Here is a 144179-nt window from a genome sequence, read left to right on the forward strand (position 1 = left end):
TTTTTTTTTAAGGTAGAATCTATAGATTTTGAAGGCAAATTTTTTTGTAAATGGAACTCAATTCAAAGTATTGTCTGTCTCTGTCGTTAAAGACAAACATGTTGTGAGCAACATTTAATTCCAACACTATGTAAACAGCAGCCATCCTGCAATTACAAATTATTTCCTTCATTACCACTGATGCCTCAAGCCTTAAGAAACACCGGGGAAGACAGACAGAACAAGCAAAAATAACCGATTTCCCTCAACCTTTCCTGCTGCATAATTACTTCCTGTGTTTATCTGATATTTGCTTCCTTAGGCCTGTTGCTATATGTTTTGACCTTATAAATGGCCAATGGAAACACTAAATAGGAAATTTACACCAATTGTTGGTCAATCTTTTCACTGGTTTCATTTAAAAATAAAATTAAAATTAGAAAGATAATAGTATTCTTTTACCTTTGGTTTATAAGTCATTTGAGACAGAGAATCAAAATGAAGTTAAGTTTTCTAGAAAAGTCCACCTAAATATTTATCTGACCTCCTTTTTGTCTTTACAAGAAGAGGCACTTGTGTTTATCTGGTTTTATTTTTGTTTTGTTTTGTTTTGTTATCTGTTTTTTTTTCTTATTTTGCATAGATATATATACATGTTCATGTTCTTAACCATTTATTCCTTAAAAGGCTTTATTTTCCTTCTTTTTGAGTGAATTGATAAATGGTTAGATAGAATCACTGACTCAATGGACATGAATCTGAGCACACTTCCTGAGACAGTAAAGGACAGGGAAGCCTGGCGTGCTGCAGTCCACAGGGTCGCAAATAGTTGGACATGACTTTGCCACTAGTACAGTGCAGTGCGTCTGTGACATATTTTAGAGTTATGACAATATTTTAACACACTGGTACACTCTCTGTGCTCATTCAGAATGATTAATATAAGTGGGAAAATTAACTCTAAAATGTCTTGTTTTAAAAGCACCCACTTCTCAGAGAGATGGCTCACTGGCCTTCTCTTTGAATTATGGCTTTGGGATATAGAAGCTTATCCACCGGAATCATGCCTTCTCTTCAGCAAGGGATTTCTAGAGATAGCCGATTAGGTTCAGGTCAAAATGCAGATCCCCCAAAGTTCTGGAGTCACTGCTTCTCAAAACAGTGCCTAATAATACTTGTTGCAGTGACTAAGTAAAGAAGTTAAACTTGTATGTTTTTGCCTGTTTGGGGGTTTTTATTAGAATATAATTGCTTTACAATGAAGTGAATCAGCTATATGTGTACATGTATCTCCTCCCTCTTGGACCTCGCTTCCAGGTCACTTCTGTCCCTATTTAATGCAGCACTTCTCAGGGTCTGTAAGACAGTAATAACGCACATGCAACTTTCCAAGTACTGTCAGTGAGAAGTAACCAGAAGGCGCTTCCCCACACGCCCTCATCTGCATCTCTAGACTATTGTTCTTCCTAAGCTAAATCGGGAAATGTTTCACAAAATAATATCTCTTAAAGAACAAGACGGGACAGTGTGCAAAACCTCAGGAACCTAAAGAGCCAGGCGGGGAGGTGAGGCCTCTGGGCATCTTGCCACTGGGCTGAGCATTTCTTCACTACTTGCAAGATAAGTTGGTCCATTAGCAATAAAGATGTGCTTCTGAAGCTGGCAGCTTCCCTGATGGCTCAAATGGTAAACAATCTGCTTGCAATGCAGAAGACCTGGATTAGAACCTTGGGTCAGGAAGATCCTCTGGAGAAGGGAATAGCAACCCACTCCAATAGTCTTGCCTGAGAATCCTGGGGACAGAGGAACCTGGCAGGTATCTTGATTGAGGTCCTTGAGGTCACAAAGAGCCAGTCAAATACAACTGAGTAGCTTTCACTTTTTTTTTCACTTTCTGAAGCTGGTACCTTTTGGGCAATGATCGGGAAGGCAACTGGTTATTTCTATTTGTATATTAAGGGGAAGAAAGTTTTCTGGCAGTTGCATAAGGTTTTACAGTGCAAATCAGAATTTACAAGCTAATAAGTGGTCAATAAAATTCAGATCAGTTCAGTCCCTCAGTCGTGTCTGACTCTGTGCGACCCCATGGACTAGAGCATGCCAGGCTTCACTATCCATCACCAACTCCCAGACCTTGCTCAAACTCATGTCCATCAAGTTGGTAATGCCATCCAACCATCTCACCCTCTGACATCCCTCCTCCTCCCACCTTCAATCTTTCCCAGCATAGAGTCTTTTCTAATGACTCAGTTCTTCGCATCTGGTGGCCAAAGTATTGCAGCTTCAGCTTCAGCATCAGTCCTTCCAATGAATATTCAGGACTGATTCCCTTTAGGATTGAATGCTTGGATCTCCGTATAGTCCAAGGGACTCTCAAGAGTCTTCTCCAACACCACAGTTCAAAAGCATCAACTCTTCGTCGCTCAGCCTTCTTTATGGTCCAACTTTCACTTCCATACATGACTACACAGCTTTGACTAGATGGACTTTTGTCAGCAAAGTAATATCTCTGCTTTTTAATATGCTGTCTAGGTTGGTCATAGCCTTTCTTCCAAGGAGGAAGTGTCTTTTAATTTCATGGCTGCAATCACCAACTGCAGTGATTTTGGAGCCCAAGAAAATGAGGTCTGCCACTGTTTCCATTGTTTTCCCATCTATAGGACCTGAAGTGATGGGACCAGATGCCATGACCTTAGTTTTTTGAATGTTGACTTCTAAGCCAGCCTTTTCACTCCCCTCTTTCACTTTTCATCAAGAGGCTCTTTAGTTCTTCTTCACTTTCTGCCATAAGGGTGGTGCCATCTGCATATCTGAGGTTATTGATATTTCTCCCAGCAATCTTGTGCTTGTGCTTCATCCAGCCCAGCATTTCGCATGATGTACTCTGCATATACATTAAACAAGCAGGGGGATAATGTGCAGTCTTGAAGTACTCTTTTCCTAATTTAGAACCATACTGTTGTTCCATGTCTGGTTCTAACTGTTGCTTCTTGACCACATAGAGATTACTAGGAGGTAGGTAAGGTGGTCTGGTAATTCCATCTCATTAAGAATTTTCTATAGTTTGTTGTGATTCATACAAAGGCTTTAATGTATTAAATGAAGCAGAAGTAGATGTTTTCCTGGAACGCTCTTTCTTTTGTGATGATACAGCAGATGTTGGCAATTTGATCTCTGGTACCTCTGCCTTTGCTAAATCTACCTTGAACATGTGGAAGTTCTTGGCTCATGTACTGTTGAATCCCAGCACAGAGAATTTTGAGCATTACTTTGCTAGCATGTGAGATGAGTGCAACTGTGAGGAGGTAGTTTGAACATTCTTTGGCATTGCCTTTATTTGGGATTGGAATGAAAACTGACCTTTTCCAGTCCTGTGGCCACTGCTGAGTTTTCCAAATTTGCTGGCATATTGAGGGCAGCACTTTCACAGCATCATCTTTTAGGGTTTGAAATAACTCAACTGGAATTCCATCACCTCCACTAGCTTTGTTTGTAGTGATGCTTCCTAAGGCCCACTTGACTTCACATCCAGGCTCTCTGGCTCTAGGTGAGTGATCACAACATGGTGATTATCTGGGTCATGAAGATTTTTTTTGTATAGTTCTTCTATGTATTGTTGCCGCCTCTTCTTAATATCTTCTGCTTCTGTTAGGTCCATACCATTTCTGTCCTTTAATGTGCCCATCTTTGCATGAAATATTCCCTTGGTATCTCTAATTTTCTTGAAGAGATCTCCAGTCTTTCCCATTCTATTGCTTTCCTCTTTCTTTGCATTGATCACTGAGGAAGGCTTTCTTATCTCTCCTTGCTATTCTTTGGAACTCTGCATTCAAATGGGTATATCTTTCCTTTCCTTTTGCTTCTCTTCTTCTCTCAGTTATCTGTAAGGCCTCCTCAGACAACCATTTTGCTTTTTTGCATTTTTTCTTCTTGGGATGGTTTTGATCCCTGTCTCCTGTACAGTGTCATGAACCTCCATCCACAGTTCATCAGGCTTTCTGTCTATCAGATCTATTCCCTTGAATCTATTTGTCACTTCCACTGTATAGTCATAAGGGATTTGATTTAAGTCATACCTGAATGATCTAGTGGTTTTCTTCACTTTCTTCCATTTCAGTCTGAACATTACAATAAGGAGTTCATGATCTGAGCCACAGTCAGCTCCCAGTCTTGTTTTTGCTGATTGTATAGAGTTTCTCCATCTTCAGCTACAAAGAATATAATCATTCTGGTATGAATATCGACCATCTTGTGATGTCCATGTGTAGAATCATCTCTTGTGTTGTTGGAAGAGCATGTTTGCTATTATTAGTGTGTTCTCTTGGAAAAACTCTATTAGCCTTTGACCTGGTTCATTTTGTACTCCAAGGCCAAACTTGTCTGTTACTCCAGGTATCTCCTGACTTCCTACTTTTGCATTCCAGTCCCCTATGGTGAAAAGGACATCTTTCTTTGCTGTTAGTACTAGAAGGTCTTGTATGTCCTCATAGAACCATTCAACTTCAGCTTCTTTGGCATTAGTGGTTGGGGCATAGACTGGGATTACTGTAATATTGAATAGTTTGCCTTGGAAACGAACAGAAATCATTTTGTCGTTTTTGAGATTGCACCCAAGTACTGCATTTTGGACTCTTTTGTTGACTATGAGGGCTACTCCATTTGTTCTCAGGGATTCTTGCCCACAGGAGTAGATATAATGGTCATCTGTATTAAATTCACCCATTCCGGTCCATTTTAGTTCACTGATTCCTAAAATGTCAATGTTCACTCTTGCCATCTCCTGTTTGACCACCTCCAATTTACTTTGATTCATGGACCTAACATTGCAGGTTTTGATGTACTATTGTTCTTTACAGTGCTGAACTTTATTTCCATCACTAGTCACATCCTCAGCTGGGCATTGTTTTTGCTTTGGCTCAGCCTCTTCATTCTTTCTGGAGCTATTTCTTCACTCTTCTCCAGTAGCATATTGGGCACCTACAGATCTGGGTGTTCAATTTTCAGTGTCATATCTTTTTGCTTTTTCATACTGTTCATGGGGTTCAAGACAAGAATACTGAAGTGGTTAAAATAAAAACAAAATTGAGGGTTACTATTAGTAAAGAATTTTATTCTTTACCATAATATTAGAGAAGAAGACAAATCATGGATAATATTATGCTGCATTAATTGCAAAGCAATGTAGTCAACAGAAATTACCTTTTCTAGGTACACATGAGTCTATTCCTCAGCATGCCATCACTTTTAAAACTTTGCCTTAAGTGCAATTAGGGGATGTAGGTAAAATCAACAAGTAGAAATTCTAGAAATCCTGGAATTCTTGTTGGGAAGGCAACACTAATTTCATTACTAATGAAGTTAGTCTTCTCAAGTTCAAATCACAGATAACAGCTTTCCTTTATACTAAAGACATGGGAATTATTATCAATTTCAAAGATGAATTTAATTGATAAATTTGTGGGCTATTTCCTAGTAAAGATCTCTTTCTATGAAGGGGAATTAAGTTCTTTATAGACATTGATTCATTTCAGTTCATAGTACTATTTTTCTTATTATTTTATTAAAATGTTTGTCCTTAAAGTATGTTGTTAATTTAATTTCTTGGAATAAAGTTAAATAATAAAAAAGAAGCTATAATATCTTTTATGAACAGAAAAGATTTGGTCTATTGATATTTTTATATTATTCAATAAAGAGCAAATTCCTAGTTTTTACTGCATAGCAGTCAACTGCTTAAAAAAGGTAGTTTTCTACTTTTAAAAAAATAGATGGAAAGGATTCATTTGATCATTTTAATTCAAACTGTTTATTTCTAAAATTGCTGATATTTATCAAATTTCCGTTGATATTACAGCTAAGTACTTCACATGGTTTATCTAACTTTGAAATTACCTTTGAGGGTAGATACTCATTTTATCCTCATGTGAAAAATGGGGGATTTATCATCCGGACTATGTATACTAACCTGGTAGAGAATGGAGCTATGATTAAGATTTGAGTGGTTTGACTCCAGGGTCTTCCTCCTTAAACACTGAGACTTATACAACCTATACACAAATGTCCTGCCCTGGCATCATCACCATGAGTGAATGATTCAGGTATTGTTGGAAAAGTATCAGCTCTTCAGAAATTTGTATCTCATTCATGAAAGTAGCTTGCCTTGGGGTCAATACTGAACCAAAATACACAAATTAGCTTGCATGACATATTACAAATTTTCTCTGAATTGGATCCCTTAAATGACAAATGTGTTGTGGTTAGTCGCTCAGTCATGTCCAACTCTTTGCGACCCCATGGACTGTAGCCCACCAGGCTCCTCTGTCCATGGGGATTCTCCAGGCAAGAACACTGGAATGGGTTGCCATGCCCTCCTCCAGGGGATCTTCCCAACCCAGGGATTGAATCCAGGGTCAGAGGAAAAAGCATACACAGCAGTATGGATCTGTATATCGTAACCATCGAAAGGCTGCTGGCTTGGTGGGCAACAGAAAGGGAGAGAGTGTGTGGAAGAACAGCCAGAGAGGCAGAGACATAAAGTTACAAACAGACTTGTTTTTCTAAGGACAAGAACTTTAGACTTTGTCCTTTTGCAAAGGGAAGTTGTTAGAAGATTTTTAAATAAAGCAATAGGCTGACCCAATTTTCTTTTTAGAACACAAATCATGGCAGGAATAAGTCAGAACTGGAGGTAGAAAAAACAGATAACAGATTATTGCAAAAAGCTGGGTTATTGAGGACAAGGGGCTGCAAGACGGCAGCACTGTGGGCAGAAGGGCAATAATGGAGCTGTTCACGGACTGGATGCGGACTGTGATGGATCAGCAAGTCAGTCATGATGTCGTAACAACCACTATGCTTCTGCACTTGTCCTTCTGACTTGTAAGGTAAGTAACACTAGAGGGTGACTATGTTCTTGGAAAAGAGGACTTGAAATGCTCATGTAGTTAATAAATGTTTGCTATGTGTGCCTCATTTCTGTTGAAGATACAAAAGATCATGAGACATGGTTCAGGTCTCGCATCATATTGCCGTGCTTAGTCACTCAGTCATGTCCGCCTCTCTGTGACCCCATGGACTGTAGCCCACCAGACTCCTCTGACCATGGGATTTCTCCAGGCAAGCATACTGGACTGGGTTGCCATGCCCTCCTCTAGGGGATCTTCCCAACCCAGGGATCAAACCCAGATCTCCCACAATGCAGGCAGTTTCTTTACCATCTGAGCCACCAGGGAAGCCCATAAAGTGAAAGCCGCTCAGTCGTGTCCGACCCTATGAATTGTAGCCTGCCAGGCTCCTCTGTCCACGGAATTCTCCAGGCAAGGACACTAGAGTGGTTAGCCATTCCCTTCTCCAGGAGATCTTCCTGGGGCCACAAATAGTGTCCAGCTTTTTGCGACCCCATGGACTGTATAGAACATGGAATTCTCCAGGCCAGAATACTGGAGTGGGTAGCCATTCCCTTCTCCAAGGGATCTTCCCAACCCAGGAATCGAACCCAGGTCTCCTGCATTGTGGACAGATTCTTTACCAGCTGAGCCACCAGGGAAGCCCCATATCATTTATTATGTTTTAGATATATTTGTGGAAGCCTCAGTGCAGCAGATATATGGTATCAACTGCCAGGGAAGTAGATAAAAGCACTCATGAGAAACATGGTGAGTGAGAAGGGACAAGGACAAGAAGAGAGACTGTGGATCTATAATGTTCAGTGCCACGTAGGAAAACATGGCAGCAGGGTTGGAGGTCAGCCACCATGGGAGAGTGCAATCAGGAGCAACAGCTTCCTAAAACTAAAAGGTTTCCTGCAAAGTGAAAAGAAGCCAAGTCCAGTGGGGTTCAGGATGGATGTTAGTCTGCAAAAGTAGTGAGAGCGGCCTCAGGGAACATGTGGAGTGAGGCCATATCACAAAGGACACACAAGAAGCAAGAAGTGAAGGACACAAGTGTCAACCATTCGATTGAACCGCTCTCTGACTCTCCTCGGAATTTACATGGAATATTCTGGAAGGGGTGTCATTGCTTTCTTTTTTCTAAGAAACAAACATGCAGAACAAAAACCCCCACACAAATATCCTACCCAAATAAACTCTGAGGTTAATATCTAAGGAAAAATAAAATAAAACCTTCTGCCAATACTATGTAGCCTAGCCCTAAAGTTATTTTATTATAAGACTATTTTAATAATGATTTTTGAAGGAACAGATGAACGTGATGGGGAGACTACTACAAGCTACAACAAGATGAATTTTTAAAAACAAATTTAGATCCAATATAAATACAAAACATCATTATTATGGGCCAGATTTCTGATTCTTAAATATATAATAATGTGTCACGTTACATTACTATATAAATATTCTTTCTTTTAGTGCTATAAGTACTCTCATTTGATCAAAAAGCTCATTAAATAGTATGATGGCTATTTAGGGACACATGGAAGAGTCGTCAAGTCATTAGGATTTCCTAGTAATTTTAGTTTAAACAGACATCTGTGGTATTGTAGTGTATGCCACAGAAATACGTTTACAAATGACCTGGGCTCCTGCCAGTCTGGGGCTAAGTGGATTATTAACGGGGTGAATTCCCAGACAACTGCTCTTTCTTGTGGGAAATGCAATGAATAGCATCCTTATTTTGTTCATTCACAGATATCAGTCTAATTTCTCTCCATCCATGCTGATTTCAGCCTACTGACAAGCAATGGGAGCGGAACTCCTTAACGGAACTGTGCAGTGGAATGCTTACCACATAGCAATATTTTGGGGGGACACTGTAGCAAAGTGTAATGTATCTTCAAGAAGGAGTCAAAAAATAGGTTTGAGAACAACAAAGTCTTCCTTCCTTTTTTCTTTCTTTCTTCCTTGAAAATCCAGCCCAAAACTCTGGAGTGAGAAGAAGACTGGGGGAAATGTGGGAGTGCTGGGATCAGGATGACAAGAGGACAGTGACCAAGCATCCCAGAGAGAGCCTGGCTGGGGTGGGGGTGGGGGTGGGGTGGGGCAGCCCAGCAAAGGGGGGCAGAGGGCAGGGAAGGAGCTCACTGGAAAGCAGAGTCCACGTGAGAGTGCTGATCCACCAGGTACAGCCATCCATTACAAACAGGAGCTGAGCAAGTAGCAGACACACCAAAGATATGGGAGACATGTTTCTCGCTGCAGAGGGAGTTGCATACATGAAAAAGGGAGAAACTAAAATGGACAGTTCAGCTTTGAACTGGAATCACCAGTATCAGTGTGAATGCACCATTTTTTCAATATATAGCTATAGACATAAAAACGTAAAAACATAACAGCTGATCGTGGGTGTATATATACAATTCCAGTTCAAGATTTTCTTTCTTGAAAATCATTCTCCATTAAAAAGAACCAGGGCTCCACAGTGAAATGGGTGATTCTAGGGCTGAGGCAAAGAAATACAACAAGGTGTGTCAGTTTTATAGCAGTTAGGTTAGAACTTCCATTATTTCAGAAAATGAGATTAGCTTTGGTCATGGGATGGCTCTGCCTACCTCACAAGATAGCCGTGTTACAAGGGATTATGTATTGAACATACTTTTTAAATTATTTAAAGCCATATAATTATAAATGAAGGTTAGTATCAATATCTGTACTACTCATAAAACATAAAACATTCCCTGAATAGCTGCACAATACCAGGAGGGTGAGACCCGTGGCCTTGCTCCCCAGTGCCTGTGTTCTGACAATGGCCCCAGGGGATGTTAGGTGAGAATATGTGGCAGTTGCTTTCCATGCCATTAAACTCATAAGCCTAAGAATGTTCACAGCATACTCCACTCATACTTATTGACTCTCAAATAAATAAAGCAAGCCATATTCTATTTTGCAAATACACGAGCAATTTAAATCAAGAGTAAGCTTATTTTCACAGCAGTTTAGTTTACAATTTTAATGTTCTGTTGTGATGATTCATTTCTCTTCCTCCTCGATTTAAACGTTAAAAAAAAAAAAAGAACATATATGATTTCAAAGGTTTTAGGTATATGACTGATCCACTCACTTTAGTTCACCAACACAATAAGGCACAGAATTGTATTGTATGGATCATTGACATGGCCGATGATACTGCCTCCTGTGGAGCTATTGTGACCCATCGTGTCGATGGTAGCTTCCTCATTTTAAAAGCAATGCCCTCTATGTGGTCGCTGATCCAGAATGTGTCTCAAAGAACAATAGAGAACCATGGATTGATTCTGACTTTTTTTATTCCATTGTGATCATCAGAAATGTCTAAAAGTCAACTCATCCTATTAGAATTTCATAGCCTATAATAGATATACATTTTGAAGCAGCTCTGTTTAAACTCATATTATTCAGTTTTTCCTGAAATGCACATGACAAAACTTAAGTACAGAATAGCTGTTATTTAATATACAAGTATTGAATGTGATACTCAATTCTCCAGGTTAAAAGATCAACAAACACAGCAAGAAAAACAAGCCAGAGTTTCTCAATTTATGTTATCAAATATTAAATCATCTACATTAGTTGGCATGCTAATAATTTTCACTCAGTTTGGTAAATTTGCATCAGTGGTTCACCAAAGCAGCAGCAGAGACCTGTTAAAGTTCAAATTCTTGGGCTCCATCCTAAGATGCTGGGGTTTCCCAGGTGGTGCTAGTGGTAAAGAATCTGCCTGCTAAAGCAAGAGACTTGAGTTTAATCTCTGGGTTGGCAAGATCTCCTGGAGAGGGAAATGGCAACCTGCTCCAGTATTCTTGCCTGGAAAATCCCATGGACAGAGTAGCCTGAAGGGTACAGTCCATGGGGTTGCAGAGAGTCAGAAATGACTGAAGTGACTGAACACATCCTAAGACTTACTTAAATCAGAAACCCATCAAACTATACTTTCATAAGGTGCCTGGTGGTTCTGCTGAGCCCCCACTTGCTCCACATGGAGATCAAGTTTAGACTGGTATGCACTAGCAGGATTTGCTAAAATAGTTGTATCTTTAGTGAAAACGATGGTTGCAAGCACTCTACAATTGTTCTGATGCCAATATTTAGAAGTCAGTCATAAAATACATTGCTTAACTAATTATCAAATAAAAAAAAAGAAAATCTTCTCTAGCTTTCTTCTCCCCTATGGCAAATGGGATAGTTAGCTCCAACTCACCTCCCTCATTCCACAACAATTATCCAATATCATTCGGCCTGGTTCTACTTGGATATATATAAAACTATATATATAAAACTATATATTTAACTATAATGTTGATTGGCGGCATTTGGACTGTTAGTGGAAACATCATACTATAAGAATACTGTGTTAATTTATATAATAGGATATTTTTTTCTCAGGGTATCTCCAGACCGCAACTGTATCCACCTTGCTCATTTCCTGCTGTTGTTTAGTCACTAAGTCGCACCTACATCTTTTGTGTCCCTATGGGCTATTGCCTATGAGGCTTCTCTGTCCGTGGGATTTCCCAGGCAAGATTACTGGAGTGTGCTGCCATTTCCTTCTCCAGGGGATCTTCCTGACCCAGGAATCCAACCTGGGTCTCTTGCATTGGCAGGCGGATTCTTTACCACTGAGCCACCAGGGAAGCCTACTCACTTCCTGTATACTTCTAATTTTCTAGGCTCTCCAATTACGAGATTATGTTAAGCTCTATTTTTTTCTCTTCTATTCTATGTTTTGGAAGCATTTATTTCCATTAACTCAAAATGGTAAGTCACATTCCCTCTGCGTTCTAAAAAGAGACACGCTCATCCAAATCAGTGTTAATTATTGATAAATTTCTATGAATCCAGTCAATTCAGTCGCTCAGTCGTGTCCAACTCTTTGCGATCCCATGGACTACAGCATGCCAGGCTTCCTTCTCTGTCCATCACCAACTCCCAGACATTGCTTAAACTTATGCCCATTGAATCAGTGATGCCCTCCAACCATCTCATCCTGTGTCATCCCCTTCTCCTCCTGCCTTCAATCTTTCCCAGCCTCAGGGTCTTTTCTAATGAGTGAGTTCTTCACATCAGTTCCGTTCAGTCGCTCAGTCATGTCTGACTCTTTGCGATCCTATGGACTGCAGCAGGCCAGGCTTCCCTGTCCATCACCAACTCCCAGAGTTTACCCAAGTCATGTCCATTGTGTCAGTGATGCCATCCAACCATCTCATCCTCTGTCGTCCCCTTCTCCTCCTGCCTTCAATCTTTCCTAGTGTCAGGGTCTTTTCAAATGAATCAGCTCTTTGCATCAGGTGGCCAAAGTATTGGAGTTTCAGCTTCAACAACAGTCCTTCCAAAGAACACTCAGGACTGATCTCCTTTAGAATGGACTGGTTGGATCTCCTTTGCAGTCCAAGGGACTCTCAAGAGTCTTCTCCAACACCGCAGTTCAAAAGCATCAACTCTTCGGCACCCAGCCTTCTTTATGGTCCAACTCTCACATCCATACATGACTATTGGAAAAATCACAGCCTTGACTAGACGGAACTTTGTTGGCAAAGTAATATCTCTGCTTTTTAATATGCTGTCTAGGTTTGTCATAGCTTTTCTTCCAAGGAGCAAGTGTCTTTTAATTTCATGGCTGCAATCACCATCTGCAGTGATTTTGGATCCCAAGAAAATAGTTTGTCACTGTTTCCATTGTTCCCCCATCTATTTGCCATGAAGTGATGGCACCAGATGCCATGATCTCAGTTTTTTGAATGTTGAGCTTTAAGCCAACTTTTTCACTCTCCTCTTTCACTTTCATCAAGAGGCTCTTTAGTTTCTCTTCACTTTCTGCCACAAAAGTGGTGTCATTTGTACATCTGAGGTTATTGTTATTTCTCCTGGCAATTTTTATTTCAGTTTGTTTTTCATCCAGCCCAGCATTTCTCATGATGTATTCTGCGTATAAGTTAAATAAGCAGGGTGACAATATACAGCCTTGATGTACTCCTTTCCCAATTTGGAGTCAGTTCGTTTTTCCATGTCCAGTTCTAACTGTTGTTTCTTGACCTGCATGCAGATTTCTCAGGAGGCCAGTAAGGTGGTCTGGTATTCCCATCTTTAAGCAATAGTATCTATTTTTGGTCACTTGCCATTACTTTAAATCAATACAGTTATGAGAATCACAAGTATTTAAAGACCTTGGAGTGAGATTGCCTCTGCTGTTAACCTCCTGTCATAACACAGAAGTGACTTAACTCTCATTTAGTAAGTATATACTCCAGGTTTTTATTCTAGAATAGACAGTAAAATTTAGTAGTCATATGAGGGAAAGAAAATGGCACTCTCCTTGTGATTGGACAATGGTGGTAATAGATATATTCCTAATTTAAAATAATATTCTGGAGTATGGAAAGATTTATGTCAGCCACACTAAGCAGAATCAGACAGTTAACTTTAAAAGGATCCTTGAGAATGGAATAGAAAAACAGTTCTTGAATCATCCCATCTCTCAAAATACCATCACAATAATTGCCAAAATTACAGCCTCTGGTTACCTGCACATTCTATGAGATTCGGCTCACATGCCCCATGGTTCTCCTGATGGAAACACCACATCAAATATGTTTCATAACCAGTGCTAAGCCAGGTTTCTATGAAGTTATGTCAGTCCTAGTAAAAGTTCATTTTTCAGCTAATGAGCAAGAAATTAATTAATAAAAGTATAAAACCTGTAAGGAAATATATCTTATATTCTTAAGTGTCATAAAAAAAAAATGATTTGGTGGTCCAATGGTTAAGACTCTTGCCTTGCAATGCAGGAAAAGTGGGAGCCCACATGCTCTGGAACCCGTATGTAACAACTACAGAGTCTGTGTGTCACAATGAAGATCCCGTGTGCCGCAGCTAAGACTCAGTATAGTCAAACTAATTAATTAATTATTTTACAGATCTGGTATCAATTACCTCTAAGTTTTAAATCAAATTGTGCAAATTTGGTGATGGAAATTTTCTGTCAATAACATTATAACTGTAGCATTTCAGAGAAAAACAACTAACAACTAACTTAAATAGGACAAAAATTTCAATGAGACTGTTACTTAATGGAAAGGTAAAACAGTCAAACTGTGAATATGGTGGGTATAGGAGTAACAGCTCTTATTATGAGATCAGAGGTACAAAGGACTCTTTTTTCCTTATAACGTTCTCATTATTGGCCAGAAATAATACAGAGCAAAGTCAGGTTGTTTCAAAACTGTACCTCATCAGTCAGCCATTATTCAGCTTATCTTTCTAAAGCCAAAATATTCCTGAGGCCCTTTAGCTTCAGGATTACTCATTTCCACAAGCACAGTGATGAGAAAGGTAAATTCAGTATCTTAGTAGACAAATATTTGTCCTGAATCCCTATTATCTCCACTTATTATATTGTTTAAAACCTTAAATAATCTGGGCAATTGTCTAGCTGTTTCATTCTCTATCACTAAAAATGAACTTTAATGATTGAATTTTATGTCTTATGGGCAAAAAAAAAAAAATAGATGTTTGAATGCAGTTTATATTATATAAAATCTTATTTAACTTAAAATTTTCTTGGGGACTTCCCTGGTGGTCCATTGGTAGGAAATCCACCTGCTGGTGCAGGGGACACAGGTTTGATCCCTGGTCTGGGAAGACTCCACATGCTGTGGGGCAGCGAGGCCCAGGTGCCTCAGTTTCTGAAGCTTGTGCTCCCTAGAACTTGTGCTCTGCAACAAGAGAGGCCACTGCAATAAGAAGCCCCTATTCTTATCCCCACACCACCACTAGAGCATAGCCACCACTCACAGCAATCAGAGAAGGCCTGTGTGAGGCAACGAAGACCCAGTGCAGCCAAAAGTAATAAATAAATAAATAATAAAATGGCATTGGAATATCCATGTATACTAACATGGGGAGATACCCTGAAGATGTGAAGTGAAGGTGGAAGACAATGAGTGCTCACCAAATAACCAAGTGGCTGACTCCATGTGTCAGCCTATTTCTGGCCAGTGAACCATCAGTGAAAGTGATGTGTGTCCCCTCCAAGGAGGATAGGTAAGAGCAGGTATGTCTCTGTGGTATTTCTTACACCCTAGTGCAGTGGCCTTTGAGGCCATGTGTTCCAGATGACCGCCTTAAAATATGGAAGAACCTCAGCAAAACCACATCAAATTATGACATGACTGAGAAATAAACATATAGTGCTAAGCCACTGAGATTCCAGGGTATATGTCTTATAAAAGCCGGTACAAGTTATCCTTATAGATATTAAAATAAATGAGTCAAGTCTTAGGAGAGTATCTAGTATATGCACCTATCACATATACTGTAAAGCCTGGAAATGGTCTTGAAGCATAAACTTAAATTGCTGATCAGTGCTGAACACTAGCCTGTGAAAGCTGGGGTTCAGGAAAATGAAAGTGAAAGTGTTAGTCACTCAGTTGTGTCTGACTCTGCAAACTGTCCATGGAATTCTCCAGGCAAGAATAATGGAGTGGGTTTCCAGTTCCTTCTCCAGGTGATCTCCTGACCCAGGGATGGAAACCAGGTCTCCTGTATTGCAGGCAGATTCTTTACCATCTGAGCCACCAGGGGTTCAGGGGTCGAGGTCAATGAAGGGCACATGAGGAAGGAGGAGGAAGATGACAGACTTCTGTCCTTAACTTCAAAAAAATCAAACATCTTATTTTGTTTTACAATGAACACAAGTTATTTTTATATACAGTTAATCTATTTTTAACAGATTTTCTTACTACCATAATTATAATAGTAAAACATTCATTTATCATTGATTAAATTGCACACTTCAGATAAGAGAGATTGGGAAATTTCTGTATAAAAAGTCTAAGCAGAATCTGGAGCCCAGTACCACAATTTAAGAGCCCACACACTGCAACTACTAAAGCCTATGCACTCTGGTGCCCATGTGCCACAACTACTGAACCAGTACAACACAATTAGAGAGCCTTCAGCACAACAAAAGATCCTGAATAATGCGTCAAAGATCCCATGTGCCACAACTAAGACCCAATGGAGCCAAAAAAAAAAGTCTAAGCAGAATTAAATAATCTGATTAAAGACAACTTTGTGATGTCTACATGTAACAGAGTAAATATAATCAAGAAGCAGAATGCTGAGACGTTTGAAAAACTTTTCTGGAAATTAGAATTATGTAAGGTCTAGAAATTCAAAGAGAAAGTGTATTTTCTGAGCCACAAGAGAGACAAAATTTTCAATAAATGTTAACTTCAGCTAAAAGCCAAATGTAACCTCAGCTAAAAGTGAATGACTCTTGACTAAACATCTGTTTTAGATGTCATACTCCTGAAAGCCAGAGTTTGAAAATTCTAGAAAATACATGAAGCCAAGAAGAAATGCATATATACTTGTATAGGAGTAAAAAGGAAAAGGACTTGCCCCATCTTCACACTTGACAAATGCCCAAAACCCAGAGGCATTAGGCTCAGTTGCTTATCCTAGTGTTTTGGATCACAGGACTTTTCCTGAAGCATGGAATTTATAAAAGTGTAGATTCAAGTCCCTAACACTTTTACTTCTCCCCACTCCACATTTTATGTTATTGTTATCACAATTTACATATTGTGTATTTATTAACATTTTTATAGTTACTTTTAATACTTTTCCCTTTCAACTTTTATATTAGAATTAAAAGTGATTAACTCACACTTATAGTGTTATAGTATTTTGTGTTTATATACTTATCTTTACTAACAAGTTTCATACTTCCTTATGCTATCATATTAGGTGTTTTTAGCATCCCTTTGTTTCCTTCAATATTTCTTACAAGGCAATCTAGTGGTAATAAACCCTTTCAGCTTTTGTTTGTCTAAGAGTCTTTATCTCTTTCATTTTTAAAGGGTAGTTTTGCTAGGTATAGTATTTTTGGTTGGTAACTCTTTTCTTTCCCCACTTTGAATATACATCCTATTCCCTTTGGACCTGCAAGGTTTCTGCTGAAGATACACTGAATGTATCATTTAAGTTCCCTTGTATGTGACACTGCTTTTCATATAAAGTTGCTTTACTTTCACTGGTTTCAAAATTCTCTTTGTCTGTGACCTTCAGCAATTTGATTATAATGTGTCTTGGTCTATGGAGTTGTTTGGATTCATCCTTTTTGGTAGACCTTGGATATCTTGGATCTGGATATATGTTTCCTTCTTAAGACTTGGGAAGTTTTTAGCCATTATTTGAGTAAACTTTCTGGTTCTTTCCCTCATCTGTCTCTTGCTGGGACTCTCATAATGCACATACTGCTTTTCTTTATGATGAGCATTAATTAAGTTTTATCTACTTTTGTTTAGTCTATTTCTTTTTTGTTCCCCTCACTGAACTATGTCCAATAACTTATATTTAGATTGATTGCTCCTTTCTTTTGTTTATCCTAATTTTAAACCCCTCATGAATTTTTCATTTCAGTTATTGTGTTCTTCAGCTTCTTGAATTCTCTTTAGTACTTTTAAAATATTTTCTACCTCTATTGAGGTTCTCAGTTTGCCCATGCATTATTTTCTTGATCTTGTATGACAGTGGTTTTAATTCTCTCTTATTGACATTAGTTGACTTATTAATATGTTTCTGGAGATTTATTGTGTTCTTTTGTTTGGAACTTACTTACTTCACTTTCCCTGACTCTCTATGTTGTTTTCTATACATTAGACAAAGCAATCACCTCTCCTGGTCTTCACAGACTGATCTTTCTTTACCTACTCTGGGAGAAGCTGGGAGTGAGAGGTCTATTCTTGATTTTACTGTACTGTGTCAGCAGTAAGGATTCTGTCAAGAGAGTGTCTTTTTTCTCCCTCCTGGCTTCAGTGAGTCTGTTTTCATGTTTACCTAGGCCATTAAAGTTTTCCAATTAGCTTTTGGATTTATCATAATGAGAATTTACCCGTGAATTGTTGAATCAGTCTATTACATACATTTAAAATTTGGGGCACATCTCTCATAAATTTCATTTACAATCATTGAATGTTATTCTATCAATCATTTCAATTATTTTTATATGGGTGATTTGACAAGGACTATTTCATGATGCATGAAAAATACATATCCTCTTCAAGGTATGATCTAATTCTAATTTTCATTTCTAATTGTATGAGTGATATAAACATTTTAAAGTGAGAAAAATATTTTTCCAACTAATTCAAGCTTGTTTCCTTTTTTCTTCTTTTTCTTTTTTTTCATTTTCTATCATGGAAATTAGGGGGAAAAAACTTTCTTTTTTTTTTTTTAAAACTTTCTTTGATTTGGGCTTTTCTCTTAATAAAGAGAGGTGATCTCAGTCATGCAGGAAGTCAGAAATTATGTAGCAAATGTAAGCTACAGAAAACATCACAGAGCAATAAAAAAATATACATCTGATGCTGCTTCATCTTAGTGCTTATCATCTACTTACAGAGTCTAAACACTATTTCCCCCCTCTGTGGCTATCAGTGTCTGGTTCTTAAACTGAAGAAAATGGGATGTGGCTCTTGAGGTGCTGATATCTGATAGATGCTACAATAGTGGAAGACTACTTAAACATCTAACTTTTCAGGAAGTGCTACCTGTTTTACTTCTCTCCTACTATTACAAAAATGGTCTCACAGTAGGGATTCACTTCATGTCTGTGATTGTATAAAGAAATTAAATCCAGAAATATAAAACCCTCAAGGGGAATAAACCCACATTTTAAACATGAAATTTGGTTTTATATTAATATTATATTATGGCATCTTGCTGTGTCATGAAAGTCTAGGAAAGACCAAAAACAATATGTACTCCCAATGTTCCCAGACATCGCGTACTATGTTCCTCTTTCCCTCTCCCTCCTCAGACATTTGTACTTTACTGCTACAGTACACAATATCCAAAACAGTGTACTTTTACCAGAAACAATCACATCTTCTCCCTCTGCATCCCAAATTATACAACAGACTATAAAATGGAAATCTGAAGATTCTCATTAACCAAAATGGTTGTCATTTATCTTCCACATCCTCTTATGATGGGGAACCACTTCACTTGCTGTCACAGTCTTACTCTGTTCCCCTAATTTGTGGCCTGGGAAACAGACCAGCTCCAGCTGAACAGGTGGTCTAGCTGGAGCCCTGCAGAGATCCTGAATGCCAGGAAGCTTTCAAGGTAACTGCCTTCATGTGGTAATTCATGTGATAATTTGTTCTCAGGCCCAATAAACCAAAGAAAAATAACTTGGAACAAAATAAAAATGACATAAACAAAAACCAGATGCTCAAACCTTGAAGCATACTTATCTCTTATTTTCTTTAAGGACACATTTCATCAATGTAATCTTTAATATAAAAATTAAGCAACATATTCTTGTACCTAACTGTATCAGTGCTTTCTTATTCTTCCCTTTTGTTTTTAAGAGGCAAATTGATTTGACAGTATGTAAAACTTTCCTATGTTATGTGCCTAGAAAGCTGAAAAAGTATCTGTGTTTCATTAGCCTCTGAAAACTTAGATGTCTGTTTAATACGTCCATATCTGTAACTTTTTGAAGAGAAACAAGTCAGCCTTGAACTAACATCTGTCTAAGACATTAGCTACTTTATAAATTATGTGTTATTCAAAATATAATATTGGATTATATTTCTCACCAAAAAAAAGATGCAGCACTCTTCTTGAAAATTAATGTGTGGTATTGGTATTAAATGGACTGAACAGCACATTCACAGGTGTGTTTGCCAGTGATCAGGAAAAAGACTAGGGCCACAGAAGAATCCCCAGAGCTTGCGGGAGGGACACATTAATTAACAAATTTTATCTGTCCCCTGGGTTTCTGCTCACCTTCATCTTGTGGCACAAATGTAATGAAGAGAATCAGGTTCTGAACAAATCTTCTTAATCATCTTTGCACCTTGTTGCATTTTTCTAAATTATTACCAACACAGCCTAGTTCTGTATAGGGAGAAAACAGTGAATATAAGCCTTACCTTGTACTCTGGTGAGCCACAGGGTCGAGCTTTGCCCCACGAGCTCAGACATAGTGGACCAACCAGGGAATTGAAATCCCTGATGGAAGGCAAGCACGAACAAGTTTCCCGCTTTTGCCTTTGGGAATTCTAATTGTAGGTGGATAGGAATATGATTCAGACCTGATCGTCTAGAAAACACAATAACTGCTTTACTAGGGTTTAGGTAAACTCGCCTCCGATTCTGCTTTGCTTTTTTAAGGCTGATATGTTTCTTTTATTCTATCAATGTTCATTTACAGAATGTAAAGATTCTTTCTCACAGCAACTTTTTCCATGACACTTGTTTCTCTCAAAGTAGTAGCAGTAGTAATTAATATCTTGCATGTTTATAACTCCTGCAGTTTTCAAATGAGAAAAAAAGCATTCTTTCATTTGTAGAATATATGATTAATCATATCCTATTGGAATTTCAGTATAAGGTACTATAATCATTATATTACAAGATAAATAATATGAACCTTCTGAGTACATTTGCTGAATTATTATTATATTAATATATTATCATAGAGGCAGTAAAGTAAAAACACAAGACTTTTGAAATATATGATCTTGATTTCTATTCATTAATATATTTAAAGAAATACATAATCTTTAATTAACATAAAACAAACATAGTGAGCCCAGAAACAGCAAGCACATAGTAAATCGCTAGGAAAGGCACTGACATTTCTAATTTACAAAAAACATGATGTACCTAAGAGAATGTGTAAATTAAGAAAAAATAGAGTGAATTAAAGAAAGGGCAAATGATTCATAAATTTCACCATTCTGAATCAATGCTCTTTCCATCTCAAATGATTCTGTTTAGTTTACTCTATCCTTGAATCCAACTCTTTCTTTTTTAAATCTAAAGTTCATTCCAAAATCACTTTTAAATCATTATTTTTTTCCTGAGTAAGCAACTCTATGACTCTTCTCCCTAAAAGGCTGACATTTCACTTGTTTACATAGGAAGGTTGTCAAGACCATTACAGTGTTTATAAAAGGCTGAGTTTCCTTTTGGTTGATATATTGACAGCATAATGCATGCAATGGTTTTGTAGATTTTTTTTCTACCCACAAATTTTCCTTTTCCAAATCTAATATGGATTTGGATCTTGTTTATCTTCCAGTGTTCTTCTATGGAAAAAAAAAAAGATCACTATACTTTACAAGATTGATGTTTATGAAAAACAGCACTGTCAGGGAGAGACTGAAAACCTTTCTTTTTTTATTTCCTACTAATATGACCTAGCTTTCTGCAATATTGTGGAGAGAACCAAGGGAAAAGGCAAGAGGAATATTTTAAAAAGCCTACATCAGTTTTTAGTATTCAGGTTGAACCATATCTTATTTTGGAAGACTTACATAAAAGAAGACTCCTTTCTTGTCCTCAGTAACCCATTCCACTGCCTAATAGCACACTCCATGTAAACTCACTTCCTTAAAATTTGGTTTGATATCTCTAAGCCTAATAAGATTTTTCTTGTTATTTCGTGATGAAGACACAAGTATGATACAATGTGATAAGTGTTGTGATGGAGATATAACCAGTGAAAATTATATCACAAAGCAGAGATAAAATGTAGCTATCTTATACTTTATCCCAATTAACTTAACACTGGTTTGAGTCCACATCTCAAAGTTGATGCCAACCTTATCTCTACAGAGAATTCCTGCATCTTCTGAATGCATCAAAAGTCAAAGGGATTGGCACAGCCCTAGCGTTGGAGTTCAGCTCCACTTCACAGTCACAGACAGGGACAGGCTGGTGGATCTGCAACTGCAGCGTAGTTTTCAGTAAAATGGTACTGCCTTTGATAATGCGCCCTACCCATTTTGACTGTGGATGCCTTCATCCATTCATTTAACAAATGTCATTGATTGATGTTATATTCCAAGTCCTATTCCAGATGCTGGAAACAGAACAGTTAGGAAAACAAAAGTGTTTATTTTTATAAACCTCATGTTCCAGTGACACTAATTACTATTCAGTGCTCATTCTGGAGATCAGACACTAGATAGACAGATAGATAGGATGATTTACTCTTTTCAATGAAGAAAGCATTAATATTATTCCAATGTTATGAATGAGCAGAGTGAAACACAAATAGTTTAAACAACAACCCCACTTTTCATAGCTAGTGAGGGGTGATTTAAGCTCACACAGACTAGTTCTAGAGCCAGTGATAATAACCTGTGTTATTACATTATTTTACTGCTACTAACAGTCCAGTGAAAATTTTTCCTTTGAGCCTAGTTATCAGGGGAGAACAGTCTGCCATCCTGGATCTTCAAGGGGAAAACAAGACTCTTCCCCTCAAAGCTCAAAGGGAGACCAGGAACAAGCAGATATTCAGAGTTGTGCTTCCTACTACTCATTTTTCCTAGTAGCACCAGCTGCATCAGGGCTGTTGGGTCTAGATGGGAGAGTGGGGGACTGTGGGGGAGGGAGGTGGAAGCATCCATACTTTATCGTTCTTTTCCTCCTAGATGATCCAGACAAGCCAGACAAGTTTTTCCTTCCAACCCCTTAAACAGAAGAGACTTTGGAAAGTAGAGTACCCACCCAAGCCAATTAATGTCACCATCCTGGTTGTCTCTAAGAGGCCTCCAGTCTACACAACATAAACAGTACATCTGCTCTCAACTAAACTGTCTTCAGTGCCTCGATACTTTAATTTCTTACAGACTATGTCATGACTTTCTTTAACTTTCTTTACATAAAAACAAATAAAAAGAGTAATGGAACATTTTTATAAGGTTTGCAATGTAATAAACAAGCATCAAGTTGATTACAATATTGGGATGAAATTCATTTGGAAAGAAATGTTTGACCTTGGATTTGAAGGATAAGTAAGAGTTTTCATTTTGGGGAAGTAGGGAGAGCAAGGCAGATGGAGAAAAGAGCATGAATCAATCACAGTTGACCAGTCATATGGCAAGATTCTCCTATGCTCTCAGATCTTGGAGGTAAGGATCATACCTTCCCTGTTGGACTAGACCAATGCCAGACACAGAGGCATGTGGTAAATATTCCATGTTAATAATGAATAAACAGATGCTGTTAAAGAAAACAGAATATGCCAGGAGACACAGAGAGACTGTGGGTAGAAAGAGATCTAAAAATGAAGTGCTAAACAGCCTGTGAAGTACATTATAGAAAGAATTTGTGTCTTCTAGGCCAGCAGTTCTCAAAGTGTTGTTTGCAGCACTCTGGGCATTCATGGGATCAAAACTCTTTTCATAAAAATGCTAACATGTTACATTTATTTTCTTCTCTTATTCTCTCACAAGTGCACAATGGAGTTTTCTATAGTCTACATGGCATACAGTGACATCATTATTTTAATGGGAAAGTGGTATATTCATGGGAATGAATTTAGTGGGTATATTTAATGGGAAAGTGTATTCATATATTCTTGTCTTTAAAATGTCAAGTTTTGTTATCTAATATAGTAAATGGAGACAGACCCACACAAACCAAAGTCCCTTCTAGTTCCTCAATAGTTCATAGTAGCATAGAAGTTTCCTGAGACCAAAAAATTTGAGAATCCTGATCTAGGTAAACCATCACATTTTTGAAGGGGGTGATGGTATAATTATATCAGTGTGATATTCTATATAGCTCAGTAAAGGTAAGACAACTAATTTCGATTGGTCTAAAAATCCATTCTCTATTTATTCTTATGTATCAATGATGCAGTTACATTTTAATTGTTTTTAATGAGAATTCTATCTTAGGTACAGCTTGGAAATATCTTGTCCAAAAACTCAAGTCAGGTAAATGTTTGGCCATTATTTACTGATTAAGTTTAGTCTACTCTGCCCTTTTTTAAAAGAAAGTTTTTGTTTTATTTATTTATTTCACTACACTGGGTCTTTGTTGCTGTATACGGGCTTTCTCTGGTTGCAATGAGCAGGGGTTACACTCTAGTTGTGGTGTGCTGGCAGTGGCTTCTCTTGTTACAGAGCGCGAGCTCAGTAGTTGCAGCTTTCAGGCTCTCGAGTATGTGGGCTTCAGTAGTTGTGGCTCACAGGCTTAGTTGACCCAAGGCATGTGGCATCTTTCTGAATCAGGGATCGAACTCATGTACCCAGCATTGCAAGACTGATTCTTAACCACTCGACGACCAAGGAAGTCCTACTTTGCCCCTTTAAGAATGAAATTTCCCTTTAAGGAAAGATGACTATGGGTAAAGCAGGTATTGTCTTGTAAGTTCTGCTTCAAACTACAAATATTTTGCGGTAACAGAGGAGGCCATTAATATCTTTAGCTTGAAGCCTCCCGCCCACACTATGGCATTTGTAGGTCTTGCTATCTGGTCATTGCAAATTTGAAGTGTTCTATAACAGTCATTCCAAAGTGCTTTATGCCCTCTGGTGACCATTTGAAACTTTGTTCTTTCTTTTGATAGATTCCTTACCTCAAAATTTTTATATTCACTTAACCTTGTATAAGCAAAATCTAATTTTGAGTGCTATGATATTTTGGTTGGAGTTTGGAAACTTCTTAACCTAATAACAATAGGGTGCTTGCTATGTAATATTCATTTCCTGAACTCATTTTCACCTCACTTGGATACTTTTAATTTTCCATTTTCTCTTAATATATAAGTCAAAGGTGTCGTACAAGTCAGTGTCAAAAATAGGAAGCAGGAGACGTCCTGTTGTGCGGATTTTTTAATGGTTGGGAAGAGTATTAGCAAATGCTTACTTTCATTTATAATAATCCTCCAAAAAGAAAAAAAAGTATAATGAACATTATACTATAATAATTATACTACCGTGATCCATTATTGCTTACAGAGGCATTGATTGAGGTTTATGTTCCTCTGGGCTCAAAAGAGACACAGCACTGATTGCCAAATGCTCAAATTAACATTTTTCATAATATGCTTCAACGATGACAGCTTCTAAATGGTTTACCTGCTTTACCAAAGAATTTACAAATAGCCTACCTAAAAGCACACATCTTACAATTTCCCCTCAAAACAATAATAACAATTTGGTCTTCTTCGTACATCACTGTCACCATCCATATATGTGGAATGACTAAAAAGAAAATAAATCAGGCCAATGGGTCAAGATTTTTTGATAAAGAGATTAAATTCACACTCAGTTCACTATTGACAGAACCATGAAGCTTCTTGACGCTACTGATTTTCTTTTACTTATTTTTTTATAGAAGGATAATTGCTTTACAGAATTTTGTTGTTTTCTGTCAAACCTCAACGTGAATCAACCATAGGTATACATATAGCCCCTCCCTTTTGAATCGCCCTCCCATCTCCCTCCCCATCCCACCCCTCTAGGTTGATACAGAGCGTCTGTTTGAGTTTCCTGAGCCACACAGCAAATTCCCATTGGCTATCTATTTTACATATGGTGAAGTAAGTTTCCTTGTTACACTTTCCATACATCTCACCCTTTCCTCCCCTCTCCTCATGTCTATTCTCTATGTCTGTTTCTCCATTGCTGCCCTGTAAATGATTCTTCAGAACCATTTTTCTAGATTCCATATGTGTGATTTAGAATATGATATTTATCTTTCTCTTTCTGACTCACTTCACTCTGTATAATAGGTTCTGGGTTCATCCACCTCATCAGAACTGACTCAAATGTGTTTCTTTTTATGGCTGAGTAATGTTCCATTGTGTATATGTACCACGCTTCTTTATCCATTCATCTGTCAATGGGCATCTAGGTGGTTTCCATGTTCCAGCTATTGTAAATAGGCCTGCAGTGAACAATGGGATACATGTGTCTTTTTCAACCCTGCCTTCCTCAGGGTATATGCCTGGGAGTGGGATTGCTGGGTCATATGGTGGTTTTATTCCTAGTTTTTTAAGGAATCTCCATACCATCTTCCATAATGACTATATCAACTTACATTACCACCAACAGTGCAAGAGTGTTCCCTTTTCTCCACACCCTTTCCAGCATTTATTGTTTGCAGGCTTTTTGATGATGGCCATTCTGACCGGCATGAGGTGATTTGCATTTCTCTAATAATGAGTGACGTTGAGCATCTTTTCATGTGCTTGTTAGCCATCTATATGTCTTCTTTGGAGAAATGTCTGTTTAGGTCTTTTTACCACTTTTTTTTTTTTTTTTTTTTTACCACTTTTTGATTGGGTTGTTTGTTTTTCTGGCATTGAGTTGCATGAGCTGCTTGTATATTTTGGAAATTAATCCTTTGTCAGGTTTCATTTGCTATTATTTTCTTCCATTCCAAGGGCTGCCTTTTCACCTTGCTTATAGTTTCCTTTGCTGTGCAAAAGCTTTTAAGTTTAATCAGGTCTCACTTGTTCACTTTTGCTTTTATATCCATTACTCTAGGAGGTGGGTCATAGAGGATCTTGCTTTGATTTATGTCATCGAGTGTTCTGCCTATGTTTTCCTCTAAGAGTTTTATAGTTTCTGGTCTTACATTTAGGTCTTTAATCATTTTGAATTTATCTTTCTGTATGGCGTTAGGAAGTGTTCTAATTTCATTCTTTTCCATGCAGCTGTCCAGTTTTCCCAGCACCATTTACTGAAGAGGCTTTCTTTGCCCCATTGAATATTCTTGCCTCCTTGGTCAAAAATAAGGTACCCATAGGTTCATGGGTTTATTTCTGGGTTTTCTATCTTGTTCTATATTTCTGTTTTTGTGCCAGTACCAAACTGTCTTGATGACAGTAGCTTTGTAGTATAATCTGAAGTTGGGAAGGTTGATTCCTCCAGCTCCATTCTTCTTTCTCAAGACTGCTTTGGCTATTCGGGGTCTTTTGTGTTTCCATATGAATTGTGAAATTTCTTGTTCTAGTTCTATGAAAAATGCCATTGGTAATTTGATAGGGATCACACTGAATCTGTAGATTGCATTTGGTAGTATAGTCATTTTCACAATACTGATTCTTCCTACCCAGGAACATGGAATATCTCTCCATCTGTTTATGTCATCTTTGATTTCTTTCATCAGTGTCTTATACTTTTCTGTGTACAGTTCTTTTGTCTCCTTAGGTAAGTTTGTTCCTAGATATTTGATTCTTTTTGTTGCAATGGTGAATGGGATTGATTCCTTAATTTCTCTTTCTGATTTTTCATTGTTAATATATAGAAATGCAAGTGATTTCTGTGTATTGATTTTGTATCCTGTTACTTTGCTAAATTCACTGATTAGCTCTAGTAATTTTCTGATACTATCTTTAGGGTTTTCTATGTACACTAACATGTCATCTGCAATCAGTGAGAGCTTTACTTCTTCTCCCATCTGGATTCCTTTTATTTCTTTTTATTCTCTTATTGCTGTAGCTAGGACTTCCAGAACTATGTTGAGTAATAGTGGTGAAAGTGGACACCCTTGTCTCATTCCTGATCTTAGGGGGAATGTTTTCAGTTTTTCACCATTGAGAATAATGTTTGCTGTAGGCTTATCATATATGGCCTTTACTATGTTGAGATAGGTTTCTTCTATGCTCATTTTTTAAAGAGTTTTAATCATAAATGGGTGCTGAGTTTTGTCGAAGACTTTTTCTGCATCTATTGAGATTATCATGTGGTTTTTAATCTTTCAATTTGTTAATATGGTATATCACATTGATTGATTTGCACATATTGAAAAATCCTTGCATTCCTGGAATAAATGACCATGACCAACTTGCTTATGGTGTATGTGCTCTTTGATGTGTTGCTGAATTCTGTCTGCTAAAATTTTGTTAAGGATTTTTCCATCTATGGTCATCAGTGATATTGGCCTGTAGTTTTCTTTTATTGTGCTGTCTTTGTCTGGTTTTGATATCAGGGTGATGGTGGCCTCATGGAATGAGTTTGGAAGTGTTCCTTCCTCTGCAATTTTTTGAAAAAGTTTTAGAAGGACAGGCATTAGATCTTCTCTAAATGTTTGATAGAATTCTCCTGTGAAGCCATCTGTTCCTGGGCTTTTGTTTTTTGGGAGATTTTTTATCACAGCTTCAATTTCAGTGCTTGTAATTGGGTTGTTCACAATTTCTATTTCTTCCTGGTTCAGTCTTGAAAGATTGAACTTTTCTAAGAATCTGTCCATTTCTTCCAGGTTATCCATTTTATCGCCATAGAGTTATTCATAATAGTCTCGTACAATCCTTTGTATTTCTGCATTGTCTGTTGTAACCTCTCCTTTTTCATTTCTGATTTTGTTGATTTGATTCTTCTCTCTTTTTTTCTTGATGAGTCTGGCTAAAGGCTTGTCAATTTTTTGTCTTCTCAAAGAACCAGCTTTTAGTTTTGTTAATCTTTACTATTGTTTCTTTCATTTCGTTTTCATTTATTTCTGCTTGGATCTTTATGATTTCTTTCCTTCTACTAATTTTGGGGTTTTTTTGTTCTTCCTTTTCCAGTCGTTTCAGGTGTAAAGTTAGACTGTCTATTTGATATTTTTCCTGTTTCTCGAGGTAGGATTATATTGCTATAAACTTCCCTCTTAGGACTGTTTTGGCTGCATCCCATAGGTTTTGAGTTGTCGTGTTTTCTTTTTCTTTTTTTTTGAGTTGTCGTGTTTTCATTGTCATTTCTTTCTAGAAACTTTTTGATTTCTTCAGTAACCTGTTGGTTATTTAGTAGCGTGTTGTTTAATCTCCATGTGTTTATGTTTCTTACAGTTTTTTCCTTGTAATTAATATCTAGTCTCATAGCATTGTGGTCAGAGAAGATGCTTGATACGATTTCAATTTTCTAAAATTTACTGAGGTTTGATTTGTGACCCAAGATGCAATCTATCCTGGAAAATGTTTCACGTGCACTTGAGAAGAAGGTGTATTCTTCTGCATTTGGATGGAATGTCCTGAAGATATCGATGAGATCCATCTCATCTAATGTATCATTTAAGACTTGTGTTTCCTTATTAATTTTCTGTTTTGATGATCTGTCCATTGGTGTGAGTGGAGTCTTAAAGCCTCCTACTATTATTGTGTTAATGTCAATTTCTCCTTTTATATTTGTTAGTGTTTGTCTTATGTATTGAGGTGCTCCTATGTTGGGTGCATAGATATTTATAATTGTTACATCTTCCTCTTGGATTGATCCCTTGACCATTATATAGTGTCCCTCCTTATCTCTTGTAATCTTCTTTATTTTAAGGTCTATTTTGTCTGATATGAGGATTGCTACTCCAGCTTTCTTTTGCTTCCCATTTGCATGGAATATAAGGCTTCCCTGGTGATTCAGAGGGTAAAGCGTCTGCCTGCAGTGCAGGAGATCCAGGTTCAATCCCTGGGTCAGGAAGATCCCCTGGAGAAGGAAATGGCAACCCACTCCAGTATTCTTGCCTGGAGAATCCCATGGACAGAGGAGCCCGGCAGGCTACAGTCCATGGGGCCGCAAAGAGTTGGACATGACTGAGCGGCTTCACTTTGCATGGAATATATTTTTCCATCCTCTCACTTTCAGTCTAAACGTGTCTTGAGGTCTAAAGTGGGTTTCTTGTAGACAGCATATATATGGGTCCTGTTTTTGTATCCATTCAGCCACTCTGTGTCTTTTGGTTGGAGCATTTAATCCATTTACATTTAAAGTAATTATTGATATATATGTTCCTATTGCCATTTTCTTAATTGTTTGGGGTTGATTTTGTAAATCTTTTTTCTTCTCTTGTATTTCTTGACTATATAAGTTCATTTAACATTTGTTGTAAAGCTGGTTTGATGTTACTGAATTCTCTTAACTTTTGCTTGTCTGAAAAGCTTTTGATTTCTCCATTAATTTTGAATGAGATCCTTGCCAGGTACAGTAATCTTGGTTGTACATTTTTCCCTTTCAGTACTTTAAATATATCCTGCCATTCCCTTCTGGCCTGCAGAGTTTCTGCTGAAAGATCAGGTGTTAAGCGTATGTGGTTTACCTTGTATGTTACTTGTTGCTTCTCCCTTGCTGCTTTTAATATTTTTTGTGTTTAGTCTTTGTTAGTTTGATTAGTATGTGTCCTGGCATGTTTCTCCTTGGGTTTATCCTATATGGGTCTTTTTGTGCCTTTTAGACTTGATTGACTATTTCCTTTTCCATGTTGGGGAAATTATTTTCAACTATAATCTCTTCAAAAATTTTCTCATACCCTTTCTCTTTCTCTTCGTCTTCTGGGACCCCTATTATTCTAATGGTGGTGTGTTTGATATTGTCCCAGAGGTCTCTGAGACTATCCTGTTCTTTTCATCCTTTTTACTTTATTCTTCTCTTCAGAAGTTATTGTCACCATTTTATCTTCCAGCTCACTGATTCATTCTTCTGCTGCAGACATTCTGCTATTGATTCCTTCTAGAATATTTTTAATTTCAGTAATTGTGTTTGTCTCAGCATGTTTATTCTTTAATTCTTATAGGTCTTTGCTAATTGATTCTTGCATTTTCTCCATTTTGTTTTCAAGGATTTTAATCATCTTTACTGTCATTATTCTGATTTTTTTTCAGGGAGTTTGCCTGTTTCTTCTTCATTTATTTGGACTTCTGTGTTTCTAGTTTGTTCCTTCATTTGTGTAGTATTTCTCTGCCTCTTCATTATTTCTTTTTAAACTTATTGTGTTAGAGGTCTCCTTTTCCCAGGCTTCAAGGTTGAATTCTTTCTTCATTTTGGTTTCTGTCCTCTAAGATTGGTCCAGTGGTTTGTGTAAGCTTCTTATAGGGTGAGATTTCTGCTGAGCTTTTGTTTGGTTGTTTGTTTTTCCTCTGATGGGCAAGACTGAGTGAGGTGGTAATCTTGTCTGCTGATGATTGGGTTTGTATTTTTGTTTTGTTTGTTGTTTAGATGAGGTGTCCTGCACAGGGTGCTATTGGTGGTTGGGTGATGCCAGGTCTTGTATTCCAGTGGATTCCTTTGTGTGAGTTCTCACGGGTCTTGGAGTCAGTGCTCCCACTCCAAAGGCTCAGGGCTTGATCTAGGTTCTCTTTTTTCCACAGTTCTCCCAGGAATCAAGAATTGAACTCTGAGAAAGTCAATTCTTTAGATGGTTGGCAAGAAGTAGATTTTTGGTCAATTACAATACAGCAGAATGGGGGAGACTCCTTGCCTGACAGTAATCTTCCTCAAAACTCCACAGTGAGTGTGTGGAAGGAAAAGGCATGCTTTGTGAAGGTCTACTCTCACCCGGAGGAGCTAGCAGTGAAAGGAGCAGGATCCAAGGGAAGCTGGGCACAACACAATTGATTTTTAATTAATTGATTGTTTACTACATACCCTTTGAGCTTAGTGAAGATTGCAAAGAGTTTTATAACTCATGGGTAGATAAAATTTATGTTCCAAATTCTAAGAGAATTGTTTCTCATCCCTTTTCCCACCTTCTCTCTCTTTTTACTCTTGAAGCAAAAAGGAGATGAGACATTGAGTTGAACTGAGGTCATTTAGTAGAATTATATGACAGATACCATAAAATGAAGTGAAGTACATAGGATTATTCCTGAGAATGAAGTCATCCTGATTAATTTCTCCCCATAATTTGGTAACTTGAAAATCTTTTGGGGCAGTTTTTGACCAAGACAAAGTTTCGTTACTTCTAACTGCATGTCAGGATGGCTTTGATGATATTTCTTTTCATTTCCTACTTTAGCTCAATACCATCTGTGTGGGAAGCGTATTATCTACTTTATCTCATATATTCTCCTTCTAAATTAATCTTCTCTAATGAATAGCTGTGTATTTTGGAAAGTATAGTATTGAAAGGGCTTTCCCAGGTGGCTCAGTGTTAAAGAATCCACCTGCCATTGTAGGAGATGCATGTTTGATCCTTGGGCTGGGAAGATCCCCTGGAGAGGGAAATGACAACCCAAGGAAACGGTATTCTTGCCTGGGAAATCCCATGGACAGAGGAGCCTGGCAGGCTAGAGTTCCCTGGCATTGCAAAAGAGTCGCCACCACTTAGAGACTAAACAACAACAACATGGTATTGAGAATGATTCTCATTCCACCAGAACTATCATCACATTGGGATGAGGTACTGGTAGGTAAGGGTATCAAGCAAAATGGTTTTGAAGCTACTCCACACATCCGATTCAAGTCCATTACCTTTGTAGCAAAACAAACAAAAACACTGTATTTTACTGTGTATGGGAGATGGGGTAGCGGTGATTTCTCTTTTTCAAAGATGAATGACGGAATTACAACTACTACATTTTTTTTTTTATATTTTTAAATAAGGAGGCACACTGAAACAAGGATTTATTCCACCAACATGGCAATGGGTTAAGTGCTGTAAAGTTATAAAATTTCTCCCATATAACTTTAACCTTAGCAAACTAAATCACAATGCTGACTGGACACTAGTGCTTAGAAATACCCTTTCTTCCCCTCTATGGTAATTGTTCTTTGTATCTGCTATTCAGTTCCCACACAGCTTGAATATCTACTTTGTGAGGTCAGTAGAATGTAACCAGTGTGACCATGGAAGCATAGTTGTGGTAGGAATGGTTCTTAGTGCTGTAGGTTTTGTTTGCTAAGAAGTGTTTTCTAGGCCCAGACCATAAGTTCTGATCATGTTATTTATCAATTGAAACACTGTGCCAAAAATTGTCATTTAGTTTAATGAGTCATTTTTTAACCTAGATGGTTGAGCTATTAGAGAACACTCCCACTCACATATCTTAAATTGAATGAATGAAAGCTATTCATTTACATACCATTTCTTGAAATGAATTCTTGCCATGGGAGCAAGAGAGAAGCAAACACATGTTAGGCAACAATATGGCAAAACAGAGAATGAGACATTCACAAATGAATTTGTGAGAAGGAGAGAGAAGGAGAACATGACAAGAACACAAAAACTTCTTTTCTGTTGACTGAAAGGGACTTCTAGAGAGTACGAAAATGGTTGTGGGAGCCAAGGTTTCAAGTTTAGTATTTGAATTGTACATTTAAAACAACTGAGATTTACGACTTTAAACTGATTTACTACAAATATAATTTCAAATACAGATCTCAGACAGATACAGCATAGTAGGAAAAGGAAAACATAGTTGAATCTCTTGGCAACTAACTCACATTAAATGTGAAAAACAAAAATTTTGGAGTCTCTAAAATCTGTGAGTCTCTCCTTAGTTGGGTCTATTTACTATCTTCTACCCTGAATTTAACCAATTAAACTGTATCCTATGATCTAATCTTTAAACTTTCTTCCACACTAAAGTGGATTATCTGCATCTACATTTAATAAGACATTGGGAACCTGCCTGTTCTGCTAATATAATGTTTTCCATAATAGCATGCCTTGAATGAATTTAATTTTCAGGATATCTTAATATTTATTCACAAACATCTATCATAAGTATTTCGATAAGAATATTATCACTAATTTTCTCAATAATATCTTAAAATGACTGTTATGATGCCTGTATTATAGGTGGGTAAGCTGAGGCTTACCTAGTTTAGGTAGATTTCCCAAGATAAACCCTGAGAGACAAATTCAGAATTCATTTTGCGTATCAACATAAGGTCTTTCTGCGTAGAACTTTTTCCTTCTTATTGCATTTCCTCCACAGAGAAGCAAATGAAGTAAGTAGATTATTTACCAGGGAAAAATACTTCCATTTTGTAAATCATTTTAGTATCATGGTAAATTCAACATCTCCACTCATTTTTCAAGTGGATATTTCAAGAGGTTTAAAATGTTGTGATTCTCACTTTACATTATTTCAGTGTCTGGTTTCAGGATCATGGCTCTCTATTTATGGAGAAGGAAATGGCAACCCACTCCAGTACTCTTGCCTGGAGAATCCCAGGGACAGAGGAGCCTGGTGGGCTGCCGTCTATGGGGTTGCACAGAGTCGGACACTACTGAAGCGACTTAGCAGCAGCAGCTCTCTATTTAAATTGTTATGGCCATAGAATTTAGAACCCAAAAGGACCTTTGTTTTATTATAATCTAATAACGTAAGCTTATTTTTCATGGAGATTTGAGGTGCATAGAGATTATTAAATCAAGTGTTCACCTTCAAATTCCAAGAAATGGAAAAGTTTCTCATATAGTTTTCCTGTCTTTGAGGTCTGGATTAAGGAAACAGTAATTTTTTCAACCAGAAATCGAAACCAGGCCTCTGGCAGTGAGATCACAGAATCCTAACCACTGGACCCCTAAGGAATTCCCAGAAAACAGTTATTTCATAACCTGGTTTTCATATGCTTCAGATATTTCTTGACTCCTCCAGAAGCATTATTTCCCATTCCATGGTGATCATCTGTATTTATCCCATTTATGACTTATGGTGATTTCCCAGCATGAACTTGATGAAGACTAAGAATGTTCAGAGAGGTGAATAACAACCCAGAAGTATGCCTTCCTATCAAATCCTGCTTCATTTTAATGGACAGAGAAGCTCTTAATATTTGACTTTGGCCTAAATGCTGACATTTGGCTTTATTTATTATTTCATACTTGTAGATCAGTGAATTTTTGTTCAGTAAAATAAGAGACTAGAGGCTCAGGAACTTTCTCACAGAAATGGGTTTCCAGAAATGTCAGTGGTTTAGTAAAAATACTTAACATATATCTTTCAATGTAGACATAGTTTATATTATATTTAGAGATTTCATTTGTGTCTGTTTGATAATCTGGGCTTCCCTGGTGGCTCAGATGGTAAAGAATCTGTCTGCAATGCGAGAGACTTGGGTTCAATCCCTTGGTCAGCAAGATCCTCTACAGAAGAATGCCTATCCACTCCAGTATACTTGCCCAGAGAATTCCATGGACAGAGGAGCCTAGCAGGCTATAGTCCATGGTGTCACAAAGAGTCGGACACAACTGAATGACTAACATTTTCACTTTGATAAGTTACATTTTCTCTGAGGTTTGTCTCTTTTATCTCCCCTCCTGGCTAAAATTGCTCATCTCTTAAACATGCCAACTTCTTTTTCTTTATTCCTTGATGTATCTGGCATAGTTATTTTAAATTTCCTGTCATAATCCCATTTTATGAGCAGTATATGGGTCTGCTTCTATTGACTATTTTTCTTCTTAAAGAATTAGGGAGGAGGATTTAGGTGTGCACTTGATTGATTTAATCATTTTTTAAAACTATAAATAGTTTTGTTCAACCTCAATTCCAAATAAATCTGAATTATTGCTGGAGATTGTAGTCCTCCAGATTTACATGCTCTTTTCCAAAACTTGAGTCAAAATCTCCATGAGTTGGTCCAGACATGTGTGTATTTAAAAATAAGAAAGGAAAGAAAAGCTTTACAGATGATTTTGATGAATACCAGTGGTTGAAAAGCACTGTGCTAAATTAATGAACTTAAGTGACTTTTTAATACTAGGATTTGTATAGTCATGTGCATGTAACTAATAGGTATTTGAGGAGATTTTCTGCCACCAAAGTTGCATTCTTCTGTATTGACAGCAGTTTTCATTCTGATAATGAATTCCTTTAAATTCTTTATTCTAGACAGGTCTCCTCTGGGTTTTGATTGCTGTAATGGAATTTTGCTTAAACATTTTATTTTACAATCTAGTCTTAGAGACTCATTCAAATCCCCTCAAACCAAAGAAATTGTCTGAAAAAATACATATTTAAAATAGTTAAAGCCAATTGCATTATAAAATTTCTAATGAATATAGGATGAAAAAAGTTAAGAATGAAACAGGGCTAATTTCTTTTTTTTAATTATTTATTTTAATTGGATGCTAATTACTTTACAATATTGTAGTGGTTTTTTCCATACATTGACATGAATTAGCCATGGGTGTACATGTGTTCCCCATCCTGCACTCCCCTCCCGTCTCCCTCTCCGTCCCATCCCTCAGGGTCATCCCAGTGCACCAGCCCTGAGCACCCTGTCTCATGCATCGAACCTGGACTGGTGATCAAAACAGGGCTAATTTCAACTGCAGAAGTAATACTTATAGTTTGGCATTGCCAAGCACTTTTCATTTTCTTAATTGAAATGACCTCAAAAAGTAGAACCAATGACTTTCAGGTTGTGGACAGAATAAATTCTTTAATTTGAACAAATGGTAAGTTACCACCAGTAAACTGAGCTTATGTTCATAATGCACTAATAAAATCCACCACTGAATCCTGTTGAAATAGCTTTTATTTCATCTTAGTAGCAAACAATTCAAATTTTAAAATTTCAGTGTGGTTTCTCTGCATATTTGTATATGTAATTCTGGAAGGATAATTAAAACCATTTGCACTTAACCAAAAAATTAAATGCTGAAATTATCTCATTAATATGTGAAACTGTTCAAAACAAAGTTAAGTATGGGAAATTTGTACTGAGAGAAACAAGCAACAGAATAATATTCAGCAATCAATTGACAGTGTGCTGGAAGTTGAGGGCACATGGGCTGTGACTGGCACACATGATTAGCAGAGACGCATTGTCCCTTAAGGTCTAATTAGGTTCTCTGTGCTGGGAGACAGGACTCGGTGTACATAATTATCCATTGTGTATTAATCTTCTCTCTTTTGAATATTACTTTTGTTGAATTTAATTATGCCTAGAAAATGAGAAGTGTTATTTCATCTGTGTGATCTTATCAAGTGATCACCAGCCAAGAAACACCAATATTTGAAAAGAATTGAAAAGCTGGGTGTAAAATGAATTTTCAGAAAAATCTGATCTTTTGATGTCACAGTGTTTCAGCCTTTCCCCACTTCTGCCACCTTTTCTTTTTCCTAAGACCCCCTTGAGTGAGTGATCCATGTGTTTTGATCATTTGTTGTTTAGAGTTGGAAACTTCAGTGTGTGGCAACTCTGTGATCCAGTATTAATGGAGAGATAAAAATTCTATCTGTAAGTCCTATTGTCTAATACACTGAAACACTCTTGCTGCTTACTAGCTCCTGAATGAACCGCAGTTTAAAAATTAAATGTCCTACAGAACCGAGGGTAAAAACAGAAAACAATAAAGTTTCCTAGAGTCCCAAGCAAAGCAATGGCAGATTAATATTTCTGCAGAACTTTAAAAATTTCACCAAGGAATTTTCCTGTCTTAGGGTGTTCCAGCTTGGTCCCTTAGTAACATCTTTTAAAAGAATAAACTAGGAAACATCAAAAGGTATAAGAACAAAATTTATAAATGGGATCCCTCCATGACTAGTAATAATCTTTGTTCTTTGAGTAATAAGGAAACCGCTACCCAGGATTCAAATGCTGTTCTGTTTCTATCCGAGAATGGCCAATATTTTTTTCAGAGAATTTCCATACACGCAGTCAGCAAAAACCTATATTTTTCCAACTTCCCAACTCCACAGAAACAGAACCAGATAGGTAGGTAGATAGACAGATAAATGGATTTTTCTTTTTTTTACAAGGGGTTAGCTCACATGATTATAGAAACTGTGAAGTTCTGTGATTCACTATCTGTAAGCTGGAGACCCAGGAGGCCAGACTGTATCTGGAGGCTTGAGAACCAGAGGAGCTAAAAGTGTCATTCATTCCCAGCTGAAGGGCAGAAAAAAACTGATGATGTCCCTGTTCATGCAGGCCAGCATAGAGAGCAGTTCTCTCTTCCTCTGCTTTTTTGTTCTATTCAAGTCCTCACTGGCCTGGATGGTGTCTGCTCACATTTGGGAGGGCACTCTGCTTTACTCAGTCTACCAATTAAAATGTTAATTTCCTCTGGAAACATCCCCACAGACAGACCCAGAAATAATGCTTAGCCGAATATCTGGGTACCCTGGAATCCAGTTAAGTCAATACATGAAATTTACCACCACACTTAGCAAACAAAACACTCAGTCAAATGAACAAACAAAAACTAAAGCAATTTCAATTTAAATTCTTACTTTTGATCAACCACTACACAACCTGGAAGGTTTTCCTACAATCATATCTCTGTTAATTTTATGTGTTTTCTCGTCTATCAACATACTGAGATTAGGCATATGATGGGGCTTATTTTTTATTGTATATATGTGTGTGTGTATATTTATTTATATACAATAAGTAGTGCCATAGTTTACCATTTCTGTGGAGGTGACGTTGAGAAGTGTAAGCTAAAAATTCAGTGAAGAGTGGAAGGATTCAGAAATAGTAAATGCTGGGGAAAAAAAAAACAAAGAAAGAGTAAATGCTGCTCTTATTTCTAGATCCTCTGTTGTAGCAAGTGAACTGGGAATATTTAACAGGCTTTAAAAAATCTATTTTCCTTATTACTTGTATTATATCAAACTGTCTTAACTTGATAGTGTCTGCCCCAGTGAGGCAGTCAATCTTGAAGTCCAGATCTGTTCATTTGTATCAATTTCAGTTGACATCTACCATCTATCTGCAATAATTTTAAACTCTACAAACACCTGAATGCTATTTCATTGGGTTACCTTCTTACTGGGTAGCATAATGTCTGAAACAGGGCAAAAATGACAGACACATCAAAGAAACGGATATGGTATTCATAGGTGCTTGGCTTCTGGGTTTCTAAGTTGAAATTGGACATTCTGACTATTAGAATATGTATAATCATTACTAAACTAGCAATGGCCGTACAACTCATGTAAGGAAAAAAATTCATGCCAAGTATTACATGACTCTTCTTTCCTCTTTGTCTCACAGTATTCTAAATGCTGAGCTAAAGAAGGGTTAAAGAGTGATTTATTATCTATCTGCTTATTTGATCATTTATCCCCCTCTTTTCCAAACAAGGATTATAACAGCCTGACAAGTAGTTTAAAAAAATAGTCAAGAGAATAAATTACCATTTCAAAATGATCAGAATATAAAAAAGGTTAAGATAAAGTTAGAATAAAAATTAAAATGAAAAGCTAGGCCATAAATTCCTATGTACTAGCTGCAGCTATGCTATATTTCAGTCATTCTTCTATCTATTTATTTTGTTAAAATATAGCAATATTTACTGAGGGATTTAGGATTTACTGTAATGACGTATTTATTGTAATTCATTATAATAAATATTCTCAATGGTATCCTTTAGAAAAAAAAAGAGCTCCACTGAACTTTTTCCTACAAGGATGTGCAATTAAAAGTACTACTTGTTTTCTAATCTCTGGAAGCATCACAATTTGCAACTATTTGGAAGTTATTATTAGTACAACAGCTTTTAAGTTCAGTCCATCATTACTACATGTTTAATTATATGTTAATTTTTTACAATGCTTTTGAGTATTCTTTCAACTTATTTATCACTCTTTTCACTATACTGCTAAGATTCTGAGGCTAAAGTTGACTTTGCCTTCTCTTTGCTTACAGAGATTAGCCTGAGAATGAAGAGGCTACAATACAAATCTTGTGCACACTGAAAAATTGGCAAAGTCTACAATAAAAATGAGTAATTGCAAGCAAAACAAGTAGAACTATATTTAACAACTGTTATTCATGATATCAACTGCTCTAAAATTTGCTCTTTACTTAATTTCCTCTGGGAAGTAAAGTATATTTGAAACAAAGGATTCTTCATTTGCACTGTTGTTACTGTCATTCATGGTTGGATTTCATCATCCTGAAAAAAGTTGCTTTTTTTACATACTGCAGATAAATAGTACATATTTATAGCAATGCCTCTGGCATCAACTACCTCCATGACCTCAATGATACCGATTCACAAGTTATTCCCTACCTACACAGGTAGAGTCAGATTTTTTCTTCACAGCAGTGAAAACATTAAGAAGGATCCCCTCAAACCTAGAGATTCAAGAAACTGAAGTTAATAACAGTGAACAGGTCAGAGTTTCAAAGATAACAGTCTTGACTTGTTCAGAGTTGGCTTGCAAAGTGTAGGTTTTCTCTGAATGTCCTCAATGAGATCACAATAGTTCTCTTTGTTTCTCCTTAGTTACTTATAGTCTGGATAACCTGATTCTGTCCACACTGAGAAAATTTTAAATTTTACAATTTTGAGTCAAGAGAAATATGTAGAAAGCAGAAAATCTTATTTGTTGCCAAGCTAGAGCCCCCCATTCTTGTGTTCAACCACACTTGCTGTCATCACATATTATATTTTGATGGGAACCATCCAAAAATCTCATCTCTCATTCCAGCCTTTAAGAATCATGTGAGTTTTTTTTATTCTCTGAAAAGAAACCAGAAAAATATTTTTTTTCCTTTTATGATTTTAATCCTATTTTCAGAGTGAACTTTGTCCCAGATCGCTTTACAACCTACCTTTGAGCCCACCACAGACACTTTCTAACTGTGAAATTTTTTTTCCATAAAAACTGTCCCTGCAATAGATACATAGAGAAAAGTTTAATATTCAAAACCTCATGTCACCTGACTCAATATACTACATTATCTTCCACTTACTGCATATTTTGATAATATAACTTTATGTCATCTATTTTCAGATTAATCTTGAGTGTATATATGTGCATTTAGTTGCTCATTCATGTCCGACTCCTTGTGACCCCATGGACTGTAGCCTGCCAGACTCCTCTGTCCATGGAATTTTCCAGGAAAGAATACTGGAGTGGGTTGCCATTTCCTTCTCCAGGGGAACTTCCTGACCCAGGGATCAAACCTGCATCTCCTGCACAGGCAAGCAGATTTTTTTATCACTGTGCCGCCTGGACAGCCCTTAATTTTGAGTATATATAAATTTTTTTCTATGAAATAACTGATACAAAATATATATTAAGCTGTTTTATTTCACAGATATTTGTAAATTTTAGTTGATTTATATTTATCATCCCAATTTGGTCAAATTTTTGTGGTATAGAACAGGAGTCTATAAATTTTTCCTGTAAAGATCCAAATGGAAAATATTTTAGGTTTTATGGACCAACAGGTCAAATCAAGGATATTATTTGGGTACCTATATAATAACCATTTAAAATTTGTAAATCCATTCTTAGCTATGGGTTGTACAAAAATAGGCAGTTGGCTGGATGCAGTCCACAAGGCTACAGTTAGATGACCCCTGATATAGAATCTAATAATACTGTGTACTTCTTACTCATATATTTGTCACACTTATATGCAAATATAATTAAAGACTTTCCTTCCTTGCTGGATTCAGTCTCTATGACTCCATCACTCTGTGACTCGTCTGACTCCGGCACTCAATACAGTGTTTGGTTTATGGTAAATACTGAATAGCCTTGGTCTCTTTCCCATATCACTCCTCCTTCATAGGGTGACATGCTTGAGGGCAAGGGTGGGGCTTTTACTCATTTCCTTGTTCTTATATAACTCTTACAAAGATTTACACATACTAGAAAGAGTGTGTGTGTGTGTGTGTGTGTGTTTTAAAGAAAGAATAGACATAAATAACTTTTGCCATCCATAGAAGACAGGCTAATTTGCAGAAACATCTCTGTATGGCAGCTCTGTTATCAGCAGTGGGGAGATTGATCTAATGACAGTGTTTCATTTATGTGGAAAGCAGGATAGCTGAAATCGTGATTCAAAACTGCCGGGTGATGATTCATATTATTTCATTTCTTTACTGGTAGGTGTGAAATTAACAGCTTTGAGGAGTACTAAGTATTTTAGGTATGACCTAAATCAAATCCCTCATGATTATACAGTGGAAGTGACAAATAGATTCAAGGGTTTAGGTCTGATAGACAGAGTGCCTGAAGAACTATGGATGGATGTTCGTGATGTTGTATAGGGGTCAGTGATCAAGACCATCCTCAAGAAAAAGAAATGCAAAAAGGCAAAATGGTTGTCTGAGGAGGCCTTACAAATAGCTGTGAAAAGAAGAGAAGCAAAAGGCAAAGGAGAAAAAGAAAGATATACTCATTTGAATGCAGAGTTCCAAAGAATAGCAAGGAGAGATAAGAAAGCCTTCCTCAGTGATCAGAGCAAAGAAATAGAGGAAAACAATAGAATGGGGAAGAGTAATGATCTCTTCAAGAAAATTAGAAATACCAAGGGAATATTTCATGCAAAGACGGGCACAATAAAGGAGAGAACAGGTATGTACCTAACAGAAGCAGAAGATATTAAGAAGAGGTGGTAAGAACACACAGAACTATACAAAAAAGATCTTTATGACCCAAATAGCCATGACGATGTAATCACTAACCTAGAGGCAGACATCCTGGAATGCGAAGTCAAGTGGGCCTTAAGAAGCATCACTATGAACAAAGCTAGTGGAGGTGATGGAATTCTAGTTGAGCTATTTCAAATCCTTAAAGATGATGCTGTGAAAGCGCTGTACTCAATATGCCAGCAAATTTGGAAAACTCAGCAGCAAACTACCTCCTCACAGTTGCACTCATCTCACATGCTAGCAAAGTAATGCTTAAAATTCTCCAGGCCAGGCTTCAACAGTATGTGACTCATGAACTTCCAGATGTTCAAGCTGGATTTAGAAAAGGCAGAGGAACCAGAGATCAAATTGCCAACATCTGTTGTTGGATTATTGAAAAAGTGAGAGAGTTCCAGAAAAACATCTACTTCTGCTATATTGACTGTGCCATAGCTTTTGGCTGTGTGGATCACAACAAACTGTAGAAAATTCTTAAAGGGTTGGGAATACCAGACCACCTGAACTGCCTCCTGAGAAATCTGTATGCGGGTCAGGAAGCAACAGTTAGAACTGGACATGGAACAACAGACTGGTTCCAAATAGGGAAATGAGTACATCAAGGATACATATTGTCACCCTGCTTATTTAACTTATATACAGAGTACATCATGTGAAATGCCAGGCTGGATGAAGCACATGCTGGAATCAAGATTGCTGGAAGAAATATCAACAACCTCAGATATGCAGATGACACCACACTTATGACAGAAAGCGAAGAAGAACCAAAGAGCCTCTTGATGAAAGTGAAAGAGTAGAGTGAAAAAGTTGGCTTAAAACTCAACATTCAGAAAGCTAAGATCATGGCATCTGGTCCCATCACTTCATGGCAAATAACTGTGCCGCCTGGACAGCCCTTAATTTTGAGTACATATAAATTTATATACTCAAATTGAGTACATATAAATTGAGTATATATAATTTTGAGTATATATAAATGGGGAACAGTGGAAACAGTGAAAGATTTTATTTTGGGGGCTCCAAAATCACGGCAGATCGTGACTGCAGCCATGAAATTAAAATACACGTGCTCCTCGGAAGAAAAGTTATGACCAACCTAGACAGCATCTTAAAAAGCAGAGACGTTACTTTGCCAACAAAGGTCCATATAGTCAAAGCTATGGTTTTTCCAGTAGTCATGTATGGATGTGAGAGTTGGACTATAGAGAAGGCTGAGTGCCAAAGAATTGATGCTTTTGAACTGCAGTGTTGGAGATGACTCTTGAGAGTCCCTTGGACAACAAAGAGATCCAAGCATTCAATCCTAAAGGAGATCAGTCCTGGGTGTTTATTGGAAGGACTGATGCTGAAGCTGAAACCTCAATACTTTGGCCACCTGATGCGAAGAACTGACTCACTGGAAAAGACCATTCCCTGGTGCTGGGAATGATTGAAGGCAGGAGGAGAAGGGAGCGACAGAGGATGAGATGGTTGGATGGCATCACCGACTCAATGGACATGAGCTTGAGTAAGCTCTGGGAGTTGGTGATGGACAGGGAAGCCTGGCGTACTGCAGTCCATGGGGTCGCAAATAGTCTGACATGACTGAGAAACTGAACTGAACTGAACTGATTCCATTTTTCCTTCCTTCTTCTCACTCTTTGATTACCTCTTCTAATTCATTCCAATATATTACAAAGATAGAAGAGAAATATATATATATATATAGTTAGGTATCCAGGGGATACATGAATCAGCAATTTGAGGGAAAAAGCAATGAAAAAAGCATTTGTGTCTCTAATTTTCATCTTGACTTCTATACAATTGCTCCAGAAAACACTAAAAATGGGCAACTGATGACTTGGGATGATAATAACCATCCTGAACTGAAGAGCAGAACAAATCTCCATGGGTGATATAGATTTCCTAGGTCTAAGCACAAAAACTTTTTTTGGTTCAATGTTTTCAGGTTATCCTTGATGACTTATTATCTATTTATTTAAAGAATTTTGCCCCCAAAATTCAGGAAGGACCATTCCTTAGAACTCACCTTCCTTAGCAACATCAACAACCCACTTCTTTGTTTCATAGCTGTACAAGCTTGACCTCACTTGTAGGCTGGGCAAACAAAGCATCAAGATTAGTTTTCTGTTTCGACATAAACCCAAGTGTGAGGTGGTGTTGGTATCTCTAGGATGCCAGACAACATGTTAGCTAGAGACACATCGAAAACAGAAGTAAACTATGACTTTAAGATGACACCAGAGCTTGAGGCTGCTGGTGAATGATCTCGAACGTCAGTTCCCTGAGGTACTGGGAATGGCACTGTCAACGTTTTCAGTATCAATTCACTTCAGAAAGTCAAGGAATATCGTTATGAGGGTTCCTATAACAATGAAAACTAAAATAAGTAGTAGTTCTGGAAACAGAAAAATTGAGTGGGGAGATTGTGGAACTGCTGAGAAAGTTTGGTTTAGTCATTTGCTAGGGCTGCCATGAGGAAGCACCAGAGAGCCAAGGCTTCAACAACAGACATTTATTTTCTCATAGTTCTGGAGGCTGGAAGTCTAGGACCAAGCTGTGAGTGGGGCTGGTTTCTTCTGAGGCATCTCTCTTTGACTGGTCAACATCACCTTCTCTCTGTGTCCTCATAGCATCTTCCTTCTGGGTGTGTCTGTGTCCCAGTCTCCTCTCCTTGTTGGCAGGCCAGTTGTATTGGATTAAGAACCACCCATGCACATGCGCTGTCACCTCAGTCTTGTCCGACTCTTTGTGACTCTGTGGACAGTAGCCCACCAGGCTCCTCTGTCCATGGGATTCTCCGGGCAAGAATACTGGGAGTGGGCTGCCATACCCTACTCCTAGGGATCTTCCTGACCAGGGGATTGAACCCAAGGTTCTTATGTCTCCTACATTGCAAGCAGGTTCTTTACCACTAGCACCACATGGAAAGCCCAAGAACTACCCATATGACCTCATTTACCTTAAATACCTATTCAAAGACCCTGTCTCCAACTACAGTGACATGCTGAGGTCCTTCAGGTTAGTACTTCAACACATGAATTTCAGGTGGATACCATACAAACCATAACAGTTAGTGTATAGAGAGGTACCCAGGGATGCATACCAGGTGCTGTAAATCTGGCTTTCAGCTTCCTGGTAGTTCAAGTATAATGAGAATTTGATCAGTTAGAAGAAATTTAAAGTGCTCACTGATAAGTTTGAAATCTTAAAGAAAAGCACCTCTCTTATAATGACAAAGGCCCAACAGGTTTTTTTTCCTTTCAGCTATATTAATATAAAGACAGACACAGTAATTACTTTTGCTAAAGTTGTCTACTGGTATTTTCCCCTCTGAAGAAGCAGTAATACCTTGTGTTTATTGCCTACAGTTAAGTATTGGAGGGTGAAGCTCCAGGACCTTGGCCATCTGATGTAAACAACTGACTCATTCGAAAAGACCCTGATGCTGGAAAAAATGGAATGCACGGGGAGAAGGAGATGACAGAGGACGAGATGCTTGGATGACATCACCGATTCCACGGACATGAGTCTGAGCAAGCTCTTGGAGATGGTGAAGGACAGGGAAACGTGGCATGCTGCAGTCCATGGGGTTGCAAAGAGTCGGACGTGACTGAGTGAACAGCAAATTGACATAAACCCTAGAGTAGCCATAAGCCCTAGAGTCAGAGTTATGCTCTAGGAAGATGAAATAATTTAGATTTTCAAGAGTTTGAGGCCTTGAATGACAGCTTTAATTGGGGTACAAGAATTGAGACTTGTGGTACAGGAATCAGGGAACAAAATGCTTTTTATTTATGTTGTGGAAATGAGCTTTGTAGTCTTTTCTGGACATTTTAGGGGAGAAACAAAAGAAGAAAATTGTGTGTGTGTTTCTACTGGCAGGTGGTGAAATAATATAGAAATGGAAATAAGCACTTCCATTTATGAGGTCCATTCTGCCTGCAGGGCCGTCTTTTACCTTAGAGTTATTCAAGGCATGAAGAAATTCCTTACGCCCTGCCTGCTTGTTGGGTCACCAAGGAGATTGCTGAGCCTTCATCTGGGTCATGGCTTAGAAAGCTCTCAGAAGTTTTAATAAAGATTTATAATGATCACATTTGATTTTGGATTAAGCTTTTCTGACAAATATAGAGAAGATTTATTTTAAGACTGAGTATGTTTTTTCTATCTTCCTGTGTTTGTTGTAAATGTGTATACAGCTCATGGGCACATAAATTTATATTGTAATCCTTGTTTGAAAGAGTGAGGTTTGTCATTTTATATTATTTATACCCTTATGACATTTGAGCATTACAAAGAATAACTCCTGGACCCAGGAAGAGGAGACAGTTCTACAATCAAACTGCTCAAAATGTAAATGATCAATTTCATATGAATGTATATTTCCTTGCATTACGTGTAGCTAAGAGCCTAGGGCGTAATTGTAAGTTTCTGCTCATGTATTAGGGCAGATATAATTTACCCAACATTTCCTGATATTGAGCTGAAATTCCTACATTTTCTGTAGGACTATGTTGTATTTTTCCAGTGCTTGTTATCTGTGTCTGATTTGATTTGCACGGTCACATTAAAAATTCCTACATGCAAGTATCAGAAAGTCAAATCAAACTAGCTTGAGAATTCACTGGTTTACCAAACTGAGAGGGTTAGGGGAGAATCTTCAGGCCCAGAGAAACTCGGGAACTAAAATAATAATGTCAGGTCTATCTCTTTCTCCCAGGGTCTCTACTCCGCTTTTTCTCTATGGCTTATTTTCATATGCATGTAGGTAGCTCTTGGCAGGACTAGACTCACATTCCCAGTTACCAGGTTCAGCACACAGACTCTCTTTCTCTCTCTTTCCCCCTCCACCTCTCCTACTCTCTCTCACTCTCTGTTGCTTTTTATCTTTTTTCCCTTCCCAACCCTATTAGACAATCCTAGGAAAAAATACTGGCTTATTTCTGCTTAGATCAGATAATCCTCTCTGAGCCAGCAGTTGACAGAGCTTGGAGATTCTCTGAACAGTCCAGCATAAATTCTGTACCTGGCCCTATGGTCCATCAGGACTCCTGGGAAGGTGACAGTGAAGTCCCCCAAAGAAGGATGCTTTGACCTGCACATATTTTTCCATAAATACCCTTCTGAAAATATTCCTACCTAATATCAGAAATTATCCTATTTACAATAAGAAGTGTGACACTTCTCTTACCGTTCAGGCATTCTTTCTAAGCCAAAATCTTTTGAGTCAGCTCTGGATAAGGATTCTCACAGCCCAGTAACTTGCAGCTGAAAGACCCAGTTAATACAGGAAGAGGAATATGGAAAGCTACTTATCACTTCCTTGTCAGTGTAGTGACTTCTTGGTTAACTAATTTGGCCACCTCTGTTCTGCCCCTACCTGTGTCCCTGGTCACATACCCTCAGTGATCTTGATCATATAGGATGTGCTCAAGAGTGTGCATGTGTGGGGATATATGACCTCAGTTAGGTAAAGTGTGGATAGCAGAAACTGTACAATTTAGGTTGCCCATTTCTTTCATTTAACTGAAGTCTCAGAATTGTCTTACTTTGAATTTACTCTCAATCTTTGTTAGCATCTAGTTTTCTTGAAACACAAAATACATCTTTTGCAGTTTCACAACACATAGAATGAAGTCAAGCAGGGATATTTAGGCTGCAATAACCTAATCTACTTTTTACTAAGATGTTTCAGAGTATACTGTCTGCTAATATAAATTTATTATCTAATATTAAGTAACATACTATGCTATATTATCATGTAATTTGGTAGGGAAAAGAGTGCTTTGTATTTTAGATATTCTAAGAGGCCACATTTAAACACATCATTGCTATGGTTCTTGATCTCTCTGGTACTGTTGATAGTGTTCTCTTCTCACTCCTTCTTCATATAAAGTGTCTGACCCTCTTTGGTTTTTGATACTACCCTTTTCAAATGTTTCTCCCAACTTGCTGATTACTGTTCTTGGTCTTCTTTGCTTTTTACTTGTGGGTGTTTCATGCTGTTCATTCTCAGGGTGCTATTCTGGACCCTCTTCTCGACTCACTCTATTCAGTCTCCCTCAGTGATATCATAAAACAATTATCCTCCCCCCAGAAAAGTTAGCTCCCCACCACAGAGCTGTCTTTCACATGGCTGCCTACAAAGGCTTCTCAAATGCAACATGTCCCACAGCTTAGAAAACACTGTCCAATTCATGCAGCTGGAACCCTGGGAGCCAGGTCAGTCTCCTCCCTCTCCCTCCTCCTCACTCTACACATCTGAATAATCACTAAGAACTGCTGATGGCACCACCTAAACACTCCTGAAATTTTCAATATCTTTCCATAGCCACTCAAAATAGCTGTTTATTGCTTAAATGCGAAGTTGACATTATTTCCCTAAATTTAAAAAAAAAATCAATGGACAGTCATCTAAGGATAAAATTCAACTCCCCTCCGAGCTGACCCATCAGATGAATGCATGTCCATCAGAGAACCCAAATCAGATGTCATTAGGGGATGAGGTGAACATATTTTCCAAGCAGAAGGAAATCAAAATTTGTAGAGGATGAGAACACAGCCCACCATAGTCTGAAGCACCTCTCATCTGGATGGCATCACCGACTCGATGGGCATGAGTTTGAGTAAACTCCGGGAGCTGGTGATGGACAGGGAGGCCTGGCGTGCTGTGATTCATGGGGTCACAAAGAGTCAGACACGACTGAGCAACTGAACTGAAATGAACTGAACTGAACCTCTCATCAAGAAGTGATAATTTTTTGCTCACCTCTTGGATCCAGGCTTGTGTAAATAATTTAACTAATAAAATGGGCCAGAAGTAACTTCGTGGAACTTTTGAGGCTATTCCTTAAGAGGCCATGAAACCCTCAACTACACTAAGGTTGGGTAGGGAATCCCCATTTTGTGCCACCATATGGTCTGACGCTACTCAAGTTTGCTTTAAACAGCTAACATATCCGAGCAATGTGTCACTGAAAAATTTATCATTAAGAACTAGTGAAAATTTCTATGGACAGCTGTGCTACAAACCCAAATAATATTTTATCCACATTACAGAGAGACTTTCTTTCATTCTTTGGATCCAAAGGCATTTTTGTGGAGGCAAAATCCTAAGCTCTAGGAAATTATGAGAAAACCAAGTCACACACGGGCTTCCCCAGTGGCTCAGCAGCAAAGAATCTGCCTGCAATGCAGGAGACACAGGTTGAATCCCCAGGTCAGGAAGATCCACTGGAGGGGAACACAATAACCCACTTCCAGTATTCTTGCCTGAAGAATCCCACAGATAGAGGAGCCTGGTGGGATACAATCCATAGAGTCGCAAAGAGACATGACTGAAATGACTTAGCACACACACACGCAAGTCACAAAAAGCAGGGGGTTTTGAATATTTTCTGTTACACAATTCTCTTTGTGCATCTCAATAAAGAAAACCACAAATTACTGACATTGTTACAAAGGGGAAACTCTACCTCTAAAAATATTTGCCTCTTGTTTAAAAATTTATTGACTTCAATCCATTCACCACTATACAGTTCCACCAGCTGAGATTTGGAAGGAAGGTTTGTTTTTATCACGGTAATAGTTAGGCAGGAAGCAGTAAATCTTGCTGGTCATTTACAGGGAGACGTCAACCAATAAAAGTAAGCACATGATGTGAAGGACCAACATGTACCAGGACATTGGCCACTTCCTGCTTTTACTGCATTTACTTCGTTTGGCCGTCTTCCACTGTCACTACTGTTTCCTTGACAACCAAAGCACAGAGTCCTCTCCTTAAGGTAATGATTTGATATTTGTATATACTGTGAAATGATTGCCACAATAAGTCTCGTTAACATCCTCAACCGTATGTAGTTACAAAACTTTTTTCTTATTTGACAACTTTTAAGATCTACTCTCCTAGCAAGTTTTGCACACGCCCTACAGCATTAACTGTAGTCAGCGTGCTGGACGATACAGCCCCAGGACTGACTGACTTTGCAACTGGGAGTTTGTGCCTTTTGATTCCGTATACCCATTTCACCTACCTCCACATGTCTGCCTTTGGCGACCACAATCGGTTCTCCATATCTATGAGATGGGCTTATTTCTTTTTCTAATAGAGAATTTTCCATGTATTTTTAAGATTATACTAAATGGCCCATAGCATTCATTTGAGGAGATGCTATTAGCAAGTGTAGAGCCCATAAGACCAATGTTTTGGATTAGGTGTTTATTTACTGGTTTTCATCTGCTTCCAAAAAAATCAGAAGTCTTATTTTTCAAAAGGCAAGGAAAAGAACAGTTAAAAAAAAAAAGTAATAAACCTTATAGAAAACAATGGAAAATATCCCATGAACCTGAAGTAAGTTGGTTATTGAAATGCATGTTTTAATTAAATTCTAAACTTTATGGCAGCAATAGCAAAGACAGGAAGCGTAATGGACCTTGTCATTTCCTTTGTCCGATAACAAACTGCTTTGGAGGAATAAATCCTTTTCTGGTCTTAAAGCATAAGGACTCATGATATGGATCTTTTTATGGGGGACTAACACGATGAGCACTGCTTTGCAACAAGTGGTCCAACAGACTGGGACTGTTTTCCTTGAAGAAGTATGTCTCCCTCTGCTTCACCCAAGATTTTGCAATGAAAGCTGCTGTGTTTTTCCTGGATCATACTATGTCATTGGGCTAGAAGGAAACTGATCAAACTTATTCTGGATTGTGAACTTGGGTAATTAGTTTGGTGGTTCAAGCTGTAGAATATTAACCTGAGGATAATCACAACATAAACGTAGTCACAGTGGAAAAAAAAAAAAAGTGCTGACAGAAACCAATCCAGCAGAGATGAAGATGGCACTGTCACCTTTGAGGCCATAGTTCAAGTTTCTCCTGAGGTTTTATCAGTAACTTTTTCCCTGCTCTTAGTGGTTCAACCCCTCCTTTGAACTCAGCAGACTAGTACCTTCTCCTTCTCATCTCCCTCTTCTCCATCAGTATATCTATTTGAGTTTCTGTCTTTTGCAACCAAAAGGATCATGGTAATATATTTAAAAACAAAGTTATGAATTTATGGTGCCTGTTTAATTCCCAGTCTTCTACTTCTTTCTGCTTTCTAAAAAGATGTACACTTCATTTTTAGCTGTTCCTAAATGAACAGCTGTGCTGCTTGGGATGGGAATTGGGTAGGAGAGAGTGTAAATAAACTAAATAGAAAGGCCACTTTCAAAGTGCATGTCCTAGTTCTGGAGAATGAAAAATGTTGTACAGAGAATATCTGAGTGCTAAGTCGCTTTGGTTGTGTGTGACTCTTTGCGACCCTATGGACCGTAGCCTGCCAGGCTCCTCTGTTCATGGGATTCTCCAAACAAGAATACTGGAGTGGTTTGCCATTTCCTCCTCCCAGGGGATCTTCCTGACCCAGGGATCGAACCTGCATCTATTGTGTCTCCTGTGTCTCCTACACTGGCAGACAGATTCTTTACCACTGGCACCACCTGAGAAGCCTAAAAAATACCTAGTATATCACAAACCTACAATCAGAAACCATTGTTTGGTGTCAGATTTGTTTTTCCTATGAGGATTTATATACAGTAAATCCCCTACATATGAACAAGTTTCATTCTGAGAGCACATTTTAAGTCCAATTTGTCCGTAAGCCCAACGACGTTAGCCGAGGTACCCAACTAATGCAACTGCCTACACAGGTTGTAATAGGTTTATAATACTTTCCACACAAATAATACAAAAACACACACACAAAAAAAAATAAATAAAGAGAACATTTTTCATCTCATACTACAGTACAACAGTTGACACAGAGGGGCTGGCATTGAGGGAACAAGCAAGAAGAGTTACTGACTGGAGGAGGGAAAGGAGGTGGGGAGATGGCAGAGATGAAGGATCATCAACAATAGGAGATGGAGGGCAAGCTGCAATTTCACTCACGCCAGACACTGATGGCACACGCTCTGGTTCCTTGCTGGAACCAGATGCACATTTGCATCGTTAGAAGTTCACAACTTGAAGGCTCATAAGTAAGGGACTTCCTGTAATGCTTTGGGTATAGCAAGTTTTCCTTAAATTCTTTCAGTATGAACACCCAAGTGAGGCATGTACTAACTAGTTGCCATCATACACTTCAGGATGGATATGACAGCAACCTTGCTTCATATGCATCTTTTAGGCACCACATATGATTACAATCTTCTCATGGCATATTATTCATCCCATCCTACGTCTCTATTTTCTGTAAAGGAGGACATAAAACTTGATGCCTGATGTTGATTTCATCATCTTTTGATCTGAGTAACATTATGCTTTACACCCGCATGTAGGAAAATTCACCGAGAGTCAGTCTTGTCAAGAGCACTCTGGAGTCTTTATTTTCGGGCGGCCCTTACTTCCACTCCCACCCATTCTGCTCCAGACCCACAAGCACCACTTAGGTGTTGTACATGACCTTTGGGTGTGCCTATTGTGCTCATCCAACAGAAAATCACATCACCTAGGAAGAATTTCTTTAAGAATCCGGAAAAGAGCTGGATTGCCTTCAGTCCGATTAACTTCATGAGCAGAGCAGGTTTTCTTTTATTTTTAGTACTTCTAGGTCAAAATAGAAAATAGGAAAGTGTGAACATTTTTATCAGTTTGAAAAAGGAAGTGGTTTAGTATCAGACTTTTATTTCTTCCCTCCTCCTGTTATAGGAGTCCCTTTGTTGGGGTCTCAAAATCCCACCTCTCTTCCCGCCTATTCATTCATGGTGACATGGCATTCTCCCTAAGGAATGAAGCTTCCATGTAAGGTTTCTGCAAATGCGAGGAACAGAGGGAAAAAATCATGTGTAAAACATGAAGAATCCCTCAACTTGTTGGCACATTTACACATAGCTTCTGTATTTAGATGAAAACTTTGGGTTTTTTATATACTGTTTCAAAACCTTGAAATTCGTCCTTGCTTCTTTCCACTGTGTTTAACTGATATTTTTCACTTGTGTTACTTCTTTTTGAGTTGCTTTAGTATCTCTACAAACTTGCAGTATATCTGAAAGACTAAAAGTTTTCAGACACACCTAAAAGAAAAGCTAATGTTTTTGTTCCCTTTCAACCTGCAACATTTTAACATGCATTTTCTCTGTGTTAATTCCTAGTTATTTCCAAATTTCAAATGATCTAGATTTTCACATATGTGAATTCTGTTTTAAAAGAAAAAGCAGGTGGTATCACCCAAAAGGCAGATGAAGAGATCCCTAGCCTCCAATTCTTGAGGAATATAAACAATTTGGCAGCTATCCACAAATAAACACAGCTCTGCAAGAGTTCAGGGACCGATTCAAGAAGCTTCAGCAGCAAGTGGAACAAAAAACCTGAAAATAAACAACAGCAAAAGGGAAGAACAGCTTCGTTTTTGCCTGTATCATCTCATTCTCAGGATGGCACTGCTAAGACCGAAGAAGGAACTCCCTAGGTTGAAAGAGCTGCCCTAAGAAAGGGAGCCTGGTCCCACAGAGTCCAAAAGTCTGTTCTGTACATCTGTGTCTCTTTTTCTGTTTTGCATATAGGGTTATCATTACCATCTTTCTAAATTCCATATATATGGAGGGAGGTGGGAGGGGAGATCGGGATGGGGAATACATGTAAATCCATGGCTGATTCATGTCAATGTATGACAAAACCCACTACAATATTGTAAAGTAATTAGCCTCCAACTTATAAAAATAAATGGAGAAAAAAAAAAGAAAGGGAGCCTGGGGTGAGTGACCAACTTTCCAAGGTTTGGGGACACTTCAAGAAGGACCCATCTCAGTTTCACTCCCTTCATAGACCAGCAAAGCTGGAATGTACAGAGAAGGCAAAAAACAGGGACTATCAATGTCAGCTACACAGCAGAGCAACCTGGATCCCAGTGGTCTGCTCTGCAGAGGACCAAAAAGGACCAAGAGCAACCTGGATCCCTGTGGTCTGCTCTGCAGAGGGCCAAGAAGGACCAAGAGTAACCTGGATCCCAGTGGTCTGCTCCACAGAGGACCAAGAAGGACCAAGAGCAACCTGGATCCCAGTGGTCTGCTCCACAGAGGACCAAGAAGGACCAAGAGCAACCTGGATCCCAGTGGCCTGCTCTGCAGAGGACCAAGAAGACTTGGCCACTGAAGAATCCAATGGCCAGCAAAGCCACCATGGACCTTATGCAGCTTTCACTGGGTTCTGCCCCATAGTATTCATGTTCATGGATGCCGGCCACCTGAGTCCCTCCCTGCTCCATCCCACACCTCTGTCTCAGAGCTAGGGACACATACCAGCAGACAACTGAGGACTCTGCGACCCACATGGCAGTATTTGCACCCCTTTAACCTCACTCTTGTCACTGGACTCCACTGTTGTTGGCTACCATGGGAAGGCCCTGAAGCACCAGCCTGCATGCTGACAGCCAGGGCCCTGCAGCTGCTAGAGACGCTGGCCCTTGCTGGCACTGGCCCCAAACACTACACATAATACCTGTTAGTATTTGCCAGACAAGTCCAGCTGGTCCGCACATCTGGTCCGCACATGCATACCAAACCCTGACCACCAGCATCACCACCAGCCCTAGTCCATAGACACTGGGCCTGGAGGCAGCTGAGGGCTCACACACTCTTCGTAGCCTCTTGAGATTCTCACAGACTCACCAAAAGGATGACACAATTTTTGATGTTGTGAACATCGGTGTCCTGCCCCAACAACAGTTAAGCCTCCCTAGGCCTAGAGCCCCGACACACCACTGCACATGGCACCCTACAGCACCAGACCCCGGGTCACAGCATGCTCCAGTGTGCCCCCACCTGCATGAGAAGGTATTTCTCTTCAAAAGTCAGTGCAGAAGGTCTAGAAGAGATGAGAGCTTCTTCAGATGCACAGACACCAATGCAAGGCTACAGGGAACACAAAGAAACAGGGAACTATGACATCACCAAAGGAAGACAGTTAAACTTTCAGTGACTGACCCCAAAGAAATGGAGATCCATGGACTGACCCATAAAGAAGAACAAAAAGAAAAAATAATCAAAAGAAACAAAGTAAACTTAGAGAACATACAGGACACCATTGAGAGAGACATTCTAGGTACCACTGGGGTCCCAGAAAGAAAGGACAGGAAGATGTGAAATATATCTGTATATCTAGCTCTACATATACATATATAGATATCTACAGTGAAGAACAACTCAGCCATAAAAAAGAAGGAAATCCTATCATTTGCGACATCATGGATGGATCTTAAGAGTATGATACTCAATGAAATATGTCAGACAGAAAAAAAACAAGTACTGTTTGATGTCATTTATATGTGGGATCTAAGTAGGGTACATTAAACTCATAGACACAGAGAGTAGAACACTGATTGTCTGGGGCTACGGGGGGCAGAAATGGGAAGATGCTAGTCACAGAGCATGATCTTCCCCTAAGTTCTGAGGGAGCTAATGTACCCCATCATGATGATATTTAGCAATACTTTGTTGTGTGCTTAAAAGTTACTAAAAGAGTAGAGCCTTCATGTTTTTACCATCTGTAATGTGAGATTAAGAATGCTTATCTAACCTAAGTTGGTAAACATTTTGCAATATATATATGTATTACAACATCACCTTGTACACTTTAAACTTACATGATGTTATATATCAATTATATCTCAGTAAAGCTGGGAACAACAAACTAGAGGGTTTGTTTTTATTTTTTCAGAACAATGTATCTCAAGGTACATTATTCTGTTGCCAAGTGGAATAAAAGAACAGCATTAAATGAGCTATAAGAATATTGGAGCACAGCAGAAACTAATATGATATTGTAAAGCAACTATACCCCAATTTTTAAAATATAGAATAATTATCAGAAAACTTTTGATTATTGCACTAAAGGTCTTTATAAAAGTGATTTCTGCTTAAAAGCAGTAGCAGCAACAAGATTGTGCTCCCATGTAAAATAGAACAGATTTAAGTATTAAAGGAAGATGGCGGGTAATCTGACTGGAGTTGACAGTGGGGGTGATTAGCACGCATGCTAGAAAATACACGTAATGCATCACACCCCAAACGCTTGTTGCAAATGTTGAGTGCTCAAAAAAAGCACAGATCTCTCACAATTTCCATTCACTCCTCGGGAAGACTTTCCCCTTTGTCGCATCCCTTCTCTCAAGTACTGTGGGTGAGGCACCATGCTGGAGCAGAAAGAACATTGGGTAGTATACATTACGCCTGTCTGTGCATGCATGCCTCCTTTAAATAAGAGGAATGGCACATATAATGTGTTAATTCTTTATGTGTCCCTGAACCATAAGTACCAGACACTGGGTATATTGCAATGAACAAGACAGTCCCTGCCCTCATGGAGCATACATGCAAATAAAAGAGATCAACATTTTTAAAAATTGCAGAATTGTACTATCTAATAAAATTCAGAGACTATGATAACATAGTGATGCTACATCTATACTGGGAAACTAGATATGGTCTTCACAAATAAATATTTTACCTAAAATCTAGTTTAGAATTAGATATGGATCAGGAGGAGCAGTAATGTGGGAGACAAAAAAAATGTATATTTTATGCATAGCAAATATTATGTGTAATGGTCAGAGGCAAGAAGCTAGTAGCCACTTTCCCAGGAATCACAGTCCTTTATGTTTCTAAATTCTCTTAGGTCTTATAGATATAGCTCTAGTTTCACAGTGCCTTTTCTGAAACTTACCCCTAAAAATCTCTCATCTATATTATATCAATAACCTCAGATATGCAGATAGTGATGGTTGCTCAGTCATGCCTGACTCTTTGCAACTCCATGGACTGTAGCCTGCCAGGCTCCTCTGTTCATGGAATTCTCCAGGCAAGATTACTGGAGTGGGTTGCCATTTCCTTCTCCAGGGGATCCTCCTGACCCAGGGATCCTGCATTGCAAGAGGGTCTTTACCATCTGAGCCACCAGGGAAGCCTACTATTAAGAGACATTTCTAAGTATAAAGACAGGTCAACTTAAAAAGTGTCAGCAGATACATGCTTGACTTTATCTTATAATCTATAAACAATACATTAAAATATGTAATGAATCCATACACCTTTTCCAAAGGAATACCCAAGATGGAAGTAGCAAGAAAGTTATAAATGACGGTCATCAATCAGATGAAATAATTTAGATGAAGCTTTTCTCTCTCGAAGAGATCATATAAAGTTAAAAGCACACTGTATTTCCTTCCTGACCGCTTGCCCAGATATGCAGATGACACCACCCTTACGGCAGAAAGCAAAGAAGAACTAAAGAGGCTCTTGATGAAAATGAAAAAGAAGAGTGAAAAAGTTGGCTTAAAACTCAACATTCAGAAAACTAAGATCATGACCTCTGGTCCCATCACTTCACAGTAAATAGATGGGGAAACAGTGGAAATAGTGACAGACTTTATTTTCTTGGGCTCCAAAATCATTGCAGATGGTGACTGCAGCCATGAAATTAAAAGACGCTTGCTTCTTGGAAGAAAAATTATGACCAACCTAGACAGCATATTAAAAACCAGAAATATTACTTTGCCAACAAAGGTCCATCTAGTCAAAGCTATGGTTTTTCTAGTAGTCTTGTATGGATGTGAGAGTTGGACTATAAAGAAAGCTGAGAGCTGAAGAATTGATGCTTTTGAACTGTGGTGTTGGAGGAGACTCTTGAGAGTCCCTTGGACTGCAAGGAAATACAAAGAGTCCATCCTAAAAGAAATCAGTCCTGAATATTCATTGGGAGGACTGATGCTGAAGCTGAAACTCCAATACTTTGGCTACCTGATTAGAAGAACTGACTCATTTGAAAAGACCTTGATGCTGGGAAAGACTGAAAGCAGGAGGAGAAGGGGACGACAGAGGATGAGATGGTTCGATGGCATCACCATCTCAATGGACATGAGTTTGAATAAACTCCGGGAGCTGGCGATGGACAGGGAAGCCTGGCATGCTGCAGTCCATGGGGTCGCAAAGAGTCAGACACGACTGAATGACTGAACTGAACTGAACTTATATTGACCTTTCTCCTTCCTGAAATCCTATTGCTATTTATCACTGAATCAGATATTTTTAACATTTAGTCAGTTTTTGCTTTGCCATAGCAAATCATTTTACATGTGTCCATCTTGTCTTCCTACTGACACTTTTAAGCTCAGCATAAATAGGACTGCATTTTGTACTGCTTTGGTGCATATCACAATGTGTAATCACAGTGCTAGGCACCCAGCATTCATTAAGAAAATTCTTGTTGAATTATTTGTTTTCCTTTCCTCTTAAATGCAGGCTTCCTGTCATAGCACTGAGGCCAATAATTCATGGGTTGAAATGTTGGTGCAAGGAACAGGATTAAATGTCTTATCAAGTTTTTGGAGCCTGTCATTCTTCACCTGGATTTAGGAAATGAAAAGAGTCCTGACGATACCACCAATTTCCTCCTGCAGTGTTTCTAGAGGAACTCTTCTGTTACCCTTAAGTATCTCTGACTGATGACATTAACATCTGAGCTCCTGAAGAAAACAAATCTCAAGATACCACAGAAGGTTCTGCTAAAATTGCCAAGAATAACAATGGTTTTTATTTGGGTAGTACTCGCCTTTCAAGGTATTCAGAACCTAGATGTATAACAACTCTGTCAATGCATAAATCCTTTCTCTCTGCTAGAATAGAGTACTAACTGAGAGATGAAGAAAGCTATAAATAAAGGAGGTAAATCATTTCTTTAGATCTTAAAAGGAAACCCGCTGACTGTCAAAGAAGGAAAGATGTACTAAAATCCACAGTGTCAAATAAACTGTATCATAATGTTTTATTTCCCTCTTATTTTTGCTTCAGGTGGAGACAGCCAACACTGATGGCCCAGAGATTAGCAGGACTGAGCTTTTTTGTTTTGCTTTTAAATATTTATTTATTTACTTCTTTAGGTTGTGCCAGGTCTTAGTTGTGGCACACAAGATCTTTGATCTTTGTTGTAGGCATGTGGGATCTAGTCCCCTGACAAGGGATTGAACCTAGGCAGGCTGCATTGGGAGTGCAGAATCTTAGCTGCTAGACCATGAAGGTGGAGAAGGCAGTGGCAACCCACTCCAGTACTCTTGCTTGGAAAATCCCATGGATGGAGGAGCCTGGTAGGCTGCAGTCCATGGGGTCACGAAGAGTCGGACACGACTGAGTGACTTCACTTTCATTTTTCACTTTCATGCATTGGAGAAGGAAATGGCAACCCACTCCAGTGTTCTTGCCTGGAGAATCCCAGGGACGGGGGAGCCTGGTGGGCTGCCGTCTATGGGGTAGCACAGAATCGGACACGACTGAAGCGACTTAGCAGAAGCAGCAGACCATCAAGGAAGTCCCAGGACTGAGTTTTAATCTGAGTCCCTTTGCTCTCAGCCTATAGGCAAACACTTCTGTGAAGTATTTTCATGTGCCTACATAGAACAAAGATCTGATGAAGCATATTGTGAAATAAAAATATGAAGCCCAGATGTATCTAACATTTCACAGTTTAAGCATTCTTCTCTCTATGGTTACATCAATGTGCTACAAATGCACGTACATGTGAAATGTACTAAATAATTTGTAGTAAAATGTACTTTTATACAGAAATTATTTCCCAACTGTCCCCAGTTTATTCTGCTTTATATTGAGATTTTTGTAATCAAATTTGTAAAAAAAAAAAAGGTGAATGTTTCGAAAACAGATGAAAGTCGACATGGTATTTTATTGATGCTTTATTACTATAAAGGTCATGGTAATCTATAAGCTCAGTGTCCCTAGGCTCTTGACAAAACTCTCTAGAAACTTTCGGATGTGACAAAGATCACCCAAGTTGGATTCCAAATGGCTAAGAGAAAAAAAGAGGGAAATAGTCCTTGAGGACTCAGATGTCTGAGAAAGATTTAAGGAGTTTTTATACTTTGATAGAGCTTTTAAGAAATGTTTATCTATTTTTCTTTGCTCTGGTCACATACTGAGAGGGCTTGCAAACTGTTTATTTAAGAGTAATTTTTTTAGAGTGAAGTAGCTCCTGATTCCTAAACAGTCCCCATGGTTGTTATGTTAAAAAAAAAAAAAAAGAGGAAGAAGAAGAAAAGAAAAAGAAAGAAGAAATAACTCTTTCAGAGGAGTAGGAAGCTGTCAAACTCTACTTAATGGAATCATTTGTAATATAATGTTTTTCCTTTCTCTCCAAGAATCAGTGGTTTTGCTGCCTGCTGATGGCTCTCCTATCTAGAATCTGCTCATCTTCCACAATTTGAAAAACTGAAATGTAGAAAAGTGCTCTGCACAGGTGGCAAATTTGAAATTATTTACTGTGCTTGAAATAAGGGACATTCTAATACTTTATCTCCTCCCGCATTCATCTTTGTGTCTACTCAGCTGCATTCAATTTAATAAAGCTTAGAGCAGATCAAATCAAAGTTTGATTTGAATTTAAAGAAGGGACTACATGATCAGGACTGGGGTCTCTCTCTCTCTCTCTGTCTCTCTGTCACACTCTCTCTGTCTCATTCTTTGAGAGAGAATAGTTTTGAGGTGATCAGCTAGACAGTTTACTGGAAAGTAGTAGTTAATTGTTTCCATTATCTAGAAATAACTAAAGGCATATCCCTGAAGTAGATTTCATCAAAATTTATTGATGGGGGAAAAGAATATCAGAGTATGCAAAAGGGAAATAAAGGAGTATATTTCCATTAAAAATTTAGAAATATCAAGTTTTTAAAATTAATCCTCTTTTGTGGATCTGCAGATCAGAACTTGGCTGATATTTGAAAGCATAAACAACTTTTTAAAAAAGATAATATTTTTATGTAAAGCAAAACCTAAATATAAGAAGGTACATGGATTATAAGTGCACAGTTCAAAGAATTTTTACAAAGTGACACAACTGTGAAAGCAATACAGGTTATGAAACAGCATTAAGCTCCCTTCCCCTCCTACCCAGCTTCAGTCTCTGCCTCACTCCAAAGCTATGCCCTAATTTCTAACACCATAGGTTAGTTTTGTTTATTTTTCCCTTTCTTAAAAGTGGAATTTTGCATACTATTCCTTCATACCTGACTTCTTTCACTCCATATTTTCTTTGTGAAATGCATCCATGTTGCTGTGACTAGTACTAGTTCATTTTTCATGGTTGTATAGATTATGTGTGATTATAGCATAGTTTATCCATCATCCTGTGCATGGACATTTGAGTAGTTTTTTATTTGGGTTTAACACTAACAGTTCTTTAGTAATTATTTTAGTATATTTATGGTGAATATATGTCCACATTTCTCCTGGGCAAAGGAATTGCTGTGTCACAGGACATACTTAGTAAATATTTCCATTTATTTTCCAAGTTTGTCCTAAATACAGTGTATGTGAACTTCAGTTGTTCTATCTCTGAACCAACATAGGATATGTTTCTTTTTTAATATCTGCCATTCTGATGAGAATGTAGAAATGTCATATTTGAATTGACATTTTTCTGGTAGCTAATAAAATTGCACATCTTTTCATATGTATGCTGACTATTTAATACTCATTTGTGAAGTGTCTCTTCAAATTTTTGCCTCATGTTTCCATTTTGATGGTCTATCTTTTAGTGAATCTTCTAGCTATTCAGGATATAGACATAAAACCTCTTCTGACATTTTCTTGCTTGCGTTTTCAGTACCCTAATAGTGATTTTGACAAATTTTCTCCAATTAATGCATTCTAATTTATCGAATTTGTCCTGTTACAGGGAATCCTCTGGTGGTCCAGTGGATAGGACTTCGTGCTTTTGCTGCAGGGGGCATAGGTTCCCCTGGTTGGGGAACTAAGATCCCACAGGCTGCACAGTGTGGCCCCCCAAAAATTGCCCTGTTACAATTAAGATTTTCATGTCCTATTTAAGAACTATTTATCCCAGGAGCAAAAGTTATGTCTATTTAAATATTAATTATACATCTCAAAATACAGAAAAAATAAGTAGTCTATATAGCACTATATATCCATTGTTTAAGTTCAGCATCTATAAAATTTGGTCAGGGCAATGTGCACTGGAAGAAGTCGCATTTCTATAGAACTATGAATTAAATATAATTTCCTCTAGGGCTTAACCTCCCAGAATGTTGTAAAGTTCAGTGTCAGTCCTTTTAGTTTTGTCTCATCCCCTGCATAGAATCTTATCTGAATTCTGAGTTTAAGTAGTGCCAGGGAAAGAACAAGAGTGACAAAGCCTTTGTCCACAGAGGCACCATTCTTGCATGCCAGGCCCACCTCTCTGTCCTCAGGTATAGATGCTCAAGAATGACACTCTCATCTTCTCTCTTTAAGACATCAATCTCTGCTACCTTGCTTCTGGTCTCTCTCCAGTCTCAGGAAAAGCTAAAAGTATCTCATATCTGAGTACAAACGTGCTAAGTCACTTTAGTCATGTCCGACTCTGTGCAACCCCATGGACTGCAGTCCACCCGGTTCCTCTGTCCATAAGAGTCTCCAGGCAAGAATACTGGAGTGGGTTGTCATGTCCTCCTCCAGGGGATCTTCCTGACCCAGGGAATGAACCCACATCTGTTACATCTAACCTGTATTGGCAGGCAGGTTTTTCCCCAGTAGCACCACCTGGGAAGCCCATGTCATATCTAGTTGGTTTCTACGTCGGCTAGTCCAAGGGCTTTCCTTCATATCCACATACTCAAGATAAGGCAACAACCAGCTCCTTCAATAGATGTTAATACACTGGTTGAAGAGAGGTTGACCTTTCTTCCAGAGCAATACTTAAGAAAAAAAATGGTAACACAAATCTATCTTTTTTGTAAAATATGCCATTATAAAAGAAAATTCAAACTATGAAAGGACTGTAAAATCGCCTTTAGGAATAAAATTAACTATGGTATTCAGTTATTCACAAGAAAATATTTCAAATCTAAAGTTTTTTTTATCCTTGCAAAAGAAACAATATCTATTAATAATATCATAAAGTTAATAATAAGTAAAATATAGAACATATACTAATAGATTCAGATATAGGTAGGAGACAGATGAAATGTAAAGCTTAAAATCGGATTTCCTTCCTCATCCCCAACCACAGATATCACCTTTGAGCAAAACAAATTTTACTGGTTAACAAATAAAATCTTTTCAGAGTATTTTTATTTGTTCCTTAAATAGTTGTCAGACAAATACTGAATTAGAAAGTGTAATGGTATCTTGATTTTCATCTTTAAAAATTTAACTTCTATCAGTATGTCTCAAATTAAAAATAGCTAGACATTCTCAACACTACATGGTGAGATAAAGGAAGGCCTGATCTTTCGATTCTTTATTCCACGACTAGTCGGATGGAAGCTAGAGTCATGATCACTATCACCTTCTTAGGAGAAGCGCAGTTCCACGTGAGCCTCTGGTCTCAGTGGCTGGCATTTTCCATTATCCTTGTTCTCAATTACTCACCGTTTTAACTTCCAGGATTCTTGCTTGAAGAACTCGGGGTTTTTCTTCCGTCCACCTGTGGCTCAGATAATTTTTATCTCCTCTCCCTTTTCAATAATTAATTGCAGAAAAATTTCATTACCTTATTTTTTTATTTAATTTGGCTGTGTCGGGTCTTAGCTGTGGCACTCGGGATCTTCAGTCTTTGTTGCAGCCTGCGAGATCCTTAGTTGTGGCATGTGGGGTCTAGTTCCCCAACCAGGGATTGAACCCAGGTCCCCTGTATTGGGAGCGTGGACTCTTAGTCACGGGACCATCAAGGAAATCTCTTCATTAGCTTATTTTAAACATAATGTTATTTTCTAGAAGAATCTGAACTTTTAAAACTTAACTTGACGGATAAATTGAATTTCATTTGATACAACTTATAAGACATTGGGTAAAAATGAAAATTCAGCAAATATGCAGAGAAGATAATATATTTTTTAAATGCTGTTTCCAGCATAAAGTCATGATATCCTTCAATGCGTCCCTTTTCTTATTTGTTACTTTTGACAAATAGTAAGCATCTTTCAATGATAGTTAATATTCAGCTTCTCACTGAAGAAGAATTCAAAATAAATACTCTCGATGTTTTAGATTTGTCCCTGAGCAATCACTAGCTAGCCACTAACACAGAAAAGATGGCATATATTTTGGTAACTTGTTTGTATTTGATAAGTCATTTTTCTTCTTCTGCAGTTCCCAAGCCTCTGACCTTTCTTTATCCTCACTCTACTCCCTCATCATGACAGATGCAAATAGTACTCTGTGCTGGGAACAGAAAGGACATGGAGAGGTTTTTAAAGGTTATCTCCACCTCCCTCTGTGTTTTAAACAATTCAACCTTAAACGCTGGATTTTAAAATTCACACCCATCCACGTGCACACACATACATATACACACATGCAGGATTATGTTGCTTAAAAAGGCTAAAGATGTAGTATGAATTGTGATTATTTCTTCCAGTAACTTGCAGAAGTATATCAACACACTCTGTTGAATTTCCAGGACCTGGCTACTTCTTGTCTGAGCTGCCAGAGTATTTTACATTTCTAGCTCCCAGCTCCACTTCTGAAAATGTGTTTATTCCCCTCTCAAAAATCACTGCAAGCACTGAAAACACCAACTCAGAGGTTTAATTACTGATCCCCTATTACTAAGACGGTAACCATGTCCATATTCATTTATAAATTTGCTTTTCTTTTTTTAAATTTTCATCCATTTTCCTGAAATCTTGATGATGTTATACAGTAACCCGACACTTTTTTTGGTTGTTGTTTCTTGGCAGAGTTATGGTTGCCGGATTCTAATGATCAGTTTCAGTAACTGTCTCGTAAAAATAAATTCACACTGAAAAATAAAATGAAAGAAAGAAAGGAAGGGAGGGAGGGGAAAATAAAAGAAAAGACAAAAAAGTAAAGGTATGGTGGCTGTTTCTACACATTGATTAAAGGTATGAAATAATCCTTTTCTTCTCCTATATATATCCCATAGCAGTAAAACAATTAACTTCCGTACATGTGTTCGCACCAATGAAAGCCTTCCTAGACTCCTACCTTTGCCCTAATCAAGAATCAAGTATATGTTTAAAAAAAAAAAAAAAGAATCAAGTATATGTTTAAAAAAAAAAAAAAAGAATCAAGTATATGTTTAAAAATGGGAAAGGAAGTACAACTAAAATAAAAATATCTTCAAACAAATAATAGTGTTTGAGTACTATATGATGAGCAAACTGGCTGTTTCAAAGCCAAGTAATATGAGGACTAATTCCATAAAATCATAGTCAAAATATTTTTTAAAGATGAAAATTAAAGAGAATAAATCAGCACAAGAAAGTCTACTGACAACCCCAGCATGTAAAATATTAACATCCTCAGTATACACAAAGCAACAAACTGATTCACCACCTACCACTTTTTTGAAACACATTGACATAGGAGAGGGAAAAGAAGTCAGAGAAATAATAAAGTCTTGTATTAAGCTTTAAAATAGGAATAAACAGTGAACTTGCAAATTACTGTCTTACAAATCAGACATTAATACTTTTTGAAATAATAGAACACACATTAACAGGATATTTGTGAACATTTTGAGAACAATGGAATCCTGAACTGCATACAAGGTGGGTGATAAAAAAAAAAAAAACTCAGCCTGTAAAAAAGGAATAAGCTCTTACATAAAGGGGAAGGCATTAATTTACTGAGAAAAATAAACATATAAATGAAATATAATCTTGGATGTTTACAAAGTACTTTCCCCCCAGGAATTCAAAGCACACTCTTTAATGTGTTCAATGACTCCATAGCTTTGTGAAGGAGAGTTCTGTTGTTTTTATTTATTTGTTTGTTTTGAAATCTGTCTACAGAAAATACTTAGTATGCCTGGGATATCTGATATCTACGTAATGTTTAAGCAATTTTTTAGAGTTACATTTTTAATAAAAAATGTCATTACATTTTCCTCAAGTAATTTTATGTATACTTTTCTACTTTTGGAATTTGAGGGCTTTCTTTTTCCTGTTGTCTAAATGAATGGTTATTTTTTTCATTAACTTTTTTTGACTGAATTTTTATTGGAGTATAGTTACTTTACAACGTTGTGTTAGTTTCTACCACACAGCAAAATGAATTAGCTATACAGCTACAGTCCACAGGGTCACAAAGAGTTGGACACGACTGAACAACCAACAGTTTCACTTTTTTTCATACATATATCTACTCTTTCATATATTTATTGGCCCATAGGGAAGAGTTGGCTTCCCAGGTGGCATAGTCAGTAAAAGAATCTGTTTGCCAATGTAGGCAAATGCAAGAGATGCGAGATTGATCCCTAGGTTGGGAAGATCTCCTTGAGTAGGAAATGGCAACCCACTCCAGTATTCTTGCTGGGAAAAATCCCATGGAGAGGAGCCTGGTGGGCTACAATCCATGGTGTCACAAAGAGTAGGACACGACTGAGCACATACAGGGAAGAGTCATTCTTTCTTCTAAATACTTAGGTTCCTTCCATTCAAAATGCCTCTTTTAGGAAGTCACTGGGATCATCCTGACTCATGAAATCTACTCCTCACCTCAGCTCCCCTTGACATTACTTTGTATTGTACATCTATGGCACAGAGTACTTTATTTAATTTGATACTAAGTACACCATAAAATAAAAACTAGATACGAAAGCTTAATGAATGACATAGTAGAATTTGCTGTGACTGAAAAAAAAAAGAGAGAGAGAGAGATCATTGATTCCCAGTGAATCATAAGACTTTTCAGTGAAATTATCATTCACTAACTCATTTAATGACACATTGTAAGAAGACTGAACTCACATGGAACACTGCATGCTGGTCCCAAGCCCAATCTTAAAAACGTTCAAAGGAAGACCCTGAAAATCATGGAGATAATTCTTCACATGGCAACTGTAGTGCTAACAATAGGGTTGAATGGAAAGGGAGGTATTTGATCAGCAGTTAGCTGATAAATTGAGATAGAAAGCAGCTTGACAGAATCAATCCCCTTGTGTCCTAGCCCACATCCGCACATTCATCTCAGACTCGCCCTGCCTGCAGCTCAGGAGAGGCCCAGGCCCTTCTCGAGGCAACTCGCTCAACCTTTGCTACTGACTTAATCCATTTCTTCACAAGGACTTTGAGCCATTGGCTCTCTTTCACCTGTACAATTTAAGTTCTCCCTTTTTACAGACCTCATCGGAATAGTCTATAAAAATGTTCTTGAAAGAATGACCTACACGTGTGTTTGTAGTTCCCTCTTTACTTGTCTTTATCCCAGAACATTAGGATTTTAAACAGTCTGGTTAGGGTCACCAGTGCCTTTCAATTGATAATCCAATAAACACATGTCAGTTCTTACCTTCCTTAGGTTTCTTGTAGCACTTTTGTTTTATTTTGTTTTTAACTGGAGGAAAATTGCTTTACAATGTTGTGTTGGTTTCTGCCATACAACAACTCGAATCAGTCAAAATTATAAAATATCCCCTCCTCCTGGATCTTCTCTCCTCTCCCCATCCAACCCCTCTAGAATAAATATTTACTAAAGTATACAGAAAATTTCATATATAGAAAATTGCACAAATTATAACATACAGTGAAAGGGTTTTTTACAGAGTGAAAACTACAACTGCCTTCCTTCTTTCCCTCTTCTCCTCCTCTTCTTCCTCTTCCACATTCCTATTTGCCTTCTTTTCTCCTTTCTCTCTCTCTTAATTCTCTCCCTTGGGGTTTCCCTTCTTAGTTCTATCTTTTCTTCTTAGTTCAATCTTATTCTTTCTTTTCAGCTTCTATTGTTGTTCTCTTTAAATATTCTTACCAGCAAGGTGTTTACATCCAGATTCTATCCTTGGACCTTTTTCATCAAAACCTAAGTATCCTTCAGAGTGATTTTATCAATCCCTATAAATCTAATAGTTACCCAAGCCCTGAAGACATTAAATCCTGTCAACTGTTGAGAGAACAGTGGTATAATCCAACTATCTCTTCAACTTCATACTTCATAAATACCCCAGACCTAACACCATCAAACTAACAGCTTAATGCTCTGGCTTCTAGAAGAGGATAGATTATGCTGAAGTCCTGGCATTGCTGCTTACTAAAGGTAACCTTCAATGTCATAAAGGTAACATCAGTGTTTTCCATTTTATTATGAAGACACACCATGAATTAGTTTGCTGCGGTTGATGCAACAAATTATGACAAACTTCACACCTTTAAATGACAGAAATTAGTTTTCTCACAGATCAAGAGGCCAGTAGTCTGAAGTCAGTATCACTAGAACAAAATCAAGATGTCAACGTGGCTTCACGCCTTCCAGAACCTCTGGGGAGGATCTGTTCACTGCTTCTTTCGGCTTTTGCTGGCTGCTGACATTCCATTACTAGTGACTACATCACTCCAATCTCCATGGTCACACTGCCTCCTTCTTCTGTCTGTGTCAATGTCCTCTGCTTCGGTATTACAAGGACATGACGTCCTGTGGCATTCAGGACACAGCAGGCTAGCCCAGGATGATCTCTTCTCAGAATCCTAAATTAACCATTTCTCCAAAGAACCTTTTTCAAAATAAGGCCACATTAATAGGTTTAAGAGATTAAGGTGAGGTTCTCTGTGGGGGCCAGAGTTCTGAGGCCAGCAGATTCTTCAGGATGACTATAGAGCTGAGTTCATGGCTTCCCACTTATCTCAGTCAGTAAAGAGTCTGACTGCAATACAGGAGACCTGGGTTTGATCCCTGGGTTGGGAAGATCCTCTGGAGAAGGAAATGGCAACCCACTCCACTATCCTTGCCTGGAGAATCCCATGGACAGAGGAGCCTGGCAGGACACAGTCTACAGGGTCACAAGAGTCAGACACAACTGAGCCACTAAGCGTGCATTATGTATATTTGGGGCCATTATTCAGCCTAATATAGATGACAGTATCTACTTCATGCAGTTGTCATATGGTTAAAATGGATAACTCCAAATATAAATTTTGGAACAAGACCTGAATAAACACATACTCTTAGTTATTTTTATTGTTCTCATAAGCTTCCTCTTCTCAGATTCCCTTTCTCAAGAAAAACCACCCTATGGCCATGTTCTATCAATCCCATCTTCTTAATATCCCATTAACTTGGTTTCACCCTTATCATGTTTTGCCTGCCACTCCATCTCATACTCAAGTCCTTCCCACTGCACCCAGAGTGCTCAGTCAGTTCAGTCACTCAGCCATGTCAGACTCTTTGTGATACCATGAACTGCAGCACACCAGGCTTCCCTGTCCTTCACCAACTCCCAGAGCTTACTCAAACTCATATCCATTGAGTCAGTGGTACCATCCAACCATCTATCTAATCCTCTGCCATCCCCTTCTCCTCCTGTCTTCAATCTTTCCTAGCATCAGGGTCTTTTCCAATGAGTCAATTCTTCGCATCAGGTGGCCAACGTATTGGAGCTTCAGCTTCTTTCAGTCCTTCCAATGAATACTCAGGACTGATTTCCTTTAGGATTGAATGCTTGGATCTACTTGCAGTCCAAGGGATTCTTAAGAGTCTTCTCCATCACCACAGTTCAAAAGCATCAATTCTTTGGTGCTCAGTTTTCTTTATAGTCCAACTCTCACATCCATACATGACTACTAGAAAAACCATAGCCTTAACTAGACAGACCTTTTTTGGCAAAGTAATGTCTCTGCTATTTAATATGCTGTCTAGGTTGGTCATAGTTTTTCTTCTAAGGAGGAAGTGTCTTTTAATTTCATGGCTGCAGTCACCATCTGCAGTGATTTTGGAGCCCAAAAAATAAAGTCTCTCACTGTTTCCCCATCTATTTGCCATGAAGTGATGGGACCAGATGCCATGATCTTAGTTTTCTGAATGTGGAGTTTTAAGCCAGCTTTTTCACTTTCCTCTTTCACTTTCATCAAGAGGCTCTTTAGTTCTTCTTCACTATCTGCCATAAGGATGGTGCCATCTGCATATCTGAGGTTATTGATATTTCTCCCGGCAATTGTGATTCCAGTGTGTGCTTCATCCAGCCCAGCATTTCATATGATGTGGTCTGCATATAAGTTAAATAAGTAGGGTGACAATATACAGCCTTGATATAGTCCTTTCCCAATTTGGAACCAGTCCATTGTTCCATGTCCAGTTTTAACTGTTGCTTCTTGACCTGCATACAGGTTTCTCAGGAGGCAGGTAAGGTGATCTGGTATTCCCATCTCTTTCAGAATTTTCCAGTTTCTTGTGAGCCACACAATCAAAGGCTTTGGCATAGTCAATAAAGCAGAAATACATGTTTTTCTGGAACTCTTTTGCTTTTTTGATGATCCAGCAGATGTTGGCAATTTGTTCTCTGGTTCCTGTCCCTTTTCTAAATCCAGTTTGAAGATCTGGAAGCTCACAGTTCACATACTGTTGAAGCCTGGCTTGGAGAATTTTGAAAGTAAAGACTGGTCATTGTCTTCAACTTAGCACCTTATTTTAATCTTCTCTTTGGCCTGTTTTAGCTCCCCCCATTTTGTCATGGCTCCCACACCATCATGCCCTGACCTTTCTTGATGGAAACCAGAATTCAAGCCTCAACTTTCATGTCATGTTGCCCAAGATGTTTGCTACTCTATTCCTTCACCATATCCAAAGGATTCTTCTAACAGACATTGATATTTATTCCTTCCACAAACTAGTATATGCTCAACATTGAGAACATAAACATAATTGGGAAGAACAAATCTGACTCAGTATTAGATCTATTTCTTTTACTTTAACCTTTGTATTCTAGTGCCTTTGCTTGGAGTTAAGAATGTTGCCTATAGCATGAAATACGCAGGATAGTCCATCCTCAAGGCTCTGATCTATATAGGTATAACACTTGTCTCTTCATACAGGGATAAAAAATTGCAGAACAGAGAATAACATGTATCCTGGAGGTTTACAGGAACATCATGACCTGAACCTACATGGACAGCTGCAAAAACAGAGGACTCCACACCAAAAAGTTTGCAACAACCAACCACATCCTCCTCTCACTTTGCCTTTAAAAATGTTTTGCTGAAACCCTCTAAGGGAGTTTAGGATTTAAAGGCACGAGCCACCCATTCTCCCCTAGTGTCCCTGCAATAAACCTTTCTCTGAGCCAGACTCTGCCAATTCAACTTCTTTGGGCTCACTCTGTGTCAGATACTCACACTTGCATTTTGGTAACACAAAGAGAATGAGACACAGTACAACAGGTAAAGCAACAGTTGTGGTAGGTTTATAAAATGGTCCTTCAAATGTACACTCACTTTCTAATCCTTGCAAATTGGTAATTATTACCTTCAATGATGAAAAATGTGATTGGCCTCCAGAGCTGTTAAAAGAATAAATTTAGATTATTTTAAAACCACTAAGGTTATGGTAATTACTGTAACCCTGTTACAGTAACCCTAAGACATTAGTGCAACAATGCAGGAAGTCAGCATGCAGCCCTACATCCTCTAAGACACAAAGGGAGGCAAGAAAGAATGAATGTTCGGGAAACTACAAGCATTTTGATGCTTCTGAAATCTTATGTCAGGAGTATCTACCAAAAAATCTGAAGATAAGCCACTGACACTTCTAAAATAGTATTCTATGTCATGGTCCGTGCACAGGTTGGAAAAGAATTTCCAGAAATGAGACAGAATGAGAGTTTATTAGAGCAGGAGACACTGTTAGAACAGCGGGCCAGCTCAAGGGAGAACTGACCTTGAACAGGGGTTCTTAGTCTACTTACATACCCAGGGTACAAGGAGTGGGATAGGGGTCTTGTGGGTCATTTGCTGATTGGAAGAGGCACATACACTGGGTAGGGGAAGAGTAAGGCAAATACCTTCTCCCTATGGGGTAGGAGGGTAGACAGGTTATACTGTTCAGGAGGACCTGAAATCTGTTAATAGTTACAACATGGGGGAAGGAAGGACGATAAGGGTCTAGTTTTTCCGTTCCTGCATTCCAAGACCCTCCTTGGTTTTATCTGCTCATTTGTCCTTGGGTCACCACATTCTGTTTAAAATGTATGGTGGCTGTGTTGCAGTGGGACAAGATGGTTTACAGGGAGACCACTTAGAAAGTTGCAAGGGAGAGGTGGGAGGGGGGATCAGGATGGGAACACATGTAAATCCATGGCTGATTCATGTCAATGTATGGCAAAAACCACTACAATATTGTAAAGTAATTAGCCTCCAACTAATAAAAATAAATGAAAAAAAAAAAAAAAAGAAAGTTGCAAGGATGAAGAGGAGACAGATTGAAGACCTTTTAGTAGATACAATCAGTAGGACTTACTGACTACTTAGCTGTGTTGGAGGAAGCACAGAAAGAGAAGAGGAAGGAAACTCAAGTTTCCAGCTTCAGTGACTGCTTCGCTCAGGGTGAGGAATTACAGGAACTGCAGGTGAAAAAACATAATGTGGTAAGTTTGAAATTCAGGGTATAAGTCTAACCTGACGACATAGATTTGAGAGCTCCAGAATTTATAACACATTAGTGAAAGTGAAAGTGTTAGTCACTCAGTCATGTCTGACTCTTTGCGACTTCATGGATTGTAGCCCACCAGGCTCCTCTGTCCATGAAAAGGCAAGAACACTGGAGTGGGTAGCCATTCCCTTCTTCAGGGGATCTTTCCAACTCAGGGATCAAACTCAGGTCTCCCACATTGCAGGCAGATTGTTTACCGTCTAAGCCACAAGGAAGCCAAATAACCTCTGTTTCTACAAAGAAAAGTTCTACTGAGTAATGTTTTACTCAAAATAGATCAAATTTTATATAATAAAAATATCAACATGCAAACAAATATATTAATTCACTTATTAAACCTACATTGGAAGTCTTCTGTATCTTCTGCTAAGGACTGAGAATATGAAGAGTGATAAGACATAGACCCTTTCCTTAAGAAGTTTGGAGAAAGATAAAGGCATTAAAATACAAAACACATTATTACATGTATATGTTACTATCATGAAATTCCAGGCCTTCAAAACCAAATGAGCTGCTGTCTTTATTAAAAATGCATGTTTCTGTGATAACCAGCCTTCATTAAAACTTAAACAGTAAGTTCCAACTTCTTTCCTCTTTCTAAATGAACATAAGAGTAAAGTTCAAGCAGATTTTGTTTAGAATAAATCACCAAAGTTAATTTTATTACATTTTACTTATGAATAAAAACAGGGTGGGTCCTAGCTACTTTTTACTATATTTAACTGAAATTCCCTACAAGATTTTTCTAATTATATTTTTAAACTGTGTCATCCAAAAGGTTTTGTGGGGGAAGTAAGCAAAAACACAAAATGATGTCTATTTCCTCTCATTTTCCATGTGTTTCCTTTGGTTAAATAAATACTCTAAAAATATAAAATGCTTCATGTGTTAGAAATACTCTCTGAAAGGCACACATATTGTTCACACTCAATTACTTCACCAGCAGATTTATAATAGTAGCAGCGGGGTTGATAAATCCTGCCTCAACCCAAAAAAACTACTTGTCAGACTATAATTTGATTGTACAATGAAACACCATAAAAGCAAACTGATAAGAAAAGTTTTAAGTCAGCAAACATGAGTTTCCCCCATGGTGGACAGGCACACCCACTTCGTGTCACCCTTTCTACCCCTGAAATTTTCCACAGGAAGCAACCTGAGGAGGCCGTTTGGATGGCAAAGACTTTCAAGCATTGTCTTACTTCCAGGGACATGTAAACCCTCTTATTGCAATGGATAAACAAGAGAGCCTTAAATGGGGAAAAATATAGTGATCTGTCATAAAGTGTTCACCTTGACTGCCAGCAGTATATTTCAGTGACTGGTTTTGAGTTCCATTTGCACATCATACTGAGAATAAGTGCTGCCATCTGAGGGGTTTTTTTAAGTCAGGGAGTGATTTATAGGACCACAGAGTCCATTTACAGAGCACCTCTAAAGATGAGACTGCTGTAATCTTAGGTGTAATCAAATGTAGATTTCATCCACAGTGATAAAAATCTATATCCAACACATCAATGGAAATATCATATATAACAGCCCATAGAAGCAAAGCTCTATTTAGCAAGTTGGCTTGAGTATATGCTACTAGGTGATAGGTATCAAACGAACTTTTTATCTGAGTAACAGGAAGCTGTTTATCTGTGGTATCTCTAGGATGCTAGGACTCATTAAATCCAGTCATTTGGCGGGACCACAGGCATCTTCCAGACATCTTCTAGCAGACCTGGAGCTGTTATGTCCTTATTGCCTATCAAACTGAATCTAGAGACCTGGAAAGAATCTTCTTTCTGGACGAGCAGGATGAGGGGCTACATCCTGGCTCATTTAATAGCCATATATTAATTCACTCGTTTAGAAGCATTTATTGGGTACTTTGAGAGAGTCAACTGTTGTGACAGGTCTGGGAACACAAATACATTTACTGCACAGAAGTTAATTACAGCTTTGCAGTGGGACAGGGTGGGGGAAGAAGGGGAGAGTAGGGGAAGGAAAGATTAGGGAGAGAGAGGAGAAATGCCCCCACAACACACAGGGGATAAAATCCTTGTCTTAGAAAAATACCCTTGTTGATTATATTTATTTTTACAGGTGCTAGTGAAATAACAGGGAAAAAGATAAGTGATCTCAATTCTTTCATTTAATGAAGACTTTACGTTATTTTTAAGAGAACACTCATCTACTTTAAAAAATATATTTTATAGTCATTTCTTCATGTTTTAAATATCTTGATTCAGCTTTAAATTTTCTAAAAAGAAAAAAAGAAGAAGAAAATAAAAGAAAACACATAATATAGGAACTTTCCTGGTGGTCCAGTGGCCAAGACTCTGTGCTGTCAATGCAGGGGGCCGAAGTTCAATCCCTGGTCAGGGAACTAGATCCCACGTGCCTCAACTAAGACTCGGCAGAGCCAAATAAATAAATATTTTTTTAAAAAATACATAATACAAACCAAATGCTTTTTGTTCTTAAAGAAAGCTAATTAAACAATTAATATACAATAATGGTGATAACATTTATTATGTGCTGGACAGTAGGCTGAGCTCTTGTATATTTTCTCCCTTTGTTCCTGTTGCAAGCTTACAGGCAGATAGTATGTTACTCAAATTATATGGGTGAGGAAAGTGAGTCTCAGAAGGGTTATTGACTTGGGGCTGCTAGAAGAAACTAAAATCTATTTGACTCCAAAATCATGCTGGTTATCATTGGACCATAACATCTTCCCAGAGCTGGGTAACACTACCTGTGAAAATCTTGAATTCAAAGAAAGTACTGAAGTCTCACTGTGGCCTAGGATTTCAGAGCCAGCAGTGACCTTTAGTGAAAGTGAAATAATATAGACTAAGTGAAAGTGAAAGTTGCTCAGTAGTGTCCGACTCTTTGCAACCCCATGGACTGTATAGTCCAGTTGGACTACATACACAATCACTTGCTCAAACTGGAAATAAGGGACTTTTCCCCATTTTGTTCTCTTCTATCTAACCTGTCACCAATCTTGCTAATTTGACCTACATAATATTTTCCAGTGAATATTTTCCAGTCACTGCCTATGTCTTCATCTTCATGGTCACTGCCTTAGTCAAGGATGATCCTGTCATCTTCAACTTGAACTACTCTCACAGCCATTTAACTTTCTCCTTAAATCCTCCCCTCACTCTCCCTAGCTCTACTAGAAGAGTGTTCTTTGGGCCAACATCAGTGTCACCCAGGGTCTTGTTAAAAATGTAGAACCTCAGACTCTCAGGCTCACTCCAGACACACAGAACCAGAATCTACATTATCAGGTCTCCAGGGGATACCTCCACACATTGCAGTAGAGTGAGTTGTAAAGTCTGTTTTGTAATTTGCTAGGGATGGGTGTAAGGTGGATGGGGCAGGGGTGTAACCACTGACTTTATTGAAATTGGTTAAGAACAAACCAGTGTAAGAAAAGCTGGTCTGCAGTACCACCGGAAGCTTGGGAGCCAGAAGACTCAATTTAACCTTTTTATTCAAACGATTAATTCTTCCCCTTATGATACTGTCTTTTATTTGAGGCACCCACCTTTCCCTGGGAAAAGCTGTCCAGATGTATGTAGCTCTATCCTTAATTACTATTTTCTTCAGTGGCTTTTGCTCTTTTCTTCTCTTCCTTTTTTTTTTTTTTTTTAACATCATCACTATCAAAGTGTGGGGCCTCATTGCCAGGGCAACTGGTCCTGGGATTTTCACAATTTTCCTAACACTATAACTTCACTGGCTTCCTTTTGTTCTCACTATTGAAAGAATGAACATCACTCTACAGTGTAAGTTCTGTCCATGTCTCTGTAAGTTTTCACTGCTCTTTTGGCTAAGTATTTACACTAACTCATCTCCTCTCCACTGGTCAACCTTGTTTCCTTAGCTCCTCCTCTGACTTCTAATGGAGTCCTTCTCTGAATTTCTCCTCTGACTTTCTATTTTAAAATATATTTGGATCATCACACTTCCCTGCTTCCAGTTCTTCCATTGCATTGCACTGTGCTTACATTTTAAAAAGTCTAACTTGGCTTCTCATAAACTTTGCAGGAATTCATCCTCACCTGCTTGCTGCTGGCTCTCCTCTGTCACTAACTATCTCTAAAAACAAAGGTCTCTTTCTGTTCCTGAGACTCACCAATAGACATACTCCTCTGTCCTCATCCTCTACCTTCTGTATGTTTGTGCCTAACTTTTGTCCTCTTCATATTTCTGTTTAAGAGAGAGCTTTTCTCTCAGTGGGCTTCTCTTGTGGCTCAGCTGGTAAAGAATCCGCCTGCAGTGCAGGGTACCTGGGTTTGATCCCTGGGTTGGAAAGATCCCTTAGAGAAGGGAAAGGCTACCCACTCTAGTATTCTGGCCTGGAGAATTCCATAGACTTACAGTCCATTGAGTCGCAAAGAGTCAGACATGACTGAGAGATTTTCACTTTCACTTTTCTCTCACTCTGCTATCCTTTCTTAGAGGACACTGAAGGTAACACAGTAGGTAATCATCTCTACGCCTGCATGTATTAGTTTAGACTTGAGATCCTATAAAAATATAGTCTGTTTCTATTTTGTTCATCATTTTATACTGCCATGTAGATTGTAATTTATCACTCCATTACAATCTATCTACCCATCTATCTATTGTTTCTAAGGAAAGGATCCAATCCAGTTTCTTCAATGACAGATGAGAAAACTGAAGTCCAGAAGGGTTAAGTTGACTGGATAAAAGGCCATAGCTTGGGGCTGAGCAGGGCCAGATTTTCTGGCTCTCAATGCAATGCTTTCCATTACACCCCCACTGCATGGATGCAGACTCAGCAATCTCAGACAGAGTCCTGCTAATTGGAAATGACTTGGGAGATGTCAGCTTTGATCAGGTAACTCAACTAACCCTTCTGAAGTGATCATGGATGCTGGGCTCCACTGACCAGCAAAGCCAGCAGTGGTGAAAACGGCTGAATTTCATTGACTGAGGTCAGGAAGTCTGAGATAAATAAAGAAGGAATGCTTTGCACTGACTCATGAATCCACTCCAGCAAAGTTGGTGGAAGTGAAAGCAATAGTGGTAAACCAAAATCTGACTCACCAGCCACCAAGTCTGATTCCTCCTGCTGGGGAGTATCTACTCTCAGGCTCCCCTGCCCGGCTTCTCAGCAAATCAAGAGATCCAGTGTCCCACCCTGTCAGCCTCCATCGGCCTTCATGGGTGATGGCTGTGGGTGAGGTGCCATGAGGAATGTGTTTCTCCCTCTCTCCACATTCAGGAGAGGCATATCCAACAATGCAAATGGGGATGAAGAGAACATTTTTTTCCTACGAACAAAAGAAAAACAGTGTTTAAACACCAAACTGGTGGATGCACTTAATCTTACTTATAGATTTGCTCATCAAATTAAGAAAATGTCTTTGTCCTAATAGCATGGATTGGGTCAGGTCAACATAGGTCTATTTCTCCAAGAACCTGCAACAACAGCAAAAAATCAAATAGAATAAGAAAGGCACTGTGCTTGGGAATTCGAATGCCAACACCACCACTAAGTACTAAAAATGAGGAAAATATTTATCCTAAAAGCACCCAGTTTACAATCTTGAGAGCCAGCATAGAACAATGAAGACAGTATTTGAAGACTTTCAGCAAAAATATGTAAAATGTCAGTATAAAGCCAGTTACATTGCTAACTTTATTCACCTAGGACAGTGGTACCCAAGTTTTTTGGCACCAGGGACCAGTTTCATGGAAAAGAAAACAATTTTTCTGAGGATCCAGGCCAGGAAGTGGGGGAAACAGTTTCGGGACAATTCAAGCACTTTTATTGTGCACTTTATTTCTATTATTATTACATCAGCTCCACCTCAGATTATCAGGCATTAGATCCCAGAGGTTAGGGACCCCTGACCTAGGACATCTCCTGTGTTTCCTGCCAAGGACTATGATCTTACGGGTGGGTTGGCCTGGGTCTAACCTGGCATGCAATAGGCATGGTGGTTAGATGGCTGCAGCTGGGAGATCCAGTACTCTGCAGTGGAGAACAGGAGAGCTGGAAATGACACCCACTGCCTGGGTGCACTGCTACCGTTCATCTTCCATTGCTGAAAACACTCTGCTCCATTGAATCAGGCAACCATCCTTGCTCTAAACCAAAAGCATATGTGGTTGGCACATCCTTCTCAGCAGTGATAAAGACGGTTGCTTGTGCCATGGGATTGGCCATTCACAAACTGAACGTGCTCCGGAGGTGTCCCTGTGCTGAACAGGCCATGTAATAAGGGTTAATTGTGAGGTTAATAGAATGATAAACTTCACCGTCCTCAGCAGCTGCAGATAAAACTACAGCACAACCACTCACATGTGGAACTCATTTAGGGGCTGCCTCAACCTGGGCACCTATAAGAGCTAGTAATAGGAAGCATGTAATTGCATGTGTGGTATAAACAGCCTTTTAATGATAGCTCCAAAAAGCACTTCTTCCTGCTACATGATGCAGAGCATTCATGATTGGCCTGTATATGATTTCTGAGGAATTAAACAAGATTAGGGGCTTCCCTGCGGGCTCAGTGGTAAAGAATCTCCTGCCAACGCAGGGGACACGGTTCGATTCCTGGACTGGGAAGATCCCACATGCCAAGAAGCAACTAACCCCCTGCACCACAACTATTGAACCTGTGCTCTAGAGCCCAGGAGTCAGAACTACTGAAGCCTACACACCCCAGAGCCTGTGCTCCACAGTCAGAGAGGCCACTGCAATGAGAAGCCCACACACTGCAACTAGAGAGTAGCCCCTGCTCACTGCAACCAGAGAAAAGACTGAACAGCAATGAAAACCCAGCGCAGCCAACAATAAATCACATTTTTAAAATTTAAAATAAAGCCAGCTTAGGAAGAGTATTGCAGCCAACCATGCTTTTCCATAATAAACCCTAATGAGGATTAATTAACCTTCCTGTTCACCAAGTGTTTACTCAGTGCTTAGTGCTCTGTGGGTGTGTGCATGTGTGTGTGTGTGTGTGTGTCACTGGTGAGAGAAGGCTAGACAGCTCTTGAAAACTCCCTGTTAGATATATATATACTGCTCTGTCTCAGTTTGAAAGTTGACACCATTAATAGAGGCCACTCATTCTGAGCATCTGTGCAGACCCAGGCAAGAACAGTAGTTTTCACTACAAAGGACGAAAGTAAAGCAAGCAATAGAGATTGTTTAGATTTCTTTTTATGAATGCGAAAAGCCAAAAAATAAACCATAGAGAGGATAAATAGCTTCCCTTGGCACTTTCCTGACTGTTAGCTTCAGGTCGGTAAGTAGATGGGATGGGAAGAGTAACCACAGACAAGGCTTTCCCAGGGGTTGCAAAGTGTGCTCGTTTACTGCTACAGATGACACGTGTGGGAGGGACACGACGGAGGAGGTGGCTGAGCTTTCAGAGGTAACGGTGAACATTTTGTTTAAACAGCAAGCCAGTAGCATTTGTTCCACCAAGGAGAAGATGCCACGTTGTGGTTAAAACCCAGTGAACTCGGTGGAGAGATACAAATTCCACTTCAAGTGGAATCCACTCCCTACTCCCTATGTCAATTGGACAAACCACTGGAATTCTCTGGAATTCGGTTCAGCTATTAATAAGATTATTCTTTAGATTGACTACATGATACAAATTTTCAAGAAAATGAATTAATTTGCTTCACTGCAGACCACAAAATTTTGAGACAAAGGAATTATGTCTCTTTATTAAAACTCTATGAAAAAAAGATATCCCTTTCTTTGAGGATTTATCGGTTAAATGTGTTTAAGTCAAATAAATTATTTTATTATATGCCTTATTCAGACATTTTTAAAGTGATTATTTTGAACGAGCATGTGCATTTTTACAAAAGCTAAAGCCTATCTTTTTCAACCACATTCAATAAATACCTTAACATCCCAATTGAATCTCCATTCTGTGTGTTGATTTTGTTTTAAATCTTACAATAGTGCCTGGAAATACTAAATAATTTTTGAACTTCTATGCTCAAACCCATTTATGACATTCTTTCCCATATACACATAAATTCACTTATTGACTTATCCGTTAATTCAACAAATTTGTTTTTTTTTTTTTCACACACTGTATGCTTGGAACTGTTCCAGGAGCTGGGTGACTCAGAAGAGAACAAAATCAACTTTCTGTTCTTCTTAAGCTTACATTCTAGTCAGGGGTGCATAGGTTGGGAAAGATTATATACATAATTATATGCATAATCATTATATATATGTATGTTTATACATATGTCACATGTGTGCTTAGTCGCTCAGTCATGTCCAACTACTTGTGACCCTATGGACTATAGCCCACCAGGCTCCTCTGTCCAGGGGGATTCTCCAGGCCAGAATACTGGAGTAGGTTGCCATGCCCTCCTCCAGGGGCTCTTCCCAACCCAGGGATCGAACCCAGATCTCCCACATTGCAGGCGGTTTTTTTACCATCTGAGCCACCAGGGAAGCCCTGGTGATTATATATATTATATTATCACCATATGTATGTTTATATATCTCATATATATGTATATGGGTGTCTAAGTGTGTATGTATGTATGTATCTATGTAATTACCTATCAACCTAACTTCTGATTTTTAGCTACTGGTAGGACTCTGAAATTTTAAAAAGTTTCCCCTTTTTGGTAAAAAAAAAAAAAAGTGTAAGGTGTTCTTCTGGATTGACTTATAACAGAGCTGGAGGACAGGGCTTGGTCAGCAGAGCAGGAAGCGCCCTCAGTCCTGGCTTGCCTCCTACTCCAGGCTGCCCATCTATCAGGCACAACTGGGACCACCATACATGCTGGTGTTGCTGAGAATGATGTGCGGGAAAGCGCTGTTCAACATGGGGTATTGAGGGAAGGACTCTTGGATAAGGTGACATTTAGACAGAGACCTGTGGGAGGCGGGGGCAGACCCTGCAGATCTCTGGAAGAAGCACATTCTAGGCTGAGGGAGGTATGTTCTCGGAAGAGCAAGGGAGCCAGGGTCCCACTGAGTGAGTCCCAGGGAGTCTGGGTCCCACTGAGTGAGAGGCAGCAGAGAATTCAAGTCATGAAGAGACCTTTTGTTGTGGGAAATGGAAAGCCACTGACAGGTTTGGGGCAGAGAAATGATACAGTCCCACTTATTTTAAGAGGATCCCTCTGAGCTATTGCATGAAGGACAGACTGTGGGGTGTGGGGAGGGCAGGTAGAAGCAGGGAGGTCAGTGCAGAATTTACCACAATAATGCAAGTGAGAGGTAATGGTTTAGATAAACATAATATTGGAGGAGGTGATGATAAGCAGTCCTAATGTAAATATATTTTGAGGAAAAGAAAGAGGGGAGTCAAGAAAATTCATCGCTTTTGAAAAATCAACTGAATGAATACAGAGTTGCCACTGATGGAGCTGAGGAACTCTTGCGGTATGGAGTAGGTTTTGTGGGGGAAATCAAGAGTTTGGTTTTGATTGTATAAGTTGAGTTGCCTCTGTGGACACCCATGTGGAGATATCAAATAAGCAATAATATCTCGAGTTCAGAGGAGAGGCTGGAGCCAGAGAGTACAGTAACAGCCTCGTGTTGTTACCACTTAGGGACATCGAGTCTTCCAGCTGGTTCTCGGTGACCTTGTTCTGGAAGATTTTGCTATCTGGGATTTTTTCACACACATTCAGGGGCTTGAAGAAAACTCCTTAGGTAACTGATTCTCTCAACTTGTTTAGAGAATGTGAAGGCTCTAAAAAGTTATTTTGCCTTCTTCTCATTAAAAAATATGACTCTTCTATCAAGGGTGCAAGTCACACTGTGAGGTAACAATGAAAAGTGTGTTCTCCTTTAAAAAGCATTCCAGGACCTTCAGAGAGAGAATATTCCGTTCTTCCAGGAATATGTTAACCTCCAAAAGGTCTGCATCTGAAAGCCTGTTCTCCCTTCTCCCACCATCCACGCATATCCATCTTTGGTGTATGGTTCAAATTACACCTCCTGCACCAATAATTCCTTCGACAGACATTATAATCATGTCTGCTTTCTCCTCTGATCTCCTACGTTACCTGGTCTGTAAGCTTATATTTATTCCTTTCTGACTGTCCCATGACCTCTGTTTGAATGGATATGCCCCATACTACCCTTGTGTTTTTCAGAAGCTGACCTCTTGGTCTCAGTTTCCTCATCTGTAAGGAAGTTGAAAGCCTAGCATGGATGCCATGACATGAACCTACAACATGCAGCCTTGCAGCTGTGTTATTTATGTTCTAACATTAGTGAAAAATATTCTACATGTTACTGCTCAACAAATGGTAGATACAATTCATGAATATATACATATAATTATTTTTTACTCCTTCAGTATTTTTATGCACTTGTCTTTTTTTCCCATCTTTAGAATGACATACCATGTAATAGGATGCAAGAACTCTCATGTTGTGGGAAGAATTAAAAATGAATAAATAAAAGAGAGACTTTTGGGGTAATTATATATTACCCTGAAAGAATAAAATGTATTCTTTTGAAATAGCAACTTACAGGGAAAATTTTGGAAAACTCACCAATATGGAAATACCTATGCTGTAGCCAAAACAAAAAGACTACTACTACAATTTTCAAAAGCAGTAGTAATCTAACAAGTAAAAACATTCAAAGAAATTAACCTTCTTAAGGCTTTTGCATAAACAGTAGCTAAACTCACATTTTAAAAATATATTAGTCAAAATACATAATGGTAAACCACAGGTAGTTAAAATATAAATCTTGTGAAATTAAAAAGAAAAAATTGGAAGCTAAAAATTATTTTCACTAAATGACTCAGAAGGAAAAGCTACATTAGTAAGTGAATTTTTCTTGCTGAAATAAGAAAGACATGGCAATTCAAATAAATTTTCTCTTATAGTATATCAAGACACTTACGCTGACCTTCAGAAAAAGCCAGACTTAAAATAACCTGAGCCCAACTACATTTTCATCAGAGCTATGCTGCTCTATTACCTTAAACATCATTCATCGTCTAAGTCAAACAGTTTATAGAGTGAGAACATGAATTCTAGCCCTGAGTCAGGACTGCTATCAATGAGTTTGGAGGTTTACATTCTGTTGGTGTGAGGTCACTGTTTGCTGTCACTAGTGATCGATGACCCAGTCCTGGGCTGTCTTACTGACTTTAGCAAATTTCCTAGTTTTAACAGTTTACTCACAAATCTTAGAAAATTATTTTCTACTGAAATTCACCAAATCACACTTTGGTGATTTTTAAAACAGCAAACTATTTTCAAACACAGTAGTAATCTAAATTGCCATCCAAACAGTTGGTATTTTAGAAACAGTGATTGATGAAACAGATGGGAAAGGATTATTTCTATAAATAAACAGAGACTTAAAACCTTTTAGCAAGATCATTCATATCACCCCGTTTAATCTCTTATGGCAATTGTTCTAGTCTTTTGGCAATTTGACAATCTCTTCCAGTGACTGTGAAGGTATTATTTTCTTCCCCACAAAGAACTGGGAGTACTATGGTTAATATTTTACTGAATTGTGGGAACGTTGTAGGTTTTGCTCAGTCCCAAAGGGTACTGACATTTTAACCCACTTATCTCTGATTTATTCAAGTTCTTGACAGTGCCAAAAGAAGGATGCATTTTGCCTGAAGGATCTATAGTTAAGGCAATTTGACATATGCTTTTCTTCTCTCTGAAGGGGGTGGTTCCAGCTGTACAATTGCCATTTCATGGTGCAGCAGTCACAAGATTATTTCTTAGATGGTGAAGTTTTGTGCCACCACAGAATTCTGAAGATCTATTAAAACAGTAAAATTATTTTAAAATGATTTTACATTACATTCCAAATTTTTGTGGGAAAGCACTCAAAACTTTAACCTAAAATTATAATCAGAAATTATCCAAAAGTTGAATTGGGGGAAATGTCCAATGATACATGATAAGGTAAATATAGTAGCTAAGATGCTTATTAGAGAGCAACCTATGGCAACCCACTCTAGTATTCTTGCCTGGAAAATCCCATGGACTGAGGATCCTGGTAGGCTACAGTCCATGGGGTCACAAAGAGTCGGACACGACTGAGTGACTTCACTTCACTTCACTTCACTTATTTCATCAATACATTTCTCATATTGATTTTCTTCTTTAGCTGCTAACTATAAATGAGACTCTTACAGTCCCACTTTGGGAGTGGAAGACACTCCCAAAGAATTTTCTTATCATTTTTTAAAAGAAAAGTCATGATTATGTGATATACATGAATCTGTGAAGTTATGATTTACATGACTAAGCTAGGTACCCCTTAGTTAAAAGATAATTGAATCCTCCTCCCTGGCTCTCCTGTCTGGTCACCAGAGTAGCATCCCAGGAGAGCAAGTTCCCACATGTGGTCTTATGGAAGAGTGATGGATTCTGTCTTCAAATAGGCATCACAGATATTCTCATAGAAATGTAGTGCCAAACTGTTGCATGATATTGAGTTGGCCAAAAAGGTCACTCGGGTTTTTCCATACAAGCATACAGAAAAACCAGAACAAACTTTTTAGCCAACCCAGCGCTATGCAGTTCAACTTCCTGTGCATTTCCTAGAGTTACAACACATATTCTTCACAATTTGAGGCAGCTGTCTGATAAATGTGAGTTCTAGATTAGAAAAAGATGGGACAGAATTTAAACGGGCTGGATAAATCCATCACTGATGCTGGAAAAACAGTTCAGACACGATGCCTTCTTAACAAGAGAACCATGCATCACTAATTCTGTAAATAAAACGACCAGTCTATGGCAATTTTAGTCTCTAAGTTTTAATGGGGGGAGGGGTATTTTGAAAGTTCTTAAAAATAATGTTTTTCAGCCTTAGATGCAGAATAAATGGAACATGCTAAGAGTTCAAGCAAAATGGATTTCTTTTTGCATCTGCTTTTTAATTTGATTTATAATAAAGAGAAGTGCAAATACAATGCTGTGTCTGCATTTTGTTTATCATCCTCAGGATCCCAGGAAATGTTGCATAAATGAATCATTTTTCTTTTGACTTGTTTTACTAAAATGAAATGATTGCATTTCACACACACACACACATATATATATATATATATATTTCCTCTGTGCTGCTGCTGCTGCTGCTAAGTCGCTTCAGTCGTGTCTGATTCTGTGCGACCCCACAGACGGAAGACCATCAGGCTCCCCTGTCCCTGGGATTCTCCAGGCAAGAACACTGGAGTGGGTTGCCATTTCCTTCTCCAATGCATGAAAGTGAAAAGTGAAAGGGAAGTCGCTCAGTCATGTCTGACTCTTAGTGACCCCATGGACTGCAGCCTACCAGGCTCCTCCATCCATGGGATTTTCCAGGCAAGAATACTGGAGTGGGGTGCCATTGCCATATATTTAAGTAAATGTTGCACTTCTGTGTATCTACCTTCTGATACTGTCAGCTAATTTTAATATTGACCCTTGATCACATCATAGTGGTAATCTTTTTGTCATTTTATAAGCCACATAATTATTACATGATTATAATTTTTTAAATAGAAAGCAATCATATTGCTCAAAATATTCATAAAGTGCTACTTTAAAATGTAGATTTGACTGTTTTAAAAATAAAATTATTTCCAAAAGAATGAGCAATTTTTAATTCTGCTGAGAAATACTGCAAAAATAATTTCTGGGAATATTGTAAGTAACAGCAATATTACTATAATTGCAAAAACTCTCTAGACGATAAAAGAGAAAAAAATTCATTTGCTGTAAAAATGTCACTACATTTGTGGAAAACTAAGTTACATTCCTGTCTATCACCCTTTGTTTTTGGTGTAGGAGTTCCCTGATACAGAAGTAAAACCTAGAGTTTTTTGAAGAATGACATCCAGGACACTAATAAACATAGAACAGTGTGACTGAGGTGCTTCTAGAATCCACTGAAGCATCAGTCTCAATCCCTGCCTTGTGTTAAGTGTGGCATGCCTGCTTTCTCTCTTCCCACTTGCCTGGAGTGAGTCCTGAGACCTTCGGTTTCTTCAGAGTAGCAAATGTTTCCGAGATGCCAGTCTCTTCAGCAACTGAAATCCAAAGTTCTTCTCCCCCTGTACCCCCCACATGACAACAAGTGGTAATGAGTTTGGGTTTGCATGGCTTTGGCTGTATTGCAGCGGGTGTGGGCGGGGAGTAAGGGGGAAGGAATGAGTTCCATGTAGCTCTTATGTCATGGAAAATGTCCAGGGAGCTGCACAGACAGGCTAGCCACGAAGAAAGTTAAGGTGCTTCCTGTCTTACGGAAGTGGGCTCCTCTGGTTCTCCATTTTATTTCTCCACCTTATTTATGATTAAAATGTAAAAACTGAGTGTGGTTTTCATTCCCCCACTGTCAATACCACTTCTCCAAAAAAGAAATAAAACTGTATCCTTTTTGGATAAACTAGGAAAGTTAGAGTTTCCAATCATTATATATGGCTGCCCCTTTTCCTGCCATTTCTTCATCACAATTTCACAATTTTTTTCATAGAACTCATAAATGTTTTTTATAGAGTTCTCAAATGTTTTGTTTTTTCAATTTCTCTTTTTTTTTTTTTGCCAAAATGTAACAGCGGAGCACATCCAAAGAATCTATCTCAATCCCTAACAAATGTAATAATTTTCCATATAGCAGAGAAGAAAACTGTCCATTCAATACTTCTTTGAGTGAGTAGTGAGAGGAAATATGAGAGGAAGATTAGAAAGAAAGGGTTCCGATTTATTTCTATATCATCTATTTGACTTCTCAGCTAAAATAGAATTTAAGACACTACAAATCAAGTTATAGTTGAAAGAGTATTGATTTTTTTTTTTAGTTGGGTTGGCCAAAAAGTTCATTTGGGTCCACATCTTACAGAAAAACAGGAGTGAAAATTTTGGCCGACATGAACGAACTTTTTGGCCAACCCAGTATATTTATTGAGTTTCTTTTAAACTAAATTTCTCACTTTTATTTTCTATAGGGGAAAAAAAGTACTTTTAAACAATTTATACTCATGGAAGAAGATCAATATGGAATTTTCCACTTCCTTACTACTACAGTAAATTTTAGGCCTCTAACACTGGTGAATCATAGTCATTTAATTAATAAATTGGGGGAAATATTTTCTCATATTTTCTAATACTTTTAGTTTTTAGAATAAAAAGGAGTTTAGTCCTTTAAAATATTTTATACTTGGTAAGTCTTCTTTTTTTCAATTTTATTTTCCAGTGCAGGAATGTGAAACAGCTCAGTAGGAAATATAATAAGTATTTGCCTGTGGATAACTGGCCTTGATTTCTATATTAGCCACTAGGGAAAGGGAGTGTGATAACCTTCTAGATGTTATTTTAGCACATCATACAGCTACCCTATAATCTACATACTGTAATTGCTAGTGTCTGCACCAGGAGCTTGTTATAATAAATGTTTCCAAGTGTCAGGATCAAGGTTCTTTTTAAAAGGCTACTAATTGCAACATCTAATGAATACATTTAGAGGAAAGGGGGGAACAATGCTTGTGAGGAGTAATAGAAAGCTGAAACTGGATGAAAGCCTAGAGGATTGCACAGGTGCCCCTGCGAGTTGATGAGAGAACCAGGGCCAGAGCAACAAGATACATCTTGACCCTACAAGAAACTATTCACTAGAACTGTACATGTCCATATCATTACTAAACATTAATAGCTGCTAGGTGCTGGGCAATGTTCTTGTCACTGGCAATCAAAAATGAAAACATGGGACTTCCCTGATGGCCCAGTGTTAGGACTCCATGCTTTTCACTGCTGGGAGCACAGGTTCAATCCCTGATGGGGGAACTAAGATCCCACAGGCCATATGGTATGGCAAAAAAATTAATTAATTCAATAAATTAAAAATAAAGTGAAAACACATAAAAATCTCTAAGGAATATCAAGAAAATGAGATACAAAAGCCAAGAGAGAAGGGACAAGTCAAATCAGTGAGAGACTCTGAGTGGGGTGAGGCCAAGAAGCATACGTGGGGCTCGAAATACAGAGGTGACCTAGAGAAGCAGCTTTAGTGTTGTGCTCAGAAGAGAATGTCACACATGTGTAGGCAGAAGAAAGTATGGGAAAATCCCCCAAAATAAAAACATGAGAGAAACTAATCAGAAAATGGACCACAGGTATAAATAGATAGGTTTTCAGAAAACGAAACTCAAAATACCTATGGAAAAATAAAACATGGCTCAATCTCAGTAATCAAGGACCCCAAAACAAAGAGATACCACATTATTTCCATTAGATGTGGTGCTTGGGGTGGAGGGGTGTCTGACACAACAACAACACATGTTGGGATGATATAAAGAGAGAAATTCTCAACTCTGCCGGGGGAGTGTAAATTACTATAATTTGGAAAAGAATTTGGCACTACACTGAGAATTTAAAATATGCCTGTGCTATGACCCAGAAATTTCTCTGCTAGCTGTCTTCCCTAGAGAAATTCTTGCACATATATACCTACACACATGCATCAAGTTCACTGGAGCATTGCAACAACACACATTGAACAGCAGCCTTTGAGAGAACAGATTTTTAAATCATCCTGCCATTGCCTGATTCCAGTCTCAGACACAGCAAGGCAGAAACTTTAGCTCTTTTACTAATTTTTTGCATTTTGGATTCATTTCTTTGCTGTGGAGATATTTCTCTTATATTTAAGTGTGCCTATGTCCTTTTGGTTTTCTATTTTTATATTTTATTCATCGTGGCTGTTTTCATCTCTACCTAGAAGCACCAAACCTATTTTCACATATATAGCTTCACTCAAAAATTGGGGAAATATCTCTGGTAGACTAGAAATGGAAGAAAAACACAGCAGTAAGTGGAGGTCAAAGGTGAAGATTTACTGGACTGTGGGTCTAGCGATGGGAAGACATAGCCCAGAATTCCATTTTTGTGTAGTGAGTGACTTTGAGTGTGTCTCATATATCCTGTGGGGCTGAAACCTGACTCATCGACAAAATTAGGATTCCAAAGAGCATCCCACCAAGAAATGGAGGCAGAAAGCGTGGCTCGGGCTGAACCAGCAGAGACTTTCTCGCTGGTGGTAAAACGAAAGGGAAACCCACACATACACATGCACCTACACACATGCACAGTCGCTCTAAAGTGATAAGGCTGTGTACGGTGACCCACAAGTGAAGAAAAAAAACATCACCTTTGGGAATTATCTAACCCTTTGCTAAGCTGACTGTCAAAAGTTTATAGTGGGCACCAATGGCTGACTTTCAATTAAAATGGGCACGAAGTATGGTTTTGTTTTTCTCTGAGAGCTTTAGTCAGCTTGGGCTGCCACAACAGAATATCACAGACATAGCGGATTGAACAACAGAAATTTATTTTTCACACTCTGGAGGCTGGGAAGTTCTGGTGAGAGATCTCTTCCCAATTTAGAAACAGTGGTCTTAGAGAGAAAGTTCTCCAGTGTCTCTATGAATGAAAGCACTAGTTCCCTCAGCCCAGGGCCCTGCTCTCATGAGTTCATCTAACCCTAGCCACTTCCCCAAAAAAAACCCATCTCCAAAGACCATCAGACTGGGGATTAGGAAATCACATAAGGATTCTGAGGGAACACAAATAGTTCATAACACTGAGTTTGATTTTATTTCATATCCCAAATCTACCAGATATTAGAAAGCAAATTTCAAACAATTTTGAGTAATCTCAGCCCACTAATGGTATATCCCTCATCGTTCTATATTCTGGGTCTAAATTCCAAGGGCTGACATAGTATTATATCAGGACTTGAGAGAGGTGAGCGTATAGAGACATCAATATTTGTTCTCTCTCCAGATAACATCTTTGAAATGTCTTTATTCTCATTTCTTAAACAAACAAACATCTGGCCCGAAACCCAATAAGACCAGCAGAAGCCCAGTGGAAAAAATAGACTTCTGCCCTCAATAGGCTGTGCCGAGGTATTCCAGCATTCCTGTCTCCCACCCCATGGTGTGGGTGGAGACTACATGGGCAGCCTAGACTTCTACCCTCATCCAGCAGTAACAAGACAATCCTTATCCTCCTGATGGATTGGTGTATGGGGAGACCCATGGGAGAGTCAAGTCAGTCACCGTTGCCAGTGGTATTGAAGTCTCCCCCCCGCCCACCACCATGGTGTCAGTGGGGACCACATGGGGAGCTGGAATTCAACCCTACCTACAAGGTCATGTAGTAAGGCAGTACCCGCGTAAGTATTTCAAAGAGATCATGGTTGAGGAGGACATACCTAGCCATAGTTTGATACAGAAAACATTGAAAAAGTGAGTCAATCTTGATGGGCACAGATAAAGTGCCAGAGTCAAGTGGTAATAGAAGGCAAAAAGATAGCATGTGACTGCCTAAAGAATTTGGGTAAAAGTAAGAAAAGAAAAGAGGTAGAACTAAGGTTGCATATGCATGCTAAGAACTTCAGTGTGTCTGACTCTTTTCGAGGCTATGTGTCTGATAGCCTTTTCGAGGCTGTCCATGGGGTTCTCCAGGCAAGAATACTGGAGTAGATTGCTATGTGCTCCTCCAGGAGATCTTTCCGATTCAGGGATTGAACCCACCTCTCCTGTGGTTTCTGCATTGCAGGCGGATTCTTTGCCGCTTAGCCTAATGTACTTCCTGTAGAACTAAGGTTAGCTAGGTTCAATAACAGAAATATAGGATCATGGAATGAATGGAGTGTCTTCCTTTTCCAATGCATAGGAGCCCGAAAACACACTCCCTGGTGCCAACAACTTCTGGGCGCTGAGATAATTCTGGTACATTGATCTGTATCCTCAACTTGTCCCTGAATAAAAGGTGTTATTTAATATGTGCTACCATCTCTTTCAGTTATCTCCCCTACTTCCTCATGGTGAGGGGTAGGGGAAGTAGATTTTAATCAAATTTAAAACAAGGCTAGAAAGAAATTATTAATGCTAATTCTGTTCAAAAGCTAGAGAAAATCCTTTTTAAAAATTCTGGATGCTAATATAGTAAATTTATTTTTGTTGTTCAGTCACTCAGTCGTGTCTGACTCTTTGTAACTCCATGGACTGCAGCACCCCAGGCTTCCCTGTTCATCACCAACTCCTGGAGCTTGCTCAAACTCATGTCCATCGAGTCAGTGATGCCATTCAGCCATCTCATCCTCTGTCATCCACTTCTCCTCCTGCCTTCAATCTTTCCCAGCATCAGGGTCTTTTCCAATGAGTCAGGTCTTCACATCAGGTGGCCAAATCATTGGAGCTATAGCATCGGTCCTTTCAATGAATATTCAGGATTGATTTCTTTTAGGATTAACTGGTTTAACTCCTTACTGTCCAAGGGGCTCTGAAGAGTCTTCTCCAACGCCACAGTTCAAAAGCAGCAACAGCCTTCTTTAATTTTCACCTGAAGGATTTCATGTTTCTTTGAATTTTCAAAAGACTTTTCCTGCAGTGAAGCATTCTCTTTCTCATTTTTTTCCAGCCTTACTGAGGTATAACTGAGGACTAAAATAACATATTTAAAGTGTACCACCTGATGATATATGTACACATTGTGAACAGTGAAGCATTCTTGACTAAGATTAAATAAATGGAGTGATCAGTTGGACTTAAATCCTTTTTAGCCTCATCTGTATGTTTTAAATGCCTCCATTCCACCTGTTCAATAAGGTCTGTTTTTAGTTAACTGAGGATTTCTCATGACTCTAAAATGTTATCTACCAAAAATTCCTCAATTCAAAAATTTTCAAAAAGCTAATGTGTCTTATTACCATGCATTTAGGCTCAGCTTAAATTCTTTAAATATAACCACTTTAAATTGACCTTGTCTTTTAATGAGCAGAATAAATAATGAAAGTGTCATATAAATCTCCACTGAGTGTCACAAAGTTTGAGACTTGAATATTGTACAGCTAATTATGGGTTTGCCTGGTAGCTCAGCTTGTAAAGAATCTGCCTGCAATGCAGGAGACTCCAGTTCCATTACTGGGTTGGGAAGTTCACCTGGAGAAGAGACGGGTTACCCACTCCAGTATTCTTGGGCTTTTCTGGTGGCTCAGACAGTAAAGAATCTGCCTGCAATGCAGGGGACCTGGGTCCGATCCCTGGGTTGGAAAGATGCCCTGGAGGAGGGCATGGCAACCCACTCCAGTGTTCTTGCCTGGAGAATCCCCATGGACACAGTAGCCTGGCAGGCTACAGTCCATCGGGTCACAAGAGTTGGACTCAACAGAGCAACTAAACACAAGCAGCACAGCACAGCTAATTATAGTAATCAGCTTCAGGATATCCATAGTCTTTAAATGAAATGAGGAATCTACACTCTTTCCTTGTGACTAATCTAGAATTTGAAGCTAGATACCCAGGATAAATAGGAACCATTTCCTACTGAGCTTCTTCATATTAATGAGTGAAGCGGTTAAAGGATTGATTATGTTTCTCTTACAGAAAATGAACCCATGAGAATTAGTAGGATCCCAAGCATGTGGAGAAATACCAATAGAGAAAAAAAAATAGAGCAATATATTTGCATTGTCTACCAGGGATTTGAAATCTAAGACAGGTAAGGAAGACGCACGCAAAAACAGATGATGGCTGCTGCAGGATGGTTAACTTTCAGTAAAGCACGATTTATTGTCTGTTTTACATCAAAATGGATTTCCTCTGGAAGAAAAGTACCCTCTTGCTTTCTGGAGTATCCTATGTAAGAGAAACATTTTAATTTCAACTCCCTCAGTGACAGTGACCCCTCTGCCCTCTCCATTTTATAAATTATTGACAAAGCGTCAAGAAGATTCCAATTGTGCAACAGCTAATTGGCCCCTCTGGTCATTTCTCAACAGCCCTGAAAAGTTCATTGGTTTTAGATAAAGACTTTCCCGGAGTTTCAGGCTCAGGCATTCCGAGAGTTTGAATAAGTTTGTGTTCTTTATTTGCTTTTTAAATACAACATTTTGAGGCCAAGGCTTGGCAAAGAGCTATGAGGTTGGGATATTTGCTTGCTAAGGAAAAAATGAGAACTCGAATTGGTATTTTAAATGAAATTAAATTTGAAATGTATATTGTAAAGCAAAAATAGGCTTTAGCTGATTTTAAAATAAGGGGAAAAATGAATGTTGATATAAAATGAATGTTGATGAAGCTATTATGAGGAAAGATTTAAAGGTAACAATATTTAAATAAAATATCATCATCCTCAAGCACGTCTTAAAATGTATTTTAGAAGCCTTAAACTGGTATCAAGACTTTGACTTTCAGTATGCATTTTTTCTATCTATATAAAAAAAGAAAAAGGCTTTTTGCTGTGAAGTGGTTGAATGTAAGATGAAAATGCTTACAGCTTACATTTGAAATGAAATATTTTCCAGTCTCTTACTGGAATTTTATTTTGGTTGAGAATCGCAATGACAAATCAACCCTTCTCCTCCTAGCTCTCTACTACCTGTGACCCCTGAACTGTATGAAGTACATCCCTGAACCTGTGGAATGAAGACGGGTGTTTCAGTCCACTTACTGGACTCAAAGTCATCCACATTTATGACTAAAACTTAAATGCGATTCTTTGCCAGCTTTCATTTCCATATTCATTGTTTTTCCACTGTAGTGCTGTTAATAAATTGTGTTCTTTGCATGTGTGTGTGTGTGTGTGTGTGTGTACAAAGATGAGTAGAAGAGATTGAAGCAATTTTCCCCTGTTTCTTACCTCTGCAAATGCCCTTTTTTAAGAATATTATATCAGTTGTTTTTAACAATAAGGTCTCAGAAGCTATATCAAGTACTTTATTATAGTAGAATACATTCAAGAATTTTCTGCTTATCTCAATATAAGATTTACTCTGGGATGTAACTATTTTTTTCTATTTTATCTTCTTTAAACCTTTTATTTTCCTCACCTGCTAAAGTTTCTATTAACTGATAGGTAATTCATGCAGATGGAAAGAAGCACAAAGGGAAATTTAGGCGGAAGAGAAAAATTTAAAAGAAGGAAAAACAAAATGAGAAGAAAAAGCATATTTGAAAATTTAATAAAATTAGATTTCCATATTCAGGTTCACAACATTTTAAAAGATTAATGTTTCTCAAACATTCTCCCAGGCAGTATATTCTCAAAGCAATCTTTTTCAGAAAAGAAGAAAATAAAAGGAGTAAATTTTATATTACTCCAACCCTACTTCAAATGAAGACTTTTTTTGAAACTGTAAATAAGAGTAGAAACACATCTGAAGTTATGTTTAGAATGTATATCAAGGAAAATCAAACAGAGGCATTACTCACAGTCTAAGAGTTAAAAATCGATGTATTTAGGAAACACAGGCAATTATCCATTCTCATCTAGACTTCAAACTGTCATTTGGGAATCCTCCCACCATTCCAAGCTATACTACACACTACACAGTGCAATGTTATACACAGAACACAGCTTATTATTCTGCATTTCTCAGCTATCTGTTGCATACATTCAGCACATACAAAGGACACTGGTATTTCTATCCTTTCTGGAGTTTTAAACTGTAAATACTGAAAGCAGACATTTATACTTCTTATTTACCTTAGCATTTCAAACATTCCCAAAATTATGGACATATTTCCATATTTTCAGTAAAAATCAACACCTCGGTGTTCTGTTTGTTCACTAAATGAGGAATTTTGCTTTGCACCTGGTGTGGCCCAAAATGTCATAGGTTACCACATTTCCAGAAGTTACCCCTTATCCTCATTATAAAATCTGGTGGTAGAAGGTTTGTTTTTTCTGTGCTCTAGTTTTTATAATTTCTTGTAGCCAAAGCTCATAAATAATGATTCTATGTGCCTGGTATCTATTGTCCTCAGAAGCTGTGTAGTTAGAAAGGAAGACCATCCAGAAGAGGAATTAGAGTAGACTACCACACATCTCTGCACATCAACAGGTAGACCCAGCTGCACTCTCCTGGTAGTCAATACACACTGTCACATGTGTAATGAACTACTGCCTCAATGCAAGCAGGGCTCATGTTAACACCATCCAAACTTTATTTCACTCTGCACCTAGTTATACAATTTTCAATACTGGAAAATCCTATGATTCACAAAACATCAAATGACTAAATATTGTTGCTACATTACTTTGCAAACAAAGTTGTGCAGCCATTACTAGCCAGAAAGTAGGGAAGTAAAAACATAAATTTAACAAATCACTTGTCTCAACTTGCATGAGCACTGATAACTATAAATCAGAGCGTCATTACAGAAGAACTTCAACGCGTCTCTATCCTCCAGAAGCTGTGAGAGTATACATGATAAACTGGAAAAAAGTACAAATTCAAAAGGGCAGTATTTTTCCATCTCTGTCTGCAGTAGAAGGAGAAATTTTAGCCAATGCTACTTCTTCATGCAATACCAATACCTGGATATCAATTCTAATGCTGTATTCCAATAAAATGATCCTGGACTCCTTGAAGCTAGTTAATTTGGTGGGGGGCAGGGGAGGCATGCTGGGCATGAAGTATTTCAGTTCCCTGACCAGAAATCAAACCTATGTCCCCTGAAGTGAAAGCATGAAGTCTTAACCACTAGACCACCAGGGAAGTACCAAAAATCACCATAACTCTATTATGTTTTATTTGATAATTAGATATAATATTTTGCTAATTTAATCAGAAAAGCTGAATTTAAAAAAAAAAAAACAAAAAACCATGAACTCAAAATGATCCTCAAAAGAAAAGAAAATGTTTATAGAAATTGTTCACAAAGAGTTGTAATTTAGAAGAGGAGATACAATAGAAACACAAATTGGAGTATTCATTAAATGGGTATTTATTTCTTCTGTAAATTAAACATGCTTATAAATGCTTTTAGTGAATGCATTATTAGTGTGAATGCACATTAAGTGAATGAATTATTCACTATTAAACAATTCCTAGAACTGAGTTTAATGAAGTTTCTTTTTCTCTTATGTCACAGTTCAAATCTAGTTTTACTCACATTCCATTAACTAGAACACAACCAGCTGACCACAACTCACTATAAGAAAAATGAGAAATATAATTCAGCTTTGCACCACAGAAGAGAATGGAAATAGTACCTGAATAATTAACCAAGACCTATGCTAATAAGACAGTATATTTTTACCTCTGTGTCTGACTTTATTTTTAGGGGCTCCAAAATCACTGCAGATGGTGATTGCAGCCAGGAAACTAAAAGACACTTACTCCTTGGAAGAAAAGTTATGACCAGCCTAGACAGCATATTAAAAAGCAGAGACATTACTTTGTCAACAAAGGTCTGTCTCATCAAGGCTATGGTTTTTCCAGTGGTCATGTATGGATGTGAGAGCTGGACTATAAAGAAAGCTGAGTGCAGAAGAATTGACGCTTTTGAACTGTGGTGTTGGAGAAGACTCTTGAGAGTCCCTTGGACTGCAAGGAGATCCAATCAGTCCATCCTAAAGGAGCTCAGTCCTGGGTGTTCATTGGAAGGACTGATGTTGAAGCTGAAACTCCAATACTTTGGCCCTGATGCAAAGAGCTGACTCACTGGAAAAGACCCTGATGCTAGGAAAGATTGAGGGCAGGAGGAGAAGGGGATGACAGAGGATGAGATGGTTGGATGGCATCACTGACTCAATGGACATGGGTTTGGGTGAACTCCAGGAGTTGGTGAGGAACAGGGAGGCCTGGCGTGCTGTGGTTCATGGGATCGCAAAGAGTTAGACACGACTGAGAGACTGGACTGAACTGAACTAAAGACCAGTGAGTTTCAATTTTATTTGAGGACCTTACTGAGGACTATAGCCTGGGAGACAGCCTCTTAACTCTGAGGACCTGTTCTAAAGAGGTAGAGGGAAGAGCCAGTATTTATATTAATTGTTTGGCTACAGAAATACATATGGCCAAGCATACATCTTGGTAAAAGATTACTGCTAATCACAAAACACAGATACCTCCAGTTAATGATTTTGATGATTTTCTACATATGAGAAAAAGCAAGAATCCAAAATTATTAAAATTCTTCCTTCCATATGCATCTTAACTATCTAGGGGCTGCATATTTAAAACACAGAACACTTCCTCTTGCTTTTCTCCATCCTAAATTCCCCACCGTCAAGGGGGACTGCATGGGTTTCAGCTTAACCTTCTATATAAACAGATGATGAGTGAGACTCTCTGTTCTCTTTGTTTACATATGCAAAATCAGCCATAAACAATACCTAAATGAATGGGTGTGGCTGCATTCCAATAAAACTTTATTTACAAAAACAGGTGTCAAGCCTAGGATAGGTTGCTAACCTTTACCCTAACTGAAAGATGACTGATCAACAATGATTGACACACACATTAATTAGTTACAAAGAGAGTTCCAGTGTTAATTAGCACTAGTCTTCACACATAATAAATAAATAGGAAGCTCATTTAACAATGTTCTAAGAAAACCAATTAGCCAAATGTCTTAAAATGCAAAGATAACTTCATCTCCTAGGAGAAAAATTCTCTAGCTATAACTAATAACAATAGTTAAGCTTTTTTTTTAAATATAGTTTTACTAGTGGCAATAGAGCATATCAATATAATTACAAGAAAATAGATAATGATGAAAATATATTACTTAGGGGTTAATAGTGGGTTGAATAAAACCAAAGCTAGGATGTTAAATATGAAGGCATGGATGTTAAATATTGTTGATTTGAAACAATTTCAGTGTAACAATAAATTAGAAGTTTAACATGATGCTCAGTGACATGGATATAAATAATTCTGACATGGCTGCCAGGACCTGTGCCTTGAAAAGAAATAACTGACTAATAACCCAAATCTTGAGAACTGCCATGTCCAGGACAATGCTTGCTTTTCATTTTATTCCAATAAGACTATTAAGACCACAGGAAGATAAAGTTCAACAGGAATAAAAACACTGGTGATAGAGATGCAAATTTAGATTAGCAGCATTTATAAATAATATTTGTAAGTAATATTTTAGACCCTATTTCTGTAAATACTACAATCAGTTTTATAATTACTATTTATAATTTGTCTTCTTTTAAGATGCTAAAGCTGTTAAGAGAATGTATGTTGGAATTGTAATTTTAATTAAAAATTTCTAAGTGATTATTTTTTTTCCAATAAATGTGCAAAAATTAGGGAAATTTTAACTTTTTAAATCCATAAAGATTTATTATAGTTTTTAGTAATGTGTAACTATTTAAAGGAATTGATTCACTTTTTAAATGGTAGTTGACTGACAAATCAATAATATTGGGTGTTCTACAAAGTTCAAATGTTTTCCTATTTTATTTTCACCAAAACCTTTTAGCAATTAAATAAGCTATTAACAAACTGCAACACACACAAAAAAAACTCTATTGTGAAGTAAATGTATAATATCCTTCATAAAGAAAAGATCAAAAACTTTAAATTGTATCATCAGCAATTAAATATTTTTAAAACCACTGTTCACCAATAGCACTGTACTCTGCGGATGATTCATCTTTACTTCAGCATTTTCTAAGCCTTCCGTTTAAGCACTCAGTGTACTGAATGCTAATTTAAGTACCTGACTTCAACTAAATCAACAAGTAACACCCAGAGCATTTCATGGGGTTGGAGGGGGCCTGAGAAATAACTTTCTGTTCTTCATTTCTAAAATTGATGATATGTTTGAGGCAACAATGAAAAGATATTTCCCATTGAGATAGGAGATAGATAGGACCCAGTCTGAATAGCCGGAGGCTGTCCCCTATACACAGATACTCCAAGATGAGAAGCGAGAAAGGAGCTGAGCTCTGCCCAGATAAGAGATAAAAGACCACATATTTCACCTTCTTGAAGTCAAGGAGACCTTCCTGACTGTGCATGGGCAGAAAGACTCCTTGAAAGTCAGAAAGGGAGGGGGCGCTGCTCAAATTATTACCCAAAGGAAAGAAATGATTTGTAGTTGATTAATTCTATATAGTGCACCTCTTATCATGGACTAAGATCAATATAGGGAGAATACCATAGCTTTTATAAAAAATAAGTTTGCTTTAGTTTATGAACTATATTTCTGTATCAATGTAAATGTCTGTAGATATACATATCACCCCAACCTTCTACCTAAGACGTTTTCAAATACTAACTGAAGCTAAGAAATGACATAAGAAAATTCCTGATCTATGTTCTGTTCTCCATACCAGTGCATATCAGACACCTTATTTTGTGAAAGCATTTTAAAATCTCATATGCTGAGAGGATCAGGTTTTGGTCAATTGGAGATGTTCATGCTAAGGTGACGTCATGATTTTCTGTGACACAGAGAAAATTGTCTTTAGAGAGAAACCTGATCCAAGGCAATTTTCTAATTCTCTGCTCTGTTCTTGACAATCCCCGGCACTACAAATAAACAGCCTTTATCCCAGGACCCACACATGAATTGGTGATTGTTTTCTCCTAACACTATTTGCTTGGGCTTCCCAGGCGGCTGAGTGGTAAAGAACACAGCTGACAGTGCAGGAGATGCGGGTTTGATCCCTGGATTGGAAAGATCCCCTGGAGAAGGAAATAGCAATCCACTTCAATATTCTTGCCTGGAAAATCCCATGGACGGAGGAATCTGACGGGCTACAGTCCATGGAGCCACAAAACATGGGGCCTCTGAACATTACTCAGAGACTGAACAACAACAACCCTATTTGTTTAAGGTTTTCATGGGAGGCATGGCTATCTAAAGGTTATTAAATTATTTAACTTCAAATAGTTAACCACTAATTTTTACAATGTGGTGACAAACACAGCCTTTTCAGCATTAGAGATTTTTTTTAAGCCTCATTCATGTATTTCAGTGTCATAAATTCAGGGACTACCAAGCTGTAGTGTTGGAATCACACAAGGAGGATGAGTCTTGGGTCCTCTCTATTCTTAATTTTAGAAGCTCAAGAAGGTCTTTGTTACAGGGTTTTCTTCAGGGGCTTATTTCCTGCAAATGGGTCCCAACATCTTTATAGGGAAGCTGCAGTTCCTGTGCTTAATACAAATAAGGAGAAAACCCTAATAAGGAAATGCAAGATGTTTTCCATTAAGATTTTTAAGAGACATGAAGCATTTCAAAGAATTATGCAAATAGATCATGCTGTGTGCCATTTAGCACATTTTATTATCTCACAGATTAGTGCAATTTAGTGCTTGAGCAGTGAAAGCCTCTGTCAGTTGTTGAAAGCATGAGGCATCTGTAGTCAGAATGCTGACATTAGCAGCCTACAAAATGTGGACAACTGTAACCATAAATTAGAGAAATTACCAAGGAGATCCTTCCAGAGTAAGGCAAAGAGTTGATGAAATACAGATGTCGCCAGAGTTCCCTCATATGTGCATAATTTCATAGCTGCACATTCTGATATTTTGAAGATTTTATTCCCATTCCTTCGGGGACTAACACTTTTAACACTTCCTTGGTCAACAGGTGGGGATGGCAGTAAAAGATATAAATCATTCCAGACATGGTATTAAAAACTTATCCTTGCTCACTTTAATCAACAGCTCCATGCTTGCAAAAGGTAAAATCAAAATATTAGGTATCAACTGGCAGAAAAGGGAAGAATAAATGATAGTTTCTTTGCAAATATATGAGATATATCCTGCACCTCTTCAATTGTAACAGTGAGTTATAATTTTTAAAATGTGAAGAAGGAGAGCTGAAGTCAATTTATTTAGTTGGCTTAGTGTTTCCAGAATCCAGTGACCAGGCCAGGGGTGAGGGGAGAACTTCATGCACGCTTCCAAATGATCCCCACCCTTGGGTGGTTTACGTTCTGCTGCTGTGAATCATTTTTGAACAAAGGGTTCTTCATTTCCCTTTTTCAGTGGCCCTCCAAATACACAGTTGGCCCTATCAGTGGAGTTCCGGGTCCTGAGGACGCTATGGAAGTCTATTTCAGAGGCCGTGCCTGGATTCAAGAGCAGGGAAAAACAGAGCTGAAGAAAAATGAGCTGACAGTCAATGTGTGTGTGTGTTTGTTTTTTAATCTTCAGAGAGTCACAATTTCTTGTATAGGGCAGGAAGCTGAGAATTGTTATAAAGAACCACTTGTAAGAGGGAGAAAATTTATCAAGATTCATCAGTCTTGACCATTACCAACAGAAAAAAAAACTGGATGACAAGCCTGTTGAGGGAACCAGTGGCTGCTTTTTCTTGGGATCCACTAATAATTCTGATTGAGGCTTTGGGCTTGCACCAGGAAGATGCTGCTGCTGAGGAACCAGCAGAGCTGTTGGTGGTTTTGGAGACTGTTAGAAAAACAGGAGAGTCAATGTCCTCAGCACATAACTAACTTTCCCTCCCAATGCTTACTCAAGTCTGAAGCTCAAGGGGTTAGAGAATGGAGAGTTAACAAACGCCTCTGTAAATCAGTGTATCATTCCTCAAAGCCTAAAGATGCAGAAGAAACAAAGATTCACTAGGTGGAAGGTCAGCTCAACATTCACTAGATGATGGAAAGGCCTGTGAGAGACACCTGCTGGGACAGACCTGACAGAGGGGCTTGTAGACTTGCTTCTGCCCGTGTTAGACCCCGAGTTCACAGCCAAGTGTACTCCACACTAATGCTTGGACAGCTCAGGTTTGAATATTTCCCCTTTCCCTTGAGACAATTGCTTCCCAGCCTCCTCATCCTTCCTGAAGGAGAATGACCTATGTGCCAGCATGACAAAGGTCCAGAAATACATAGAAGCTTCATTGTGAGCCTCAATCCTTTAAGGAACCCAACGGTCAACTCCAAGTGAGGAGAGGGGGTGTGCAGAAAGCAAGAAGTCATTACAATAATCAATCACTAGCTGGGCTTTGAGCTCCTTTACCACTAATTTAATGGAAAGATTTATTATCTTCACAATTTACACTTCTGAAAAATCACTGAATCTTCACATCAATCTTTGTGTTTTATCACAGAGGAAATTATAGGTAGCAAATCAATAGTTTATTTTTGCAAATTTGTACCTTACAGCTAAAAAAAAATGGTCTTATTTTAAATTAAGGCAATATTAAATCAAGAAACAGCATTTTTCTCCATTCTGTGACTACAACACAATGATTCAATACTTCCTCTGCCCACTTTTGTCTTTAATAGTCATAAGGTTGTTTTCCTATGATAAGCGTTTCAATGGAAATTAAGACCACCATTTTCTTCAAAAAGTATGATTTCACTAAGTAAGAACTGACTTGAATTTTATAACTTCCAAGTTTGGAAATTCTTTGATATTTCATTTTCCTTTATCAGAATGGAGACAGATATTTGTTGCTGCTGTTTTTTGTTTGTTTATTGATCCTAAACTAAATAGAACCCCAAATTTATTCACTTACTCCTCTTTCAGCAATATGACTTCTTCCAATTGTTAGGTTTCACTTGATATTTTTAACACATAAATATTGTTATAAAAGTAATTTTTTAAGTATCAAAAAAGTTAAGAAAAGCAGAGAAAATTACAAAATTTAAAGATAATTCCATCATCCAAATTAGTACCAATAGTGTTTTGGCATATTTTCATTTAAAATGCATTTAGGATGATTTAGTTCTATTTCTATGCTATTTTCTATCTGTGTCAATAAGTCATTTTTCTAAACTATGTTTAATGTGTAAATCATATTCTTATATACTTGCTACAGTTAACAAGTTACCTTGTTATGAGGCATTTAGATTATTTACAGCTATTTAGTATCCTAAACAACACTGAAGAAATGACCTATTACTCATTTAATCTGAACTCATTTGTGCATGATGATATCGAGAATGTAGAATAAAACTGGTCTGCTTGAACTCTGAAATTTTCCTTTAGAGATGATCTTCAGTTTGCGTTAGAGGAAGGTCTTTTCCTGGTTGATTATGTAGAACTCAGAAATTTCTTACTTATGTGTTTTATAAAACCCAAAGAAAGATGGAGTTATAGCAGGTAAACATGTTTATTAAATGTGAAATCAGCCTGAAAGAAACACTTTCCTTATAATCAGGTAGGCTATCCTTGATTCTCTGTCTGAAATTTAGGGGGAATAGTGGGGGGATGGGAATAAAACAAAATTTCAGAAGGAGAATGAGTTATTTGGTATATGTCTCCAAAAATTAACAAGTAGCAGAAAAGATAAATTCCTTTGTTGTAAAAAACTTGTTATGAATTTCTCTGTGACATTTTTGTGTCATTTAGTCTCTAAGTCATGTCTGACTCTTTGTAACCCCATGGACTGTAGTACACCAGGATTCCCTGTCCATCGCCATCGCCTGGACTTTGCTCAAACTCATGTCCGTTGAGTCAACAGTGCCATCCAACCATCTCATTCTCTGTCACCCACTTCTTCTCCTGCCCTCAATCTTTCCCAGAATCAGGGTCTTTTCTAATAAGTTGGCTCTTCGCATCAGGTGGCCCAAGTACTGGAATTTCAGCTTCAGCATCAGTCCTTCCAATGAATATTCAGGGTTGACTTCCTTTAGGATTGACTGGTTGGATCTCTTGCTGTCCAAGGGACTCTCAAGAGTCTTCTCCAGCACACAACTCAAAAGCATCAATTCTTTGGTGTTCAGCCTTCTTTATGGTCCAACTCTCACATCCATGCATGACTACTGCAAAAAACATAGCTTTGAGTATAAAGACCTTTTGTCAGCCAAGTGCCGTCTCTGCTTTTCAATATACTGCCTAGGTTTGTCATAGCTTTTGTTCCAAGGAGCAAGTGTCTTTTAATTTCATGGCTGCAGTCACCATCTGCAATGATTTTGGAGCCCAAGAAAATAAAGTCTCTCACTGTTTCCATTGTTTCCCCATTTATTTACCATGAAGTGATGAGACTGGATGCCATGATCTTAGTTTTTGAAAGTTGAGTTTTAAGCCAGTTTTTTCACTCTCCTCTTTCACCTCTATCAAAAGGACACTAGGGGTAAGAAATAGCATATTTCTTTATTTTTCTATTTCTAATCATATCTGATTTAAACACATCATTTTCCAAGGTGAGAGAGAAATTCTACAATTCAATATTAGTTCATTTACACTTATAACTTAATTCTGAAACTTTACACATCACTCCTCCCCAAACTAGGGAAACTTCATTTTAAATCAGTCTTCATCTCTGGTATAGCTTTTGTTCCATATATTCATGACCTCACCATGAAGCACTTGTCTTTATGATATTGTGCACTATTAATGCTGGTCCAGAACCCCTAAATCCTTTCCAATCCTTGTCTACAACAGAAAAAAAAAAACAAAACATTTTAACATAGTCATAGAGTGGTTCTACGTTTTCAATCCACATTTAGAACTGAGAATTGTGGAATTTAAGCCAGTCATTTTCTTTTGTAGTGCTACAATGGAAATACAATGGTATTTCAGCAAGGAGATCCTTAGAGAAATGAAAGTTATATAGAATCATTACTTAACCAAGTTGGAACTATTGAAGATGAAAATATTTACTTGGAGATGAGACTGCCAGTTCACAGCAGGCAGAAATGAATGCTGGTCATGACATCATCACCAGTTAGGCCGTGGTCACCAGGTAGGCAGAGCCCAGTGAAGGAAAGACTCAGGGCCAAGTGACAAGAAGAGTATGTGATTTGAGCTGGTCATTCACGACTTCTTGAATATGAAAGCAATCACCTAGCATTCAGAATTCAATTATGTATTTAGAGAAATTAAATACCACAGATTTTCTTGCTTGCTAAATCCGTCTTTGCTTTTCTCTTCTTGATATGGATGTGGCTTGCTGCTTCTATTGAACATAGCACAAAACTTAGTTCAGTCCCTCTCCTGGCTTTCTTTATAAAAGTTGCAAATTGTAGAAATGAACAAATACCCTAGTTTTAGCTTACTTCCCAGGTCTTTTATTAAAAGTCACAAATCCTTTTAACTTCCAAAAAACCATGCAGGATGATATTTTCTATGTTTGCTATGTCTTCTACAAAATAGCTAGTCAATTGGATGTTAGAGCCAATTACCTAAAGGATTAAATCCCCTTTGTTGAAATCTTTGTGCGTGTGGGTGGCATGGTAAATCCCTTAACAGACCTGATAGCCACACCTTGGTCTAGAACATTTTTCCCTCCACCTGCCTCTTTGGCTTCTGTTTAGCAGGTGTGGGTGGTTTGTGGTTTAGTAAAAATAAGAATGATCCACAGGAGCCCCTCACATTTGACACTGAAACTGCCACTTGAATCACCCTTACATTATAAACTTGACTACCAACCAAAAGTTTCAGGGAGAGAATATTCCCATTTGCTTTACTTGTAAGGGTTCCTAATAATAATAATAACCAGAAGCTTGATAAAACAAGAGTTAATTTATTCATTTCCAGTAAGAATTTCAGAAACAATTCATCTCTGGAATTTTAAACTAACATTCAGCTGTCCTCTCTGGTCTGATCTTTAAGCAATGTGCATTCAAGACATAGTGTCCCATTGGTATTCTAGTGTGTGTGCACCGGTAATATAAGTTTGTGTTGCTTTATTAGTAATTGTGTTAACCAATGCAATGACTCTGTTGTGTTTCTTTGTTGATGATAAACATTACATCCATACAAATACATTCTTACCCAGTAAGAATTCTAGGTTTTCAAGTTGGATTTAGGCTTTTTTTTGAAACTTTGAATTAAAATTATATCATCTTTTCAATATATTAATCTTAAAACATTTAAGTACCATTAGTAAGAAAAGTAACAAAGTGTAAAACGAAGTGTCTTTATGAATCACAAATTTTTATTTTACTTTAATATTTCTTAAAATAAAAACAGTATTCCTCCCACATTGATTCATATTTTACTAAAAAATTTTTGAATGGACAATGGGAGGCCGGTCTTGAATAGGATATAACCTCTTATCTTTTCATTCTATTAGATATATCATGAAATAAACTTATGGGAAATGACTAATACATTTAAAAAATAGTATTTTTTCCATAAGGCATTTTATTATGCTTTAAGGTTTCAAAAAAAAAGTTTCATAAAAAGTTGTCAAGAGGTAACAGTTTACTTAATTTGTAATCCTGTATAGTATAATCTTTATATTTCATGCTTTTGTTGGCATTGATTTTTAAAACTGTTTTTTTTAAATTTTATAAAATTTAACTTGAAGTGGTAAGTACTTGAATAATATCTTCATTAAAATTACTCAACAAAAATGGAAATGAGAAGTGTAATAAATTGAGAAAACTAGATAAATAAGGCATCCTGAACACAATATGAGAAATTAAAGTTAAGCCCTACAAATAAAAACAATGACTCTGAGGTTGTTAAACTATTTTATGTTATGCTGTCAATGAGACACCCTCAGCATATGCAAAGATTTTAATCAAAATGGTAAACAGATAGCTCTGATTATAAATATATTAAAATAAAGAAAAACATCTTCATCGAGTAAATGTACAATTTGCAGCTAGAATAATCAACAGCTATGAAAAGAAGACATACAGGAAAAAACAATGAAGGGAAACAGGTAAACTCACTGCAAATTAAACTAAGTTCAAGGGACTTTTTTATACACAATAAAAATGAAAGTCATCAATGTATCTGAGTTCAGATTCATTTTTATTGCTTATGCTCATTCTGCTTCACACTCGGAGTCCTCAAGTATTTCTTCAGTTTTGGAAATGTTGATGCATAATGTAAGCTATGAAGTTAGTGTAGGATTGGCCAATTTTTTCTTGCTTAAATATTCTCTATGATCAGAAGAGAAACCCATCCAGGTAGACCCTTAGTAAACATGTTGAATGGATGAAACTTTTTTTTTTTTTCTTTGTGAAATTGTTTTTATTTGTATTGGGCTACAGGAGATGGGTTGGGAAATATCTGCAGGGTATGCCCCAGCAGGGAATGGTCCATTCTACTCTTCCTGGGATAATGTTTAAAGCTTTTTCTTTTTCTTGGAGCTGCTGCTTTTGCTGGAAGAAGCCTCTTTAGGTCCTCCTTGGAGAAGAGTTTTCCCTTCTGTTGGGGGAGGTGGGGGGACACGTTGTTTCCTGACTCTCAGGGTTACTAACTGGTTCCTATTTAGAGAGACTTCCTCCTCTTGGGAAGACTTCCACTGCCAGTTGTCTCTTCAAGACCATTACAAACCAGCCCCTGACTGGAAAAAGATTTTTTTTCTCTTGGGTTTGGAGGAGACAGACGGTCTTCCATTCCATTCTCCTGAGGAGAGTCCTAGGACTTTTGCTTTTACTTCTTTTTGGTGAACTTTCTGTTTAAATACACTTCTCCTTCATTCTCTCTGTCCTCCTTTTGAAGCTTCTATTAATTTCTGTTAGAAGCTGTCTTAAGGGCTTCCCTGATAGTTCAGATTGTAAAGAATCTGCCTGCAATGTAACAGATCCTGGTTCAATTCCTGAGTTGGCAAGATCTGCTGGAGAATGGATAGGCTACCCACTTCAGTGTTCTTGGGCTTCCCTTGTGGCTCAGCTGGTAAAGAATCTGCCTGCAATGTGGGAGACCTGGGTTCGATCCCTGGGTTGGGAAGATCCCCTGGAGAAGGGAAAGGCCACCCACTCCAGTATTCTGGGCTGGAGAATTCCACAGACTGTATAGTCCACGGGGTGGCAAAGAGTCAGACACGACTGAGAGACTCACTTTCACAGAAGCTGTCTTAACTTGTTGTTTTGATCTTTCAGTCTCTTTATCTGGATAAATTCCTTATTATTATCATTGAATTTCCTAACTCTCTTCAACTGTATTTCTTATTTTTATGTTTCTTTTCTTATATACTTTAGATTTCTAAAGCTGTTATTTATATCTGACTGTACTTTGTTCTTTTTTATGTACTATTATTCCAAATTCCACTACTCTTTTTCATGGGTTGCATTCTTTTTAAAAAACTTCATTGAGAATTCTTAACACACACACTTTAAAGTCAAAATATATACTGCTATAGTATATATTGGGCTTCCCTCGTGGCTCAGATGGTAAAGAACCTGCCTACAATGCAGGAGACCCAGGTTTGATCCCTGTGTTGCCTGGAGAATTCTTGCCTGGAGAATCCCATGGACAGAAGAGTGTTGCAGGCTACAGTTCATGGGGTTGCACAGCATTGGACATGACTGAGCAACTAACACTTTCACTTTCATAGTATTTTTAATCTTTATGGTGAATTCAACTCCAGAATGCTTGTATATATTAAGTATTTTATTACCTCTCACAGTTCATTTTCCTCACACATTTTATAATGTTTTTGCACACTCATCATGAATGAGAAGTACTGTACTCATTCTTAGTCATAACGTTTCAAACAGAATTCATCACCTTTCTCCACAACCTCTACTCTCCACTACTGTATACAGTATGAAGTTTCTCTTGGCTGTTGTTTGTGGATCCTTTAACCAGGGACCCTTGTCAAAAACAATGTATCATTGACTCTTCCAACTACTGTATCTCCTTTCCAACATACTGTCCAGCTGTCAATTTTTAACAGTTTGCCATCTCTGTTCTTCCCATCTCTATGTAACACCCTTGAGATTAGCCTTCTATCAGTTCAGTTCAGTTCAGTTCAGTTGCTCAGTCCTGTCCGACTCTTTGCGACCCCATGAATTGCAGCATGCCAGGCCTCCCTGTCCATCACCAACTCCCAGAGTTTACTCAAACTCATGCCCATCGAGTCGGTGATGCCATCCAGCCATCTCATCCTCTGTCATCCCCTTCTCCTCCTGCCCCCAACCACTCCCAGCATCAGGGTTTTTTCCAATGAGTCAACTCTTCGCATGAGGTGGCCAAAGTATTGGAGTTTCAGCTTCAGCATCAGTCCTTTCAATGAACACCCAGGACTGATCTCCTTTAGGATGGACTGGTTGGATCTCCTTGCAGTCCAAGGGACTCTCAAGAGTCTTCTCCAACAACTTAGTTCAAAAGCATCAATTCTTTGGCACTCAGCCTTCAATAGGCAACCTCAAATTCCAGTCCACACTAGCTGTCAACACTGCTCAAATTGCTATTGCATTCCCAGAACATAAATTTACTTCACATGCAAATTTCAGTTACATGAATTTTACATGTATACAAAATGCATACAAAATTTACAAGGAAAAGTCAGTTATATGCTTTTAACAAAAAAAATTCATAACAGAGATAAAATGAGATGATGATATATACTAGGATGCGTAACATTTTTCCTCCAAAGCAATTTCCATTAGATTCCTTCTGGAACTCTCCTATACTGTTGGTGGGGATGTAAATTTGTGCACCTACTATGGAAAACAATATAGAGGTTCCTCAAAAAATTAAGACAGTTGCCATATGACCCAACAATCCCACTCCTCAGCAAATATTCAAAAAAACTCTAATTCAAAAAGATACACACATCCCTATGTTCATAGAAGCGCTATTCACAATGGCCAGGACATGTAAATAACCTAAATGTCCACCAACAGATGATCAGATAAAGAAGAGGTGGTACATGTATACAATGGAATACTACTCAGCAATAAAAAAGAATGAGATAATGCTATTTGCAGCTACATGGATGGGCCTAAAGATTATCATAATGAGTGAAGTAAGAAAAACAAATACTACATGATATCACTTATATGTGAAATCTAAAAGCATGACACAAACTTATCTATAAAACAGAAACAGATTCACAGACATGGATGGATTGGGAGTTTGGGATTAGCAGATGCAAACTTTATATATAGGATGGGTAAACAACATGGTCCTACATTCTAGCACATGGAACTGTACTTAATATCATTTGATAAACCATATGGAAAAGAATATGAAAAAGACTGCATGTATAGATATAGACATATACACACATATATAACTGAATCACTTTACTGTATACAGCAGAAATCAATTATACTTCAATAAAATTTCTAAAAAAATTCCCTCCTTCCTAGCTTGCTTCAGAGCTCTCCAATCACAAATTATGAATGAAAATTTTAGTTCCTTTTCATCAGATCTCTTTATAAAACTTGCATTAAAGTTCAGTTTCACTGAGGAGCATACCTCAAGATGAATTTGGAGTATAAGAGACTTATTGGAGGAGGTGGGAATAGGAGAAGATGAAAAAGTCTTCAGACTATGATGCCAGCCTTACACCTGAGGAAGGGGAGAAGGAAGGAAGAGAACTGGACTTCACACAAAATGACCCAAAATACATGGACAGCAATAAACCATCAGTATTGTTTGCCTTCCATAATAACGTTGATCAATTATTTGATTATCTTCCTGTGTTAAATTCATATTGTCTATATTTCCATGAAATGCAATTACACAAGCTATACACTCTTCCACTCTAAAGGGGGAATTTATACATGGAACAGGAAACTTGAACTAGAAAAACTATCCTCCAGTTCCCCTTCGAATTCTAGGTACCAAAACTCTATTGTGAAAAATGATTCAATAGTCCTAATTCACTTCACTCTTCATACAGACACATATGTGTGGAAGTGAAACTCTTAGCTGTATCTTGTGTTCTGACAGTAGCCTTCTAACTAGAGATTTCTACCTTTCAGAAAAAAATGTCTTCAAACACCATGATTAACTCTTACATGGATAAACCAGAACCATGGCAAATGGAGACCAACTTTTGTGGCTTAGGCAAGATGAAATTATTTCCTCTCTGTTTTTTGTTTGTTTGTCTGTTTTGTTTTTGGCTGTGCTGACCAGCATGTGGAATCTTAGTGACCTGACCAAAGACTGATCCACATCCCATGCATTGGGTGCATGGAGTCTTAACCCCTAGACCTCTAGTGAAGTTCCAAAATCATTTTCTCTTTGATAATTCAGATGATGTATGTATTGCCTATTTCAGGGGGCTCTGTATGCAATGTAAGTCACCCCCAATACATTGGTATTATTTCAAATCAAATTGTATAATTTCGGCTTCCCAGGTGGTTCAGTAGGTAAAGAATATGCTGCGATGCTGGAGACTGCCTATAACCCAGGAGACCCTGGGTTCCATCCCCGGGTCGGTAAGATCCCCTGGAGAAGGAAATGGCAACCCACTTCAATAATCTTACCTGGGAAATCCCATGGACAGAGAAGCCTGGTAGGTACAGTCCATGGGGTCACAAAGAGTTGAACACAACTGAGCGACTAAACCACTACTCTTTATTAGGATGAGATTTTATAATTCTCAAAGCATTTTTAGGAACATGTCCCTCAAAGGAACCCTGAATCAACCTTGTGAAATAATCATAGGTGGGTTTATTACCTCCATTTTTCAATTGAGTAAGTGGAGTACAAGAGCTGTTCAATTTTTTGAGCTGGATTTGGTCTACTGTTTGATGCAACCAAGCTTTGAATCCTTGTGCATTTCCCTATCAATTCTGCAAAGAATTTAATGATGACTATAACATGAAAAATAATTAATTTTTCTCTTTGCTTTAAAACAGAAAACAATGGGAATTACATGTAATATGTGTGGAGTATCTATAGATTATTTTGACGGGACAAGCACTTCCTCAGACATCATTCCAAGAACTAAAGAAAAACAATTAAATGTTTTTTTAAAAAATTACATTACAGTGCTTTGGGAGGGAAAACAAAGAATGTTGCAGTATAATATTTTCATATTTTACCTAATCAATCTACATTATAGGAGATATTTTAAACAATGGATAAAGTCTCTGTCTCTTATAGTCCAAAAACAGTGAGCCAAACCACAATTTTTCAATGATATCTGAGATAAATATTACTAAATACAGCTCCTTGGATATGATTTTTTTCTCACCTAGTTTATTGAAAGTGTCTGCTTATAGTTTTCTACTGACACTACCTACTACCTTTTAATTAAATAAGCTGATAAAATTTCATCTTAGTGCAGAATTTCCTTTGCTTGACCTTGCTGCTTTGTTCTGCTGCATATCACCTGTCTTGGTTTTCTATTGTATGGGTGTTTACAAGGGGATGTGCTGTAACTCAAGAATAAGCAGAAGGCGCTTTCATTGTTATAAATCAAATTGGCTTAACCTGTGATTGGGGTAAAGGCAGCCCCAGCTTTCTGAAGACTGTACTCCCTGCTGAAAATTGCTAGGTTGCTCTTTTTCTCTGTTTTTCCTGTCACCTTAACTGGGTTTGGAGGCCTTTACAAGTCCGGAGCATGACTACTCAGGCAACCACAGTTTTCTAGTGTGAATTAATAGGCCAAATGTATTGAGCAGAACTGACCTTTGCTTTTATATATAATGCCATTATAATTGATGTGAACTTCTTTATCTAGGTTGCAGGTATTAGATTACTTCATAGTTCTTTATTGCAATCAGCAGGGTGTTAATTTGATTTCTTTTTAAACTCCTGAATTCTGTCATTCTCATTACTGGTTTCCTAATGAAAATCAATGGATAAAATAAATGAAACCCAAATATCATAATCCTAAAACTCCTACTATTTAGAGTTCTATGGTCATTTGCTTTTGGCATTCATTGAACTATGTCTGGCTTGTAGAAGGGTAATCAAGTTTTTTTTTTTTCTTTTTGCAACCGGTATTGAGTACAAAATACAAAACAAATCACCAACTGTGTCCATGCTCAGAGTAAGCATTCATCAAAAGACATACTATTCCTTAGAATGCTTCCCTAGTAAATTAGGCTTATGGAAAATATTTGTAGCACAAAAAAATATAAATAAAGTATAGAAATCTATTAAATTAGCTGAAGAGTAGTTAGCATTTCTGATAAAAATTTGGGTGTATTATGAAACTGATCATTTTATGTTTAAATAAGTTTAATTATTCCTATAATTTTCTGAGACAAGCATTCTCAACAGCTTCACTTAAAAATTGGAGAACTAGAAGTGGGAAGAACACTATTAATAATTGCTTCCTGAGAAGCATGTTTACAAAGTTCGCTGTTCTCCTTTCTTCAAAATAAATGTCCTGGCTTCCCATTTCAATTCTGGTCATTAGAATTACCTAAAGATTTCACTAATAATATTATCAAAGTTCGAATGAAATTCAAGATAACAGAGATATCCTTAGTTAAAAAGAGTATGAGACTATGATTTTCAATCTTGCAAATTTAAAGGTAAGAAAAATTACCCTGGACAGACAAACAGTAAAAGGAATATGATATCCATATATCCTATGTAATTCAGAGAACTTACTTTAAGTATATGAATATTTGTATGAAAGACATATTTATTGATCCAAAAGTTTCTTTAAATTGATAAATGTTGGCAAAACAATATCCTTTAGTCAGCTGACTAATATCAGTTTTCACCAATATCAGATCAAGAAAATGAAAAGGTTAACAGTAATTGCACACTTCAGTATGTGTGCACAAATAAAGAGTGATCTTTAGTCCTTTTAAGATATGCCACTCTAACACAGAAATAAGTTATTTTGACTTTATATGGAGAATTAACTAATATATTACATTTGGGGAACATTTCAAATAATATTTATTGATTATATTAGTGAAGTTATAGTAACTGCTAACATCAAACTTCTGTTATGCACCACATACAGCTCCTTGGCCAAAACGAACAGAATTTTAGCTGCAGATTTATAATTAGGACTTGTCATTCAGGCCAGACATTAACCAACTGATTGATACCAGAGATGGAGTAGGAAACAGCAACCCACTCCAGTATTCTTGCCTGGGAAATCCCATGGACAGAGGAGCCTGGCAGGCTGTGTTCCATGGACTCTCAAAGACACAATTGAGTGACTGAGCACAATGTGTACATACTCAGAAACTGGGCTCCTTTCCACTTGCTTAATGTTGTTTGGATGTCACTAGACTTATAGACTCTGTTATCAGAAAAATCACACCCTACATTGCCAGAAATTCATTTTTAACAATTCTAGTTACCTAATGTTTAACTTTTTCTCATTAACAACTACTTACATTGCTCCAAAGCTTAATCCTTTTGTTTCAGTCAGTTCAGTTCGGTTCACTCGCTCAGTCATGCCAGACTCTTTGCAACCCCATGGACTGCAGCACCCCAGGCCACCCTGTCCATCTCCAACTCCCCGGGTTTACTCAAACTCATGTCCATTGAGTCAGTGATGCCATCCAGCCACCTCATCCTCTGTTTTCCCTTTCTCCTGCCCTCAATCTTTCCCAGCATCAGGGTCTTTTCAAATGAGTCAGTTCTTCCCATCAGGTGGTCAAAGTACTGGAGTTTCACCTTCAGCATCAGTCCTTCCAATGAACACTCAGGACTGCTCTCCTTTAGGATGGACTGGCTGGATCTCCTTGCGGTCCAAGGGACTGTCAAGAGTCTTCTCCAACACCACAGTTCAAAAGCATCAATTCTTCAGCACTCAGCTTTCTTTATGGTCCAACTCTCACATCCATAGGTGACTACTGGAAATAACATAGCCTTGACTAGACCAACTTTTGTTGGCAAACCAGGGGTGGCTAGGAGTTATTAGGGTGACCAAGGGGCAGCTTATTGACCAGTTCTGTGAGACATATAGATAGAGCACGACCCCCAAAATCATGCTTTCCACAGGCACCAGCCCTGGAAGTGGGCGTCGAGCCCACAGCGCCCGAGGCCGACCTACAGGCCGCACATGGCGCCACTGGGTCCACAGGGCACTGCACCTCCTCGAGGAAGCAAAGGAGGCCCGGGAGCCCATACTCCGCGTGCTCCTCCTTCTCCCACCGATTAACAGGTCCTCACCGGGGTCTGGCCGGAGTGTGAATGCAAAAACGCCAAGAGGCAACAACTCCCCTCGGTCAAGCACAACGTGGGCGTTCTTCTCACCGCAGGTCGGGACCGCAGCCCACACTGAGCCGACTCCAAGTTCAAACCTCCTCACTCAAGCTTCTTGAGCTGAAATACGCGGGTAATGAAACAGACTTGACATGGGGTAACCCAGCTTCCTGCTCCGGACCTGGGCTTGGACTCCCGAACCCAGTATTCCGGGCGTGTGAGGCATAGCTGACACCGTCTGGGTCCCAGAAGTTCACCCACTCTGGCTGAGGGCTTGGACCACTAGCTGATAGGGCTTCTGGTTCTAATTTGAGGCCTCGCTGCAGGTGGAGAGGCGACATACTTCGTGTTGAGGTACGTTTTGACGACTGGCTGAGAAAGTCGTCTAAAAGGAATTTTCAGGTAAAGTTTTGAACACAGTGCACATGAATACCTTTCTGCTGAGTCCTTCCTGGCAACTAGTCTAAACAACTTTTATAACTTTTGAGTTATGTTTGTTGGAAATTTTCAGCTATTCCTAAACGTAAAGTTTTGTTTTGTTTTTAAGTGGGAGGCAGATATTTTTGTCAATTATATATATTAATACATCTAACATATAGACATAATGTATGTATGTGGTGTTGGAGAAGACTCTTGAGAATCCCTTGGACTACGAGGAGATCCAACCAGTCCATCCTAAAGGAGATCAGTCCTGGGTGTTCATCGGAGGGACTGATGTTGAAGCTGAAACTCCAGTACTTTGGCCACCTCATGCGAAGAGTTGACTCATTGGAAAAGACCCTGATGCTGGGAAGGACTGGGGACAGGAGGAGAAGGGGACGACAGAGGTTGAGATGGTTGGATAGCATCACCTACTCGATGGACATGAGTTTGGGTAAACTCCAGGAGTTGGTGATGGACAGGGAGGCCTGGCATGCTGCGATTCATGGGTTCGCAAAGAGTCGGACAGGACTGAGCGAATGAACTGAACTGAAAATGAAATGAGATAATTTTAGAAAGAAGAATAATATAATTTTTTTAAGTTCAAATTGATACAAGTCTCTAATTGAAATTCATTTTTCAGTAGCTCTTGCTGACTAAAAATTGATTCTATTTTTTCTTCATTTTTGTCCAAGTTGGCCTCTTGAAGCTTTAGAGGATTACAAGAACTCAGTCTATTTGCCAAGTTATCTTTTAGTAAAATCATAGCCTTGTTTGGTCTTGAAATTGACCATACTCCAAAGCCCTCTAATTTTGAGATGGAAGAGAAGTGGAAAACTTGGTACAAACATGTATTTACCATTTTCAAGAACAAATAATTATGTTGATTAAACCAGTAATCTTTATTTCTGCCCATTTTGAGAAGCATATTGCTTTCTCACCTTTTATTTTTCTTTTGTATTGATAAAGATGTGGAGAATGTACTCTTACCAGAAGTTGCCTAAGCTGATATCTTTTTCAAGAATTTTTAACCTGTGGTTCAAGTACCCTTCTGGGGGATGGATGGATTGTTCATGGATAGGTTTTAGAAAATGGGGGGATTCCCTCAATTCTGTGGAAATGTCTTTGGTTTATGTGTTAGGTGTAATTTTTTCTGATCAGAAGATCCATTGCTTTCACCAAAAAGATTTTATAGCCACCCAAAATTAAGAGGCTAGGTTTTTATGATACATAGGTTGTGAATGAAGGGTTAATTTGGAGATGGAAACTTTTGTAGTTTTTGGTAACAATTGAACAAGATGGCAGTCCTGTAAAATTTAAATCTACTCATTTAATTTTAGAAACCTTGAATTTTTTTTAATCTTCAGTCTCTTTTATTTTGGAATTCTACCTAGTTAGGTCAAATTTGAATTAATATTTGTGAGTCAGTTTATGTATAACATGTTAAATTCATAAATGAAGTAGACAAGACTTATTCTAATAATATCTATGAATGAAATGTCAAGTAGAAAATTTTAGCAAATATTTCACTGATTCACACCCAAAAGCTTCTCTAATCAAAATAAAGCAATCAACAAAAACAACAAACTATTCAGTTAGTTCAGTCTGTCAGTCATGTCCAACTCTGCGACCCCATGAACTGCAGCACCCCAGGTCTCCCTGTCCATCACCAACTCCTGGAGTTCACCCAAAACCATGTCCATTGAGTCGGCGATGCCATCCAACCATCTCATGTTTTGTCGTCCCCTTCTCCTCCTGTCCTCAATCTTTCCCAGCATCGGTGTCTTTTGCAAAGAATCAGCTCTTTGCATCAGGGGGCCAAAGTATTGGAGTTTCAGCTTCAGCATCAGTCCTTCCAATGAATGTCCAGGACTGATTTCCTTTAGGATGGACTGGTTGGATCTCCTTGCAATCCAAGGGACTGTCAAGAGTCATCTCCAACACCACAGTTCAAAAGCATCAATTCTTCAGCGCTCAGCTTTCCTTATAGTCCAACTCTCACATCCATACATGACCACTGGAAAAACCATAGCCTTGACTAGATGAACCTCAGTTGACAAAGTATTGTCTCTGATTTTCAACATGCTGTCTAGGTTGGTCATAACTTTCCTTCCAAGGAGTAATAATCTTTTAATTTCATGGCTGCAATCACCATCTGCAATGATTTTGGAGCCCAGAAAAATAAAGTCATTCACTGTTTCCACTGTTTCCCCATCTATTTGCCATGAGGTGATGGGACCAGATGCCATGATCTTAGTTTTCTGAATGTTGAGCTTTAAGCCAACTTTTTCACTCTCCTCTTCCACCTTCATCAAGAGGCTCTTTGGTTCTTCTTCACTTTCTGCCATAAGGGTGGTGTCATCTGCATATCTGAGGTTATTGGTATTTCTCCCAGCAATATTGATTCTAGCGTGTGCTTCCTCCAGTCCAGCGTTTCTCATGATGTACTTGGCATATAAATTAAATAAGCAGGGTGACAATATACAGCCTTGAGCTACTCCTTTTCCTATTTGGAACCAGTCTATTGTTCCATATCCAGTTCTAACTGTTGCTTCCTGACCTACATACAGGTTTCTCAAGAGGCAGGTCAGGTGGTTTGGTATTTCCATCTCTCAGAATTTTCCACAGTTTATTGTGATCCACACAGTCAAAGACTTTGGTATAATCAATAAAGCAGAAGTAGATGTTTTCCTGGAACTCTCTTGCTTTTTCGATGATCCAGTGGTTGTTGGCAGTTTGATCTCTGGTTTCTCTGCCTTTTCTAAAACCAGCTTGAGCATATGGAAGTTCATGGTTCACATATTGCTGAAGCCTGGCTGGGAGAATTTTAAGCATTACCTTACTAGAGTGTGAGATGAGTACAACTGTACGGTAGTTTGAGCATTCTTTGGGATTGCCTTTCTTTGGGATTGGAATGGAAACGGACCTTTTCCAGTCCTGTGGCCACTGCTGAGTTTTCCAAATTTGCTGGCATATTGAGTGCAGCACTTTCACGGCATCATCTTTCAGGATTTGAAATCACTCAACTGGGATTCTATCACCTCCACTAGCTTTGTTCATAGTGATGCTTCCTAAGGCCCATTTGACTTCACATTCCAGGATGTCTGGCTCTAGGTGAGTGATCACACCACTGTGATTATCTGGGTCATGAAGCTCTTTTTTGTACAGTTCTTCTGTGTATTCTTGCCACCTCTTCTTAATATCTTCTGCTTCTGTTAGGTCCCTACCATTTCTGTCCTTTATTGAGCCCATCTTTGCATGAAATGTTCCCTTGGAATCTCTAATTTTCTTGAAGAGATCTCTAGTCTTTCCCATTCTATTGTTTCCCTCTATTTCTTTGCATTGATCACTGAGGAAGGCTTTCTTATCTCTCCTTGTTATTCTTTGGAACTCTGCATTCAAATGGGTATATCTTTCCTTTTCTCCTTTGCTTTTCACTTCCCTTCTTTTCACAGCTATTTGTAAGGCCTCCTCAGACAGCCATTTTGCTTTTTTGCATTTCTTTTTCTTGGGGATGGTCTTGATTCCTGTCTCCTGTACAGTGTCATGAACCTCTGCCCATAGTTCTTCAGGCACTCTGTCTATCAGATCTAGTCCCTTAAACATATTTCTCACTTCCACTGTATAGTCATTTGATTTAGGTTATACCTGAATGGTCTAGTGGTTTTCTCCTCTTTCTTCAATTTCAGTCTGAATTTGGCAATAAGGAGTTCATGATCTGTCACAGTCAACTCCCGGTCTTGTTTTTGCTGACTATATAGAGCTTCTCCATCTTTGGCTGCAAAGAATATAATCAGTCTGATTTCAGTGTCAACCATCTGTTGATGTCCATGTGTAGAGTCTTTGCTTGTGTTGTTGGAAGAGGGTGTTTGCTGTGACCAGTGCGTTCTCTTGGCAGAACTCTGTTAGCTTTTGCCCTGTTTCATTCTGTACTCCAAGGCCAAATTTGCCCATTACTCCAGGTGTTTCTTTATCTGGCCCTAATTAAACATTCATAAATTTAATATTAATTGTTTCTCTGTCCTCTTTCTACACATATGTGAATGTGTGTGCACATGCCAACCATGCTTAGATCCCTAAATCTTTCTGTTGGAAAACTTTTCATTATCCTTAAAGACTGATATCTGTCAAAGGTATACAAAGCAATAGATAGGGAGGTAGGACTTTCTGACTGAGTCTGAAGGAGGACATGACTATGCCATCCAAGAGAGGAATTCAAGATCAGATGGTATAATCACCTATGAGGAACCCAGGATAGAATTTAAATATTTAGAGGCCTTTTGTGTTGAATCGCAGACCTTGCCCACTTCCTTCACTCACAGCTCCCCAGTTTACTTCCAGCCTTATCTGAGACGGTATCTTCCATTAATGCAAGAAGTGTAATTTACAGTTTATTTAGTACTTGTTCTTTACTCAGAGGCTTCCATTTAGAGTAACCGTTGGAGTTAAGATTTGGATCTGGTCCCTCAGATAACCTGAATAGGAGGACTTCAGACAAGTAGATGCAAGATACTAGCAATTTATTTCATATCAGCTTCCAAAATGATAACCTTTTGAACCCTGTTCACCTCTGTCTGATTCAAACTGATGACCACCAGGTAAAAGGCAGGGGATTATCTCTGAGCAATTTGTGTGGACTTCCACAAATTGTTCTCTGGGCCAGTGCAATTGAAACCTCTTCTCCAGTTGAAAATTCTTCTCCGAGGACTTCCCTAGTGATCCAGTGGTTAAGACTCTGTGCTTCTGCTGCAGGGCTCAGGTTCAATCTCTGGTTGGGGAGCTGAGATTCCCACATGCCACAGGATGTGGCCACAAAGAAAAAAAAGAAGAAGAAAATCACATCCAAAGTCTTTTGTCTTTGTTGAACTGGAAGGTAGGAGGGCTTTATCAAGAAAAGTGCCCAAAGGCCAAGATGTGGGAACTTAGAATCCAGTAAAAATTTAAAAGGTTGAAAAGGTAATCTTGTGTGTTATAAAGGTAACTATGTGTGTTCCTTGCCCAATAAACTTTGAAGAACATCACTGTAACTGTGACTAGAAAAAGCCTTTGGAAATGATCAAGTACAATGTATGCATGTGTGTCCATATTTATTAAACCTTACTTATATAAGTGAAGAGCTGTTTCTGCAAATGGGCTGAGGCTGGGTCTCCCACCCCAAAGGTGCTCTTCATGTTGATGAGGCCTGGACAGAACCACAATGATAATCTCAGATCATGTAACCTCTTGACCTAGACCCAAGATGAAAATTTCCTTGCCTTGACAAGCATCATTTTTATTTCAATAAAATCTTCCTGGTATAATAAATTTGAACATATATAATTTTAGTTCTATTTTTCTCACACCTATGAGACTTTTGCTTCTATTTCATGAAAACTTTTTATTTCCTCTCAGTGGTTCGAATTAGAAAAATTGAGCTTGAAAAAACAAAAAGTGACACAGAAAAGAAAGTAAGGGATTCCTTCATTGCACTGTTTAGATAGCAGGAAGGAAGCAGGAGAGGTGCTTCCTTCTGTTTGGTGGTGAGAATTGCTGAGAGGTGGGTCACTGGAAAGATAGAGCCTGAGTACCATTCTCTGCATACATTTATCATCTTCAGCACTGAGACCACACAACCTTTTGCTTTGAGGAGGACTGAGAAACACCTACTAGATCTGTGGCAAGTTGAATAGGTGAAAGTGTTCTCCATACCACTAATCTAAAATGCCTTACATGTTGGGGCTATCATGGAATCCCTGAATTTTGATAAAATAAGTACTTTTAAAATTTCAGTTAAATTTGTAGTTCAATTTTAAATCACAGCATTTTGCTGTATGCATCATGATATTAAATGTTGCTGTCTCAGTAAAGTAAATAAATAAGTAAATAACTATTTAAGTAGGTAATTGTACTTATTTAAATATTACAAGAATATGAGAATTTTAAGTTCTATGCTGAAGTCTGGAGTATTTCAATTCAATTCAATTTAATAAACATTTATTGAGACTCTAGTAGGAGTCCTTCTCTAATGCACTACTCCATGTTTTAAGGATATAGTGTGGTCCTTGCTCACACACACACAAAAAAAAGACATATAGGCAAATAAGGTCAAGAAGAACAGAATTTTGCTTCAGAAAAAATAACAGCACAGATAAAGGAACAGATGCTTTTCCAGGAGTCACTGAGATTAGAAAGGGCTTCTAGGCATTAACAGGTCAGTTTGGGATGATAAGCAAGAATCTCCTGAATCAGGAGAAGACATTTTGTGATTGAAAGCATAGTGTGTGGAAAGGAATATTCACATAAGTTAACATGTATATTTTTAAGGCAGTCAACTCATGGTAGATAGGTGGTAGATGATAAGGAACAAAAAGTAGATTGAGTGGTTCATGAAAACCTGATATGTTTCCATTATGATTATTTTTTAAATATAGTGATTTTTATAGAATAAACAAAGACTTGAATGGAAATATAAAATCTTCAGTTACTGTTAGAACTTCTCAGTGGAATTACAAAGCATTTATAATTAACTGAACTTGCTAGCAGCAATTCTCTGTGTGATAGCACTAGGTAAATGTTAAAGAGTGCAAAGAAATTGGGCGATGCATAAACAAAAATGAGTTTATAGTCAGAAAACCAGGAGTGAAGTGTCCTAGCCTTCCCATACCAATTTCATCTTAGCTATGGGATATGCTCAGCAGTGGCCACAGGACTGGAAAAGGTCAGTTTACATTCCAATCCCAAAGAAAGGCAATGCCAAAGAATGCTCAAGCTACTGCACAATTGCACTTATCTCACACACTAATAAAGTAATGCTCAAAATTCTCCAAGCCAGGCTTCAACAGTAGATGAACCATGAACTTCCAGATGTTCAAGCTGGATTTAGAAAAGGCAGAGGAACCAGAGATCAAATTGCCAACATCTGCCTGATCATCAAAAAGCAAGAGAGTTCCAGAAAAGCACCTACTTCTGCTTTACTGACTATGTCAAAGCCTTTTACTGTGTGGATCACAATAAACTGTGGAAAATTCTTAAAGAGATGGAAATTCCAGACCATGTTACCTGCCTCCTGAGAAATCTGTGTACAAGTCAGGAAGCAACAGTTAGAACTGGACATGGAACAACAGACTGGTTCCAAATAGGAAAAGGAGTAGCTCAAGGCTGTATATTGTCACCCTGCTTATTTAACTTATATGCAGAGTACATCATGTGAAACGCTGGGCTGGATGAAGCACAAGCTGGAATCAATATTGCCGGGAGAAATACCAATAACCTCAGATATGCAGATGACACCACCCTTATGGCAGAAAGTGAAGAATTAAAGAGCCTCTTGATGAAAGTGAAAGAGGAAAGTGAAAAAGTTGGCTTAAAGCTCAACATTCAGAAAACTAAGGTCATGGCATCTGGTCCCATCACCTCATGGGAAATAGATGGGGAAACAATGGAAATAGTGACAGACTTAATTTTCTTGGGCTCCAAAATCATTGCAGATAGTGATTACAGCCATGAAATTAAAAGCTGCTTACTCCTTGGAAGAAAAGTTATGACCAACCTAGACAGCACATTAAAAAGCAGAGACATTGCCTTGCCAACAAAGGTCGGTCTCGTCAAAGCTTTGGTTTTTCCAGTGGTCATGTATGGATGTAACAGTTGGAATATAAAGAAAGCTGAGTGCCAAAGAATTGATGCTTTTGAACTGTGGTGTTGGAGAAGACTGTTGAGTGTTCCTTGGACTGCGAGGAGATACAAAGAGTCCATCCTAAAGGAAATCAGTCCTGAATATTCATTGGAAGGACTGATGCTAAAGCTGAAACTCCAATCCTTTGGCCACCTGATGCGAAGAACTGATTCATTGGAGAAGACCCTGATGCTGGGAAAGATTGAAAGCAGGAGGAGAAGGGGATGACAGAGGATGAGCTGGTTGGATGGCATCACCGACTCAATGGACATGAGTCTGAGTAAACTCCGAGAGTTGTTGATGGACAGGTGGCCTGGCGTGCTGCAGTCCATGGGGACACAAAAAGTCGGACACAACTGAGTGACTGAACTGAACTGAACTGAACTGATGCTCAGATATCCTAGCTTCCCAGATACTGTTTCACATATGTACAGTGGGCTAGTGATACCTGTTCTAGGGAATTCACATAACTCTAAAGGTTATTATTAAGGTAGAATTGATATGTGTGTAAAGTCATCTGAAAAATTCTAAACAAGTTTATGATATTTTGTTCTACAGTCAAGGAGATTGAGGCCCTAACAAATTATATGTTTATAAAAATTTGTTGTGTACTAACAGCGAGGACCAACAATTAAAACCTGAACTTCATATTCTTATCTATGTCCTTTCCCTTTAATTAAAGCAAAATGTATGTCCTATACACCAAACTGTCCACTACAAGGCAGGGGACAAGAATACTGAATTTGAATTCCTATGGATAGCAGTAATGCTCCCTACAAAACTCAACTCTTATCAAAGATTTTACCTGCCTCATACATTTCCTTTTGGAATAGCAATATAGTTGTAAGGCATTAGGGAGTAAGAGAAAGGATGTTCTTCATCTCTCTGCCCCAGAGAAACCTGAGTTTTTTCCACCTCACTTCTCTCTAGCAGGGAGTTCATTTCCTCTCCCATCATACCCCAAGCACTATTCATTCAAGGCTGTTATATGAGGAGATGAGAGAATTACATCAAGCCAGGGTAGCAAAATATTCTTATATGCATTCAGAGGTACATACATATTTTGATACCACTATTCTGAATTTCCTCATTTATTGCCATCAGAAGGAATTTCTCCAACCTCATTCTAACAATGTTTGTTGGAATTTCTTGTCTAGACCATTCTCCCATTTTCATCTCTGTTTCTGAGTCTGCCATGTTCTCTGTTTAGAGCCCCTCACAGCTAACCTGATATTCCTCTTCATTTAATTTTTTTAATTTTTTTTCACAATGAAGTATTTGGTTTTTTAAATATAAATTTATTTATTTTAATTGGAGCCTAATTACTTTACAATATTGTATTGGTTTTGCCATACATTGACATGAATCCGCCACAGGTGTACATGTGTTCCCCATCCTGAACCCCCTCCCTCCTCCCTCCCCATCCAGAGCTACAGCTGGTTCTTTCATCTTTGTGATCTTGGTTAGGCCTGAGTGAATGTAGTAACTTCTCATATCAGTAGAATTTTTACACTGTAATGGGGACTTTATACATTTGGGCGGCGGTGGGGGGGGGGGGCGGTAGTGGGCAAACACTGAGCCACTGAGGAACCTGAGGAAAAAATTGATCATGTTTAATAACATAAGTTAATCATGAAGTCTCATGAATTAAGATGTTTTTAGACTTTCAGTTCAAAGATAGTAATTGAACATGCATTTGTCCATTTTCCACATCTGTACATCTCTGTTTATTGTATCTGTGGTCTCTGATTACTCAATAAAAAACTGAACTATCTGCTCACTCCTGTTATGTCTTTCTAATAAATCAGGCAGAACAACTGCATATAAATTCACAAATTTTTTAGCGACGTTCTTTATTGTTAAACAATCTTCCTGAAATTTGACCTAACAGCTCATGCCATATTCCTTAATGAGAGGTGAAGAATAACTAGAGTGTTCTCTATGTAATTGTCTTGATGGCAATAACAGATTCTGTACTTAGTATGGTACTGTAGACAAACTGGCCCTGATATCTTAATCTGTTTTTTAAAAGGTTTACGGCTTCATGTCTCTCATTTCTTTACTCATTTCAGGCATCTTATAGCCCTGTTCATAATTTGAATCCTAAATATCAGCTCACGACCCTCCTGAGGAGCCTGCTGTATTTTTCTTTTTATGTCTCCATTTTAATTAAAAAAAAAAAAAAACTACATATGTGTGTATGTTTAAAGTACATGGTTGTGTAGGCACCATTCTTTTTTTTTTTTTTAAATGTTGTTCCTAGGTATGGACTTCAGGGATATTCAAGTTATAATTGGAAGGATTCAAATGAAAAGAAAATTTCATTTTGACTTTGGCTTGGGATGTGTGTGTGTTGTGTCCATGTGCTTTTAGTGTTAGAAGTTAACGGGAACCACTCCTATTGTTTCTTTCTCTCCATTCATTTCTCACCTTTTATACTCAGTAAAGCATTGGGATTTTTTTAAATTTTAGGTTAATTGATTTTGTTTTTCATCATAAAGTCACAGTACTGGGAGCCAGAAAGAACTTTAGAAAGTATAACAGAATGATTTAAATAGAGACAGCTCTACAGTTAGATTAAATCCTTTTTCTCATTTCTAATTAAATGATCATATTCAAGTTGCATGAGTAATCTGTGTTCATTTTTCTCATTTGTAAATGGGGAAAATAATGGTGACTGTTTCTGAGATCAGATTATGGTAAGGGTGAATTTGTTTATGTACCAAGCATAAATCAATAAATTAATGCCTGGAACACAGTAAGTATTCACTCTTCTGCTGCAGTGTCTCTGTCTCTTTCTATAAATTGAACAGTATGGGTTTGAACTGCACAGATCCACTTATATGTGGATTTTTTCAGTAAATACATATCACCATACTACATGACTCTGGCTGGTTAAATCTGTGAATGTGGAACCTGGGATATGGAGTGCTGATTGTAAAGTTATACACGCAATTCAAGCTTTGAAGAGGATCAGTACCTCTAAACTCCACATTGTTGAAGGGTCAGATGTATGTGTGTGTGTGTGTGTGTGTGTGTGTGTGTGTGTGTGTGTCTATTTATAAAATCTTCAGTCCCATAAAGGCCTTCTATGTCATACCTATCCTCATTTCCAAAATGAGGATTTCACTGTAGAGCACTATTGCATGCACAAAACATGTATAATTTGAAAAACATTTTGCAAATGTTACCATATTTCATTCTATGAAAAATTTTGAGAAATTTGTGGACATGGAACATTTATACCTTATGGTAATAACAAACATTCTGATAAATAACTATACCTTGTGTATCTTGAATATATCACTAAACTTGGAGTTTTTATGAAGTTACCCTATATCCTTCATAACTAATAGTAATATTTTGACAGAATTCAGTATTACTTGAGTATTTTGTATGAAAGTCATAAAATATAGGTTACTTAAAACATTTATCTTCCCACATCCTATTACATTGCTCCAACTGTAAAAACTAAAAGGATAGACCAAAAACATATTTTTTCAACACACTGAAGAGCTCTGGATGCAAAGAAATCTAAACGAAATAAATTCTAGTGGAAAACAAGCCCTTCCAAAAGGGTCAGCAATCTAGGGCAGCTGGGAATGTTGCCAAATCTGAGCCTGTGTTGGCAGAGAAACAGGCCTTTCGTGGGTGGAGAAAATTTGCTTCTGTCAAGAGAGATCACTCATAGAATTGGAATTCATAGAATCCCGATATGCAGAGTTAGTTCTCCCTGCCCATCTACCCTTGGTTCTCCCCAAAGGATAAGAAATGCATGTTAAGAAACAAAAAGGTTACAGTTTAAAGCAATTGGTAATATCAGTATGTTGAAGGATTTATAATACATGTAGAAGTAAAATATATGGCAATATTAATAAGAAAAGATTGAAGAGTATATAAAATTATAATATTAAAGGATTCTTATATTACTCACAAAGTTGCAAACTGTTAACCACCAGAAATATACTACAAAAATTTATAGCTAAAAAGCCAATAAAGTAGATAGAGGGGAATAATAAAAACTTTATTAATCTAAAAGAAGATAGAAAAGATAAAGAACAGATAGGATAATTAGATAACAAGAGAACAGGCTTAATTCTAAACAAATCCATAATTATATTAAATATAAATGGACTAAATTTCTCAACAAGAGTGATTTTCAAATTATATTGAAAAAGAGAAAGGCCTAATTTTTATACTGTTTATAAGAGACTCACTTAAGAATACATGTAGATTGAAAGTTAAATGATGAGAATAACATGTAAACCATAAGAAAATTGATGTGACATAAAGAAAATGAAAACTAAAACCACAATGAGACATGACTACCCATTAGAATAGCAAAAATTAAAAAGGTGGACAAAGCTATGTGTTGTCAAGAATATGAAGCAACCAAAAGTCTCATTCACTGGTTGCAGGAATGCAAATTGTTACACTGTCATTCAAAAACTGCTTGATAGATATTACAGCTAAACATATTCAAGACAAACTAGTGCATAAACTCTAAATAAAAAGTACCTGGGGACTTTCCTGGTGGTCCAGAGGTTAAGTCTCCACACTCAATGCAGGGAGCCCCAGTTCAATCCCTGGTCAGTGAACTAGATCCCAATGCGGGAAAGAAGTTCAAAGATCCTGAGTTTCTAAACTAAGACCGCTTGCAGCCAAATAAAATTTTTTTAAGATACCTGTTCTAAATGATTCATAGCAGCAATGAGGTATTAACTCACAACCAGGCAGAATAACTAGCATCAAAAAGTCTACAGATAATAAATGCTGAAGAGGATGTGGAGGAAAGGGAATCCTCCTGCACTATTAGTGGGAATGTAAATTAGTACAGCCACTATGGAAAACAGTATGATAGTTCCTTAAAAAAAAAAAAAACTAAAAATAGAGCTACTATATGCTCCAGCAATTTCACTCCTTAGTATATATCCAGAAAATACAGAAATTCAAGTTTCAGAAGATACATGGACCCCAATGTTCATAGCAGCTCTATTTACAATAATGAAGACATGGAAGCAACCCAAGTGCCCATCAACAGACATTGGTCTTAAACTTGTGTGTTTATATATGTCCTGGAACATTCAGTTCAGTTCAGTTCAGTTTAGTCACTCAGTCGTGTCCGACTCTTTGCCACCCCATGAATCGCAGCACGCCAGGACTCCCTGTCCATCACCAACTCCCGGAGTTTACTCAGACTCATGCCCATCAAGTCAGTGATGCCATCCAGCCATCTTAACCTCTGTCGTCCCCTTTCTCCTCCTGCCCCCAACCACTCCCAGCATCAGGGTCTTTTCCAATGAGTCAACTCTTCGCATGAGGTGGCTAAACTATTGGAGTTTCAGCTTCAACATCAGTCCTTCCAATGAACACCCAGGACTGAACATTACTCAGCCATAAAAAAAGACTGAATTATTGCCTTTTTCAGCAACATGGATGGACCTAGAAAATATGCTGAATGAGTTAAGTCTGACAAAGACAAATATTGTTTAAGATCACTTATATATGGAATCTAAAATACAATACAAATGAACCTCTATACAAAACCAAAACAGATTCAAAAACTTAGAAAACAAACTTATGATTACCAAAGGGGAAAGGGATGGGAGAAAGGAAGGAACAAATTAGAAGTATGGGATTAACAGATAGAAATTTATACATAAAATAGATAAGCAATAATGATTTACTGCATAACCTGGGGAAGTATATCCAATATTTTGTACTAATCTACAATGGAATATAATCTGCAAAAAAAAACAAAACAAAATCTTTATGCTGTACACCTGAAACTAAGGCAATATTGTAAATAAACTACACCAATAAATTTTTTTTAATTTCCAAGTTCAGCATATCATCTTTATTTTTGTCTCCTCCACTATTTCCTGCATTTTTCTGTAATTAACTTTACTAAAGCATAAATATCTGATTATGTCTCTTGTCTACTTAGAAATCCCTAAAGTCTCTTCATGGCCTAGAAAAAAATTATAACTTTTGACACATTTTGGATACAAATTACCATCCTATATTTCTCTCCTTCACCCCCAGACTTCTCTTCCATGTTCACGCCAGTTCTCAGTGTCACAGTAGCATGGAATGCATTGTTTCAGAAACATAGCCATACTTACTGACTTGCATTTATTAAAGCCATTTGACCACCTGGAATTTTCCATTCCCTCCTGAAACTTAGCTTAGAAAATTCAGTATGATACCTTCCGTGAATATGTCTTAACACACTTTTGAAATTAATTAGCATCTCCTGTGTAGTAATCTAATACTCACCTTGTGTGGAGTGATCTAGTATTCACCTTGCTCTTGTTTGTTTTTTTTTGGGGGGGGGGGGAGTTGTTTGTTATGTTAATGACTTCTCCTCTTATTGTCTTTTTAATGTTGATAGTCCCTGCTGTTTCACAGAGGTGCACATATTTGTAAATTAGCTTTGAATTGAATTAATCTTACTGGTGAGTTCACCTATCAATTATCCTTTTCAAGTATTTTCCTTTAAAAATGTCCTTGTCTTGATAAATTCTGATTTCTAAAAGAAAATTGAATTTAATTTTGACCATAACATTTTTTTCAAAACAAAATAATGGAAAGGACCATGAAATGCTAATGCTAGTTATGGGTAACATTTTAAATGGTACATCAAATGTAAAGGAAAAAAAAAAAAGAAAACCCAATTCTCGTGAAAGCCAGAGGGAGGAAAAAAAAAAATCTAGATAATGCTATAACTAAAAACAGAGGAATTTAATACAACGCACAACTTTAAATCCAAGACTGCCATTTTTTCCTTGGCTTGGGGACAAAATGGTCACATTTATAAACTTTGCTTCTTATTGTTCCTCATGTTGACCTTGCACATAGCATACAGTGCAACTGAAATCAACAAAGCTGCAAAATGATATATTAAAAATCCAATATCTTCTTGCAACCATTCCTTCAGTGAATTTTAGATTGCAATGGCACTATTCTTTAAAAACTAGGAAAGATCCTGAGTGTGCCAATGTTCCTTTCAGTTCAGATAAACATTGATAAGATTAAAGCTGGCTCTAAATTTCTGCCTTACCATGCCTTGACTGATTCTCAGAATGAAATCGAGCAGTTTTTATTTTGGTTAAGTCATTGATCTTTTTAAAATACAGGCATGTCTGGCTAAGAAAACATCTATAGAAGACAAAAAGACATGCAAAAGAAAATGTTAACCACCAGTTGTGCTGTCAAATATGTTCAAGTTTAGGATTTTGACAAGTGTTTAAGGAAAACATGAATTCATCTTATTTCCTGTGAAGCATATAGGTCTCTGGGCATTTAGTTCTGGTGGAAGTAAATACCTAAATCTATCTAAATTTTTAAAGGACCTCAGTAATATAAGTAAATGGTATTCTTTTTAGTTTGTATTTCTGCATGTGATTCTTTGAGGAATCTTAGGAAAGAAAGAGTGAAATAATAAAATTAAAGGCCATTTAAATAGTAGTTCAATCTGTATCTTAGGGATAAGCATAATCTACTTTTTTAAAAGGTGTAAGTTAGCATTCATTTTTCTTTCAGTTCAGTCAGTTCAGTCACTCAGTAGTGTCTGACTCTTTATGACCCCAAAGACTGCAGCATGCCAGGCTTCCCTGTCTATCTACAACTCCCGGAGCTTACGCAAACTCATGTCCACTGAGTCGCTGATGCCATCCAACCATCTCATCTTCTGTCGTCCCCTTCTTCTCCCACCTTCAATCTTTCCCAGCATCCCTGTCTATCTACAACTCCCGGAGCTTACGCAAACTCATGTCCATTGAGTCGCTGATGCCATCCAACCATCTCATCTTCTGTCGTCCCCTTCTTCTCCCACCTTCAATCTTTCCCAGCATCAGGGTCTTTTCCAGTGAATCAGTTCTTCACATCAGGTGGCCAAAGGACTGGAGCTTCAGCTTCAGCATCAGTCCTTCCAATGAATATTCAGGACTGATTTCCCTTAGGATAGACTGGTTGGATGTCCTTGCTGTCCAAGGGACTCTCAAGAGTCTTCAACATCACAGTTCAAAAGCATCAATTCTTCAGCACTCAGCTTTCTTTATAGTCCAACTCTCACATCCATACATGACTACTGGAAAAATCATAGCTTTGACTAGATGGACCTTTGTTAGCAAAGTAATGTCTCTCCTTTTTAATATGCTGTCTAGGTTGGTCATAGCTTTTCTTCCAAGGAGCAAACGTCTTTTAATTTCACGGCTGCAGTCACCAAGTGCAGTGATTTTGGAGCCCAAAAAAATAGTTTGCCACTGTTTCCCCATCTATTTGTCATGAAGTGATGGGATTGGATGCCGTGCTCTTAGTTTTCTGAATGTTGAGTTTGAAGTCACCTTTTTCATTCTCCTCTTTCACTTTCATCAAGAGGCTCTTCTTCACTTTCTGCCATAAGGGTGGTGTCATCTGCATATCTGAGGTTATTGATATTTTTTTCGGCAAATTTAATTCCAGCTTATGCTTCATCCAGCCCAGCATTTCTCATGGTGTACTCTGCATATATGTTAAATAAGCAGGGTGACAATATACAGCCTTGACATACTCCTTTCCCGATATGAAACCAGTCTGTTCCATGTCCAGTTCTAACTGTTGCTTCCTGACCTGCATACAGATTTCTCTGGAGGCAGATCATGGGGCCTGGTATTCCCATCTCTTTAAGAATTTTCCCACAGTTTACTGTGATCCACACAATCAAAGGCTTTGGTGTAATCAATAAAGCAGAAGTAGATGTTTTTCTGGAACTCTCTTGCTTTTTTGATGATGTTGGCAATTTGACCTCTGGTTCCTCTGCCTTTTCTAAATCCAGCTTGAACATCTGGAAGTTTACAGTTCATGTACTGCTAAAGCCTGGCTTGAAGGATTTTGAGCATTACTTTGATAGTGTGTGAGATGAGTGCAGTTGTGCAGTAGTTTGAGCATTCTTTGGCATTGCCTTTCTTTGGGATTGGAATGTAAATTGACCTTTTCCAGTCCTGTGGCCACTGCTGAGTTTTCCAAACTTGCTGGCTTATTGCTGGCATTTTTGCTGGCATTTTTCTTTAGTTACTAATAATTATTTCTATTTTCACTTGATTTACACCCAGCTCCATGCATTTGGATCTAGAGTTTGGGTTGAAGTTAAGGAGAGCAAACCAATTTACAATCTGGTTTTAACCAACAAATATATTATTCAAAATGATGGCCTTAACTATTAGTTTAAAAACCCATACCAAGTAGTTTAAAATCCATACTGAGCAAGATTAACAACTTTTTTATACAAACAAGTACCTTACAGTGCTCAAACATTTATAGTGCACTGATACTGTCTTCAAAATTATTGGCAATCAGCATGTCATCAGTTCACTTTTCCAAAGAGAAAGAAATTACTCTTTTTACCATGTGTTTAAAAAAAAAAAAAAAACACAGATCTGTCTTTTCTAACTACCAGGTGAAATAGCTGACTATAACTCACCACCTGCAAATCTGATGCTTTAGTCTCTTTATTTGCTTTTGAGTTATGTTTATATTCATCAGTAGTTCTGTTCTTTGTACATCTCTCTTCCTTAAAATATGCTTTCATTTAAATGGTAGCATATTTTTAAGGGAGACATTGACTCATGCTTAGACCTGCAGTTTTTTGTTTTGTTTTGTTTTGTTTTTCTAATTTTCCCTCAGTTGTTGATCTGCCCTGAGGAAATGAATGTTGCTCTACTTGTGAAGCTATTCCATTGGTTGGATGGCTGAAATTTCTTACATCTGAGGGTTTTGTAGATGTCCACATTAAGCCTTTCCCTTGAGGGCAGAGATTACTTTGCCCAATGTTTTGCTGGCACAAATATATTTTAGAGATCAACACAGTATCTCAGTATCTCTCTAGTTAATACTGATTTGTATCCACTGTTCACAAAGAGTGATTCTAAGCTTCTTTCATGATCTGAAGCTTGAAATCATTTCATGAAACCCTATTGCAAATACCACCACAAAACACCTACAGAGACATAATTGGATATTTCACATTGCACTTTTCTAGAGATATAATTGGATATTTCACATTGCACTGTTGTCACTTTTAAACCTTCTTGAGATCAATCAAGTTATCTTTCATAGAACAGATAAACTCAGAATTAAAAAGTGGGCATAGCTATGTACCTTGGGAGAAAAGCGAACAAAGATTGGACATACTTTCCCTGTCAGTAAGAATTTTTTGCTGTTTGCTTTTTAAAATCTGTCTACTGCCCCAGCCTACCAGCGGACATGCATGCGTGCTAAGTCACTTCAGTCATGTCCAACTTTTTGAGACCCTATGGACTGTAGCCCACCACGCCCCTCTATCCAAGGGATTCTCCAGGCAAAATTACCAGAGTGGGTTGCCATGCCCTCCTCCAGGGGATCTTCCCAACAGGGGATTGAACCTGTGTCTCTTATGTCTCCTGCACTGACAGTCGGGTTCTTTACCACTAGCACTGCTTGGGAAGCCCTGCCAATGGATAGCGGTCACTAATCATAACAGCCCTGAGTGATAGTTCGAACCCCATAAATCCTCTTTACAAAAAGACAAGAAATTAGAGCATTCTGCAATTAATAGAGTGTGAATATTTACATAGCCAGAATGTAATTTTCCAAAATCTTAATAATGGGACTCTCATACAATTTAATGACAGATTTGTTTTACCTATTCATAAGGAAACCAGTGAGATGGGAAAACTGGTCCCAAGAATGTGTGAGAAAGAAAAATTCTGTATTTTTTTCAGAAACAAGAATTTTAGAATGAGACAGAGTCAAATTTTAGGATAAGTTAGAGTCAAAATTGGTTACTGGCCTTTAACAAATGGCATTGGGAAAATGGGCATCCACATGTGAAAGAATAAAGTCAGACTTTACCTACACCATACACAAAAATTAACTCAAAATGCACCTAAAGCTTAAATGTAAGAGCTATAACTATAAAACTTTTAGAATAAAACATAGAAGAAATATCTTCCTAACACTGGATTTGACAATGATATTTTGCATGATACTAAAAACAGAGAAAACAAAGGAAAAATAGATAAATTGCACTTCATTAAGGGCAAAATCTTTTGTGAATCAAAGGACACTATCAAGAGAATGAAAAGACAACTCACAGAATGGGAGAAAGTATTTGCAGATTATATGTATGTATATATATAATATGATAAGAGATTATATCTAGAATATATAAAAGCCCCCTACAACCCAATACAAAAGAAACACTCAAAAAATGGGCAAAGGGGCCTTACCTGGTGCTCAGTGGTAAAGTGCTGGAGACACAAGTTCAATTCCTGATCCAGGAAGATCCCATGTGCCACAGAACAACTAAGCCCGTGCACTGCAACCATTGAGCCTGTCCTCTAAAGCCTGTGAACCACAACTACTGACACCCATGCACCCTAGAGCCCATGCTCCACAACTAGAGAAACCAACACAGTGAGAAGCTCATGCACCACAACTAGAGAATAATCCCTGCTCTCTATAGCTGGAGAAAACCCATGCAACACAAAGACCCAGCACAACCAAAAATAAACAAATTTTTTAAAAATATGGGCAATATTTGGGGCTTGAATAGGCATTTCTCCAAAAATACACAAATGGCCAATAAGCACATGAAAAGATGCTCAATAGCTCTTCGAGAAATGCAAATCAGAACATTGAGATACCACTTCACACCCATCAGGATGGTTCTTATCCAAAAAAACCCAAGGAAAAGACAGCAATAACCCAGAAAATAACTAGCACTGATGGAGAATGTGATGTAAAATTGGAATACCTGGGCATTGCCACTGGGAATGTGAAATTGTATAGCTGGTATACAAAATGGTTTGGCGGTCCCTGAAATAATTTAATGTCAAATTACCATATGATCCAACAATTTCATGCCAAGGTTTATACCCCAAAGCACTGAAAATAGAAACAAATACTGAATACCAATATTCTTAACAGCATTATTCATAATAGCCAAAAGGAAAAAGGACTCAAATTCCCATCAACAGATGAATGGATAAACAAAATGTTTATTCATATAATAGAACCCTGCCTTATAAAAAATACAGGCTACAAACTGATGAAATTTTAAAACATTATGCTCAGTGAAACTACCTAGACACAGAAGAACAGAGTAAAGTATGATTTACTTAGAGAGAGAGACAGATATTGGAATAGAGGTTATCAGGATCTGTGAAGGATAGTCAATACTTACGATATTGTTTAATGAGTATAGAGTTTCTGTTTAGGATGATGGAAAGGTTCTGAAAATGGATAATTGTTTTGGTTGTACAATATTGCAAATGTCCTTAATGACACTGAATCATCAATTTAAAAATAGCAAAAATGTAAATTTTATGCGTATCTTACCACACAAAAGAAAGAAAAAAAAAAAACTCTCCCAATTGCACTGTATTTGTGGTGGCTGAATATAAATGTTAACTTTATTAGCAAAAAAGGAATGAAAAGTTGATAAAATGCAATAACTCTCATAATAGTATGCATGATGAAATGTGTTCAGGGCAGATTTTCTGAATGTCAACAAAGTGCCATCAGTTGTGAAAATTACTGACCGCTATCCCCCAGGTTGATAGATAACCTCAGGCATTGTCTTATCCTACAAGTGAGAAATACAAAAAGAAATACAAAAAGGCAAAAAGGTTGTCTGAGGAGACCTTACAAATAGCTGAGAAAAGAAGAGAAGAGAAAGGCAAAGGAGAAGAGGAAAGATATATCCATCTGAATGTGGAGCTCCAAGGAATAGCAAGGAGAGATTAAAAAAAAAAAAAAAGTCTTCCTAGGTGATCAATGCAAAAAAATAGAGGAAAACAATAGAATGGGAAAGACTAGAGAGCAATCTCTTCAAGAAAATTAGACATTTTTGTCAAAGGCTTTCTCTGCATCTATTGAGATAATCATATGGTTTTTATCTTTCAATTTGTTAATGTGGTGTATTACATTGATTGATTTGTGGATATTAAAGAATCCTTGCATTCCTGGGATAAAGCCCACTTGGTCATGGTGTATGATTTTTTTAATATGTTATTGGATTCTGTTTGCTAGAATTTTGTTAAGGATTTTTCCATCTATGTTCATCAGTGATATTGGCCTGTAGTTTTCTTTTTTTGTGGCATCTTTGTCTGGTTTTGGAATTAGGGTGATGGTGGCCTCATAGAATGAGTTTGGAAGTTTACCTTCTTCTGCAATTTTCTGCAAGAGTTTGAGTAAGATAGGTGTTAGCTCTTCTCTAAATTTTTGGTAGAATTCAGCTGTGAAGCCATCAGGTCCTGGGCTTTTGTTTGCTGGAAGATTTTTGATTACAGTTTTGATTTCCTTGCCTGTGATGGGTCTGTTAAGATCTTCTGTTTCTTCCTGGTTCAGTTTTGGAAAGTTATACTTTTCTAAGAATTTGTCCATTTCATCCAAGTTGTCCATTTTATTGGCATAGAGCTGCTGGTAGTAGTCTCTTATGATCCTTTGTATTTCAGTGTTGTCTGTTGTGATCTCTCCATTTTCATTTCTAATTTTGTTAATTTGGTTCTTCCCTCTTTGTTTCTTAATGAGTCTTGCTAATGGTTTGTCAATTTTGTTTATTTTTTCAAAAAACCAGCTTTTAGCTTTGTTGATTTTTGCTATGGTCTCTTTAGTTTCTATTGCATTTATTTCTGCCCTAATTTTTAAGATTTCTTTCCTTCTGCTAACTCTGGGGTTCTTCATTTCTTCCTTCTCTAATTGCTTTAGGTGTAGAGTTAGGTTATTTATTTGGCTTTTTTCTTGTTTCTTGATGTAAGCCTGTAATGCTATGAACCTTCCCCTTAGCACTGCTTTTACAGTGTCCCATAGGTTTTGGGTTGTTGTGTTTTCATTTTCATTCATTTCTATACATATTTTGATTTCTTTTTTGATTTCTTCTAAGATTTGTTGGTTATTCAGAAGCGTGCTATTTAGCCTCCATATGTTTGAGTTTTTAACAATTTTTTTCCTGTAATTGAGATCTAATCTTACTGCACTGTGGTCAGAAAAGATGACTGGAATGATTTCAATTTTTTTGAATTTTCCAAGACCAGATTTATGGCCCAGGATGTGATCTATTCTGGAGAAGGTTCTGTGTGCACTTGAGAAAACGGTGAAGTTGATTGTTTTGGGGTGAAATGTCCTATAGATATCAATTAGGTCTAGCTGGTCCATTGTGTCATTTAAGGTTTGTGTTTCCTTGTTAATTTTCTGTTTAGTTGATCTATCCATAGTTGTGAGTGGGGTATTAAAGTCTCCCACTATTATTGTGTTACTATTAATTTCCTCTTCCATACTCATTAGCGTTTGCCATACATATTGCGGTGCTCCTATGTTGGGTGCGTATATATTTATAATTGTTATATCTTCTTCTTGGATTAATCCTTTGATCATTATGTAGTGTCCTTCTTTGTCTCTTTTCACATCCTTTATTTGAAAGTCTATTTTATCTGATATGAGTATTGCGACTCCTTCTTTCTTTTGGTCTCCGTTCACGTGAAATATTTTTTTCCAGCCCTTCACTTTTAGTCTGTATGTGTCTCTTGCTTTGAGGTGGGTCTCTTGTAGACAGCATATATAGGGGTCTTGTTTTTGTATCCATTCAGCCAATCTTTGTCTTTTGGTTGGGGCATTCAACCCATTTACATTTAAGGTAGTTATTGATAGGTGTGGTCCCGTTGCCATTTACTTTGTTGTTTTGGGTTCACGTTTATACAGCCTTTCTGTGTTTCCTGTCTAGAGAAGATCCTTTAGCATTTGTTGAAGAGCTGGTTTGGTGGTGCTGAATTCTCTCAGCTTTTGCTTGTCTGTAAAGCTTTTGAATTCTCCTTCATATCTGAATGAGATCCTTGCTGGGTACAGTAATCTAGATTGTAGGTTATTCTCTTTCATTACTTTCAGTATGTCCTGCCATTCCCTTCTGGCCTAGAGGGTTTCTATGGATAGATCAGCTGTTATCCTTATGGGAATCCCTTTGTGTGTTATTTGTTGTTTCTCCCTTGCTGCTTTTAATATTTGTTCTTTGTGTTTGATCTTTGTTAATTTGATTAATATGTGTCTTGGGGTGTTTCGCCTTGGGTTTATCCTGTTTGGGACTCTCTGGGTTTCTTGGACTTGGGTGGCTATTTCCTTCCCCATTTTAGGGAAGTTTTCAGCTATTATCTCCTCGAGTATTTTCTCATGGCCTTTCTTTTTGTCTTCTTCTTCTGGGACTCCTATGATTCGAATGTTGGGGCGTTTCACATTGTCCCAGAGGTCCCTGAGGTTGTCCTCATTTCTTTTGATCCTTTTTTCTTTTTTCCTCTCTGCTTCATTTATTTCCACCATTTTATCTTCTACCTCACTTATCCTATCTTCTGTCTCCGTTTTTCTACTCTTGGTTCCCTCCAGAGTGTTTTTGATCTCATTTATTGCATTATTCATTTTTAATTGACTCTTTTTTATTTCTTCTAGGTCTTTATTAAACATTTCTTGCATCTTTTCAATCTTTGTCTCCAGGCTATTTATCTGTAGCTCCATTTTGTTTTCAAGATTTTGGATCATTTTTATTATCATCAGTCTAAATTCTTTTTCAGGTAGATTCCCTATCTCCTCCTCTTTTGTTTGACTTGGTGGGCATTTTTCATGTTCCTTTACCTGTTGGGTATTTCTCTGCCTTTTCATCTTGTTTAGATTGCTGTGTCTGGACTGGGCTTTCTGTATTCTGGAGGTCTGTGGTTCCTTTTTATTGTGGAGGTTTTACCCAGTGGGTGGGGTTAGACGATTGGCTTGTCAAGGTTTCCTGGTTAGGGAAGTTTGCGTTGGTGTTCTGGTGCGTGGAACTCGATTTCTTCTCTCTGGAGAGCAATGGAGTGCTCAGTAATGAGTTTTGAGATGGGTCTATGTGTTAGGTGTCACCTTGGGCAGCCTGTATGTTGACGTTTAGGGCAATATAGGACAGAAATGGTATGGACCTAACAGAAGCAGAAGGTATTAAGAAGTGGCAAGAATACACAGAAGAACTATACAAAAAAGATCTTCAGTTCAGTCTCTCAGTCTTGTTCGACTCTGCCACCCCCATGGACTGCAGCATGCCAGGCTTCCCAATCCTTAACCAACTCCTGGAGCTTGTTCAAACTCAGGTCCATCCAGTTGGTGATGCCACCCAACCATCTCATCCTCCGTCATCCCCTTCTCCTTCTGCCTTCAGTATTTCCCAGCATCAGGGTCTTTTCCAATGAGCTAGTTCTTCACATCAGGTGGCCAAAGGATTGGAGCTTCAACATCAGTCCTTCCAATGAATATTTAGGACTAATTTCCTTTAGGATTGAATGCTTGGATCTCCTTTCAGTTCAAGGGGCTCTTAAGAGTCTTCAACACCATATTTCAAAAGCATCAATTCTTTAGCGCTCAGCTTTCTTTATGGTCCAACTCTCACATCCATACATAACTTCTGAAAAAAACTATAGTGCTGCCATCCATGGGGTCACAAAGAGTTTGACATGACTGAGAGACTGAATTGAACTGAACTGAACAAGTGAGAAACCTGAACATTAACATATAATTTCTTAGTATGTAGTACAGAATCAAATAGTACATTGTCAAGTAAAACAAGAATTAAGTAATCTTTACATTGGTCTGTTATATTCAACACTGAAAATACATGTCTTATATCAGGGTTTCAGTTAATTTTCCTTAAAAGTCTTTTATCACAAAACTATTTTAGTTAATACTAATTTGTATCTAAGTCCTCTTACCATTTCCTTATTTTGATCATCAAAATACCAAAATATTATTCTTGACTCTAAAAAAATGGTCTTATTGTGGTTGACCTTGATTATTTACTTGAATATAGAATGATGTTTTTAAACTTATGGGTCAAACCTTCCCTCCTCCATGTTTTCAAGTATACTAGGAATTTTGGTCTTTCTAGAAGTTAGTTCCTTATCCCTTTGAGACTGGAACCATCCAATAGGTTTCCTGGAAGGATCTAGTAGGCAATGGATCAGCATGTAAAGTGCAATCCTTGTCTGTTAATGGTGAATTGTCATAGCTGATAAAAGACATGTGTAGCTTGGATGTCCAATTAAATCACAGGGGAAAAAGGACATATTCTTAATGAAACTATGCAAATAATATGTTGCCATTAAAAGTAAGGAGATGCTATAAAATAAAATGTTTTGAATTTTCAAAAAACACTGAAAATAAAATACTGTTTAAATAATGTGCTTCAGGTTTTTTAAACACACAGTCTACATTTTTAAAATTTAGTATCAGAGATAAATTATAAAAAGAAGGAAAGTGCTCTGTCATAGATCCATCAGAAAATAAAACACTGAAACCACATCACTATTCTAAACAATTGCTATCCATCAATAATTTCCCTCATGAATTCTTTCAGTCCTCTGCTTTCATAAAGTCATCTGCTCCTGAACCAAAGAGAAAACCTTGAAATAACAAGATTTAAAAATAATTGATATGGTCACTGCTTTATAGGAGTACATTCAAGCAAGTATTACAGTAAAGCAAAAACCACCTAGAGAAGATACTACATGGCTGTGATTAGTTTACAACAGAAACAAGAATATCACAATAGAGGAGCGTAAAGTTCTGCATTTGGTTGCAATACTTCATTATTTTATAAAGACTTCATCAGTGTTTCACCTCAGGGCATGTACATATCATGGTCCTGCCGATCTCCGACCTATTAGGTTACACATTGAGTTTCTGAAGGGCTTCCCAGGTGGCTCAGTAGGCAAAGAATCTGCTCCCAGTGCAGCAGACCAGATCAGGACCATCCCCTGGAGAAGGACATGGCAACTTACTTCCCTATTCTTGCCTGGAAAATCCCGTGGACTGAGGAGCCTGGAGGGTACAGTCCATGCGGTCAAAAAGAAGCGGACATGACTGAACAACTAAACCACTGCCACCCCCACAGTCTCTGAAATAGTTATGTCAAAAGTATTCACTTTACCTCTTTAAAATGTATTGGAAAGCCTGAGCTTTTTAGACTTGACAACTCTTTTCATGTAGCTCATACACTTGTGTGAAGCTAATGAAAAAATATGCAAACAAGTCTAGTTTCTTTTAACATCACTTTTTATAAGGTGAAACTCTTTATGATTTTTCCAGGAATCCTCTAGAAATCTGAAATATACTCTTTTTTGTACTAAAAAATCCTAAAAAAAAATTTTTTTCCCAAATTCAATATATAATTTTGGGTAGGGAAAAATTAAAATGTTATCAGAGAATATTTGGTCACCTGATTAAGATAGGAAGTCAATGCTGGGAATGAATAGCAGCTGAGCTGTCTATTGCTCAAGGAGACAAGACAGCATGTAAACTAAACAGAAGATGTTGGAATTGTAAGGAAGCTTATCCCTTTCAAAGCGAGAAACAGGCTGTTTCAAGCATGTTAAAATATCAAATTTCCTATAAGAAGATTCACAAATGGTGAATAATGATCTTTTTATTACTCCTTATAGCAGAACAAATATTACCAGATTAATTTGTCATTTTAACAAATAAAAAGAGAAAACTCTAAATTTTAATCTTGCTTTAATATAACATTTGGCAATAAAGAATTCAAAATGTTTTAATCAGTAAAGCCATATTAGCCACATTAGAATACATATCATTTTGTCTCTGACACTGATCATTTGCAGCTATTATAATCAAAGGAAAAGAAATACCATTTCCTAAAACCTTCTACACTTTGCTATAAACAATCAAGTTTATTCCTTCACTGTGCTCTTTCATATTTTGAATCTTTGCAAAACTACTTTATTTTTTGAAAGCAAAAATACATCTATTCCCTTGTATACACATCATTTGCCAGAAATATTGTAGTATAATTGCAACTACTCCTATTAATTATAACTTTTACCCAAAATAAATCTCCCTCACAGAGAGAACAGAGAGGCAGAAAGTTGAGAACCTGTCATGCTTACACCATACCAGTGATGAAGTAATCCCCTAAAGCTATCTACATACCTTTTATAACTTCATAAATAGTATAATTGTGTCACTTTGCAATTATAGCAAGGTTTTGGTGTTGTATCTTCAAAAAAATTTATGTTAATTAACTCTAGTATTCGTTCATATATTTAAAGCAGCTAAGCATCTTGGAAATTATGTTTAAGCTAATACATTTCAAAACATGACTACAAATATGAACACTGGCAGAATAATAATTAAGCAGAACAAAGTTTTATATTTTTCTGTACCTCATCTTAAACATTATGTGGAGTAATATTAAACTATCTAATCAGTGAACAGTGTAAGAGGTTAAGAAAGGTCAAATTAACTAAAGAACTCAAATCTTAATATTTGAAAGGACAAAATTATATTATTGTGCACTCTTATAAAACCCATATTTAGCTTTTCTTTTTAAACCAAAATTATTAAGCCATTCTTATTAATCCAAGGAATCACCTTGATCCTGTGAATTAAGATTGAGTTAGTAATTTCTTTGAGAAGGCTTTTTTGAAAAATAGCAAAGTTATGTCTCTTAATTTTCTGGTAGCTATGAAAGAATATTATGTAACTGCTTCTTAATCTCTACAAATTAATCAGAATAGATTCTTTCAGTGTAAGAGACATTATACTTTAATTTACTAATATTCCCTGGGAGAAGGAAAATAGTCCATGCAACACAATGAGAGCTAAAGGATTTTCCTAATGATAGTCAAATCCAGTTTCATAATCTCAGTTTTATTGTCTCAGATACAGAAAAAGTTATAGCACAGAACACAAAAGCTTACCTGTCCAGGCCATAAAAGGCTATTGTCTCTCAATGGACATAAATAATTCCTTATTTTATACAGATAAACAAAAGGATTAATGAGATCTACAGTGGGCACCCATTTCTCAGTACATATTAGCCCATGGTCAGACCAATGAAGCACAAGCTGGAATCAAGATTGCCAGGAGAAATATCAGTAACCTCAGATATGTAGATAACACCACCCTTATGGCAGAAAGCGAAGAGGAACTGAAGAGCCTCTTGATGAAGGTGGAAGATGAGCATGAAAGAGCTGCCTTAAAACAACATTCAAAAAATTAAGATCATGGTATCCAGTCCCATTCATGGCATATAGATGGGGAAACAATGAAAATAGTGACAGAATTTATATTTTCTTGGGCTCCAAAATCACTGCAGATGATAACTGCAGCCATGAAATTAAAAGATGCTTGCTCCTTGGAAGAAAAGCTATGACCAACCTAAACAGCATATTAAAAAGCAGAGACATTGCTTTGCTGACAAAGGTCTGTCTAGACAAAGCTATGGTTTTTCCAGAAGTCACGTATGGATGTGAGAGTTGGACTATAAAGAAAGCTGAGTGCCAAAGAACTGATGCTTTTGGACTGTGATGTTGGAGAGGACTCTTGAGAGTCTCTTGGACTGAAACAAGATCCAACCAGTCAATCCTAAAGGAAATCAACCCTGAATATTCATTGGAAGGACTGATGCTGAAGTTGAAGCCCCAATATTTTGGCCACCTGATGCAAAGGGCTGACTCATTGGAAAAGACCCTGATGCTGAGAAGGATTGGGGGCAGGAGGAGAAGGGGACGACAGGATGAGATGGTTGGATGGCATCACCAGTTCGATGAAGATGGTTGGAAGGCATCACTGACTGAATGGACATGAGTTTGAGCAAGCACCAGGAGATGGTGGAGGCCAGGGAAGTCTGACGTGCTGCAGTCCCTGGGGTCGCAAAGAGTCAGACATGACTGAGTGACTGAACAACAACCGACAAAAAAAAATCAAATTTCCAGTCATTGTTGCCAACAGAGGGGAAAACTTACAAGTTATGTACCAACTAAAAACATATGAAGAAATAGGTATTAATTAACATTTCCATAAAGAAAACAGAAATTTAGAGCAAAATTTCTATGTTAGATACAAACTGTTTATACAGGATAACAAAACCATAAGTTTTGCAACTATCTTTTCTACCAAACCGAAATCTGCATGTTAACATGTAACTTCTACATTTCTGAGCTCTAATTCAATCCTTCTGGATAATTAAGTAATCCTTGAACTGGCCACCTGATGCGAAGAACTGACTCATTGGAAAAGACCCTGATGTTGGGAAAGATTGAAGGCGAGAGGAGAAGTGGACACCAGAGGATGAGATGGTTGGATGGCATCACCGACTCAATGCACATGAGTTTGAGTAAACTCCTGGAGTTGGTGATGGACAGGGAGGCCTGGTGTGCTGCAGTCCATGGGGTTGCAAAGAGTCGGACACAACTGAGTGACTGAATTGAACTGAACTGAATAACATGAAAAGACAATGTCTCTCTTCTTTTACTTTATTTCCATGATTTGGATACTTTTCCTTTTTGTGAAAGAAATTGTAGAAGAACATGAGGTATTTTTCCTACAATATAGTGCTTAAGCTTGAAGAAAATTATAAATCTTAAAAG

General features: G+C 37.9%; 1 long non-coding RNA gene across 1 annotated transcript; it reads left to right on the forward strand.

Annotated features, from left to right (window-relative positions):
- The first annotated feature begins 6631 nt into the window (after nt 1–6631).
- On the forward strand, nt 6632–93693 carry LOC122682013. Its single transcript, XR_006337191.1, has 3 exons — nt 6632–6863; nt 49404–49561; nt 93567–93693. It is a non-coding gene; the product is annotated as an uncharacterized LOC122682013 (long non-coding RNA).
- The last annotated feature ends 50486 nt before the right edge of the window (nt 93694–144179 follow it).

This window comes from Cervus elaphus, chromosome 23 (genome assembly GCF_910594005.1).
Source record: "Cervus elaphus chromosome 23, mCerEla1.1, whole genome shotgun sequence".
In the NCBI taxonomy this organism is placed as follows: domain Eukaryota; kingdom Metazoa; phylum Chordata; class Mammalia; order Artiodactyla; family Cervidae; genus Cervus; species Cervus elaphus.